This window comes from Gigantopelta aegis, chromosome 10 (genome assembly GCF_016097555.1).
Source record: "Gigantopelta aegis isolate Gae_Host chromosome 10, Gae_host_genome, whole genome shotgun sequence".
NCBI classification, from domain to species: domain Eukaryota; kingdom Metazoa; phylum Mollusca; class Gastropoda; order Neomphalida; family Peltospiridae; genus Gigantopelta; species Gigantopelta aegis.
Genome location: NC_054708.1, coordinates 82,294,301 through 82,438,479, shown reverse-complemented (window position 1 = coordinate 82,438,479; position 144,179 = coordinate 82,294,301). Strand labels below are relative to the sequence as shown.

Here is a 144,179-nt window from a genome sequence, read left to right as displayed (position 1 = left end):
AATTCTTTCTGGCAGAAACACTGTATATATATATATATAACATAAAACTAAACCAGATTGCAGTTCGCACAATTTGTTTAATATTTATGAGAATACTTCCTAACATTTTCTTTTTTCTCAAAGAGAGGGTCTTTACGTATTAATCCCCATGCAATCTGGTACAGGTAAATATATCTATTCAAAAATGTATCTTTCTGTGGCATCCATCTCCAAATCATTATCCTCGAAACTTGTACAGTCAACTGAGCAATTAAGGATTACCATTTGATGGGTGGTATCAAACTGAATCCCAAGTCTTGGAAGTCTGAATTAGTCTGAATTAGCAGCAATATGTCAAACACAATTTGTTTTGTTTAAATATTGTATTAAAAGAAATTGTCGAGTGTTTCATTTTTAGCAGCAATTTCACCCCCTGCCCCAGTTTTTCTTTCACATATCAGTTGAAACTGTTCTATTATTTCTATCATTCTGTTCTCAATATCAAGATGCAATGTAATTTGTTTAATAGTTTGTCTTCAGAATCTCATTTTCGACATCTAAGCAATGACTCCACATCCCTTGGTCCAGTTGCTGAAATATATAAAAACAAACATGTTAAGTATTTCACATCCATTTGAAGAAGTACATTAGTCTGTAACTTAATTACATATCATTGTATTAATTTAAAGTTTAATTTAATTTTAGGAAAATAATTTTTTAACAGGAAACAAAATCAATGTGACTAAACAAAGTATAAAATTAAAAAGTATAGCAGTAAATTAAGAAAAGTAGTGAACAATGTATTTAACTTTGATGATGTTATTTGATTTCTATTACAAAGTTGCACAAAGCTACATATAAGATGACATGTGGAAGAAGGAAAATGCCTATGCTTTGCTAAAATTTGGGGTATAAAATAATGATGAAAAACAAAACTACTGTCTCCAAAAGAAAATCATATTTAGGGTAGGTAATAAAAACAAAACAGATGTAAGTGCCTCATCTAGGTGGTTATGGGTTTGAAATGTTTTGAAATTAGGGTTAGGACATTATATTTCAAGCACATGACCATTTTTAAACAGCTGTTCTTTTACTATCATTTATCTGAACATTAAAAAATATATCTATTAATTTCCAAGATTTTTATTATTATTATTTTCTTTTTTTGGCTTCAAAACATTTCAGGGTCCCTACATAAAATTTGCCTAATTTATAACTTTCCAGACAATACTTCCTTATCCCCCTGAAGCTCACAACCATACAGGTTACTCCCTCACTCCCCCCCCCCCCCACACACACACAAAAGTACATACACAGACTCACGCCTACACACATGCAAACAAAAAGAAAAAGAAAAAATGCTAAGACTTTCAAACGTTCCAGCATGCTTGTTAATACTAACCCTAAACCTAACTTCGCCTAAGTTAACTGAATGCTGGAACGATCGGAAGTCTTGCCAAAACTTTTATTTTGGCCATTCGTCTGACTGTGTATTGTTTAACGACGGATTCTCAACGACAATATATACATCGAAGACTGATTAAATGAGTCAGTAAATTCCATTACATTGGAGGGAAAGTGATTCTTAAACTCTTACCTTCGTAGAATTTATATATTAGTTGAATTTTGATGGATTTCGGCAAAACTTCACTTTCAATACCATGTGACGGTTTCGCAGGAAAACACTGATTTTGCGTCAGTCGTAGGCTCCGCATAGTTGTCATCGCTATTAACACTTGTCAGCAGAAGTATATGTTTACTATGATTATAATTCAGTTAGAGGAGACAATTATTTTAACTAATTTTAATGCTAACTATACAAAAACGTTACACATCGAAAAAAATTATGTTGTCTAACCTAATGGCGTCCAAGCAAATTTGGGCCCGCGGTTTTTGAACCGCGAAACATGATTGGTCCAGAGCGGTTGTCAATCACGCCGTACGGAGGGGTCAATTAGAAAGATTTCCGAAATTCTATACAAGAAGATGAAAAAAATTAGTTCATAGGATTTAGATGGAAGATTTGTCAATGCGGAATGTGTGGCGAAAATGATTCGCGAAGTTCTGACGGATTATCAAAAGAAATGAAATATGCACTGATCTTCTTGAATGTTGCATGTGATAGTTGTCTCATTCCCAAGCGAAAACCTACGATGAAAGAATCCACTTTGATGACGCAGACGACACAAATGAATTTCTCAATTTTGTAACAGTCTTGTTTATTTAATTTTTATGCTACACCTCGTATGACTAGTAACCGATGTTACAAGCTTTTTAAAAAAACTATAATGGATATAATTTTATTTATTTAGTTAATTAGTTACTTTATTTATTTATTTAAATGTTTATTTAGTCTTCACTATCAATTGTATCACAGTGATGTCGAATACAATTTTCAAAATACAAGGTTTTTTTAATGTCTTTTAGTTTTGCTTTACACATTCAAACTAGATACACATTACTGCGAATAGCAAACCCGTGTTATTTGCTGTAATATAAATATAGGTGTTTTTGTTGATTTTGTTTGTTTGTTTGTTGATTGTTTGTTTGTTTTTGTTGTTGTTGGGGTTTTTCTTGGGGGTGGGGGTGGGGGCGGTTGTTTGTTAACGACACGACTATAGCACATTGATCTATTAATCATTGTCTACTAGAAGTGAAAAATTTGAGAATTTTGACACATAGTTTCAGAGTTGCAAGAGCTCTTTTATATGCACTTTCCTTCACAAAACAGTCCATACCACAGACTTTGATATACAAGTCGTGGTGTACTGATTCACATTCGTAATATGCTTATAAATAGCCAAACCAACACACTAGAAATATTGTAAAATATTTATTTATTTAAAAAAGACCCAAAAGACATACACATATTTTAATAATAGTGTTTGACAGTGTTATGAAATGTGATATAAAACAAACAATAGTGAAGCGTTGTGCGTATTTGTGTTGCATTTTTTTTACAGAACGGTGCACTTATAGAGGTTACAAAACACACATATGTTATTATGTTCTCGTTAAGACATCACAATTGGCGCCAGTAACAAAAGAAACCACTGAATATAGACTGATGGGGCTGCATTTACTTTGAACGGAACCAAAAAGTCGATGACGCGTTCAAGACTACCATTGGTCGGTCCTGGGGGAATTCCCATGAGTTCGCACATCAGAGGATATATGTCGACGTTCCTGATTGGTCCAAATTGGGCATTCTTCTTGAAGTTTGGACCACTGGCTAAGAAGATTGGCTTCATCGACATGAGGCTGTTGTCCCAGCCGTGTGTCCCTTTGTACTTTGTACGTTCAGCGAGCTTGGTTCTGTTCTGTAATAAATAAGAAAATAAATACTAAATGCCATATATTAAAGATCTTTGGAAGATTTGACGTCAAAATTATCAGATGTTTTCGTTTTCCACATGCAAATAACCGATACGTATGTTTAGAAAGTCATTCAATTATTAAAATAATGTGTACTGTTTTAATGTTGAACAATTCAGTGCAGCAATATAAAATGCAATTACTAGTAACCGATGTATCGAATAAACCAATATGCGATTACGTGGATTCAACTGTATACAAGTTTATTTTGTTTAACTGGAGCACATTGATTAATTAATCATCGGCTATTAGATATAAAACATTTGGAAATTCTGATACGTAGTCATCAGGGGAAACCCGCTACATTTTTCCTAATTCAGCATGTGGTCTTTTATATGCACCATCCCACAAACAGGATAACACATACCACGGCCTTGATATACCAGTTGTGGTGCACTGGCTGGAAAGAAAAATAGCCCAATGGGCCCACCGACAGGGATCGATCTCAAACCGACCGCACATCAAGCGAGCGCTTTACCACTAGGTAATGTCCCGCCCTTCAACTGTATATAAATAAAACCTATGGCTATTTGTCTTTACAATAACACAACAACATACTTATAATTGGAATCCCGACTGAGATAAATCGCGCCTATTTAAACATGCTTTATCACACTGAAAATTCCCTAATCTGCAACATTTTCATTTCTGTTGCCAGAATATTGCTGACATAGACCTTTGCACCCCCAACCCCGTTCCTTGGTTGGGACCAATGTCACTAAACATCGTAAGTTTAAATCTGCGACTAGCAGTTATACCGGGCTTACGATGTTTTGTGAAATTGGGCCCATATGTATCAAAAGGCACGGCAATAGGAACACGTGTAAAAGATGTCTTGCTGTCCAGTGGACTATGTCCGAACGACATAGCTGCTTATTGTCACACATTACATTAAAAAACTGCACACAGAAAAGGCTAATATTTGTTTAACGACACATCTGCACGATTTAAACTACGAGAAATAACACACTTAATATGACTCTCATCTAGAAACACCACACAATATTGCAAGTGAAGTGAGGCCAAACAAAGTCAGTCTCTGGTCACACCAAAGTTCCAGAATTGATGCGGCGATGCAGCTTTTTAAAAAAAAAAACATGATTGCACAGAAAATGTGGGCATACTAGTATTCAGGTTGTCTTTCTCCTCACCTGCCATGGTGCCCCCTCCTTTGCCTTCGTACTCTAAATATTTTCCTTTACATTTTCCATATAGCCAAGGCAACTTTTAAGACTTTGACTTTGGCCGCAAATATTTTTTTTAAAACAAGTCATACTACTCTTTCTCAACAAAAAACAAACATAAAAAAAAACCCACATGCTGACGCGCGACGGTCAAAATTGATGCGCGCGCTGGCCTAAGCACCTTTATCACAACTTAGCGATTATATGTATCTTTAAACATTGTATTGTGAAAGTACCAAGTCGATAATGCTACTTTAACCCACGGTATTATACTTACATCGGTTACGAGCCATCCTTCGTCAGCCATGACCAACACTGGCATAATTCTCCTGTTGTGTTTGTAGTGGAGTCGGTCTGGGATGTCTCGCTTGTGGTATACCGTAATGTGAGACACGTTACTCAGTTGGTCAACCACCGCGTCCACCTGTCCGTCCACGGGCTGGATTTGAGCCACAGTGAGTGTAGATGGAACTCTTAGGATTTGGGATCGGTTTACATAATCGTAGATATCCACAACCTGAAATAATGGAGACGGTCACGAAAAACATAATGATATTATCCACAGTCAATTGTTGTTGGTTTTTGATTTTGTGTTTTGATTTTTTAAAAATCTTTTGTAGTTTTCGGGAGTTTCATTTTCACTTTTATTTTAAAATTATCTTCGTACTTATATTCAATTAAGCTTCATGCACGTTGCCATAGACAACCGCGCTAAGCCAGCGGTTGTCTGTCCAGGGCCCCGTTCCACGAAGCGATCTTAGCCCTAAGATCTCCTCAAGTGCATAAGTCCCTTGTACTTAAGATGATCGTAGCACTAAGATCGCTTCGTGGAACGGGGCCCAGGACAGTGGTTTAAGGTCGTTGTAGTGACCCTGGCCTTACACCTTCTCACTGAGCCATTGACATTCCTCTGGGCTAGAGTCGATATTGAGGTACGAACCCAGTACCTACAAGTCTTATGACTAATATGGCATTTATGTTTCATCATTATATGTCCCATGCAAGATAAGTAATTACAGCGCCAGTAGTAGACGAGCAGAGTTGGTGGTTACCAGTGATTACAGCGCCTGTAGTAGACGAGCAGAGTTGGTGGTTACCAGTGATTACAGAGCCAGTAGTAGACGAGCAGAGTTGGTGGTTACCAGTAATTACAGCGCCAGTAGTAGACGAGCAGAGTTGGTGGTTACCAGTGATTACAGCGCCTGTAGTAGACGAGCAGAGTTGGTGGTTACCAGTGATTACAGAGCCAGTAGTAGACGAGCAGAGTTGGTGGTTACCAATAATTACAGCGCCAGTAGTAGACGAGCAGAGTTGGTGGTTACCAGTAATTACAGCGCCAGTAGTAGACGAGCAGAGTTGGTGGTTACCAGTAATTACAGCGCCAGTAGTAGACGAGCAGAGTTGGTGGTTACCAGTAATTACAGCGCCAGTAGTAGACGAGCAGAGTTGGTGGTTACCAGTAATTACAGCGCCAGTAGTAGACGAGCAGAGTTGGTGGTTACCAGTGATTACAGCGCCTGTAGTAGACGAGCAGAGTTGGTGGTTACCAGTGATTACAGAGCCAGTAGTAGACGAGCAGAGTTGGTGGTTACCAGTAATTACAGCGCCTGTAGTAGACGAGCAGAGTTGGTGGTTACCAGTAATTACAGCGCCAGTAGTAGACGAGCAGAGTTGGTGGTTACCAGTAATTACAGCGCCAGTAGTAGACGAGCAGAGTTGGTGGTTACCAGTGATTACAGCGCCTGTAGTAGACGAGCAGAGTTGGTGGTTACCAGTGATTACAGAGCCAGTAGTAGACGAGCAGAGTTGGTGGTTACCAATAATTACAGCGCCAGTAGTAGACGAGCAGAGTTGGTGGTTACCAGTAATTACAGCGCCAGTAGTAGACGAGCAGAGTTGGTGGTTACCAGTAATTACAGCGCCAGTAGTAGACGAGCAGAGTTGGTGGTTACCAGTAATTACAGCGCCAGTAGTAGACGAGCAGAGTTGGTGGTTACCAGTAATTACAGCGCCAGTAGTAGACGAGCAGAGTTGGTGGTTACCAGTAATTACAGCGCCTGTAGTAGACGAGCAGAGTTGGTGGTTACCAGTAATTACAGCGCCAGTAGTAGACGAGCAGAGTTGGTGGTTACCAGTAATTACAGCGCCAGTAGTAGACGAGCAGAGTTGGTGGTTACCAGTAATTACAGCGCCAGTAGTAGACGAGCAGAGTTGGTGGTTACCAGTAATTACAGCGCCAGTAGTAGACGAGCAGAGTTGGTGGTTACCAGTAATTACAGCGCCAGTAGTAGACGAGCAGAGTTGGTGGTTACCAGTAATTACAGCGCCTGTAGTAGACGAGCAGAGTTGGTGGTTACCAGTAATTACAGCGCCAGTAGTAGACGAGCAGAGTTGGTGGTTACCAGTAATTACAGCGCCAGTAGTAGACGAGCAGAGTTGGTGGTTACCAGTAATTACAGCGCCTGTAGTAGACGAGCAGAGTTGGTGGTTACCAGTAATTACAGCGCCAGTAGTAGACGAGCAGAGTTGGTGGTTACCAGTAATTACAGCGCCAGTAGTAGACGAGCAGAGTTGGTGGTTACCAGTAATTACAGCGCCAGTAGTAGACGAGCAGAGTTGGTGGTTACCAGTGATTACAGCGCCTGTAGTAGACGAGCAGAGTTGGTGGTTACCAGTAATTACAGCGCCTGTAGTAGACGAGCAGAGTTGGTGGTTACCAGTAATTACAGCGCCAGTAGTAGACGAGCAGAGTTGGTGGTTACCAGTGATTACAGCGCCTGTAGTAGACGAGCAGAGTTGGTGGTTACCAGTAATTACAGCGCCAGTAGTAGACGAGCAGAGTTGGTGGTTACCAGTGATTACAGCGCCAGTAGCAGACGAGCAGAGTTGGTGGTTACCAGTGATTACAGCGCCTGTAGTAGACGAGCAGAGTTGGTGGTTACCAATAATTACAGCGCCAGTAGCAGACGAGCAGAGTTGGTGGTTACCAGTGATTACAGCGCCAGTAGTAGACGAGCAGAGTTGGTGGATACAGATGTCGAGCCAGAAGTAATCACTGAACATTCTGAGAATAAGTTCACTAATGAGAACGATGAGAAGTGACATTACAGGTGTGTGGCACAGATGGCCAGAAGAGACAAACGCATCTGACGGTTGGAGAGCTAAAGACTGGGACTACAACAACAACAACAACAACAACAACAAGAACTACTACTACTACAACCACTACCACTATTACTTCTACTACTACTATTACAACAACAACTACTACTATTACTCCTACTATTACTACTATTACAATAATAACAACTACTACAATAACAACAACAACTACCACTACAACTACTACTATTACAATTGCTTAATAAATGAATGGATAAATAAATAAATAAATAAATAAATAACCAAATTAATTAATAGAATATAAATACAATATAGTAACATAAGCAGCAGTAATTATACTATGTTTGTAAGACATCATGATGTGAGTATCAAGTATGAACCCCGGACGTTAGGCACACGGGATTAACACGACCTACTCCAGTGAGACTGGACGTGTTCCACAACGTGAACCCGATCATTAGGCACACGGGGTTAACGCGACCTACTCCAGTGTGAGACTGGACGTGTTCCGCAACGTGAACACGATCATTAGGCACACGGGATTAATACGACCTACTCCAGTGTGAGACTGGACGTGTTTCACAACGTGAACCCGATCATTAGGCACACGGGATTAACACGACCTACTCCAGTGAGACTGGACGTGTTCCACAACGTGAACCCGATCATTAGGTACACGGGATTAATGCGACCTACTCCAGTGTGAGACTGGACGTGTTCCACAACGTGAACTCGATCATTAGGCACACGGGGTTAACGCGACCTACTCCAGTGTGAGACTGGACGTGTTCCGCAACGTGAACTCGATCATTAGGCACACGGGGTTAACGCGACCTACTCCAGTGTGAGACTGGACGTGTTCCGCAACGTGAACCCGATCATTAGGCACACGGGGTTAACGCGACCTACTCCAGTGTGAGACTGGACGTGTTCCGCAACGTGAACCCGATCATTAGGCACACGGGGTTAACGCGACCTACTCCAGTGTGAGACTGGACGTGTTCCGCAACGTGAACCCGATCATTAGGCACACGGGGTTAACGCGACCTACTCCAGTGTGAGACTGGACGTGTTCAACAACGTGAACACGATCATTAGGCACACCGGATTAAAACGACCTACTCCAGTGAGACTGGACGTGTTCCACAACGTGAACCCGATCATTAGGCACACGGGATTAACACGACCTACTCCAGTGTGAGACTGGACGTGTTCCACAGCGTGAACACGATCATTAGGCACACGGGATTAATACGACCTATTCCAGTGTGAGACTGGACGTGTTTCACAAGTGAACCCGATCATTAGGCACACGGGGTTAACACTACCTACTCGAGTGTGAGACTGGACGTGTTCCACAACGGGAACCCGATCATTAGGCACACGGGATTAACACGACCTAGTCCAGTGTGAGACTGAACGTGTTCCACAACGTCAACCTGTATATATATATATATACTTATACCTACATATACTTAAATATTGTCGTGTTACGGAGAACCTTTAGATGTATAATACATTATTTCTTAGTTGAAATGTTTTAAAACAGTACAGAGCTAAATTTCTTAATACCTGAGCATTATTATTGTTACACAAATCAATGGATTTGAACATACTATGGTATTTTCTAAAATATTGTAGAAGTTACGTTTTTCGAAGAAGTACAAAATAATATTCATCATGTATGTCATTATATATATATGACACGTTCTGTCTTCTAATACAATAGGGTTAGGGTTGTTCCATCTTCCTGTTTCAACAGGTAATCTATGTGATGCTACACGAAGTCTGGTCAATGCATATCTAAAATTTTTAACATAAATATAATCCAAATATTGCTTATAACAAAATAATTCAGAAAAATGTTTATATAAGGAAGCTCTAGAGGATTCATTTGATCGTGACCTCCAGCCTTGTACATATGTGTCGTGTAAACGTTGCTGTAAAGCTGCCAAAAAGAAACTTCATTTGTAAGACGCTGGTTGTTCCATACTTCTGAAAATCCAATGTCATTCAACAAGTTTCTAACATACATAGCCCAATTAATCTTATTAGGAGATATAATAATGTCGTCTAACATCATATTATAGCATATTTAATACACAAGGCTCAGGCAGTACAGGGTAGCTCTATACAACAGGGTGATAAGAAGAAATTTCAGCCAGGTTTTTCCCGGGAAAGTAACTATCGGGTAGAGTCATCTAGTTGGTCAGCTAGTCAGGCAAGGAATGCACCTGGTGGGCAAAGTAAGGATAGGCCTGCATTATCAGCCAATGCACGAACTTTTCGTCCACATTGCAGTTACTGTAAAAAGGATAACCATCTTGTCGGGGACTGTTTTAAAAGGAAACGCGATAATGCGCAAGTGGTCGGTTTAGTGAGGTCAGCTCCGTTAGCGAGAGAGTTAATGGTTAGTTCCATGGCAGAGAAAGTAAACCCGTATGTGTCCACTGGTATGGTTTGTGATGTGAAACAAGAATTGAGTCCTAAGGCAATATCAATCTATCGAGATACCGGGTGTAATCTGTCGCTTATAACGTCAAAGTGTTTAGCTGGTATTGAAAATTCAGATACAGGACGTAGTTTGGCTTTAACCTCAGTTACTGGAGAAAAAATGGTTGTCCGGTTACATAACGTTTTCTTGTGTTCGAAGTTTGTGACGCGACCAGTCGTTATGGGTGTTGTTGGGTAATGATTTGACTAGTCAGTGTTGTCAGCCGAAATGTGACCAATTGTTAATTAAAGACAGCCCTTTACCCATAGAAGAGTGTGAGGTTGATGAGACTAGATATCCTGCGTGTGTAATGACTAGGGCTATGGCCAGAAGGGTAAAACGAGACCCAGAGGATATTTGTGATTTGTCTGATACGTGTGTGAGCCATGAAATTGGAGTGGATGAGGTTATCAGTAAAATGGTTGATAAGTCAACTGACGAACTAAATGTGGTGGAACCTGTTGATCTCCCGCAGAGTGTAAATGAACCAGTTGTGTTTGATAGAGGGGCCTTACCTTGTAATAGACAAGAGTTAGTTCTAGAGCAGGGGGCTGATCCAAATTTGTTGGCAGCTCGCACTACCTTGTTAACTGTGGACAAGGGAGTATTAAAATAAGAGAGTTAGAGATAGAAAGGATAGGAAGCAACTGAGCCATGCTCAGAGCAAAATAAAATCAGTGTTTGATAGGAAGGCTAGGAGTCGGGAATTTAAACCAGGGGATAAGGTGCTGCTGTACCTTCCCATTAAACGTGGTTCATTGCAGAACAGGTATTTCGAGCCCTATGTTGTGCACAAACGGGTTAATGAGACAGGGTATGTGATAAACACTCCTGATAGGGTTAGGAAAAGTAGGTATTGTCACATCAATTTGCTAAAAGGCTATTTTGACAGACTGCCGATAGTTCCAGTGCTACCTGTCCAAATTGGGAGTCACTCAATTTCCTGTGATGACGTCAAGACTGCAGAGAGAAAATTAACCAACAGCCAGATTCTAGCAGACTTGAACCCCCAGCGAGAAAAGTTGACTACGCTGATACAAGACAATGCTTCCATTTGTCAGGACCTTCCAACGGTTACCAATACCTTAAGCCAGGATGTGCGCTTGGAACCCAACGCTACACCGATTCGACAGCATGCCTACCGGAGAAAACCTGGAAAACATGCGCCACTGAAAAAGAAGGAAACGAAGTTCCAGTGGTCAGGTGAATGCGAGAAGTCATTCAACCGTCTCAAGCAGATGGGCTACTCGTCTCCCGTGATGGCAGCGCCAGACTACCGAATGCCTTTCAAGCTAGCTGTGAATGCCAGTGACGTGGGAGCTGGAGCTGTGCTGTTCCAGGAAGACGAATATGGACTGGACCATCCTGTAAGTTTCTTCTCCAAAAAGTTTGACAAACACCAGGTGAACTATTCCACTATAGAGAAGGAAGCTTTGACCATGGTACAAGCTCTGAAGCATTTTCAGATCTACGTGAGATCGGCAGTGCATCAAGTGGGGTCTTTACTGATCATAATCCGCTTACTTTCATTCACAGAATGAAAGCCACCAACCAGAGAGTTTTGAGATGGAGTCTTCTTCTGCAAGAATACCCAATTACCATTGAACATATCAAGGGCACATCCAATGTAATCGCTGATGCCCTGTCCCGAAGTTGAACGTTATGATAATGTGTTGACATTCTTGATTTCTGTTTTGTTTATATATATTTTATTTGTATACCAGGGACTCAGAGACTCAGTGTGATTACTGGTAGTCACCTTATTATTACATGTGTTATAAATGCCCGTATGCGTCGGTTAACGCACCTTTGTTTTAATGTAGTATATTTCCCTATTCCTAGAGTAGTGGAAATATCCTATCTGAGGTGGGGGTGTGTGACGGAACATGCTCTTAATTTTGTTTTCGCCTGTTAATTGTTTAGAGGGCCGTGTGCAGTTCCAAATTGCACTTAAGCCCAGATGGGCAACTTGTTACGTGATACCTTTGCGAGACGGTCGTCTAATACACACCCAGCCCAGGTGCGGAGCCCAGGTGGCCAGTAGTTACGTAATAACTCCGCTAGTGCTGTTTATGACCAGGGGATTGCTCGCGGAATGGCGACAGCCAGTCTGATGATCAGAGAAAAATATGCCGGCATGGTGGCTGTGGAAAATCAGATGATACGTGAGGTACCGCCTTGTGCCCCCAGGCGATATTCGCTGTCTCTGAGAGTTTTGAATAAATAGCTAGGGTTTTAGAGATATCGAGGAGAAACATTGGAAGTATCCAGGGGTACGGACGTCGTCCACTGAACGATCTATATAAGTTCAGACGGGACTTTGGTAAATATATATTTTCTGCTCTGTGTATAACCTTGATGTGATTGATGTGACTTTAAATATTTTAATACTGTATTATACCAATATTATTTAGACTGTGCTGCCGGTCATCTGACGCAGTAATCTGTAGGCTCACTGTCCTAAATAATTATAAAAAGCTTAGCCAGTCATCATAGAGGACCTAGGTAAACTGTAGGTTATTGTCTTTATTGTGATAGGTACCAGTATTAATTCTGTGTTACAAGGTTACTGAATGAGTAGTTAAGGGTTAATTAAAAATTAACCAGTTAGGAATAGAGCTGTAATTCCTTTATTAATTAAGTTCCCCTGGAAGCGTTTCTCAGTTATCACACGTGTGGGTGTTGTGTCACGGTGAAGTGATTAGCATATTGTGTAAACTAGACACCTAGAGATTAACTAATTAAGTGATCAGTTCTGGGTTGTTATTATTGTTGTTATTAATTAACTACTGCGGCAGTACATTTGGTCAGCGTAGGTTAATACAGATTCCAAAGTGTATTGTGTTTTGTTGTGTTTTCTAGTGAACTAAACGTGCTATAATAATATACACCTTATATAAGATCGTATCTCTGATCATACCTAGAGACGAGCCACAGCGGGTATAACTGCCTGTTACAGAGAGATCTAATAGATATACAGTTAGGAGAGATGTTTGGACAATCGTATTTCATTCAGTTACGGGTATTATAGGATCCCCGTGACAATAGTTTCTATCAAATTCTTTAATAATGTTTAACCAAAGCTTAATAATTCGATAGTGTTTATTTAATATCAACGGATATCTTCCCAATTCACCATAAACAAAATCATTCTGACAGTTCCTTTTCACCCCTAATGTTTGTTTACAAAACTTCAAATGCATTCTTTCTAAATACAATCCTGAGGTAAAACCCCATACTTCACAGCCATAGCATAAAACAGGATATATAAGCTTATCGAAAATACTGCATACATGACTAGGTTTTAGTGACACAAATGATTTTAAGTACTTTCTCATTTGATAAATGCCTTTTTGTGCCTGACCCGCTAGTGTGGTTTGCATTTCAATATACGAACCCTTTGGTGTGAACACTACACCTAAATATGAAAATCTACTTACAATTTCTACATCACTATCACCATATTTAAACTTCATATTATTAGCCAACCTTCCACCTTTTCGAAATACCATCATCTTTGTCTTTTCAATATTAACAACTAATTTCCAACGAATACAATAATCATGAAGAGTATCTAAGCATAATTGTAAGTCATCCTTATTATCTGCCAATAACACTTTGTCATCTGCATACAATAATAAAACTAATTTAACCATCTCAATATTAATTCCCTTACTACCTTTAACGATCAAAGTTTCTTCTAAGTCGTTAATATACATTGCAAACAAAAAAGGAGAAATACATTCTCCTTCTCTTACTCCATTTTCACATATAAAAGGTTCATATAACGTGCCATGAATTTTAACAAAAGCGTTTGTGCAACGTTCTAGCATTTCAAAAAGATAGATACTCAAATTCCCTATTTGCATATGACAGCCCGCATGCTATACAAATTAGGTCAGACAGTCTTCACTGAGGATTCAAGTAAATTCCAGACATTCTCTTTAGCTAAGCGATTATTAAAACATTGCCCAAAAGCTGTGTTAAAGTTGCATTATCAAAGTTTGCTATATTTCATTTTTGTTATACGTTATTTGCTTACTTGAGAGAGAGAGAGAGAGAGAGAGAGAGAGAGAGAGAGAGAGAGAGAGAGAGAGAGAGAGAGAGAGAGAGAGAGAGAGAGAGAATTTAATTTCTTCGGTGTTGAAACTATGGACAACCAATTATTAATTACATTAATATGGAAATATTGTGGATATTCTTTATTTAACACTACCTTGTTTTTTACATCAACTGGAAACATGCCGTGGTCGCTTGTTACTATAACGTTCACTTTGTCAGTCAGGTTATTTTCTTGTAACTTTTTCATCAGATATCCCAGAATTCCATCCATCTCCATAACCTTCTCCCGGATCTCCGGTGACTCCGGCCCGAACTCATGTCCTGTTTTATCCGGTTCGGGGAAGTAGAGCGTCACGAAGTTCAAGGTCTCATTAACGAACCAGTTCATGACTTCATTGACGCGTTTCCGGAAAGGCGTGTCATCAGAATATGGCAGATATATATCCGGACGTAAGCCATTGATTTCCGTTTCGCTACCGGGCCAGAAGTAAGTTCCCGATTTTAGGTGGAACTGCTTCACCCGGCACCAGATGGGCTCTGCCCCATCAAACCATTTCGTGTCTTTCTTGCCCAAGTTGAACGTTTCGTCAAACACAGGGTCGTACATGTGGTGTTCTAAAATTCCATGAGTTTCTTCATACACCCCTAAACAGGAAGGAAACGAATGTTTGGTTACAGACACGTCAAAACATTTTAACTACAACTATTTGGTAACTGACATTACGATTATTTAAACACTTGGTCTAGAGAATAAGAAAGAAAATACGCTGCCGCCACACAGGGTATTCCTAGCAGCAAGGGGACGTTTATTTGCGCTTTTCCACAGACAGGAAATCATATGCCAAGGTCTTTGGTAAAATGGTAATTAGTAACAGTAATACTAGCTGGGACAGGAACACCTCTTTGGGAATGTCGTCTAGGATCACAAGATCTTGCGTCTTTAAGACTAATGACCCTTCTGATTGGTTGACTGAAATATCACGTGTTGACGTCTGCTTGGGTGAGATCCATTAAAAAGACAAAAGCAATGGACAGTGAAATAGGCAAGCAATAGGCTTTTTAACCAATACCTAGACTATAAGGGTAAAACCCTTCAAATTAGATAGCTAGGCTAGTATAACTCCCCTTCTGTCATTGTATTCAATGCTATAAAAAAAACAGAGGGGTAGGGGTGGTCCTGATTGGCCGTTGAGATTCACTAGAATAGGGACTTAGGACAATAGGTACAACCTTAACACGAAACTAGGATTCACAAACAGACAGCACGCACACCGCATCAGTACACAGGGTGCACTGACTAATGATAACAATGCACCCGCCCCCATTTAATGGCCCAGCACGTACTCTAATAAGGAAACGGACAAAAGAATACCGGTTCGGAGTACACAAGTGCACTGCACCCAAGGGAAGCTGAACAAAAGAATACCAGCGTCCCCTACCCAAACCCCAAATACTTGCTGCTGGTAGTCTAACTTAGTACTTGGTGACACTGACGAGGACGCCGTGGATCACCCCAACAACAACACCTGGACAAACCGCCGGAACAACAAGCCTTGCCTACCGGTGTCAACTGGGTTGTCATGTCACGACCAGAAGAGGTCAGGCCCTTTCTAAGGGTCCTATTTTTGACCGACCGTTCAAAATTGCGCCAAATTTCCTCAATCAAAATTGCGCACCTTTTCTCTTTGGCATATAATTGCTCCATTCAAAAATTCCATAGCACAAATCCCCCCCGCCCCCCCCCCCCCCCCCCCCCGCCTGCTCCCTTGCACCTGTCAGTACAGGCGGTCCCTCCTCTCCCCCCTCCCCAGAGAGAGAGAGAGAGAGAGAGAGAGAGAGAGAGAGAGAGAGAGAGAGAGAGAGAGAGAGAGAGACATGTGGCCAGATGAAATAATGTTTCATGACAACAAACGCTAACACGCATCTGGAAGTGTTAACTGTGGAATGAAAGGTAGTGTGTACTTTGAACTATGACCCGGTGGAAGAATATTTGGTGTATCTTCCATACAGCGGATTATGTAAGTGTTACACACTGCACGGTCGAATATCGGGTTAAGAAATTACGTAACTAGACGGGCTCGAACTTTAAGAACTATATTGTGATAAGAGGAGGAGGTAAGAGGGTGAAGTCTGGAAAATTAATGTGGCTTGTGGTATCTCCCCCGCCCCTAGCTAACACTGACACTGCTACGCGCACCAATTCAATCGACATATACACCATATTTATAAATACTACCACCCCATACCATGAAAGTAGATCAGACAAAATGGGGGTTAAGCTGCTCATTTGAGACATAACGGGGAGCATATTTGACTACCCTAGTTAGACACAAACATTGTCATCCTGTGTACCCCAATACCCACCCATTGGAACCGCGCCTGTACAACCTACCTGTAACTATGGTGTAGTGATTCGGAAACGTCTTGGTTATAAACGAATTGTTCATATAGTCGACCCTCACGCCATTTCGAGCAAATTTGTCAAAGTTTGGCGTGTCGAATCTATTTAGATAATCCCACCGGAAACCGTCCATAGAAACCAAGAGAAGTTTGTCCGCGTACTTAGATTCCGTCTGTTCCGAGATTCCGAACAGACAGATGGACAGACATATTAACAGTGTTAATTTTGGAGAAGTCATGTTTTCGAACTAGCTTTACTTCGGACCCGAAGCCGCGAGAACCGAGCGCCGAATGTCATATACTTGGTTAAGAGTGGCCAGTTCGTGAGTAAATAAACAGTACAAACAGTTAAATATTGACCCACAGATCCATTTCGTGGTACGATTCCAATTCAGGGTATACAGTGTTTACACTACTCGTGGTGTTGCCGTTTAGCCGATACGTGGAGACATTCCAGGCGTTGGTACTGCACTTTACGTAGAGTGGTGCTGTTACGTTGTCGTTCATCTTTCTGTATGGCGGAATGCATCACACACGAAATGCATAGTCAGCCACAAGCAGTGCGGTGTCTTCTAGAGTTCACGTGGCCCGGGTTAATCAACAGAGTTATAAACAGTGACACAGCGAAAAGCTGTCCTATCCACTGCGTGGTTACAATTTAATGAAGGAACGAATCTTTAACGACACCCCAGCATAAAACCAATACACATCTGCTGCTGGGTGTCACACACAGGTGAGTACAGCGGAATCAGATCTAGCGACACCCCAGCATAAAACCAATACACATCTGCTGCTGGGTGCCACACACAGGTGAGTACAGCGGAATCTCATTTAGCGGCCACCTGTATAATGCAGCGACATGTGTTAAAAGGCCACATTTAAAAAAAGTTCCTTTGTTAGTCTTAGAAAGGAAACTCACTACATTTTTCCATTGGTAACAAGGGGTATTTTATATGCACCATCCCACAAAAAGGATAATACATATCACGGCCTTTGACATGCCAGCTGTGGTGCACTGGCTATAATGAAAAATGACCCAATGGGTCTACTGTCGGGGATCGATCTTGAACCGGCCGCGCATCAGGCGAGCGCTTTATCACTGGGCTAGTTCAACCCTGTCACATTTGTAATCTCCCAAATCATGTAATATAGTACAAAGTTACCTGTATGAAATAACAGCCGGTCTTCAAAGGCCACATTTTGACACGCCCTTTGGTGGCTACTTAACACAAGTATCGTCGGCTTCAGATGATTACACTTCACTTAATGTAGCACACAATCAAACAATTCACACGAGGAGGGCCCGTTTAATGACCAATGTACAAATGTGGTAAAATCAAATAATTTTGAAAAGCCAACTGACCTCACATAATTGTCTTTCGAACGGTCCTAAAACATATGTTTTACGGCCTTAATAAACTTGAAAAATGGCTTTTGTTTGCAAACTAGAACACCATTTGTAACATGACTCTCCTTGAGCGTAAGAAACATTTAACATTATGGAGAAAGCAGCAAACAAAGCGATATTTGAAAACAAAATAAAAACATTCATGAGGCCTGTTCCCAGAATGAAGCAAATGCACAAAACTGATCGCATTAGAAAATGTTAGAGAGACAGAAGGTTAGCTGGGCCAAAGCGTATCGCTCAACCAGAGTCACTAGGAACTACACACAACCTATTTACCTGAGACACCTGTCAAGTTGTTTTTGGAAGCAGAGATGATGTTGGAAGCTTTGATGACGATATTCAAAGAGTTCAGTACAATTCCAGGTATCATGCTGTTCCTTGAAATCAACTACCGAAAGGATAGTTGCTTTTGCACACCAAGTGGATGCTATGGGCCAATCACGAGTAAAGATCAAGTTCAAGCTTGTTCGGCCATGGATACAGTGACTTCCTCAGATTCCATATTCAAGGCTGATACTGTTGGAAATGCAACTACATCGCAAACTGCACACAGCAAACTACAACCGTAGTAGGCACATGGTGTGTCGTATTGTGTGTTGATAAACATGGTGTGTCGTATTGTGTGTTGATAAACATGGTGTGTCGTATTGTGTGTTGATAAACATGGTGTGTCGTATTGTGTGTTGATAAACATGGTGTGTCGTATTGTGTGTTGATAAACATGGTGTGTCGTATTGTGTGTTGATAAACTATAGCCACATGTAACTGAGGATGTAGCTGTAGTAGATGTTAATCAAACAAGGTCGGCATTAACCGGTTCTTCTCGCTTAGAATGGTAAACACCATATGACATGAGCACACTAAGTCTGTTACATTGATTTATGAACCGAAGCCCGTTACTAATCAACATTACGAAAGTACGAATGAATGAAACAATGTTTAATGACAAACTAGCACAAAAACAATCAAGGAAAAAAAACCCAAAACAACCCCCTCCACAAAAAAAACAAACAAACAAAAAAACAACAAAAAAAAACAACAACAACAACCCTCCCAAAACACATCAAGAACCGATCGGCTACTGGGTGTCAAAGGTAAGTATATGAATATGATTTACCATGTTTAGCCAAATATCTGGGCAGCAATAACGTCAGTGGTAGACATGGACGGTTACTGACAACACTACTTACCGAAAAGTATGGTATTGACAATAGTCAATACCGATCTATGTGCCAGTCCCATACCAAGGACTATCAGTACCATAACATCTATTTAAAAAAATGTTATAGAATTCAATTCGTGAATGCTTTCAAAATTACTTTTTTTCACCAATAGTCTTGCAACAGAGACTGAAAAAGAGCCTTATTTTTAGTAACTGGGGCCGTATAACATTTATCACTATGGCTGAAATTAATATCTGGGGTCTGGAGAAAATATAAGATGACATTTTTTTTGGCAAGTTGGTAAGAATAAGATGGCGGCCGTTTTTTTAAATCAAGCATTTGGAAAAAAATTTATATCAAGTATTAGCTCTTGTAATTAAAACAGAGAAGTTTTTAGATGTCACATCATTCGCAGGTAATGGACTACAAGACAAATCTGAATGACTATGTCTTTTAGTTTTCACGTTTGACACAATACACAACAAGGGTATTCCGAACTGTGTTTACCGTGATACCAAATGTGAACAAACATATGGAGACACGTTTGAAATCCAAATGTTATCTTGATAAGCAAAGTCTTCTCTTTTTTTGCCATGCACCAAGTAACACCATTCAACGGTCATGTCTCTGAAGTCATCACTAGTATGTCTGTCCGTTTGTCTGTTCGGAATCTCGGAACAAACAGAATCTAAGTACGCGGACAAACTTATCTTGGTTTCTATGGACGGTTTCCGGTGGGATTATGTTTACAAAACTTACACGCCGAATAGCTCTTGTTATTAAAACAGAGAAGTTTTTAGATGTCACCACATCCGCAGGTAATGGCATATAAGACAAAGCTTAATCACCATGCCTTTTCGTTTGCCCGTTTGACACAATACATAAAAATAATATTTCCAACTGTGTTTACCGTGTTACCAAATGTGAACAGACATATGGAGACACGTTTGAAATCCAATTGTTATCTTGATAAGCAAAGCTTTTCTTTTTGCCATGCACCAAGTAACACCATTTAACGGTTATGTCTCTGAAGTCAGCACTAGTATGTCTATCCGTCTGTCTGTTCGGAATCTCGGAACAGACAGAATCTAAGTACGCAGACAAACTTCTCTTGGTTTCTATGGACGGTTTCCGATGGGATTATCTTTACAAAACTTACACGCCGAATTTCGACCTGTTCGTGAAACACGGCATCAAAGTGGACTACGTGAACAATTCGTTTGTGACCAAGACGTTTCCAAACCACTACACTATAGTAACAGGTGTGTATCATATCTCTCCGACACCATATAACCGTAAATAAAATGTGTTGAATACGTCGTTAAATAAAACATTTCCTTCCGTCCTTCCTTGTATCATATCTCGGTTATGTTATACAACAGCTCGTACTGTTGGGCTAGTTGCTTAAAGGGGCTATCCTCCGTTTGGTGCCATTGTTAACATTGGTGTTGACGGAGATATTACTGAACATTACGGTTTTGCACATACAATATGGCTCACACTGTTGGAAAATTACAGATAATGCATAGAAACTGCAGGTCTGGAACTGCTTTATCTCATTTTCTTTTCTTTTATCGTCTGGATTTCCCCCTGAAAATAGCTATTAAAGATCACTAAATAACTTAATTACATGCGTTTTTAATTCTTAAACACTCAGATTAAATAGAGAAATAAAGGTTAAAGTTATTTAAATCATTTTATAAAATATATCTAGACAATCCATTTTAGAGACGATTTTGTGTCTTTTATAGGAGTGTATGAAGAAACCCACGGAATCGTGGACAATTCCATGTATGATCCACTTTTCGACGAAAAATTCCACATGGGAATGACAGATACAAAATGGTGGAATGAGGCCGAACCCATTTGGTGTCACGTGAAGCGATATAACCTAACATCCGGGACTTACTACTGGCCCGGAAGTGAAACTGAGATTAATGGCTTACGACCAGACAAATGGTTGAAATACTCCGACCACACCCCATTCCGGAAGCGCGTCGATGACGTCATGGACTGGTTCACCAATGACAAGCTGAACTTTGTCACTCTCTATTTCCCTGAGCCTGATCACACTGGGCATGCGCATGGCCCAGATTCTCCGGAAATCGTCGAGAAGGTGAAAGAAATGGATGGGATATTAGGATACTTGATGTTAAAGTTAGAGGAAAATCAGTTAACAGATGAAGTAAACGTCATAGTGACGAGTGACCACGGAATGCATTCAATTGATGTGAAAAACAAGGCAAGTAGTAACAGGTGAAGATGAGGTCTCGAGTATATTTTAAAATTTATCTTTAAAACAAGCTTGTTTTCATTAACGACACCACTAGAGCACACTGATTTATTAATCATCGGCTATTGTATGTCACGCATTTGATAATTTTAACAGTCTTAGAAACCCACTACGTTAGCAGCAAAACAATATTTTAAATACGCATCTAGGACAGCACATACCCCGGAATTTGTTACACCAATCGGGGAACACTGGTTAAGACGAGGAAAAACCTAATAAGATAATGTGTTCACAGGGGGTGGTGGGGTGGTGGGGGGGGGGGGGGGTGGGAGAGGTGAGATGGATTCAATCCTACATCGCAAGCACAGACATGTTGGTCCGAATTCACCAACAAGGCCAACTTTTAAACAAGAGCTTATTAAAACTGTAGTTGTGTTTGTAATTTTATATGGTGAGGTAAGATTGTGACTTTATTAAAACTGTAAATATGTTTGTATATTGCATTAGTAATCAATGTTTACTTGGAGAAAAATACCACGACACCACACACCCGAGAACAAAAGAAAGAAAGTTAAAGAAGGAAAAAATCCCCAACCCTACCAAAATAAGTCCAAATATTAAATTGTAGAAAGTCTCATGAGGTTTCCATTTTATCTTTTTCAGGTAGTTGATATTTACGATCACGTAAACAGATCACAGGTCCAGAGGATTCCCTCGCAAGGTCCAGTGGCTCAAATCCAGCCCGTGGACGGACAGACGGACGCGGTGGTTAACCAACTAAGGAACGTTCCTCACATTACGGTCTACCACAAGCGAGACATCCCAGACCGACTCCACTACAAACACAACAGGAGAATTATGCCAGTGTTGGTCATGGCCGACGAAGGATGGCTGATAACCGATGTAAGTGTAATACTGTGAGTTAAAGTAGCATTATCGACTTGTCATACTTTGACAACACAGGTTTAGATTTGCCAGTCTAACAAACTTACCGCATTCAATAATAGAATCTCAGCACAAAGCAGTCATAAGAACGTTTTGAGAAGGACGTGACTCGTACCATGAACTAATCGTAAGCCGGTCTATAACTGGACGGCCACTCATCAAAATGGTCCTTTCTCTCAGCCTGCCACTCCCCAAACTGGTTCAACAAATTGTTACCCTCGGTGAATATATACAGACGAGCGTGCATTTATGAATCACTATCACAACAGTAATATCACGTATTTGCGAAAGACACAAGACTGTTTCTAAAAGACTTTGATGGAGCCATGGAGGTATGCAGTTATGATTCACTGTCAAATGTTTTGCCTACAGAGGGGAGCTGATCTTGACAAATATATCTGGTTTCAAAACCGGCTATAAGAGGACTGCCATTTTATAACGTCAATTTAAATGGACATCTGAATTTGCTTACGAATCTGCATGCGCCTTGTGTCCTGAATTGAGCCCCGTCGTTGGGCCCATTGGGCTATTTCTCGTTACAGCCAGTGCACCACGACTGGTATATCAAAGGCCGCGGTATGGGTTATCCTGTGCGTGGGATGGTGCATATTAAAGAGCTCTTGTTACTAATGGAAAAATGAAGCGGGTTTCCTCTCTAAGACTATATGTCAAAATAACCAAATGTTTGACATCCAATAGTCGCTGATTAATAAATCAGTGCGCTCTAGTGGTGTCGTAAAACAAAACAAACGAATGTGCATAATTATATTTTAAGCAAAGAATTTTAAATATTATTTTTTTACAAATACCACTCAAGGGCCAATGGCTTTTAACACAAAATACAACGGTAATGGGTTTTGTCCTTCTGAAACCTTATGGCATCCTCATTCATGACAAATTCTAACCAGCTATTTGTTATTCATTACAGCACAGTGCGTCCCTGTCACGAGCTAAACACTACCACGGTACACACGGCTGGGACAACAGCCTCATGTCGATGAAACCAATCTTCGTAGCCAGTGGTCCAAACTTCAAGAAGAACACCCGTTTTGGACCAATCAGAAACGTCGACATTTATCCTCTGATGTGCGAACTCATGGGAATTCCCCCAGGACCGACCAATGGAAGTCTTGATTCCGTCATCGACTTTCTCGTTCCCTCTCATCAACTTACCGACCCGACAGTCCATGTTCCTTGGATTGTAGGGTGATAACTCATGTAACCCCCCCCCCCCCCGAAACCCCCCAGTTTGTTTAAAAATCTCAATCTTAATATTCAGTTCGGCCTTTAAAAATGTGTTTCCAGGAACGTGCCCGAAAAAAAGAGCCCCTCGAAAACAAATAGGGTAGGCCCCCCCTTTTTTTAGGTAAGGTCAGTTTCCCGGGGGAAAACCCCCATTTATTTTCAGACTTACTTCATGTAGCATATTATTGTTTCAACGTTACGGGCTGCAATAAAATGATGTGCAACTGTTCATTAAAAGAGAGAAAGAAACGTTTTGTACATTTGTTTTTGTATTTGTTCTAGCAGTAACAATATGCAAGTGAATTATTGAAATAATCACTGGAGTCTGTTTTGCATGGACATACATTACCACAAATAACGACAAATACATTACATGTTATATTTAAGTTATTATCCATTAAAATGTTCTTTTTAAAACTTTAATCTCGCCTTTCGGTCCTATATCAGCGTCTATGAAACGTATTGATGAATAAATCGTCACGCTTGATGATGCTGCTAGATGAGGAAGGCGTTCAAGGCTTGGAAACTAACACATACCAGCAAACTGAGCAAAGGCTCCGTTCATTTTCATTTTCATTTTCATTTCAGCTTATTTCCATGCTTATATCCAATTACGGTTCAAACACGCTGTCGTGGGCACACACCTCAGCTGTCTGGGATGTCTGTCCATTACAGTTGGTTAGTGGTTAGTGAGAGCAAAGAAGGTGTAGTGGTCTTTCACCTGCCCACTGAGTCGTTAAAACTCACTCTAGGTGGGAGCCGGTGTCGAGCTTCGAACACAGTGCCTACCAGCCTTATGTCCCATGGCTTAACCACGACACCACCGAGGCTCCGTTAAAAAGCTAGAGATGGATGTGAAAATACATAAACCTTTAAAGAAAACAACATTGAACACAGCAACACGAACTAAATCCTGGTTCCCATACACTCGGTAAAAGACGAAGATCGACGCAGGCGTTCTGCAAGAGATCTGTTAAGTTAAACATGTTTTAACGTCCCCCTAGCAGTCGTTGATCTTGATATAGGCGGCCTGCGATAGTATCTCCATACAGTCAGTCGCTGATCTTGATATAGGCGGCCTGCGATAGTGTCTCCATACAATCAGTCGCTGACCTTGACATAGACCACCTGCGATAGTGTCCCCATACAATCAGTCGCTGACCTTGACATAGACCACCTGCGATAGTGTCCCCATACAATCAGTCGCTGACCTTGACATAGACCACCTGCGATAGTATCTCCATACAGTCAGTCGCTGACCTTGACATAGACCGCCTGCGATAGTGTCCCCATACAATCAGTCGCTGACCTTGACATAGACCACCTGCGATAGTGTCCCCATACAGTCAGTCGCTGACCTTGACATAGACCACCTGCGATAGTGTCTCCATACAGTCAGTCGCTGACCTTGACATAGACCACCTGCGATAGTGTCCCCATACAATCAGTCGCTGACCTTGACAGAGGCTGCCTGCGATAGTGTCCCCATACAATCAGTCGTTGACCTTGACATAGACCACCTGCGATAGTGTCCCCATACAATCAGTCGCTGACCTTGACATAGACCGCCTGCGATAGTGTCCCCATACAATCAGTCGCTGACCTTGACATAGACCGCCTGCGATAGTGTCCCCATACAATCAGTCGCTGATCTTGACATAGACCACCTGCGATAGTGTCCCCATACAATCAGTCGCTGATCTTGACAGAGGCTGCCTGCGATAGTGTCCCCATACAGTCAGTCGCTGACCTTGACATAGACCGCCTGCGATAGTGTCCCCATACAATCAGTCGCTGACCTTGACAGAGGCTGCCTGCGATAGTGTCCCCATACAGTCAGTCGCTGACCTTGACATAGACCGCCTGCGATAGTGTCCCCATACAATCAGTCGCTGACCTTGACAGAGGCTGCCTGCGATAGTGTTCCCATACAGTCAGTCGCTGACCTTGACATAGACCACCTGCGATAGTGTCCCCATACAATCAGTCGCTGTTCTTGACAGAGGCTGCCTGCGATAGTGTCCCCATACAATCAGTCGCTGACCTTGACAGAGGCTGCCTGCGATAGTGTCCCCATACAGTCAGTCGCTGACCTTGACATAGACCACCTGCGATAGTGTCCCCATACAATCAGTCGCTGTTCTTGACAGAGGCTGCCTGCGATAGTGTCCCCATACAATCAGTCGCTGTTCTTGACAGAGGCTGCCTGCGATAGTGTCCCCATACAATCAGTCGCTGTTCTTGACAGAGGCTGCCTGCGATAGTGTCCCCATACAATCAGTCGCTGTTCTTGACAGAGGCTGCCTGCGATAGTGTCCCCATACAATCAGTTGCTGACCTTGACAGAGGCTGCCTGCGATAGTGTCCCCATACAATCAGTCGCTGATCTTGACATAGACCGCCTGCGATAATGTCCCCATACAATCAGTTGCTGACCTTGACAGAGGCTGCCTGCGATAGTGTCCCCATACAGTCAGTCGCTGATCTTGACAGAGACCGCCTGCGATAGTGTCCCCATACAAATTGTCTTTGGTTTGCGTCAATCGGCGAAATTTTACATATTGTAGGTAAACCAGACTAAAGACTAGGGCCCGTATTTATCAAAGAACTGCAATTTTTTTTATGATTTTGACTTAAGTTTCATTAAAAAAAAGTCTGAAGTCATAATTATCAAGGTATTTAGACTTAAAGTTTAAAACACCTACTGAGCAGACTTGTTGCCGACTTAAATCCATTTAAAAATAAAAATGGCCGCCGAGCGTTTGCCAAGATGTTTTAGTGATAGAAAGCACGTTTTGAATATGTACAGTGATTTTGTACTTGTGGAAAGGTACTGACTTCTCAGGTAAGGATCTTTGTCCACTAACTCGAAGTAGTCAGTCAGCTGATATCATTGCGAAAATTATTTTAATGCTACGCTACTTGGCTACAGGAAATGTCCAACTCTGCCGTTAAATAGTGATGTTCTAGGACTGAGTCGACCCACCGTTTCTCCGATTGTACAGCAAACACCCACCAATCGAACGGCAAACGAACCACATAAAAAGTGTTTCAAGTTCTGTATTGACTCCACAGAAACTCACCGGTTCAGCGGCCATGCGTCAATCCACCGTCAAGTAGACGATATCCCCTCTCGAAGAACAACATGGAAACAGGTGATCTCCTAAATTTACTACGATGTGATTTGCAAACATTCCTTACAATATATTAATTTATTATTACAGTTCGATTGTACAGTTGAGATTAATTTGGGGCACATCATCAAGATCCGGATTATGGCTATATTTATAATTTATGACATATCAAAAACTATCAGACACGAGGCTGAATTATTTACGTATATATCATGGATAAAATCTGAGTCTAAAGAATGTATTACCAACGTCGTGACGGTATGTTTCCATGGATGGTCGTCATTATCTGCGTTATCCTCAACCACATGTCCAGTGTACATAAACAAAGAAATATCAGTTAGTACCTCATGTGTTGATGAAAACGTATGTAAAAGTGCTGTCTAAGTATACTGGAATGGCAGATGTATAGGAAATTAAGTAATTCGTGTTAGAATGTCAGCCATTCAAGTGCAAGTTATTTCCCTTTAATAAGTATAGGTTTTGTGGTTCAGTGAAATATAACTCATGCAAACGTCTATAAAGGACGAGTCCACATAATCTGAACGACCAAAACGGTTTTCACGATCACAGAGCTCTGGTATTTCTGCGCAATGCAGTCGAAAGGATGTTTCTATAAGGTAGCGACTGCTAGCATGAATCATTGCCAGGACCTTGACTGTAGGAGGACTGCCAGTGCCAAATAGATTTGATAAATTTAACTGTTTAATCTTTAGATTTCTGTATATAAAACTGCAATCGTCTACTTTTCGGAAAAAAAGAGTTTGTTTTGTTTAACGACACCACTAGAGCACATTTATTTATTAATAATCGGCTATTGGATGTTAAATATTTGGTAATTTTGACATATAGTCTTAGAGTGGAAACCCGCTACATTTGTCCATTAGTAGCAAGTTTTTTTTTACGCACCATCCCACAGACAGAACAGCACATACCACGACCTTTGATATACCAGTCGTGTTGCACTGGCTGGAACAAGAAATAGCCCAATGGGCCTACAGACGGGGATCGATTCCAAACCGACCGCGCATCAGGCGAGCGCTTTATCACTGGGCTACATCCCGCCACACGTAATATTTCAAATACATTTACACTGTGTTTTAATTTAACTTTGAGTTTTGGTGTTTAAACTGATCCTTAAGATGCAGATATTTACCTTTGTTTAACACTTGGTGATCGAATTCATATGCCAGTCCGTTGTCTTGTAGTTACAACATTGGACTACCACGTCAAAGATAACTGTTGAAAAAAAAGAAAAAAAAGAAAAAAAAGATTCCCTACACTCACCAATATAACATCGAGAGTAATACATTGTAACTCTCTCTCTCTCTCTCTCTCTCTCTCTCTCTCTCTCTCTCTCTCTCTCTCTCTCTCTCTCTCTCTCTCTCTCTCTCTCTCTCTCTCTGTATGTGTTTAGTAGTGGTAGTGGTGGTGGTGGCGGTGGTGATACGAGATATTTTTCTCATTATTTATTTATTTATTTATTTATTAACTAACAAATAGTGGTTATTAAAACCTCATTTATAATCCTGCATTACACAAAAACAAACTTTTATATTTTTATTTCAATTTTCCTCTCCAATCAAGTAATACAAAGTCAATTATTAAATATAAAAGTACATCAAGTCCACACTTTACAAGAAATGTTGAAATATGTGTTTTTAGACAATGACATTTATATGATGACCTGAGTCTTACTTTGTGATACGAAATTATTCTTTTAACCAATTATAATATACCATTTTTATGAAGTTTGTTTTACTTTTTTTTTTTGCAATTTAAATATTTATATATATATATATATTGTTGATCATTCCTAAAGTGTTTTATACAATAATATGAACGTGTATGTTTTACTGTATGTAGTTTCTCATAATTAAAAACCAGAGTAGCCTGTGTAATATGTTTTAATGGTACATGTTTTTGTGTGTATATTTTACTGTATGTAGTCTCATAATTAAAAAAACAGAGTAGCCTGTGTAATATGTTTTAATGGTACATGTTTTTGTGTGTATATTTTACTGTATGTAGTCTCATAATTAAAAAACAGAGTAGCCTATGTAATATGTTTTAATGGTACATGTTTTTGTGTGTATGTTTTACTGTATGTAGTCTCATAATTAAAACCAGAGTAGCCTGTATAATATGTTTTAATGGTACATGTTTTTGTGTGTATATTTTACTGTATGTAGTCTCATAATTAAAAAACAGAGTAGCCTATGTAATATGTTTTAATGGTACATGTTTTTGTGTGTATGTTTTACTGTATGTAGTCTCATAATTAAAACCAGAGTAGCCTGTGTAATATGTTTTAATGGTACATGTTTTTGTGTGTATGTTTTATACTGGGTGAGATCTAAATAAAATATATATCTGTCTGTCAAAAATCAGTTGTATTTGGTCGAGCTATTTTGGGGGTAACCCGGCTCGAAATATATTTACAATGTAAAACCAAAGAGCCTCTAATTTTCAGTCAGATGACCACCCCCTCGTTCATAGTTCATAGTTCATAGTTCGTGCATCTGGTCCTGGTAACTTATGGACGGCATATTTAATCCCGAGAGTCATACAATGGGACAAATATGTCACCACTCGCTGAGGCTACGCCGGAATTTAAATAATATAAAGTCTAAATCTGCTATGCTTATTTATAATAACTAACTTGTGTTCTATTTGATTCTTGTTCTATTATGGTATAGTTGTTCATTCAGTTATTATCAATTTACCATTTTACTTATTATCATAATCATTATTATATAATTTAATTCATGGTGGCAATAACATGAATATATAGTTCATTACTATATACAGTACATTTAAAAAAGAGAAATGTTTAATAAATATTAAAGGGCCTATGTCAAAGTTAAAAATGTAATATTTCGTTATGTTTTTATTTACTTGTACAATGTAATAACCAACTACATGCACAAATGAATCGATCCAACACATACTCTTTCCATAATTAACTCCAGAAAGTCTGGCACTGACGACAAGAGAATAATTTGTGGTTAAATATAGCATTGCCACCTTCTTTGTTTCTTTTATTAGTTGACCACAAAGAATGCTGAGTAAATTTGGTGTTTTTGAATGTGTACACATCAAACAGTGACGTCACTAGTTAATGCTTGTGCCACTCTCAAGATACCCCCCTCCAAATTAATTTTGTTTCTACTAGTAGATGGAATTATTTGGTTGTAATTTTTTTGGAAGCATATACCTAAAAGTGTAATATTTGCAACTTTGACATAACACCTTTAGCATATTACATAACATGTAGTTTTAAATGAAATAATATATTATAATATGCAACGCAATATTTTCTCTTAATCGTGTGAAAAGAGCAGTAGGTTGAACGATGTGGGTAGATAAATATATACATGTGCACACATTTTACAGTTTTATATGCACATTTTGTTTTTACACTGTGAAAATATATATTGTGTTAAATACGTTGATATATGGAATAAGTTGAAACAGCACGAATGGGCTAATCGTGTACTGCAGTGTGGTGTAATAAGATAAAGTGTAAGTCAAAAGGGTGAATAATTTGATTGAGGTCCGAACCCTCCCCCCAAACCCCCGCCCTTAGAAAATACAATTTGACTACATCAATGGACAAACAATATATAATATAATGTTGGGTTTGGTTTTTTACATACCTCACCCCAAGTCACTCCTGCGATTAAACCCTTTCTTTTATGCTACTATTCCACACAGACCACGAATCCCACGAATCGCTACGAATTGTTAAATTTAGGATTCGTGAGGATTCGTGAAATTTTGCAAATTAGAATGGTCCAATTCGTGACGCTCTACGATTCAGTTACGATACAGGTACGATAGTTACTAATATTCGTAGGATTCGGCTCGATTCGGCTCGAATCGCACGAATATTGTCAAGAATTCACTACGATTTACAAGAATCGATTACGTATACTGCACGAACGTTAGGAATCAGCTACGAATCAGTTAAGAATATGCCGAATGCATCTAAGAATCAGGTACGATTAAAATTGAATTCGTCACTATTCTTGACAGTTCGTGGGATTTTCCCTCAAGATAGGTATAAAAAGGCCCTTACCCCTGCTTGGGCATCAGTTCCAAAAGGGATATTCAACGTAGAGCAGCTGTAGTACTGGCCCTGGAACTGGAGTATCAACACCAGCTGCTGATAGCTAGAAGAAGACTGCTTCGAAGAAGAAGGAGAAGAGCCCCCAGGTGGTGGGTTATACCGTGGCTGACACCAGCTAGAAGGCTAGAATATGGTTGTGACGGTACATGCTCTTAATTTCTTTTCGCCTGTGGCGATATTAATTGTTTTAGGGGCCGTGTGCAGTTCCAAATTGCACTTAAACCCAGATGGGCAACTTGTTACGTGATACCTTTGCGCGACGGTCATCGAGCTGTACTTCTAATACACACCCACCCAGCCCAGGTGTGGAGGCCATGTGGCTAGTAGTTACGTAATATCTCCGGTAGTGCTGTTTATGGCCAGGGGATTGCTCGCGGAAGGGCGACAGCCAGTCTGACGATCAGAGAAAAATATGCCGGCGTGGTGGTTGTGGAAAATCCACATGATACGTGAGGTACCGCCTTGTACCCCCAGGCGATATTCGCTGTCTCTGAGAGTTTTGAATAAATAGCTAGGATTTTAGATATATCGAGGAGAAACGATTGGAAGTATCCAGGGGAAACGGACGTCGTCCACTGAACGATCTATATAAGTTCAGTCCGGACGTGGTAAATATATTTTTCTGCTCTGTTGTATAACCTTGATGTGATTGATGTGACTTTAAATATTTTAATACTGTATTATACCAATATTATTTAGACGGTGCTGCCGGTCATCTGACGCAGTAATCTGTAGGCTCACTGTCCTAAATAATTATAAAAAGCTTAACCAGTCATCCAAGAGAACCTAGGTAAACTGTAGGTTATTGTCTTTATTGTGATAGGTACCAGTATTAATTCTGTGTTACAAGGTTACTGAATGAGTAGTTAAGGGTTAATTAAAAATTAACCAGTTAGGAATAGAGTGGTAATTCCTTTATTAATTAAGTTCCCCTGGAAGCGTTTCTCCATTATCACACTTGTGTGTGTTAGCGTTTCTCAATTATCACACGTGTGGGTGTTGTGTCACGGTGAAGTGATTAGCATATTGTGTAAACTAGACACCTAGAGATTAACTAATTAAGTGATCAGTTCTGGGTTGTTATTATTTGTTGTTGTTAATTAACTACTGCGGCAGTACATTGGTCTGCGTAGGTTAATACAGATTCCAAAGTGTATTGTGTTTTGTTGTGTTTTCTAGTGAACTAAACGTGCTATAATAATATATACTTTATATAAGATCTTATCTCTGATCATACCTAGACGAGCCATACTAGGGTTTAACCGCCCGTTACAGAGAGATCTAATAGATATACAGTTAGGAGAGATATTTTGATAACCGTGTTTCATTCAGTTACGGGTATTATAGGATCCCCGTGACAATGGTCACTACAACAGACTGATGCAGGAGCTGAGGGTGGAAGATGAGAATGCCCTTGCCAACTATGTGAGAATGCCACCCCACATGTTTGATAAGCTACTCAACAGGATTAGGCCAGTTATCCAGAGGAGGGACACCCACATGAGACCAGCCCTAGATGCCGGAATGAAGCTGACCATGACCCTTAGACACCTGGCTACAGGAGACCGGTATCACACCCTCCAGTATGACTTCCGATGTGGCTACAGCACAGTGGTATGGACTGTGCAGGAAGTCTGTCAGGCCATCATACAGGAGCTGAAGGATGAAGTCATGCCACTGCTAAGGACCCAGGAGGACTGGGAGGTCATTGCCCAGCAGTTCCAAGACCGGTGGAATGTTCCTCATGCCCTGGGGGCCTTGGATGGAGATAGGAGTCATCCTCCACAACTTACTCAGGATCAGTTTCCCTACCATTGGAAATGCAGAGGTGGACCGCGAGGATGAGGACCTCAGGATCAGGTTCCCTACCATTGGAAATGCAGAGGTGGACCGGGAGGATGAGGACCACAACATCATCCCTGGTTCATGGAGGGCAGACCAACAGGTGGAGGAGATATCCCAAGCCCAGGCCCAGGCACCTAACAGAGACAACCGTGTTGGCAAAGTGATGAGGGACTATCTTAAGGCCTATGTTAACAGTGAAGCAGGTTCAGATCCGTGGCAAGAGAGACTAGAGGGAGTGAGTGTTAATTGAATGATGACTGTTGATATTTTGATGTTTAAATGTTTTACTATATATGTTATTAGTGTTTATAAATGCTCGTTTTTACCACAGCCTCCAATTCACGAATCCCCGAATGAGTTAAGAATACCTACGAATGCCTATGAATGGATTACGATTCAGTTACGATGCCTAAGAATGCACTACAAATTTGTTACGAATTAACTACGATTTTTTGGAATCGGGAGTTCGTGGCCAAAATTTTGAACAGCTCAAAACTTTTGCCACGAATTCCCGATCGCTCAAGAATTGCAAGAACTGACTACGAATAAATACGAATCAGTTAAGAACTTCACGAACTGATTACGATTCAACTACGAATCCTAACATTTATCAATTCGTAGCGATTCGTGAGATTCGTGGTCTGTGTGGAATAGTAGCATTAGTCTAACAGACGAATATTATTAACAGTCCGTATTAGAACACATACACATACACACATACAGATACATCTATAAAACGCAATCACATATACATATATACACACGTACACAGATGCGCACGTATATACATAGACACATACACACTAAAAATGGGTCAATTACTGGACAAAAGTAACTGTTTACTTTACGATTACTTACGAATGTCATGATTACTATTACGATTACAAGAAAATTGAAGGTAATCGATTACGATTGAAAATACATTGTCCAGTGATCATGATTACATTTTTACAATTAGGCACAGATAGTGCAATGATATTACCAACATGAAATTATTCACTTTATTTCACAGCCATACTGATTTCATTTATTGAAGGACATGATGGATAATTTTGGAATATTTAACAAATTATTTCAAAAATGTAAAAAAGAAAGAAATGTTTTATTTAACGACGCACTCAACACATTTTATTTACGGTTATATGGCGTCAGACATATGGTTAAGGACCACACAGATTTAGAGAGGAAACCCGCTGTCGCCACTACATGGGCTACTCTTTCCGATTAGCAGCAAGGGATCTTTTATTTGCGCTTCCCACAGGCAGGATAGCACAAACCATGGCCTTTGTTGAACAAGTTATAGATAACTGGTCGGTGCAAGTGGTTTACACCTACCCAATGAGCCTTGCGGAGCAATCACTCATGGTTTGGAGTCGGTATCTGGATTAAAAATCCCATGCCTCGACTGGCATGCCACGACGCCACCGAGGCCGGTGTAGCAGGCTCAAACCACTCCCCTCAGATTTCACTCTAGAGTGATTTGGGCCTAGGCTCAGATCACTCCCCTGCCCAGGCTCATTTCACTCCCCTCAGGCTCAAATCACTCCCATCCAGGCTCAAATCACTCCCCTCTCTAAATTACGAGTATAGCTATTATCTAGAATGACATCGGCATTGCAATTAATGAATAAAGGAAAGGAATACACTTGCATTATGACACTTTATTTGTATTATTTGATAACTATTTTACTGACTGCATGCCTGCTGTGGATGAAAGGGATAGTATTTTTTTAAGGACTAATTATCTTTTAATACTTTTATGATCTTACAACATATAAATAGGGTGCTAAGTATCGTAAAAACTGGATATGTACATTTTCTAATACATTAATGTTATCAAATCCCCAGATTTCACAACCATAAAGTAATATAGGAACAACAATTGCATCAAATAATTTTAAACGATATTCAATGGACAAACAGTATTCATTTGATTTCTTTAAAATATAAAACATGGCTTTGCGAGCCTGCTGTGCTAAATAATTTTTGCATATGTTAAATTTATTATTTTTTTCGAACCATATTCCTAAATATTTATATTCGCTTCCATTTTCAATCTCAAGAGTACCTAAGTGGAACACTTTCTTATAGTCCTTTTTTGTACCTCCGAATATAACAATCTTTGTTTTTGTTACGTTTACTGTTAGTTTCCATGTTTTACAATATGTGTCATAAGAATTTAACATGTGCTGAAGGTCACTTTCGTTTCTTGTCAATAGGGCTGTATCATCAGCATATAACATAATAAAAAGTGTTAGACCAATGTCAAGATATATATCAAAATGAAAAACACTAATTGTAATTCCTTTGCACTGTTGAGACTTCAAATAGTCCTCCAAATCATTTAAAAACAAGGAGAATAAAAGAGGAGATAAGTTTTCTCCTTGCCTCACGCCAATGTCACAAGTAAAATATTTAGAAAGTTCACCGTTCTTTCTAACACATGATTTAATTCCACTATACATACTATGAACTATTCTGAATTTTTTTCCATCAATGTTATATTTCAATAGTTTGGACCAAAGTCCTACTCTCCATATAGTATCAAAAGCTTTTTTTAGGTCAACAAAAGCACAATATAATTTTTCTTTTTTTCTTTTTAACAATTCAGTTATTGCATAAAGTATGAAGACGTTATCATTAGTGGAATAACCTTTTCTGAAACCAGCTTGGGATTCCGATAAAATATTATTCTTTGGGTTGTGAGTAGTGTGCAATAAAGTATTCAGTATAGTGTCACTCTCTGTCTGGCCAACAGCGTCTTTGAAGTTATTTTGTAGAGTCGCATTCCATCTGCGTGACTTTGTTTTATATTGATGACACGTAAACGATGTTGGGGTGTCTTGAATATTGCAGTTCACTTTCAGTTCAATTGCACAGTGAATATCCGAATATAGTGGGTTGAAATCGCACACCTTAAAAGTATATACAAAACTAAAAACGTCATGCGTAGCAATGGCGTAGTCTACAGTACTTACACCTTTACATGTTACTTTCCCGACATACTTATCATCGCCAATCCTCCCATTTAAAATATAAAGATTGTTCATTTTACACATTTCAATAAGTTTGTAGCCATTATTATTTGGTTTCTCGTTATCTTGGTTATGTCTTTCAGTTGGTACATGTAAGGATTGTAAAATATTACTATCATCCATGCAGTTGAACATAATATTATTGTTATTAAAACACACTATATCATTGTCAATATTTACATAATCTGATAACAAGTTAGTTCTGGCATTAAAGTCACCAAGAAGAAGTAACGGGATATTCAATAGTAAGTGTTCACTTATTTCTGAGTTTATTGTTTGAAACGTATCTTCATTATTGTATGGTGATCCTTCAGGTGGGATATAAACAATTCCAACTATCATACTTACATTGTTGCTTAGCAACTCTGAATTGATTCTAAACCATAATATATACTTAGATTTACCATCTACAGTAAAATCAACATTATTTACATATTTTGTTTTAACCGCTAAACCAATACCACCAGACAATTTCACCGAGTGACATTTTCTATTTTTCATAATAAATGTATAACCAGGTATTTTATGAAGTCTAAATCGCTAGTTTTCGTTTCACAGAAACACATTATATCATAGTCACATACAAACGACTGGAATTCAGGTATGTTTAACTTAGATTTTAAACCACACACATTCAAACACAACAATTTTAGGCAAGCAGGTAGGCACACTTTGTCAGCTAACAGATCACAATCTGATCCTCCTAGCCACCCCTATACGTGAGTCATCTCCGAACATGCAGCTTGGGCTTGGACTGGGGCTTGGATTTGGCGATTGTGACAACTACGTTTACTTGCATGCATTTCGGGGCTTGTCTCACTTCACACAGGCTACAATAGTTAAGCAACGATGTGCTCGTCGGCAGGTAACAATGGAACACTTTGTTAAGCTCGACTGTTAAAAGAAAAACTCAGAACATTTCTTGACGTTTCAATGTGTTACATGTTCCAAATGTATTTGTGTTATTTGTTCACAAAAGCTCAACAATCTATATAAAGAGTTTCCACTTTAATTTGGTTATTGTTGTTTTATAAATGTAATTTCACACACGTTTGTACCTTGGTAATATTAATAGTAAAAATTAAACGATGGTTATCAAGGCTGTTTCTTAAAACCTCAGTAAACCGAACACCCCTCTAAACCGAAAATTTTATTCGGTCGCAAGGGTGTTCGGTTTAGAGAAGTTTCACTGTATATATATATATACATCACACACACACACTTATGTTAAAATATAAATATACAGCGGCTAACACATACCTTGTTTGGAGTCATTCCTCGTTGTCTTATGCAGGTAGAATAGCTCCGAATTTACAATCTTGTAGTTTCCAGCCTTCTGTCGGAAGTTCGCCTTTTTACCCCGATCTCCAGTGCACCAATCTGGGTACTGTTTGGTGTGTAAGAACGTCCGTATTTCGTCGAAATCCGTGGTTTGAAGCAGTGGGAAGGGAAGGGAAATTCGATTAACGTGCCCCTATCCACAGAGGTTCAGGCACGCCCACTACGGATTTAGCCTCTGACTACGCCAGTGACCAACTCCGGAGCAGGAGGGGGGGGGGGGGGGGGGGGGGATAGGTTTGAGGTGGGCGGAATTTGGAATTAAGCCAGTTAGTAGAGTCCAGCGAGATCGCGGACCAAATAGCAGACACCAAGTGAGGCCTAGCTGTGATTGGCTGAATTTCGATTCCTTGGGAAACTTGTCAAAAGTCTAAGTCTGCATATTGAAGTCCAGTGAAAGCGCGGACCAAATCGTAGCACCAAGTGGGGCCAAGCTGTGATTGGCTGAATTTCGATTCCTTGGTGTAACTTGACAGACTACGTCTACCGAGAATAACTGCATCCAAAAGCATGTCTGGACACTAAAATTAAACCCAAAAGTAGTTGAGACTGCTCGGTCGAAAGGTTTTTAAGGTGATTGTGAGCAATTGAACGGGCGCCAAAGTAAAATGCGTCGGACTATTTATAAAAAAATAAACATAAGAATTTTGAACAACCATCGCAAAATTTTTTAAGTCCAACTAGCCCAAAAAAGGAGGTTGTTACCTGTCCTAGCAAAGGTTGGCGCCGCAGGATTATGGCGAGTTGATGGTCTCTCCAGGCTTGAAGTTGGGGTAGAGTTGCAGAAAGCAGCTCGATGTTTCTTTTGATGGCTCCCTTGTAAATACCCCGGAGTACGATCTTTATGATGCGTTAAATTGTGGCGTTGGGCATCTCTCGGGTCAGGTAGCCTTGCCTGTAGAGACCGTCCTGGTAAGCAGTCACAAATAGGTAGTCGCTGAGTTCATCGTCGCCGTATTGGATTTGATATTTCCCTTGTCCGGTGGGGAGTGTACGCCAGTGCTGGTCTGACCAAGGTCCCGTCAGGTGAGTGGTGTCCGAAAAGTCACCGATGACCGCCCCCCGGTACTTGGCTGGTAATTGGTTGCAGACGAGCGACCAGTTAGAGGAGTCTGATGGTTCCGGTTCCGGTTCGGACGCCGACGAAACCTTTCTCCTCTTAAGTTCTGGTCGCCCAGTCGCTGAAGCAACAACAACAGTCGGAGGTGCTGGTGGGCTGGCAGGGGGTTCAGTGATGATCACGTGTCCCGTGTCCATGTCCAACGGTGGGTCGACAGGAGGGATCGCCACTGTCAGTTGAGCTGACAGCTTTAGTCCCCCCCTGGTCCGCTCCTGTCGAGTGTTTCGGTCGAGTCGCTGCGGGCTGTCGTGCAGAATGATCCGCCCCTGGGGGGGGGGGGGGGAAAGAAAAATCACCACCTTCTCACAGAACAACCTCATCGTTCCGAAGTCAGCTCAAGAAAAAAAAGTGAAGCAGTGGAAAGGGACATTTCGCTTATACGGTATATATAACATATTGGCAAGTTTACTCACCTCGATCTACCTACTCCAAATCAGAGAACTTCCGTTTGCCCCTTACATAGATTAAAACAGTATGCAGTTTAATAGCACGACCATTGATTTAGAGAACGGGATTATCCTCTAATAGGACCAAATCGTCCCGCCCTCGAACATCGCATGAATGTAAGTTCTGGTGAGAAGATTAGGATGTGTTGATTGCAATGAGCTCACACACAAGCAAGTATATGGTAGTGTTTGAGGGTGTCCTACCAGGCTACCTGATCAACTATTAAGTATAATGCTAGAAGATGATTAGTTTATTCAAGTGTCAAGCGTATATGAAATAAAGCGCATGTTTACACAATAAATGAAAACACACAGGCATTATTATTGACTTATGAGCCACTGTTAAAACTGTACATACAAATGGTTATAATAAAACATATACATATATGAACATTCACCATACGTAAGCAATACGTATTCAATTAGGCCATATATATATAGTTATTTGATTCCCTCGTTTACGGAATTTTCTGTGATATAAATAAACATAATTGTAGCTCATGCCACACTATAGCATAAACCAAAGCGCTTGTATCCACATTTGCATTCATAAACAAACATTTCTAAAAAAAAATATTTTTGATATTTAAATTTTGTTTTAGTTATTATTGTTATTTTTGGTTTATTTTAGTCTTTAAATTAGAGAATATTGGACTTGTCTGTAAATCGTCAATCTGCTATTATATATACTAGTATATAGTACCACTCAAAAGAATTTAAGGGTCAGACGATATTTTCGACATTATTTCTGAATGTCAATTATATTAGCTAGACCATAATGTCACGCATGGTATTGTTCCATTTTGACGAAAGTGGGTCTAAGCAACCCATAAATGAATTAAAATCCACTGTCATTGACACTGTCGACTAGTTCTAATGGCGAAAACATGCTTACATTTGCACGTAAATTAGGGCGAAAGCGAAAGGTCTGCTAAGTGCCCATAACTTGCTTTTTCACAAAGCGCTTCATTTGCACGCTTTGCACGTGTATTCCATGTTCCCAGTGCTGAATTTCCGTATAATTGGAGCTTGCGTTCGTGTACGGTGCACACTCCAAATTCGACAATGGTACGACTTCAACTGACTTTCGAAGATCGAGGAAGGGCTATTGCTTGGCTTCAGGATGGCAATACGCAAAGAAATGTTGCTCTGAGACTTGGTGTCAGTCAGTGTCGTTGGCCGACTGTGGCAACGGTACCAAGCAACGAATTCTGTTCGAAATCGTCCACGTTCGGGAAGACCCCGAAGCACTACAAATAGAGAGGACCGCTACATCACCAATATGGCTCTACGTCAACGCACAACCACTGCACGCCGATTACGTGACAATCTGCGGACTGCGACTGGAACTCGAGAGTCTGATCAAACCATACGCAATCGTCTGAGAGCCAATAATCTACGCTGCCGTCGCCAGGCTGTTCGACCACCACTCCTACCACGTCACAGAACGGCCAGACGTCACTGGTGCACGCTTCATCTGCGGTGGCAACGTGTTCAGTGGGGTCGAGTGATGTTCACTGATGAGTCCAGGTTTAGTCTCCAGTTCAACGACGGTCGGGTTCGTGTCTACAGACGTCCTGGGGAGCGCTTCGCTGGCGTTAACGTTAGACAACGTCACCGGTTCGGTGGTGGCAGCGTCATGGAGTGGGGCGGCATCTCTATCCACCACAGGACCCCCCCTCTATGTGGTGGATGGCAATCTGAATGGAATCCGCTATATGAATGAGATTATCCGGCCGTTGGTTCTCCCAGGCCTTCAGCAGATTGGCGGCGGGGCAGTTCTGCAGGATGACAATGCCAGACCCCACCGCGCCAGGGTGGTAACGGACTTTCTCAGACAACAAGGTATCGCCAGGATGGATTGGCCAGCATATTCGCCTGACTTGGCCCCAATAGAGAACGCCTGGGACGAATTAGGCAGGAGAGTTCGGGATAACCATGCCCCTCCGGCCAACCTTCATGATCTGGGTCAACTTCTTATGGCAGAGTGGCAGGCCATTCCCCAAGAGTTCTTCAGACGTCTGATCAACAGCATGAGGCAACGATGTGTCGAGTGTATTCGCGCCAGGGGTGGATTCACACACTATTAAACGAATGTTCTAATGTGTAAAATCCATGTTTGACGACCTTCAACTTTGACAGCATGTCATGTGACTTTCTTGTATACAGTGACGTTTATTTGTGATTTTTTGTAAATATGGAACAATAAATAAAAATGTTGGTGTAGTTTACATCATCAATCTAATACACTCTGAAACCTATTTGGTTATAAATTTTTGACCCTTAAATTCTTTTGAGTAGTATATATATATATATATATATATATATATATATATATATATATATATATATATATATATATATATATTTCAACGACACTGATTAATAATCTGCATGAAATTTTAATTTATTCACTTGCCATTAATGTTACTGTAGTATAGAATTATATCAATAACAAATAATATTCATAATATATCACATGCTCTATATTACATCTTACACATGGAGATAAATCGTTACCGATTTGATCGGGCTGCTGGTGCTCCCTTGCACCTGCCAGTGCAGGCGGTCCCCTCCTCTCCCCTCCCCCCACCTTTCCTGTCATGGACGGAGGAGCCGGCTCTTGTGCCCACGACAGGCGTGCGCTACAACAGCTTGTTCTGAATGTGCACGTAAAACCCTATGACATGACATGACATGATAAATCGTTCTGCATTAATATAATAGGGGGAGTGATTTGAGCCTGGGGAGTGTTTTGAGCCTGCAAGGGGTGAGTGATTTGAGCCTGAGGGGAGTGATTTGAGCCTGGGGAGTGATTTGAGCCTCCTACACCGGTTTCAAAAATGTATAAACGTATGTATACTGCAGGGAGTGAATCAGTTTCCAAAACCAGATTTATTATTATTAAATTTGGATTATTGACGAATAGGTATATCCATAATCATAGGTATAATTATTGTATCAATGCATAAAAAATATATATTGAACTAAACCATAATTAGTAATTACAAACTGTCTGATCACTATTAATTGTTGTTTTGTATTGTTTGTAGAACGCATACAATTTAATACCATCCACAAATTAAAATAAATAAAATATTATTTTAAAATCTATAAATGAAGACATAATGAAAGAACGAAGGAAAAAAAGAAACAAGTAAATAAATAATTAAACTGATATCATATACATGTAAATGTGCACAAGTTGCTCATTGGATTTAATTTCTGACACTTTAAAAATTACTATTATTAATCAATCAATTTTATTAACAAGTTTTTGCAGTCATGCTTTTATTAAATTACATATTTATACCTACATACATTTTATAAACAGCGTTGCTAGTTTGCTTTGTGGCATATTATGAGGATCCATTTGTATCAGTGAAAATTACAAGTATCTTGGTCCGGGTGTGTTTATATTTTAAGCTATTTAAAAAAATAAAATAAACAAAGGTTTATCTTGATAAATAGTTAGGTTATTTGTAGTTGGGTCTGTGACAGTGTGAGGATGACTGCCCCTGGAATGAAGCTTGATACGACAAGCTTGACACACATTCAGGGATAAGGAAGTAGGTGATGTGTGACAATATTACAAGTATGGATTCCAGTGGATATCGATTTAACAGTGAGCAGGTTAGTGGGCTACGGAAGTCTCTCATGTGTGCTTATGAAATGTTTTAAGAGTACAACTAAAAGGTCTGGCAACAACCAATAGACTTAAACTTTTAATCAGAACTGTATGAAATCTTAGCTGAAAAAAAATCGTTTTGTTCAACGACACCACAATAGCACACTGATTAATTAATCGTCGGCTATTGGATGTGAAACATTTGGTAATACTGACATGTAGTCATCAAAGGAAACCCGCTATATTGTTCCTACTGCAGCAAGGGATCTTTTATATGCAATTTCACACAGACAGGAATAAATCATGGCTGACGACCTATGTATTGCACCAGTGATGATATTATCACCCACGTGAAAAAGATCTGTAGATGAAGAAGATGGAAATGAAAGTTGTAGTTTAACAGGTTCTGGTACCCTTTAGCGTTTAAAGCAGCACAGCAGATCAAGTGTGAACGAAATGTTAATATCTTCACAGGTTACATGGAGAATCAAGACATTAGACGGAGATAATAGAAACAATGGAACAAATACATACAGTGAGGTTATCAGGTTTGGAAAGTCTTGTCAAAGCCATACTTGACTGTACGGGGATTCTGAGTTAGGGCAGACACACCAAAGTAGGGAGTTTTACAGCTTGTAGATAACGGTGTTAATTGAACAGCAGGGAACAGTGGTAAGTGAACAGTCTTATAGTTGGTGAGTGAATACTTTAATGATAGGTTGTTTAAGCTCTTTCCATACCAGACAAACATCACAGTCCAATGATATGTAATATACATGTATATTACATTTCACACATGTACCATCTCATAGATTTTGAAATGCATGTATTATGTTATGTAGTAAATTGACTTTTTTCAATCTGTTTTTGTTATAAGGAATTAAACATGATTAAATTCCACATGTCTCCACCAGACTTACTAATTGCATTTAAAACATTGTTTGACATAAAGCACAAAAGCAGTATTTCGTGCATGCCACTTTTAATTTTTTAAAGTTCCAAACTTTAGCAGATATAGTGTTTTAAGAGTGGACATTTGTATTAATACATGATACCACTAGTGGACGGCTTCAGAAATGACATTACAAATAGTATGTTTCAGTTACTGTTCTTATTTATTTATGAATCTAGCCAAAAGTACTTAGGTTTGGTGATCGGCGTAAACAGTAATGATTTTACCCGTTTAGATGTTACACTAAGGGCTGTTATATTTTGAATACTTTATATTTTAATAAAAAGACTAAAACAGGCCATAATATATCATGCTGTTGTTGATTTCATTTTTATTTGTTTTTAACAATTAATATGGACTCATTTTGGAGCAATGGTGATACTATAAGGTTTTGGACAACATATGCGTATTAGCGAAGACTCGATTTTATTAAAAGATTTTGTATTTTATATCAGTAAACGACGTTATATGACGTTATATGATATGATATATGATAGTGACAACAGATCGCGGCTTTAAAACTGGACTGAGTGACATCGGTTGACAACAGATCGCGGCTTTAAAACTGGACTGAGTGACATCGGTTGACAACAGATCGCGGCTTTAAAACTGGACTGAGTGACATCGGTTGACAAGAGTTTCGTCAAAACGGGCTCGAAGCTGTTATATTATGGCCTTTTATGATTCAGAAAACATAACCAAATAAAAACAATATTTTTAAAGTTTCAATTTTAATATTAGTAAAAATAGTTGTGAGTACCAGTGGAATCACACGCAGGCACACACACTATGCAGCTAGTATTTTAAAACATGTAGTAAAGTGTCTTCTCTGAAGACATAAGACAATTTGAATTATGGATAGCATAATAGTCGTCCCCAACGGTAATACCATCGCTTGCTGGCTATGTATCATGTGATAAAATGTTGGATTTCGATTGGGTATTCCGTAATCATTATGCTGCAACCAAACGCGCTTTTTGCACGATCGCTTCATGTTGAAGTTAAAGAAGACTACAAGATATACGTTTTTGACATCTGGAAAATAAATGTTGGATATCGTTACTTTAAAAATATATTGGGAAACAAATTATTGTCTGAAAAATCGTTGAGGGAGGTACCACAATCCTTGCTGTCCCCACTTCCCCGCTAGCCACCTTCTTGTTTTTAAAACTGAAAAATCGTTGAGGGAGGTACCACAATCCTTGCTGTTCCCACTTCCCCGCTAGCCACCGTCTTGTTTTTAAAACTGAAAAATCGTTGAGGGAGGTACCACAATCCTTGCTATCCCCACTTCCCCGCTAGCCACCGTCTTGTTTTTAAAACCGAAAAATCTTTGAGGGAGGTACCACAACCTTTGCTGTTCCCACTTCCCCGCTAGCCACCGTCTTGTTTTAAAACTGAAAAATCGTTGAGGGAGGTACTACAATCCTTGCTGTCCCCACTTCCCCGCTAGCTACCGTCTGGTTTTTAAAACTGAAAAATCTTTGAGGGAGGTACCACAACCTTTGCTGTTCCCACTTCCCCGCTAGCCACCGTCTTGTTTTAAAACTGAAAAATCGTTGAGGGAGGTACTACAATCCTTGCTGTCCCCACTTCCCCGCTAGCTACCGTCTGGTTTTTAAAACTGAAAAATCGTTGAGGGAGGTACCACAACCCTTGCTGTCCCCACTTCCCCGCTAGCCACCGTCTTGTTTTTAAAACTGAAACATCGTTGAAGGAGGTACCACAATCCTTGCTATCCCCACTTCCCCGCTAGCCACCGTCTTGTTTTTAAAACTAAAAAATTGTTGAGGGAGGTACCACAACCCTTGCCGTCCCCACTTCCCCGCTAGCTACCGTCTGGTTTTTAAAACTTAGAAATCGTTGAGGGAGGTAACACAACCCTTGCTGTCCCCACTTCCCCGCTAGCTACCGTCTAGTTTTTAAAACTGAAAAATCGTTGAGGGAGGTACCACAACCCTTGCTGTCCCCACTTCCCAGCTAACCACCGTCTTGTTTTTAAAACTGAAACGTATTTCAAAACTGTTAAGTATTTTAAAACTAGCAGAAGTGAGAAACTATTAACCCAATTGATCGACTGCGTATAAGAATGCGATACTTAAAGAAACCCAACACGTCTCAACCACATGTTTAGTTCCCAGTTTGTAACTCAATGAAAGCCTTTCAAATTGCTTACAAATCTCTAACATTTCCCATGTAATAGTGGAGTATAAAACTCTAAATTATGCATGCGTTATAAACGGTGGCCGCATTTTTTTAAAGAGGATTTTTCTAGATCAGCCATAAACTCGTCGCTTCGGTTCCCTCTTTATTGACAAGCTATCGCCCTTCGACCCGAGCGTACAAAACATTTTGACTAACTTTTAGCTGGAATTACCATTGACTTGTTGTACGACCAGCCGCCACTACCGGGAGCTTTATTAATCTAAATATCTGCGCGCATGTGTGCCTCGGACACAAAACACGAGATTAAGAATTAGAAAATAGCATGAATGCTCAGTTGAATTGGCCGTCTCGTAAAAAGGGCTCTATCTCTCCAGAGATAAACGCATGATCACTTATATTGTGGCCAATAAAAGAAGCTTTTCCTATATCTTTTTGTAGGTTATTCATGATCCGGCCGATTCCATTCAGAGTGATTCGGGCTTAAAAGACGCATTTTATGGGTGGCGATGTCTTAAAAAAGCGCCGAGCTATTGAAAGGGTTTTCATAAAGTAGCGAGGCAATAAAAAGCTATGAAAAATTATGTTAGGAATATTAAACTGACTCTGAAAGGCCTTTGATAAAAATGTAAAAAGTCAGATATGTTTGGGCTATTATGTGCGAGGGTATTAAAGAGCGACAAAACGCCACGTGGTGACGCCACGAAACGCTTTTAGAGGAATATTTTTACGACGTTCTGTGAGGAGATTCTCTCCCGTCGTCTCTCTCTCTCTCTCTCTCTCTCTCTCTCTCTCTCTCTCTCTCTCTCTCTCTCTCTCTCTCTCTCTCTCTCTCTCTCTCTCTCTCTCTCTCTCCACTAAGCTCTGTCTTGCGCAGATTTTTGATTTTGTAAAACCAAATTTGGAAGAGACACGCTCTTACAGGACTAACTAGGACGGACTCGTGGTTCTGGAGAATGACAGTCTTCGTAATAGCCAAACACCTGACGGTGGTCCACAACAACCATTATCATTATGCTAATTATTAAGATTTTCAGCAATCGTGATTATCTGGACATTTTGAAATACACGTGGACCATATGATACACATCGTTACTATAAGTCACATCGTTTAAACACGCCTTTATACCGATAATACACTAAAACCCATAAACCCCGTTTAAAAAGCCTAAGTTGCACGAGAATCGCCCTTCACCCGCTGTGTGTGTAGTATTAGTTTATGAACCAGTCTATGTGTCACGTGACAAGGAGCAGTTGACCCCCTGCAGGGACCTCGGCACTCGGGTTAACCGCGGTTGTCTGAACGGCGTATTGGGGGTACTCAAGCAGACAAGTAATTTGTCCTTCCACGGTGAAGGTATGCTCACCTGCAGTCACACCTGTGGCATGTTGGGTGGTGGGGCAGTTGAACGACCGACAAAAAGGAAAGGAATGTTTAGTACACCCCAGTAGATGTTAAAGCTATTCTGTGTTCAACGTGAAGTTATTTTGGTTCTTGGGTAGATGGAGAAGAAGAAGAAGAAGAAGAAGAGAAGAAGAGAGAGAGAGAGAGAGAGAGAGAGAGAGAGAGAGAGAGAGAGAGAGAGAGAGAGAGAGAGAGAGAGAGAGAGATTGAGAGAGATTGAGGGTGGGGCAGACAAATAGAGTGGAAAAGTATATTTATTTATGCTGAGGAGCTGGATACAAGTACATGACCAAAGTAAGGAGAATATGCAATCATGCTCCCTATCATTTCCTCCAGGCTACACTGTTACCTAGCAGCCCAAAACGTGAAACACTTCGTGTGGGTAAATGCATTTGTAAGTAAAATAAACATCTAACCGAATCCATAAATGAGTCTTTGTTGAATGTCCCCGACTTCCTTCTTTTCTAGAGAGTGTAGAAGCCGTGGTATAACCCCATCCCTGTTTAAATGATCATCTCAGTCTAAACGATTGGCCATTTAAAGTCCACCACAGGCATCATATAGTATCTGAAATAAAAACCTTACAGAGATTGCTGTGGGTTACCTGCAACCAGTGCTCCACGACTGGTGTATCAAGGCCGTGGTGCGTGATGCCATGTCTTTCAAAACAAAATGCATATTAAAAATCCCTCGTTGCTAATAAAAAATGTAGCGGATTTCCTCTAAAGGATTACGAAATGTTTGACATCCAACGGCCGATGATTAATAAGTCAATGTGTTCAACAGTCTCGTTAAATACAAACTTTTAACACAGTTTGCTGCTACTATCAGATAGATTTTCCTCGCACGGAAGATTTTTAAGAACTAAAATTACATATTCGGTACATGTCCTTGTTTAAAACATCAATGTTCAATTAAATGTGTGTCTGATCGTCTTGATGTTTGTAAAGTTTGTTTTGTTTAACGACACCACTAGAGTATTGATGCTTATAAGTAGACCAAACTGGTTTTTACAGCCCAATAATTTCGTTCGTACAAAACAAAAATATGTCTTAGGAAATATAATGGAGTTTGAGCAAATTGGGATAAAAAAGAAACCTGTTGAATGTGCAAGTTATGATACTACAGAGAAGAAAATGTATTTAATATGTAATTTAAGTCATTAACAAGCTCCATTAAAAACAATATTAACATAACAGGAAATTCACGACTCTCTTTAACGTTGCTCGTATGTAGAATATTTCAATATAGTACATGTATGTATTTTATAAACAGTAAGCCGTAATTCAGAGCGAATGCATTTCTAAATAGACTTGAAACATTATCTTTCTCAATAATAGCATACACATAGCTATTAAATATCATTACTTTCCAATATCAACCAGGATTTGTATGATAAGTTTATTTACTGTGATTCTACTGTCAATTTAAAATAATGGAGATGACTGTGAAGATAATTTTCATTATTTTTATGTCTGCCCTCTGTTCATCAGACAAAGATATGATTTATTTGCATCATTACGGAATTACCTTGATATCTTAAACATTGATCTACTACTATCCGGATCAATAAACCAATTGAAGAAAACAATTTAATTTTTAAAGCAGTACATAAATATATAGCTGAAAGTAAGAGATTCGAGTTGAACTAACTTATTATTCTGATCTTACTGCCCCATATAAGGTTAGCTCCAACAATAGGATCATTACTATCATATTTTTTCTCGACTATCCCATTTCTATTCTATCTACTCTCTACCTTTTATTACTATATATTAAAAAATATTAATTATGTTAAATATTTTATGCCATTAGACATTGTTATTATGCTTTAGATATATATGATTATGAATATTGTCTGATGTCCATCTTGTTTAGGAGAGCACTTATATAGGCTCTGCCTGTTGTGCAATCCTTTTCAAAAGGATTTTGATTCTTTTTTTATCAATAAATTATCTCAAAAGAAATTTAAAATAATTTTGCCTGTGCGTGAACTCAACATTCGACACATCCACACTTTCGACACATCCACACTTTCGAGTAGGACGAAATATTCGACGTCACCGAGTTGTGACCACGCCCTCTGTGCCGCTTCTCCGAGCAGGCTGAATGAGTGAAGAGAAGTCATTGATTTCTAATCGATTGTCTGACATCTGGGTGTGTAATTAACACGGGGATGTTTATCGCTGTCATTCACGAGAAATTGACGACAAACCAATTGCGCGGATGTAAACGGTTAACACGGCCAGCCCCCGGCGTTCCACACAATTGACTACAATAGATCGTCTTTCCGAAAAGAAAAAGCAGAACGGCGTTTGAAGTGTTCAGAGGAAGTCTTGCCCGCTATCCCATGGATAAACAAATACAGCTTTAGAAAACCTCAAATACATCTTAAGAAAACCTCAAATACATCTTAAGAAAAACTCAAATGCATCTTTAGAAAAACCTCGAAATTCCGTAAGTCGGTTAACCGAGCCAAAAGGATGGAGAGAAGTTGTGACAAACTGGTCTTTGATGGGGAGGACAAACATCTCCGATTGTCTTGTGCTGGCAATTCTTTCAGAATAAACAGTCAAAAGTTGAGATTTTCGTAAACCGGCCAATTGAAACTGATCACTGGCGATGTTTTTAATATTTAATTTCAAAGGTTTAAACATAACGCATTTCTCAATGCATTTAAAAAAAGCAACAACCACTACAATATTTTTAAAATCTTAATATCTCACTCTCCCCGACCTTCCCCGCAATATATATATAAATATTTCCAAAATCGGAAACCCCCCTCATTTTTGTTTGTTGTGAAACGGCATACCTCCTTGAATCGCCGCAAAATGGCTTGTGTGTAGGACTGTCTCTCCATGGGTCAATTAAGAACAACAGCGTGGTTTTACGTGTATAGTTAGCAATCCTACGTTTACATGTTTGGTGTATGTTTAATGCAAAACATTTCTAACACTAAAACACAAATTATATTTGAGGTTTATTTTAATTGTAATACATGACCGTACATAGTCCAAAATAACTGTCTGTGCGCCTCTGTGTAACAGTAAAAAAGCAAAGCAAAAAAAAAAAAAAAAAAAAAAAAAGAAGAAAAAGCAGTAAAAATATTCAGAGTGCTCAAAGTAATAGTTAAAATTAGTTTGGTTTGTTTAACGACACCATCAGATCACAATGATTTATTAAATCATCACTTACATTTTTCCATTAGCAGTAAGGGTTCTTTTATCCAAGTTTTCCCTCAGGACAGCACATATCACAGCTTTAGATATAGTCATAGGAAACTGATTGGGACGGGAAAAAGCCAATAGGTAAATAGTAATAAATTATCTCCAGCTAGACAAAAAGGTCACGTTTAAATGGGTACTGTTGTCATATTTATATTTTTAAGATGTGTGGGGGAGGGGGGAGGGAGGGGGGGTCTGTTTTCTTTGCCATCTCCCGCAAAGTATGGACAAACTATATACCAAAAGAAGTTATTCTTAAAGACATAAAACTCATTTTCTACGGTTTGTACAGTTTGATGACCACGTCGACTATTATTTTGGCAGAAAGGTGGCTGGTAGGAAAGGGGCGGGTCCACCACCTGCGACCACTCGCTAACTGCACCATTAGCAGCCCCATCAAACTGACGGGCTCCGGCTTGATCGATGTCACGGCTTTGTTTCATGGCCGTTTCATTGATGCCACCCGAACGCTCATTTACAGCTTTTAGACTCGCAGCATTGCCGCGTTTCTCCTCACACAATGCTATATTAACCATTCGATTGGCCTGAACTTTTGACTTATTTCCCTTTCTTTGTAGATGTTCATATCTGCAACACTTTCAAGTTGCCGTAAAAACAAACTCAGAACCGAAACGACTCAAAATTGGCAAAACAAACTAAAATGACCATTCGTTTAATTTTAGAAAGTCCAGACTGTATTAGAGAAATGCCATATTTCAATAACATTGGTAAATATACAATAAATAATCATGTTATACGTATCTATGTCCATCCACAACTTGGTTTGAAACTTCTCCGACGGAATTTATTCTAAATTTTAATTTTATTCTTAATTTTATTCTAATTTTTATTTTTACTTTTAAATTTTACTTTTACTTGTAATATTTTTATTTTTACACAGCACTTTACATTGTATTTTAATTTAACTTTAGGATTTTTATTTTAATGTTGATGATCCATTCATTCATACATATAGCACCATTCTTTAACACCCAATAGCCGATGTATTTGTCATGCTGGGGTGTCGTTAAACATTCATTCATTCATTCATTCATTCATTCATCCCATTTATTCATTCATTACTTATTTAAAATAAAATTTGAACTAAAAAGCTGATGTGGAGCGAAATCGTTTGACACTCATGCTAGAACGGAGACACTTTATTTATTATTGCTGTTATCAATACGGTATAGGGATCCAGTTTTCAATATGCTTCCTAATTAAAGTTTAATTTCTTTCTCACATTTGTAAAATATCCCAATGTAACAACGGTCATTTCAGCACAAACCACCTTTTTGTACATTACAGTTTAACCCCCATCGTTTCTTTTCTAACAACCATACGTTGACTAAAGTAAAAAAATTAATAATGTTTTGACACACACACACATATATATAACAATACATACATATACACATATGACACACATACACAGGCACACACACATACATACACACATACATTTACATATATATATACACACACATATACACATACATACATACATACATACATACAAACACATAGCACACGCATGCACATACATACACACATACATATACACACGTATATACACACACGACACACACACATACATACATACATACATACATACATACATACATACATACACACACGACACACACATACATATATATATATATATATATATATATATATATATATATATATATATATATATATATACATACACACATACATACACACATACGACACACACATGACACACACACACACACATACACACACACACACACACACACACGAAACCCACAAAGCCGGATATTATTTACTGTCCCTTTTTGAATACCATTACAGAAGTTATCTGAAAAGAAGACCCCTTAAAACCTACGTACTTTTATGTTGTTTTATTTTGTTATATGTGATGTTAATAAATTCCTTATCCTGACTGAACTATCCCGAGGTTTCGGCCATTATTAAGATGATGCGACCAACAGATACGTTTTAACGACTGTAATTACATACTAAATATATCAGTAGTTGCATATTAAACGTGTTTCTGCTCGTCCTAGTGTTTTCACTAGGTCAAACCTCATTTTATTTTGTAATATATATATTTTTTCGTACATACGAAATTACTGATTACCAAATCGAGTGGGGCTACTTAGAAATATTACGGCCATCAAAAACACCTGGACTATAAAGACACTGATATGTAGTTTTAGTCTAAAACATGTTATTAGTCACAAACATCTTACAATGCAACACACTCAGGATAGTCGACTAACCCACTGTCCTAGACAGAGTCCAGATAGCTGAGGTGTGAGCCGAGGGCTTGAATTTTAATTGGATATAAGAACAAAACTAAGTATATATAAATAACATGAAATGATAGAATGAATGAATGAATGTTTAACGACACCCCAGCACGAAAAATACATCGGCTATTGGGTGTCAAACTATGGTAATGCAAGCAAATGATGATCAACATCAATATAAAAAGATTTAAATAAAAACACAGTGTAAAGAACTGTGAAAAAGACAAATATCACAGACAGATACTGACTTTTACTCAAAATTTCAATTTGTGCTGTATTGGCCATTCTCAAAGAGAATGTTATACCCCTGCACCACGGTGAGGTTACGGCACGCGCAGAGGGTCTCAAAGAGAATGTTATACCCCTGCACCACGGTGAGGTTACAGCACGGTGAGGTTACAACACGTGCAAGGTGACATGATAGAAGACGTGAAGAAGTTTGTTTCCTTTAACACCTCTCGAGCACATTCCTTTATTAATCATTGGCTACTGGATGACAAACATTTGTTAATTCTGACATAATATAATCTTAGAGACGAAACCTGCTACATTGTTTCCCCCAAGGGATCTTTAATACGCACTTCCCTACATCACGTACCGCACCCTCCTATATACCAGTCGTGGTGCACTGGTCGAGGAGGAAAAAAGCCCCCAAACAATCAGAGAATGGGTATACTGGAGTGATTCGATCATATGAATTATACACCAGAATATTCTTACAACTGCCAATTACTGTATATATGTTCATAACTGACAGAAACTGGACATCACTAAAACATGCTTACAGCTGATATAATCATAATAATTAGAGGACAATTAGATATGCCTACAGCTATCAAGAAAATACGATAGAGCAACATGTGCCAATATAGAGCACTCTGAGAATAGCCTAGTGTTGACAAATTGGTAATAGGAAACGTCGATAAAATATACATATTGCTAGCGCCTTTATTATTAGACGTCAATGATATATGCCTACAGCACCATAATAATTTGAGTACAGATAATTCACAGAAATTGGACACCAATAAAATATGCTTATACCTGACATGATAAAAAAAAGTGCCAATATAGGGCACCTACAGTGTCTCTGAGCTCAGTGGCATAACTCTGACACCTTCGTTATATTAGACGTCAATAAAATATGCATACTGCTGACACGTTCGCAATATCTGACACCAATACCCACTATCTGATTCTAGTTTTTCTGTAATGTTCCGGGATGTTCTCGTTATTCATCTTGAACCCCAGAGCGCCCACTGTCCTAGTTTCCAGATAGATGGCGTACTTCTGGCTCTGATAAGGATGAAAGCAATGAAATGCTATTCAAAGTTAATATCAAGTGAATCAAAATTCATCTATTTTTTCTCCAGCGGCATTAAGTAGGATTACCCGGAGAGGGACGATCCCGCCCAATATTTCCTACGGATCAAGACGGGACTTCGCTTCTTAATGCCCAACAAATTGCTTGCAAATGAAAGTGGACATCATCCTGAGAGGCGTATTAAGAGGGGGATCAGGAGCAGAAGATCGCTTCTGGAAGGGAGAGAAATGGACGCTTTATATGACCGTCCTGATAACCACATGTCTTCTTGTTTCTACCGCGGCAGGTCTGCTCCGCAAAGGCTGGTCGGGCCTGTCAAGTGATTTTCTGCTTCGGTTGGTATCTGAATACAAAAAGCTTCTCTCTGCAAGGTGTGGGCCATCAATGGCGGGCCGTGTAGAGCTCTCTGTGATCGGCCTCGCGAACAACGAGCAGACGACAAAGCCGCGCTCTACAAGAGGACGTTTAAATACTCTTAATGGCGTTTCATTTGACACGCATTACCATTTGATAGCAGTGTTTCTCTGACTCTATTATCAGAGGGGGTTTTAAATGCGGTTTCCGTGCGAGCACTCGCAGAATGATATGTCAGTCGCAGAATCCAACCGAATAAAAGTCTATCCCGTGTGATTGACGTCCGTCAGTGTTATGAAAATATTTTCCGCACTATTGACAGCGATTAAAGACAATTATCGAGACATTTAGAGCAGTCGAGACCTCGCTGATCCCGAACATCACTCAAACTCGACGAGGTGAAGACGAGAGCAGCCATTGGTGAGAAAATGTGATGTCTTCTTTCACTGCGGGACAGCCGAGGGACATGCGCAGACTCACCTTTGGTGTAATTAACAGTGTTTCGACGCCGATACTTAGGAACTGATGCCGCTAATGAAAGCAGCTCGCCTTGGTTAAAAAAAATTGCAAAATATCAGACGTTTTAATTAGAATCTGATTGTGCAAATAAACCAAAACCGGCAATTAGGAGAAATCTGATAGGTTGTGACACCCAGTCGGCTGTTTAGAGAAATATGGTTTTAAACAGCAGGTTTGACTGAGATAATACATCATATTCCTGTTAGTGTCTCAAACACGATCGACTTGATTAACAGTTGGACGACTGACTGGCGTTATTTAGGGCTCATCCACGACTGATCTCATGGCGGGGGAGAGGGGGTAGGTGGGAGGAAACAGTAATTATTATTTTATGTCTCGTAGGTTTTAATACAATTTCATTTACTGATTTGTGTGTGTGTGTATATACACAGACACGCACACACACAAACACACACACACACACACACACACACATACACTTGGGAGAGAGAGAGAGAGAGAGAGAGAGAGAGAGAGAGAGAGAGAGAGAGAGAGACAGGGAGAGAGAGAGAAGTTAAGGTTTGTTTTGTTTAACGACTCCACAAGAGCATTGATTTATTAATCATCGTCTATTTGGTAATTTGGACATATTATTTTAGAGAGAACACCCGCTACATTTGTCTATTAGTACCAAGGGATCTTTTATATGCACCATTACACAGACAGGACAGCACATACTACGGCTTTTGATATACCGGTCGTGTTGCATTGGCTGGAACGAAAAATAGTCCAATGGGGCTCACCGACGGGGATCTAATCCTAAACCGACTGCGCATCAAGCGAGCTCTTGATAATGATATTATAGAGACAGACAGACAGACAGACAGACAGAGAATATAAGAATATAATATATATATATTTCTGAATTTGAATGAAGTATTGTCATTTGAAATTCATTATACCAGGTATGACTGCACTTATTTACTGTTTAATAAAAAGTTAAAGTTTGTTTCGATTAACGACACCACTAGAGCACATTGATCATCGGCTGTTTGATGTCTAACATTTTGTAATTGAGAAAGGAAATCCGCCACATGTTTCCATTAGTAGCAAGGGATCTTTTATATGCACCATTTCACAGACAGGATAGCACACACCACAGCATTTGATATGCCAGTTGTGGAACAATAGCTGGAAAGAGAAATAGCCCAATGGGCCCACCGACGAGGATCGACCCTAGAGCGACCGCGCATCGGGCGATCTCTTTACCACTGGGCTACGTCCCGCCCCATCTGTTTAATAAGCACAGCTAACGCTAATCGTTTAAAAAGTATTTTGTCCATATTAATCCACTCCTCCGCAATATTTCGCAATTAAATCCACTGTCAGCTGTTACCAAGTATGCTAAATGAGATTTCCAACTGTCATGTTGAACCGCTGTTATGAGTCACGAAATTGGAAGACCAACGGAATTGGGATACTCCATCATATTATATTATTACAATCAATCAAACCATCTCAGACAATCAGGTCCACAGCCAAAATTATCATACTAGAGAATGGGGGAGGGAACAATGTCCATAAAATATTTAAACAATTCGCCATATGTTATAATTTCAAGCGTAGGTGCTATTTCAAAATGGGCCCGTGATTGTGAAACTTTAAATTTTGAACTCGAGGCTGAAACAACAATATTAACAACTCCGTTTTGATGAAGTCGTTTTGTGTAGTTATGAAGGCTGTTGTTACATTAAATTTTTAATTACCCCCCCCCCCCCCCAACAAAAAAACCCAACAAAAACCAACAACAACAAAAAACCGGCTATAATAGTGCAAAATACGTCGTAGTGTTTAAAAAGTAGGATCTGTCACTTTAAAAAGGTAACCCTTTATGAAATGACTTTTTATTGGTTTCGATTTAGTTTTATCTTTGCTTATATGTAGGTTACTGTATTGCACAACTCGTGTATACCCCTCCCCCTGCATGGACTGTGTGTTTGTATTTGAGGGACTGGGTGTGTGTGTGTGTGTGTGTGTATCTAAAGGGACCTTACGAAGCCGTATTTTTCTAGTCTGATATTAGCCATAAAAATCCACAATTATCATTCGTTTTGATTATGGCTTTTAATTTGTACTAATATGCGTTCTCAAAAGTTTAACTAAAATACGTCCAGATACCCAACAATTCACATAATAATGACCCTCTACCTTCATTCAAATGAGAACGGGTCGTCTCAACATGTCCTTTGCGTGACAGTATATTGGTAAATCAGGGGTCTGGGTGGGGTGGTTGCAGATGTATCCTAATACAAATACGGAAAAGTGTCCATCTTTGTGGCTGTCGTTTACCGTGTTCTGTTTCTTGTGCTGCCACCCCGGTTATTTTAGACTAGAGTCGGCCCTGCGTCCCCCACCCCCACCCCCCGCTGAATTACTGCCCTGTATTCCCAAACAGGAAGGAAGAAGCGCACCTGACGTGGATAAATGAGCACGTTGACGCAGTGTAGACGGAACCACTAACTCCCTGATAGGTTTCGCAAACACGTCAACACCGCTCATCCGGAACTACAGCGCATCACTTTCCCGTCACGGTCCAGAAGCTTAAGCTGAGTAGGAAATATCTGAATGTAAATTGACAAAATGTCCGAATCAATCTTCTAGCGATCCTAGCTGCCATCGGCCTTCCATAAAGACAACCCGTGTTTGTTTGCCATTCGCACAAACTGCCACGAAACCGTTTTTAAGATTGCTGTATTTTTCCAACCGAACGCGCTCCAGTATTTCGTCCGACAATTCGCGGCGATCACAATGCGCATGGAATTGATTAGTGCTTTGTATTTAACCGGTAACGGGCTAAATGAGTGCATAGAGGCGGCAAAAGTAAATATGATTAGACGCGCGCGCTATCATCCGCTATATTTACAATTTGGATATCGGCTAGAGGGCGTGCGGAGATTTTAATTTCCTTGATGAAGCGCCCGACGGAGTATCAAAGTTTGTATGTCTTTAATTCATCAAGTTCTAACTATCGTTACGGCCATTTAGCGGCGTGATGAATGATTTGACGTGCTATTTGCCCTAGCGTTTGCTCGTGCCACCGCGGGTCAAACGTCAACGACGTATTGACAGACAACACCAAACACGCCGTCCAAAGCCAAATGGCTGCGCGGGTGATCTCCCTTCCTTGACTGTCCCAACCGGTGGTCTCCCTTTGTTTGATTGTCTGTCGTGCCAGTAACGTGGACAGAAAATGTCGACAGGCATGTGTCGAAGTGTGACAGGAAACAAACGAAAGGTTTTAGCGAGTTGTAAGATTTTTACATCTGATGCGTGTTCAGGAGGTCGAGTGCTCGCGGTCGCTCGGTAAACTGTTCGTTTTTAAGTGTAGCGCTAAATGAACGTGATCAGATTGGTAGCTCGAGTGACCTCTAGCCCTCCACTTTGTGCATATGTTGTAGGGGAGAGCTAGAGATGAATGTGTGTAATACTTCGGCAATCGGTTCACCAATTGGTTTCCATCCTACCATCAAATCACCTTGGGCGTGCGCTCTATCGTCTTACGTAGATTCAGTCCCAAACCACAAAACTGAACTAACCACTGGACTAAAACGTTGTAAATTTGACTATCTCGGAGTCCCCTGTTTTAGAATGATTATAGTTTAATAATTATTATTATGTATTACTATTATATAGTTTTAGTTAATTGAAGCGCACATAAACAATTTTCAAAAAAGTAACTGAAATAGACGAGTAGTTATTATTCGTGGGTTTTTTAGGTTTATATACATAAACCTAAAAAAACCCCACCTTAACCCTCCACAAAACCCCAGCCTAACAAGAGTACATAATCTACGAGGCTCTCTCCTATATACATACAATATACTTGGCAACCAAATTACATAACGATATATTTACATTACAGTTAAACAATCTAATTAAAATTAGCTCCACTATTACATGTGGATCTAAAACCAGCCAGTTGGAGCTCATGTCCACCAATCAAAACCTTACTTGCAGAATTCTGCCAGTGATTTAAAAATAATTTGAAAACATTCCGAATTATCCTGAGGGTATACGACATGTTTCGTGTGAATTACGAATGTCTTAAAACATGTCTTATTTTATAAAATAAATAATTTGCAATGTAAAACTCAAGACTGATTTTTTTTTATTTTTTTTTATAAATGAATAAATAATTTTTAATGTAAAATTGAAGACTGATAACCCACCCCGTACGTATTGGTATGGTTCGCTGTACTGCGGCCACTAAAATAGACTCGCCCGATATTTTTAGAATTTGTATGCTCCCAAATAACGTTATAAAAGGCGAAGTGTGATTGGTCAATATTTAAATTATTATTTACAGACGAAATGTTACCTGGACATTGGGGACTACGCAGTGTTGTTAGTTTTAAATCACTGGCAGGATTCTGCAAGTAAGGTTTTGATTGGTGGACATGAGCTCCAACTGGCTGGTGTTAGATCCACATGTAATAGTGGAGCTAATTTTAATTAGATTGACAGTTAAACAGCCATGGGTAGCTAGAGGAAAGAAACGTTTTATAAGAATGTAAGAAAAGAAATAGCTAGACAAAAAAAAAAAAAAGACGCAAATAATAATCCACCGGCTATCACACACTCGATATCAAATTTACAAACTTACAAATAATCCACATGGTAATTTAAATAATACTTTTAAACCGATGAGTTTATTTGATAAATATTTGGACACAAGTAAATATATATTTTATTAGTAGTAATGGAATCATTTAGTGTGTTTCGACCATATAACACTGATTTTAAATATATTGGTTAAAAATGCTGTAAGGAATTACACAGAACCTGTCTCTGCCACAAGAAACCAAATGGACAACTTGAATGTCCTGTACACTAGTTTCAATGTTCGTCACAGAAGGAGCACAATACTGTGTTTGCCTTATGAAATTAAGGCTACAGTCTTTAAGACTAGATGACGAAACTTTCGGTTTTATCTCTTCACACGCATTTGTGTCTACCCAGGTCATTCTGTTGTACATGTATTTCTCCTTATTTAGTACAAATCAACCTATAGTAAAAACAATCGTTTTAATAACACTTATATTTAGTAATGTTTTGCTAAAGTCGCCAGCAATAAGAAAAAACAAATACCCCCCCCCCCCCCCCCCCCCAACACACACACCCAAGAAAAACCCAAGAAAAAACAACATCAAACAAACAAAACAACATTAATAAACCACAAAAAAAACTAAACAAAAACAACAACAGCAACAACAACAATAACAATCCCAAAAAGGCTATAATTTCCTGCAATTATTTAACAATGTCACGTATATATTGCATTTATTTTTTTCTGATAAATAACTCCAAATTATATAATCTTTGCATAAAGAACTCTGGAATGCCTTCACGCCGTATAAACAGTTTCGTTCAGTACTATTATATTTATGTTTTGAAAACATTTATCTGAGGATAGCATTACCCATTTGTTATTTATCTCTTACCACAAAATGTGGAGTATCAGCACACCAACTACTCACTGAGCAAGAAAGATATGTAACTGAACGATCACAAAGGAAATGTATGTGTAATCGCGATGATACTGAAGATTTTATTATTTTAGTTTAATATGTCCATTGTATTTACATATTTACACATTCGCTCATTATAGGTGAAACATTCTACTGGTTCAGACCATTTGTATTTACATTGATATAATTACTGTTTGTTCAGAATAGAAAACAACTTTGTAACCTTGGAAAATATTTAAAATGTGCATTACCTTTAAGATCGCAACATGTATAACTATCCATCCTCCAAATACACATACACTTGTTTATGTTCATGGTTGTTTATAGTGGTATATATTTATAGCATATTAAACGAGCTTCCATTTCCTATTATGTTTATGTCCAGAGTGAAATAATGTTCAGTTGTCACAAGCTTTAGCGACAATGAACACTATTTCACGAGGGACATAAACATGATATGAAATGGTAGCGAGTTTAATATCCTATTTATTACCCATAATCGATCTTAATTTATATCACTCATCTCGTTTTGTTGACGTTCCTGTAAGGTTGTAGTGCGCTAATTGATGACGTCATCGTGTAACGTCAAAAGTGTTACGTCACACTTGGCATTCTAGTGGGACGTATCACTTTGATATGAACCAAGATATTTGTAACCATATGGGTAATAATTTGCATAATTGTGTATCATTGTATCTTTATGAGTCACAAGAGTTAAAATAAATAAACTACTATTAGTACAATTAGATTCGTATCTGATCAGATCTTATGAAATCAGGGAATCCACAAAAGCTGGAAAGACTGCCAGAAAGAGATGAGTTACACAAAGACAACTAACTTATCGTCAAGTGACCCAACAACATCCGCCTGGCATAACGTTATGTTCACCTTAGCTGGTCCTCCAAATAAAACATATTTTTGTACTAGTAAATTAAACTTTTTGTTTTTAATTTTTATGGGCGTACAGTGTAAGGTATAATATTTCAAAGCAAAATGTAATAAATAATTTTGTCGGAAAGCCGCCATTATGCAACTTTGAGATAACACCTTGAAGTATGGCTGATCATCACTGGTCGGACTGTACCATATTCTTTATCTTAATCACAGGGCTTTTCTCAAATTATTCTTCAATAAGTTAATAATGTATATTCTTCTTTTTTCAACATCCCCGCGTTACGGTTCGGTTTCGCTCGAATCTGAACAAATCCAGAACCATTGAATCATCGTGAGTTCTGACGTTATCGGATATCAAGGAATTTAGCGCGATCGATTTTATAATTTTCTTCTCTATTATACAAATTACTTAATTACCGGAGTCACTTCTAACTGAAACGTTCGCTGATTTATTTGCTTGGCACCGCACCGCGCTCGTTTAGCGCCTCGCTGTCCGAGCAATATTCCGGCGTCACAATAATGGGCCACGATCGAATGCGCGCCGGAATATTAGAAATTATTGGCGCAGCAATTTTTCCGCGATAGACTGGTTCTTCATCAAACTCGTCTCAAATGGCCGGTTTTGGTGATAGACTCCAATACAACCCTCTTTTGCACTCAGAGAAGGGCAAAGTAAATTTAATTAAGCAAGACTTTCGGCTTTCTTCCGATATTTACAATGTCATAAGAAAAGAGAGCATCCCGTATAAAAGTGAGATCAGAAGCTGCAGGATGGGGAAGCCACGTCAATAAAGAGAAGGGTCGATTTTCCCCGTGTTTTATGAATATTCCAGATATTTGTTTCTACAAGTAAGGAAACCATGGCGTGAGATTTTTTATTTCCATGTTCCCCACTTTTGTGTCGGGCAATGAAATCTGGTGAAATGATAAGAAATAAAAAAGACGTATTTGTTTCCTTTAAAGCGGGCTTTTTTGTAGTAATATGTTAAGGCATGTACTATTGCTCTGTCTTATATGGGTCGATTGGTCGGTGTGCGCTTTGCGTTTTATTATGATGTCATTTTTTCGGATTGCTAGCTTTTATAGTTTTTATTTATTTGGGGTTTTAGGACATGGTTCGTTTTGTTGATTTGACAAGAGTGCGATCGATTGCGAGAAAAATAAATTCTGTTACAGGTTTTTACGCATTTTCCTCTGCTAAACATATTTATTCATTTGTTTGTTTGGTTCGTTCGTTCGTTCGTTCGTTCGTTCGTTCGTTCGTTCGTTCGTTCGTTCGTTCGTTCGTTCGTTCATTCATTCATTCATTTGTTTGTTTCTTTGTTTGTTTGCTTGCTTGCTAGGTTGGTTGGTTGGTAGTTCATAATTCATATTAATTATTCTTTTTATATGTGTTTATTTATATATTTTTATTATTTGCTTAATATTGTTCATTGAATTTATATACAATGGTTCCGTCATGAAACTGCAACATATTTGATAAAAAAACATCAAGTGAAATGTAAATTGGCGCAATGTACTAAAACATTAGGAGTGAAAAACGACGTGTACATAGAGCCAGCGGATGGGAAATGTTTTCAGATAATCAGTTTCCAAACTTCTTGTTCAGCGACCAAAAGCGAGTACTATGATTCATACAATAATTAAAATATCTTGGAACACAAGTCAGAAATATGTATAAAATATTTCCATATTAGTAGGACCAATGTATAATTCAGATTTATTGAACAAGGCAAACTCGCGCTCTAAACGTTGAATTCACTCTCAGATAATATAATATATATTTTTAATGACTAGTGAGAATACAATTGCAATATCCCTGACTAAATACTGCTATTTAGCTCTTGAAGTTAGAAAACGCCATTTAAATAATAACTACGTGATAGTGCGACACACATAACCGTTGGTCAATAGCTTTTTTCCCTATATAGTAAGAATTTATTGTGCAATTTCGTCTCTCTGGAAATACAATTCATGTTATGGATGTTATGCTATGGCCCGTGAGATGGAAATTTGAGGGCCGGAGCGCGCCAACCTATTGGGGGAGTGTTTGGGGGAGTGTTCTCGTGCTTTCCCAGAGGCATGCAAAATACAATTTTTATTCCTAATATATAACATTGATGATACCGAAATATACTCTGGTAATAACCTTTATATATACATGTGTGTGTGTGTGTGTGTGTGTGTGTGTGTGTGTGTGTGTGTGTGTGTGTGTGTGTGTGTGTGTGTGTTATTATTATTATTATTATTATTATTATTATTAAAAAATCGGAGAAACATTACTGAGCAGGTTTTTCAGAAATTCTGCCACCCTCCCCCTAATTATAATAGGCTTGTTCCGGCCCTGATCCCACAATCAATAAAGAAAAAAAAAGTATTTCACTTAAAACGAAAAAGGAACGAAAATGCGACAAGCTGTATTTTCCTTTACTGGTCTTTCATCTTTGTCGATTTCACACGTCATGAGGTGGAGGTCAGAGGTCAGACACCAATCTCACTACCAGGATTGGTCTCTGCTCATTGTTTCGCGCCGATCTCCGCAATGTCATCGGTGTCGGGAACCAAATTTATCATTGGAATCAAATGCAGTTTCATTTCACGCTCCGGTGACCGGCCAATGAGGAGGGATATTGAGAAAAGTGAACGAATCGCCGGAGATTTAGAACATTTTAAGAGCTATAAGACTTTATTGCCGTATCAAGAACAATAAAAAGCAAATGAATAAATTAATGCCATTTTTGAAAGCGAGCTGCTCTATTCTGTTCACGGTTGGTTAGGCATCATTTGATTTAGACGATTCTGTCTCTGACTGGCACCTAATTTCGTGAGGCTGTTGGGAAATGCAGAACAACCGGGAACAGAAAAAAGTAACAAGAAAAAGCAGTCGATATTGACTTTTATCACACACGAAAATAATTTTATGGACCTTTTTTTTTTTTTTTTTTTTTTTTTCGTAACAGATTTATTATCTTTCGATTATATTCCTACTGAAATGATAATTTATGTTTGTGTATTCTCATGTTAAATCGTACATTACCCAAGTACAACGAAATAACGAATGAATGACACCACAACACACACATACACACGTACGCACGCTATATATATATATATATATATATATATATATATATATATATATATATATATATATATATATATATATATATATATATATATATATATATATGCATTGGTTAGTGGTTTTTAAACAAGACAAGTATATATAATAAAGTCTGTTAATCCAGACCACCTCCGTAAAGCGGCCTCCATTCTTAAGGCTAAATTTGAGAAATTTGAGCAGATCAGAACCGAACCTTATTTTCACTGGGGTCGCCACAGCCCACAGCGATACACAGAGGCGATTTACAAACAGTTTATGCAGCTGCAGTAAAGCACAGGGACCGCTTGTTCAAATGTTAGTTAATTTAACAACACATTTTCTAAAACAAAGGATCGAATCAGTACAATTAATAATTGAAGGCATAATGTTGAAGCTTGATGTAGGACAACTAAAGCTATCGATACATAATGAAATCTATAGTTAATTACCCAGATATCAATACATAATGAAATCTAAAGTTAATTACCCAGATATCGATACATAATGAAATCTAAAGTTAATTACCCAGATATCGATACATAATGAAATCTAAAGTTAATTACCCAGATATCAATACATAATCAAATCTAAAGTTAATTTTGTATGTGTGCAAAATAATTAAAAGGAAAATATTAGACTAACCCAGGGTTAATTTAATTATGCTTTGAACAACTGGGCCCTGATCTGTAACATTCGATCTGATTGGTCTAGAACGGGGCTGGGTGTGTGTGGCCAATCCGAGTGTGTGCAGAGTTCGGTGTGTAACGGTACGAATGATTCACTCACTCTATATGTCATCCATGGAAGATTCGTCCCCACAAAATTGTTCCTCTGATGAACTTGAAACAATTAATTCGTCTACAATCAAACATGACGTTTAACGATTTGTCTGCTAAATAGTGTTCCTTTAATTTACGTTAGTCACCACTCTTACCACATCACATCTCCCCCAAATCTTTGATTATTTTAAGCTACAAGCTTTATTTAGTACCAAGTAATCCCCCTTACAAACTGCTAGATCCGCCCTTGTTTACCGTACATTTCGTCCACGGAGTGAATAAATTTACGTGTGTTTCATCCACGCACAAAATATTTGATTTTTGTGTGGGTACTTATGTGTTGTATTTTGAGTTTGTGTGTCATTAAACATTCAGTTATTTCGTTTCATTTCTTTCATGCATTCATTCATTAGTTTTACGATAGTGCATATAAAAGATCCTTTGCTACTGCTACTAACTGAAAAATGTAGCGGGTTTTCTTTCTAAGTCTATATGTTAAAATTACCAAATGCAGTATTTGACACCCAATAGCCAATGGTTAATAAATCAATGTACTCTAGTGGTGTTGTTAAACAAAACACACTTTAACTTTCATTAGTTTTACCGGCAATATCAATATTATATGTCCAATGGTCGCTTTATGAAGGCAGATCTTGAACTACTACGACAATGTTTAATCAATTTAATAAATGTAGTTGCCTTTCCTAGGAGAATGTAAAAATGTACACTCTTACTTTAGAAGTGTAATTTTCTTTTATCCGGCGAAAACCGTACATAAGTATGCCCCATTTTAAAAATTCACCACCAATTATTTCAGACTAAACACACATATCGGGTGGCCCCTACTGAATATATAATTATTAAAAAGTATTAGGACTTTGGTATTTCACACTCATTAATATATGGAGAGTTGCCACATTCACTGGAAATGTTAGACCCTCAGGTCAAATATTGTTAAAATAGCAACAGATTTAAAATTGTTAATAAAACCTGTAAGTAAAATTAAGTTAAATTTTATCTACTTTTGCTTACTTGAAAAGGTGGTTATTGTGTCCACCATTAAAGGTAGGGTCAACTCCAACAAGAGCCTTATGTGTTGGAAAGATGCATACCCAGACCACCAACACATACTGACACTTTGGCAAATGAAAAACGCGTAATTTTAGAGTTAATAAAAAACGATGATTATTCCTGCTAACTGGGGGCAGCCATTTTGTTTCGTTTTTGTGACGTCCGGTGGGATAGCTTGGGGCGAAGTGACGTCAGCTCCTGACCATCTCCTGTATGTACAGTGTAAACAAAAGCAGTAATTTTCGACAAGGCGCTTCTCTTTGATCAACCTGACTTGTAAAACAGCATAAATGACGTAATAATGTAATAAATTGTTTAACTAAATATATTTCAAGTTGCATTAACGGAAAAAAAATGGGGTTATAGTATTTTTCTCTGTTTAATAATCCAAAGGAAAAATTTACACTATTACGCCTATTGATATGCTACGTTGGAGCAAAAACGACAACCCACAATACCCAAGTGGTAATTTTCTTTTCTTTGGGACTACGTAATTGGTCAGTTCTGTGTTTTTAGATGGAAAAATCTACTTAATCAATAGTTTTACAGAACTATTTACAGTAATAAACCATGTCCATTACAATTTTAGGGGCGACAGGTAATATTCCACAATACTGGTATGTATTTTTGTGTCTAGACAGCGTCAATTAATTGGCTCGTCTGGTTACCAATCAAATACACACCTGCCAATCAGGAATCAAAGGTAGAAGCAACTATCAGCATAGACCAATTAACTAAGAAAACACTCCGTGTATCATTTCAGTACGTAGGTTAATGCATGGGCAAAACATTGATTGTTTCGACTTGTTGTGTAGCTACTTTGACAATGGTATTTTATTTTGTATTGAAAAATAATATATATAGTGCTGGATATACTTACTGTTGGCTTACTGGGATGTGTATTATTACAGAACATTGCAATGTATGACTATTTATCATCCCGCAAAAACCAGGTAGATTGTGTTTCTCTAGTTCTAAGGCTCATTCCTGACGTGACGCGTTAAGTATTACGTAACCACCAGCTCGCCAGAGGGCGTACTCACTGAGCTAGTACAAAATGGCTGCGCCCGTTATATATAATAGTCGTCACATTTAACCGTTTTATTAATTAACTATACGATTATACGTGTTGATATTAAGCAATAATGTGCATTATATATCGTTGAATATGCATACCAGGCCAAATGCCTTAATTGTCCTCTCCTTTAACGTTTTTTACCACGAGAAAATCGATTCTTTTATTTCTTCCCACGTAATTTCCTCCCATTGCTATCTTATTTCGTCCTTTAGTTTATTCTCCGTGAATACAGCAAGCAAACTTTAGTGTGAATAAAATTTCAGTGAACTTTTGGCGTCGCGTTTTTTTTTCACTTACAATTTTGAATCTGTTGTTATTTTAACAATACTTGACCTATGTTCCTAAATTCTTAACTGAATGTGCCAAATATCTATACATTAATGACTGTGAAATAAAAAAAATAGTCCTGATACCTTTTACCAAATTCCAATAACGGTTATTGAAGGGTTTATTATTATTATTATTTATTTTTTTTATCATTATTATTATAATATTGTTTTTATTAATATGTAGATGAAAAGAAACATTTTATCTGGATTCGTTGGGGTGAATGTAGTTTAAAAAAGAAGAAAAAGCCGACTATCTAAAACAAATTCGGAAACACTTAAAACAAGTTTGTTTTGTTTAACGACACCACTAGAGCACATTGATTTATTGGGCCACCGACGATCCTAGACTGACCATGTATCAATCGGACGCTTTACCACTGGGCTACGGCTTGCCCCCATTTAAAAAAAGAAAGACAGAACCACTTATTTTAATAACTATATTTTGTTTATGCTTTTTGCATAAATATTTTCTGTTCCCATTGTTTTATTTTATCTTCAATTATTGTTCATCACATAATCACGTACATCAGTTACCAATGTCCGCGATTTACCTCATTTGATCGAAACACACGTGAAAACAGAATCACACCGGAATCACACTGGAATAACACTCGAACTGAAACAAGAAGTCCACCCATGTGGGATAGCGAGGATTAATTTGATATCAAACCTTATTTATTTATTTTCTCGACCGCTGTTTTATTGTGAGCGAGTTGTTATCGGTAGAAATCTCGTAACTCCGCCGAGGCTCGCCTAGTTTCTATTATTCCACGGCAATCTTTATCTTGGACATTTCGCCGGCGCGGAAGGATGCGGCGAATTATTTTCTAGTTTTATGAGGAAATTCTCGGTAACTTGGTTCAAAATGGCGTAAACAAACACAACGTTATTATTTCAAGGTGAGGAAAAGAGCAAATGATCGACAGATGTTCGAACCGCAGTCACTGCAATCTGGAGGTGAGGCGGGGCGGTATTAATAAAAATGTAGTTTTGTATACATAGACAATGTATTTCGTGTGATTAATTTCAAGATATAAAGTATACATCAAACGAATTTACACGTCAGTGCATTTGCGAATGGACATTATTTGAAAAATATTTCCATGCACAGTAATTAATGTATATAAAAACTTACATTAGTGAGGAAATAATTGATTTAAAAAAAAATATATTATTTGAAATATTCAATATAATTTGTTGCTAATGATAAATATTTTATATTACAATGGTTTACGAAGAAGATACTTCTTTGAAATGTGCTTATTGGATCCACCAATAAATGAATTCAATGAGATGGAAACTATTAACTTATTGAGATGAAACACGTTAGTGATGGTTAATCATCAGTCTCAAGACTGGAAGATCTAGGTTCGAACCCCAGTGCCAGCTCCTGTGTAGAGTTTTTAACGGTTCACTGAAGAGGTGTAAGACCATGCAATGCACATACCTCTTCTATCTGACTGACCTCTAACAACTGACCATTCACACCCTGTCCTGGACAGACAGCCCAGATTGACCTCTAACAACTGACCATTCACCCCCTGTCCTGGACAGACAGCCCAGATTGACCTCTAACAACTGACCATTAACCCACTGTCCTGGACAGACAGCCCAGATTGACCTCTAACAACTGACCATTCACCCTCTGTCCTGGACAGACAGCCACGATTGACCTCTAACAACTGACCATTCACACCCTGTCCTGGACAGACAACCCAGATTGACCTCTAACAACTGACCATTCACACCCTGTCCTGGACAGACAGCCCAGATTGACCTCTAACAACTGACCATTCACACCCTGTCCTGGACAGACAGCCCAGATTGACCTCTAACAACTGACCATTCACACCCTGTCCTGGTCAGACAGCCCAGATTGACCTCTAACAACTGACCATTCACCCCCTGTTCTGGACAGACAGCCCTGATTGACCTCTAACAACTGACCATTCACACCCTGTCCTGGACAGACAACCCAGCTTGACCTCTCACAACTGACCATTCACCCCCCTGTCCTGGACAGACGGCCCAGATTGACCTCTAACAACTGACCATTCACCCCCTGTCCTGGTCAGACAGCCCAGATTGACCTCTAACAACTGACCATTCACCCCCTGTGCTGGACAGACAACCCAGATTGACCTCTAACAACTATCCATTCACCCCTTGTGCTGGACAGACAGCCCAGATTGACCTCTAACAACTGACCACTCACCCCTTGTCCTGGACACACAGCACAGATTGACCTCTAACAACTTACCATTCACCCCTTGTCCTGGACAGACAGCCCAGATAGCTGCTTTATGTGGCCGTGACAGTGCTTTTGGATCTTAACTGAATATAAGTAAAATAACTGAATTGAATTAAACCAAGAAACTAAATAAGAAAACAAACACAAATTGATTGTGGACTCCAACGCGGAAGGTCCATATACATAATTTGTATATCATCTGGTAACTCCAGCATCATCTAACAGTGCTTCGTCTATACAAGGACATAATAAAGCCTCTCTATAGGACAATGCATTTCTACTTCGTCTCTAGGATCCCATTGTTTTTCCCAGTCGAAACCAGTGCTCCACGACTGGTATATCAAAGGGTCGTGGAATAACAAGACTTTATTTACAGGTCGTTGCACAACATCCTATGCTGCTAATGGGGACATGTAGCGGGTTACCTCTGGAGACTGCGTGTCACAATTACCAAATGTTTGACACTCAGTAGTCGATGATTAATTAATCAATGTGCTCTAGTGGTGTCGTTAAAGAATAAAAGCTGTAACTCGACTATAGGAAGATTTCTACTCTCCAGAACAAGACAACTTTCCTACTTGATGTTTAGGATTGCCAGTCCCGAGAATGGTACACCCTTTGAATCAAGCCGTATGTGAGATCGCTCATGAGCGCTGTACGATATATAATAGTGTGATGTGTGATGTCCACTAGGTGATACGTTAAGGAATGTATCTGTGTGTTTGTCTGTCAGTCTGTGAAGAATTAATATATGAGACTAATTTGTCTTTACTCACACTGAAATTAGAGTATTCAAAGAAAGAAAGAAAGAAAGAAATGTTTTATTTAACGACGCACTCAACACATTTTATTTACGGCTATATGGCGTCAGACAAATGGTTAAGGCCCACACATATACTGAGAGAGGAAACCCGCTGTCGCCACTTCATGGGCTACTCTTTTCGATTAGCAGCAAGGGATCTTTTATACGCAGCATCCCACAGACAGGGTAGTACATACCACGACCTTTGATATACCAGTCGTGGTGCACTGGCTGGAGCGAGAAATAACGCAATGGGCCCACTGACGAGTACCAAAAATTGCATTTTTCATATTTTTAAAAACGTACGTGCGTCTGAGAAGTAGCGGTTTATTGATTCGATTTCTAGTCTAGTTTTTAATGATATTTCCTGTTTTAAAGTCACAGAGTCTTCTTTCACTCTATTGTAACTTTATCTAAATGAGTTACAGGTTTGTTAATCAACTAAACTTGACCGGCCTCGGTGGCGTTGTGGTTAGGCCATCGGTCTACAGGCTGGTAGGTACTGGGTTCGGATCCCAGTTGAGGCATGGAATTTTTAATCCAGATACCGACTCCGAACCCTGAGTGAGTGCTCCGCAAAGCTCAATGGGTAGGTGTAAACCACTTGCACCGACCAGTGATCCATAACTGGTTCAACAAAGGCCATGGTTTATGCTATCCTGACTATGGGAAGCGCAAATAAAAGATCCCTTGCTGCCTGTCGTAAAAAGGTAGCTTATGTGGCGACAGCGGGTTTTCTCTAAAAAACAGTGTCAGAATGACCATATGTTTGACGTCCAATAGCCGATGATAAGATAAAAAAATCAATGTGCTCTAGTGGCGTCGTTAAATAAAACAAACTTTATTTTACTTTTCAACTAAACTTAGTGTCCATTTTGTACCGTTTAAAACTAGGGTCTGCGCCTTTAACGGTATTCCTATTTTCCTACAATGATCAGGATGCGCCAAGGTTAAAAACATGACACAAAAACGTATGTTCTTCATTGATTACAATAGTAAAGCCGCAAGGCGCGTACAACAAATATTCGAATAAGAATCTAGACATCTCAATATTAACGAAGCACGAGCGCGCGAGACACTCATTAAGTGTCGGCAGTGAAGTGTGTCCCGGTCGATATTAATGGATACGAATCAACGTCCAGCTTTGCACATATATATCATCAAATGCTTTTAAAGGTTGCATATTACCAAACAAGACACTTCCGTGTCCATGTTTTAGGTGTAGGGCGATCAACGAAATGGAAATTTCTCCCCGGAAGTTTCTGATGTTTTCAATTCCAAGCAAGCGAAATCATTTTTCCAAAAAAGTATTTAAAATGCGCGAAAACACAATTGTACTAAAAATAATGTAAAGCGCATAAAACTTGCTTTTGCAGAATAACAACCCAAAAGATATATATTAATACCAAAATGTAAAATGTTTGCTCTAAAAAAAAAAAAAATAATAATTGAATTTCCAAAACAATCTGGATATTTAGCATAATACCGTAAATCCGGACAAAAATATCGATGGGTCTTAAGGTCGATCGCCTTCGGTGGACAATTAGGGCCTCACACTTGGAATATTAAAGGCTGTGGTTTTTAATGCCCTGTCTATGGAAAATGCATATTAAAAGACATGCAGTTGAAGTAGGTTTCCCCAACCTCTCTCTCGACCAAGTGTTGACATAGCAATACGCCAGGCACCAAATATTTACATGTCTATATTCATCAAAGGTCCAGGCACGCCAGACACCAAATAACTCTATTTACGTGGTTATATTCATCAACGGTCCACGTACGCCAGGCACCAAATAACTCTATTTACATGCTTATATTCATCAAAGGTTCACGTACGCCAGGCACCAAATAACTCTATTTACGTGCCTATATTCATCAACGGTCCACGTACGCCAGGCACCAAATGACTCTATTTACGTGCCTATATTCATCAAAGGTCTACGTACGCCAGACACCAAATAACTCTATTTACGTGCTTATATTCATCAAAAGTCCACGTACGCCAGACATAAAACAGCCGTAGTTTAAAATGTGCTGGGTGTCAATAAATAAAATAACCTTTTTCTTTCTAGTACCATTTGGAGCTGCAATTGTTTTTTTCTTTATAAATATACTAAACAACAAAAAGAACGCAGATATTTTAATGTATATTGTTTCATGATACAGTTAATTCGGTAAAACGACTGTCAAAATGGGCATGAAGTGGCCACAAGTCATTGATCATTAACAGACATAAAAACTAAATTAATTCAAAATAATTAATTTAAAATAAAGAAAACGAAATTAGTATTTGCGTTTCTTTTGTGATTCAGTATATTTGATCAAACACGGGTATACATGTACTAAAAACACAGTTGGGGCACTATTATCCTACCACAAAGAATTAGGCCTTTTTACAAACAGACTCATAGAGCCAACGCACATGCAAACAATCCCATGGTTCTTGTATAGGTCCGCAGATAAAGACTTAGAAGGTTTTTAGTGTTGGGCGTATATGAGTTTAGTGTGAAAACACGTTATTGAATCACTGTGTGTGGATAGCGGTCATAAATGATTGACACCATCATTGTCAGGTATTCTTATTGGCCAGAAAGCTGAAGGGAAGTTAAGTGATCACAAGTTTCTATATATTCTTCACAAACAGATAGGAATACATAAAGCAGAATGGTCGTTTTCAAGCCAAACAACACTGAATTTAGACCACGCCATTCAAGGGTTATAAAAAGAAAAGAGGCAATTGACTGTGGCATTTGAATAAATTACATATATATTGGTATGAATGAACAAATGTGTTCGTTTAATGTTTTTGGAATGGAAATTTCTGTTCATCAATTTGCGACGGTGAATACAGTGACTATGAGTATACCAGATACGTGTGACTTAAAGTCGTGAAGTCATGGACACCAGGCGTAAGTTCAGTCAACTGCTTGTCGCTAACGTTTGCGACACTGATTTTTACGCTACACAGTAAACCGAATTATCACTTCGAGAACTAATCAAATAGGTAGCGAACGTTAGTGAAACGTTTGCTGGTTGAACTTGGGGCTGGGCAAGACAAGACAGAACTGTCCAGCCAAACAGAGCGGACAGACGTCTGCTGGATTCTCACGTGAACAATACTCGTTCTCCTAAAGGAAATACTGCTGACATCACCTGTTTTACAAAGATCTGAATGCAACAAACTTCAATCTAAATGACAAAAACCATTAGCATTTTCAAAATCGTATCTCTGTACAAGGCAGTGTCAAAAGGACGTATCACTGTCGGGTGCTTCGTCATTAGCAGTCTAGGGCTGCCATTGTCTCGGGACGACACTTCCTTCCTATATCACCTGTAGGAGGACTGCCAGTGCCCAGATTGGCTAGACAAACCTAAACCTACACAAGGCCTACTCCACTGGATATTTTAAACAGCCGTGTTGACATGAATTCACGAATCACTGTCCAGACAGTGATTATATCAGGTGTTCGAGGAAGGTGAGCATATTTTGCTCCACCGATAGCATCCGCAAAAACCCGGTGAGAGGATTTGAACTAGCAGCCCTGGTGTGAGAATAAAAACTTTATCGTATCGACTATCCTCAACATTAAATCCTCTAAAAAAGGAGGGTTTTTTTCTCTTCGCTCCTTTTATCCAATTTATGTTTCATGTACGCTGTTCTAGTTCAGCTGAGACAAAAGAGGTGGGCGGGGTGGGGGTGGGTGGGGGTGAGGCGGGTGTGTGGGTGTGTGTGTGGGGGGGGGGGGGGGGCGGTAGTCAGAGACAGAGTTATCTCCCATTTGACACATAGCGGTGTGAGCTGACCTGTAATCTAATTCTCATAAGCTGCGAATCAACAGCGCGATAAGCCAGCGTCAAACTCTCTCGTTTTAGTTAACAAGTTTACACCAAAGTCTTCCAAACGTACCGATAGTCTGACATGGGCAAGAGCACACAGCCAACTACCACGGTATGTGTGGTGTACAGACATGTGACCAGTCATAATCACGCAGGGGCAATCTCAAAGACTTTATGTCACTATTTAATGCGTCAGAGCACTCATTTTCCCACCGCCAAAACACACCACCACCACCACCACCACCAAACCTTTACAGTAATAACTGAGAACATTACTTTAACATTGGTTGTTAGGAATCTAGCATAATATTATAAATCTTCACCGGTGGTATGGCGGTGAGCCCATAAATTGAAATGTTGGTAGGTTTTGGGTTCAAATCCCGGTATCAGCTCACACCCAGAGTTAATTTTCAACGGAGACTGGCTGATATCATATTACGGTCAATTCTAAAAGAATATGTATTGCTTGTGTTGATAAAACTGAAGACGAATTCCATCTTGCAGTGGCCGTAAAGACATATATTATATAACAAGCCTTATTATTGGGATAAAAACAAATTAAATTGTATAACGTCCATAGTATTAAACAATAACTTATGTAATTTGTGAAATTATTACGCTATTCCTCGTTTTTATTCTCCTATCATATATGTATATTGTTTTTGTCGTGGAACACTGATATGGAAAACTCAATGTGTCTAGCCACCGAGAAGAATCAAGCCCACAGCTGTACCTAGCTTTACAATAACTGGGTGTGGGGCAGTAACAAGAATCAGGACATAGAGCGGGTATTTTTATGTAGTAAAAAGGGACACTTTTTAAAGGGACAGACCCTAGTTTCAAACCGTGAAAATTAAGACTAAGTTTAGTTAATCTACAAACATGTAACACATTTGGATAAAGTTACAATTGTAATGGTGAAATGGTGAAATGGACATACCCTAGTTTTTAAACACTGAGGCATATCTTTTACTATTAGAACCGTTTTTAATAACTGAAGTCATACTTTACTTAGATTTTATGGTTTAGATTATCAGTTTCCATACATTAGAAGTATTTTTGGTCATCCTGGCCCCGTGCTTATAAACCTTAAAGTCTAGACTTTAATAAAAGTCCAGACGTTAACGTAATGTTATTTGAATGACGTTGCCATGACGTTAAAATCTGGACTTTATTAAAGTCTAGACTTTAAGGTTTATAAGCACGGGGTCAGGATGACCAAAAACACTTCTAATGTATGGAAACTGCTAATCTAAACCATAAAATCTAAGTAAAGTATGATGTCAGTTATTAAAAACATTTCTAATAGTAAAACATATGCCTTAGTGTTTAAAAACTAGGGTATGTCCCTTTAACATGAAGATTACGGAATTCCTATCTAATTATTTCGGTTGTATTTAACTATTACTGTATTCGACACCATATAATCGTAGTTAAAATGTGTTGACTGCGTCGTTAAATAAAAGATTTCTGTCTTTTTAAACTGAAGTGTCTTTTTCCACATTTATGAGGTTCACCTGAGGGGTCAGTTACCATTCTGCGACTCTTTTGTTTAGACCGTGCCTTCTTTGGTTTGCAAGACGACCCCTGTGACACCAGCCTGCACCGCTACCAGACGTCACCGTGAAACGACAGAGTTTGTACATCAGCGGGATAAACAGATCTCTGTTCATTAAGTCCCGGAATCTCCTCCTCATAATTGTGAGACAAACTTAGGACTTAGCTCGTAACTGACGTGACTCTGTGTACGGGAAAACGCCCCTCGCTAGTGTCGTCGCCGTCAGAACCGGGGCGGAGGAATCCGCAACAAGCACTTTGCGCTAAAGGACGCTGTTTGTTCTTCACAGACGCGCAGTCGACGTCGCCAGAATGGTGTCATGGCGAGGACAATGTTTACCACGTCCACCCGTCCAGCCTCACGTCAAGGCGATCAGTTCAGCGAGGTGGAATCGTTAAAGACACATTATAGATGTATTTTATTCTGTGACTAGCATTTCCTTCATAGTATCCACACATGAACATGCCACATCCTGCCCTGCCAGGTCCTACCAGCCCTGCGACTGATCACCCTACCCTGCCTTTCCATTTCTGTCCTGTCTTGCCTTGCCCTGCCTTTCCAGTTATATCCTGTCTTGCCCTGTCTTGCCTTTCCAGTTCTATCCTGTCTTACCCTGTCTTACCCTGTCTTATCCAGCCCCCCTGCCCTGCTCAGTTCTTTTCTGCCCTGCCCTGCTCAATTCTTTTCTGCCCTGCCCTGCCCTGCCCTGCCCTGCCCTGCCCTGCCCTGCCCTGCCCTGCTCAGTTCTGCCCTGCCATGCCCAGTGCTGTCCTGTCTTGCCCTGCCCTGTCCTGTCCTGTCTTGCCCTACTCTGCCCAGTTATGTGCTGTCCTGTCTTGCCCTGCCCTGCCCAGTTCTGTTCTGTTCTGTCTTGCCCTGTCTTTCCCTGCCCTGTCCTGTCTTGCCCTGCTCTGCTCAGTTCTGTGCTGTCCTGTCTTGCCCTGCCCTGCCCTGCCCAGTTCTGTTCTGTTCTGTCTTGCCCTGCTCTGCCCAGTTCTGTCCTGTCCTGTCTTGACCTGCTCTGCCCAGTTCTGTGCTGTCCTGCCTTGCCCTGCCCTGCCCAGTTCTGTGCTGTCCTGTCTTGCCCTGCTCTGCCCAGTTCTGTTCTGTGTTGCCCTGCCCTGCCCTGCCCAGTTCTGTTCTGTTCTGTCTGGCCATAATTTGCCCAGTTCTGTCCCGTCCTGTCCTGTCCTGCCCTGTCCTGCCCTGCCCTGTCTAGTTCTGCCCTGCCCTGCCCTGCCCTGCTCTGCCCTGCCCTGCCCTGCCCTGCCCTGTCTAGTTCTGCCCTGCCCTTCCCTGCCCTGCCCTGCCCTGCCATGTCTAGTTCTGCCCTGCCCTGCCCTGCCCTGCCCTGCCCTGCCATGCCCTGCCCTGTCTAGTTCTGTTCTGTTCTGTCTTGCCCTGCTTTGCCCAGTTCTATCCCGTCCTGCCCTGGTTTTCAGTTATGTCCTGTCTTGCCCTTTCCTGCCCTGCCATGTCCTTCCAGCCCTGCGGCTGAGTGCCCTGGCCTCTCCTGCTCCTTCCAATATGCCACGTCCGTTTGTCCGTCCAATCATGGTTTCAAATACGAATCTAGAAGCCACATTTAACTATTTATTAAACACAGTATTTACAGTACGCACTATAATAATTGTATCAGTGTTTTCTTGTTATATCTGCTCTTATGTCTTGTTATGTCAGCTTCAGACATACATTGTAAGTGTAGTATTGTTGTAATCGAACCCCCCACCCCCATTGCTTGTAATAAACATGGTTTTCAATGTAATAATATATAAAATTCATACAACCTGTTTTCGTCTTTGAAAGTTCATAGAAATGGAAAAGTAGCTTTTTAAAATCCATTTGATGAGTTGTATTGTGAGATACGGGCCCCTAGCAATCAACAAATGAGCAATTCATTGAGTGTTTATCACAGCAGACACGATTGTTTAATCAAACAATGAATTAGTGTCATACAGAACGTCCACATATTTCGAAACTTTGAGAATAACAAATGCGAGACATTTTGGCTAAAACAACACAAACGTTTTTTAAAAGTATATATAGTGTTCAGTTACATGTAATGTTTATACAGCTTCCCGTATACGTGGATGAAGTTTGTAATAGAACGATATATTAATTTAAAGGATTTAAAGTGTCGACTAACAGGGTAACCTGAAGGCTTTAGAGACTGGTCCACACGCTGCGTGTCCATACTGACTACACGTGGTGGCATCGTAATCATGCAAAACCATTTATAATTTGAATGTAGACGTACACATATATTTTGATTTAGCATCTATAGTTTCCAGCATACAAGCTTCATTTGATACATTTTCTGTAGCCAGCACAATCATCGCCACCACCACCACCACCACCACCACCACCATCCTCCTCCTCATCCTCATCCTCCTCACCACCACCATAATCATCATCATCAACTTACATTGATCCTTGCAATGAAGATAAAAGGAGCGGTAAAAATTCGCTCTGGCTGAACGCCGGTACCGACATTCGACTGGAGCACCTACCAGCCTTAAAGTTAAAGTTTGTTTTGTTTAACGAAATGTAGATGTATAGTCTTAGAGGAAGCCCGCTACAGTCGTCCTTTAGCTAGGGATCTGTTATATGCACTTTCCCTCTGACAGGACACTACATACCAATGCCAATCATCTGCCCACAAGCCTTTAAGCCGGCGGCTTTACTATTACACCACAAACACGGTAGATAGACCAAGCACATCTGTTGTTTTAAACTCATAATACCAAAGTAAAAAAAAAAATCACAGAAAACCATAAACAAATCTCAGACAGACAAAGATTTTTTTCTCTCTCTTTCTCCCTTCCCAATTCAAGTGAAGACAACTCGAGGCTCTTTTTTTGAGTCGCTTGACGTAAAGACAAATTTGCCAAATCCCCAAGACGCCAACCATCTTGAGAGGTGTCCTGCGTTTTACAGATGTAATAAGTGGCTGAATGGAACGTTTGCAGTCAGCTGTCAGCTAACCACCCCTCATTTCTCCACCTTAATAGCCCGGAATTCATCTCTTGGTGCGCAATATTGACCCAAACCTATTAGCCGGCATGGAAATGAGGGGAAGTTTTAAATGGCTTCAGAACACTCCATCGTCTCGGCTCTATAGCGCACAATGGCGAGTCGATCGTATCACAGAGTCGTAAGGAGTCCTTCGTTGTAAATGCAAAAGCACTTAGAAGAATAATCGTCAATTAATTTTAAATGCGATTCGGCTTAGATTGATGGCTAAAGGGTTTTAGAAGTCTACCGTTCTTGTGTTTACTGACACAACAGAAAGAATAACTCGACTTTTTTCTCTCTCTCTCAAGGAAACAGTTTGATTTATGACTGCATGCAAATATTCACTCATTTGCGTTTAGTCCATACAAATGATAATCGTTCAGACACTTAGAAAACTTTCCAACAGAAACATTCCGTTTGTTACACTTTCGAAGACGTCTAAACGAAATAATTATCTTTTACAATAAAGATTATAATACTGCCTCTTTTTTAAACATCTCATTCCTCTACTAATTTGTATTATTTTATTCATCCTATTAGTTAACAAAAATCAAGATTCGGAAATTACTTGTTTTTTTTTTGTATTATTTTTTATACCAGCGTATTTAGAATTAAAAAAGGGGATTTATCGAAATATTTTATGTATGTTTAGCTTTTTCAATTTTCAAAAATGTTGGATTTTTTTGTTCTTTGAGGGAGTGGGATGGGGGAGAGTTATATATAATATTAAATGTGTTGGAGGACATAAATGTACGCAATACATTTATATTGCAACAAAGAGCAAATATTATTTTGGGTGCACATTAAGGATTCAAATCATTTCGCATTTTTTTCTTTCATTTATTTATTTTCGTTACTTCGTCCGTCCGTCCGTTCATCCGTTCATCATTCATGCATGCGCGCGTGCGTGCGCATGTGTGTGTATTGGTTGGTCAGTCAGCAATCAAAGCAGAATCAAAACTTTGACCATGTAATTATCTATCTGCAATTGCATTAAACAAAACAAGAGAAAAGGGTGATGATGTTGTTGCTGATGATGATGACGATGATGTTGTTGTTGATGATGACGACGATCATGATGTTGATGATAATGGCTTGTACGTTGAATTGAATTAAATTGTTTTTACAAGACGTTTTGTGTCGTTGTCGCAAGGCCAAATGATAGTACTGCGACGTTAACACACGAAGTCTTGGACAATGTTTTTTCCTCGTACTGTTGACTGTAACGGTTTTGTCGATTTGCTATCCAGTCCGGTCAATAGTGATCCACCACTGAGCAATCTGGACTCTCTTGTATCGCGTCATTAAGCGCTATTGTTCGAGAGGTGGATGCGCGCTTCATTTATCCGAGCCATTAGGCAGATCACTTTGCCAAATGGCGAAACAGATAAAACTTAATTGACGCGATTTATGATGAGGCAAATGCTGTCTAACAGATCGGATTAAGAGCTGATTGTTTGCATCTATATTCCGCGGGATGAAAAGCGTTTTATTGTGCAGATAGGACAAGCCGATATCGAGACGGGGCAGGGATCGGAACAGAATTGTCATTTTATGCATGGAGATCAGCGGCGCGCCAGCACGACTTCGGGCAAATTTTCTTTCTTATCTTAAATAATATTTGACTTAATTCTTCCAGGTCTCATTTCAGTTTGCTCTGCTCGCTTAGTCACGTGATTTATGTGTAAATGAAATGAGACGATCAGGGCGCATCTCTCGGTCAATCGAGCCGATCGCGGAGAAAATCGACCAATTCCGTGAGCAATTCCGACATGCTGTCTTAGAAATAACACTTCGGCTATCACTGGCAGACACGAAGAATACGTGAGTCGTGTGAACTGATGGCTACGTTCAGCGACACAGAAACGCCAAACGTTTGCGAATGATTTGGTTGCTTCCCGATGTGGTCATTCGGTTTAATGTGCAAAGAAAAAGCATTTGTTTGTTTTTAGGCTTTGTTTGCTTTAACACTGCCCTAATGTCATATTTCGCTTTACTCAGTCATAAAGAAACCGCCTGAGGTGCGGGGAGTCTTAAGATCAACCCCTAACTGTCGTAGTAGACCCGCCCCCCTCTCTCCCCCCCCCCCCCTCTCTCTCTCTCTCTCTCTCTCTCTCTCTGTGTGTGTGTGTGTTCGTATGTGTTTCTCATTCATTTTGTCTCGCTATATCTCAGCTTCTCTGACTCCTTCTTTCTTTCTGTTAATCTGCCTGTCTGTCTCTATTGGCCTCGGTGGCGCCGTGGTTAGGCCATCGGTCTACAGGCTGGTAGGTACTGGGTTCGGATCCCAGTCGAGGCATGGGATTTTTAATCCAGATACCGACTCCAAACCCCGAGTGAGTGCTCCGCAAGGTTCAATGGGTAGGTGTGAACCACTTGCACCGACCAGTGATCCATAACTGGTTCAACAAAGGCCATGGTTTGTGCTATCCTGCCTGTGGGAAGCGCAAATAAAAGATCCCTTGCTGCCTGTTGTAAAAGAGTAGCATATGTGGCGACAGCGGGTTTCCTCTCAAAAACAGTGTCAGAATGACCATATGTTTGACGTCCAATAGCCGATGATAAGATAAAAAATCAATGTGCTCTACTGGCGTCGTTAAATAAAACAAACTTTACTTCTTTTTTCTCTGTCTGTCTCTCTTCCCTCTCCGAGGACGGTGGAATATGGTGTTCTCTTTAAAAAAACAAAAAACCCCACAAGACTTCAGTTCTAAAAGATGGACAGCTGATCTTCGTTTCGTAGCCTAAAGCAAGTGTCACACTAAGCATATGTTAAACATCCAATAACCACGATGAAATAGGATGGAGAAAACCTCGCCTGTTTCCATCACATTTCAGTAGACTTGATGGGTGGAGCTCACTATTAATATCAGTGTGCAGTAAAACAATTGGTCACCACCTGCCAACTACAGATGAGCTGACACAGTCTTGTCAAGGTATCGAGTAACTGTCAGTTTGTACCTGTCTGTTGTTAACACAAGGACGAATAACAAATAAGACACTAAAATACATTAAAGACAATTTGTTTGGGACACGTGCATTTTATTGAAAGATTACCCCGTTTATTACAAATATTATTAAAGGGAATATTGTCTGATGTTTCATGTGTATATTACCCAGTCTAAACGGCTGTTTCTTTTTAACGACAGACATTAATCGCGACAATAAGAAACTATACATGTAATTCAACTGCAGTTTATAAATAAGCTTATTCTTGTGGGCGATTAATAACTTGAGATTATTTTGGGAACATGCATTTTTGAAATAAAGAATTGGAATCTCGTCTGGGTAAGAAGTACCATGGTACGAGATTCTTACAGAAGAGAATAACACTTTATTTGATTCTTCCCGCACTATTTCTCTCAGCCCATCCCAAATTTATATCGTGCTTGACTCCCAAACTTCCCAACTTATAATATTGTAGACGGGTCGGCTTGCAAGAAGGCAGATAGGCAGATAAACAGACAAGCAGACAGGCAGGCAGATGTGTTTCCATCCATCCATCTATCTATCCACCCATCCATCCATCTATCCATCCATCCACAGAGAGATAGAATTCATTCATGTCTGAAATCTAGCTATCTATATTGGTTCTGTTAGTGAGTGGGATTTAACTCAGTCGGTTGAGCGCTCGTCTTAGGTGCTCGCGTCGCAGGATCGAACAACCTCGATGGACCCATTCAAATGATTTTTTTTTCTCGTTGCAACCAGTGCACTACAACTGGTCAAAGGTCGTGGTATGTGCTTTTCTGTCTGTGGAAGAGTACATATAACAGATCCCTTGCTGTAGCGGGTTTCCTCTGACGACTACGTGTCAGAATTACCATGTTTATGATATCCAATAGCAGATGATTAATCAATGTGCTCTAGTGGTATTTACACAAACAAACTGGTTCTGATACGATCATCTGGCGATCAAAGAACCTTCTCGTCGAGTAAGGTAATCGCACAAAAAGTTATGGTTTGATCAATTCTTCACAATGAATTCAAAATGAATAAATTCATTAAAAAGGACAAAAACAGCTGCAAAAAATAGTATCGAAATAACATTTACAATGGAGTAACAATCACATTTTCAAGAGAAAAGGAAGTGTATAAACAAACGTTAATACGTTATGGCACTTGAATGCTGCTGTATTTCAAGACAACGTTCTGGGTTCAGTATTGTTTTAAGTACGTGTAAGGATGTCATTTCTTTATGACCAAAATATCAAATGTCCATCAGAGAAATATTACATTCCTTGTTGACAACTTCATCAAATAATGTTTTGCTTTAATCCTATTTCCAATTTATAGGAAAGAACAAAGCAAAGCAAACGATTCTTTTCTTTTAGCCTACCTATTTCATCAAAAAGACTTACTTACTTACTTATACATATATTCAATTAAGTTTCAAGCACGGTGTCCTGCGGCCTGAACTGCCCTTCCAAGAAAGAAAGGGGGTTGTACAAAATGTGGTATGGCATTTTGGGTGTAAATCTTCAGTGACCTATAATCGATAAAATTAGTGGGGGTATTTTCTAATGAAAATAAGTTTATTGTCGTCGTTTTTAATTTTTAACTAATTTGGACGAAGATTTTGACGGTCCCCTAAAATAAAAAAAGACATGTAAACCCATTTTAATTTGATGCCACGAGCTAAAAGAGAAATAATGACATGCCCACCCATGGACCTACGGGTTACGGTTTTGTAAAGTGTGAGGGCGTGATTGTTTTGAAGAATAAATGAATTAGAGAATGGATCGAAAAGAAACATTCACTGTAATTTATAGGTCAGAGTGTAGTTAGCGAGTGTTTTCCTCCTACCTATTCAGTTGAGAGAAACAAAACGTGTCACGGAGTACAAGGACTATTAGTTACTAATGTATTGGGGATGAGTCTCGTTAAGCTTGGCCTCGATACCGAGAACAACGACGTAGGAGGTGAGGGCGCCATTTGTAGCGCCTATTCCTGTCAATCATTAATCCATCAATAACCCAATCTTAGTACAGCCATTCGTTCCGCTCAAAGATCCCCACTGAGTCAGCGATTGACCCGAACCAGTCGAATCATCATATCACGTGGCCGACCGGGAACTTTGACGTAACAGCTTTAGAAAGACGGTCTCCGTAAGTCATTGTGCATACAGGTGCTTACAGCGGATTTTAATTAACGTTTCGGTAACAGTCTATCGTGACGTAATGACACGTGCTGTGGCTAGCTGATGACGGCTGGGGGTGTTTCCGATTACCTCACAGCGACAATGATACTTCTTAATCTGTCCTCTTTCCGATTTAACTCCAAGATTGTTTATAGAATTCCTGATTAGACTGTTACTACAAGCGCATCTTCTTTGAAATGTGTAACATATCAATATCTTGTTGATCATTTATTTCAACAGTATTATCTACAATTGTCAGATGCTTCAAAATAATAATATATTATTTATAAATACGATTACGGGGTCGGAAGCAGTATTTTTGTTTTATAGAGGGGGTGCAACGTTTTTTGTTGTTTTGTTTTTTTTCGTTTTTTTTTAAACTGCTCTATACCAACATGCATTATATCGGGTAATAATATATGCGGTAAACGTATTCAATGCAAAACGCTAACATTTTAACAAAGCCAATCTGTTACTAGTATATTATGCGTTGATAATCAGTTTTGATTTAATAATCAGTTAAATTCAACACATAATTTCCAATGCCACCTCTTTGTGTAGCGGTTGAGAGGAAAACGTCTCCGACCATTCTCAAAGTGATTACACGCAGTTCAAATTACAGTCGTATGTTACAGAACATGCTAAACGTTGTTCAAACATATCACATATAACACATGTCACATATAAAACATATCACATATAACACATATCACATATAAAACATATCACATATAACACATATCGTTGTTGAGACAGCATATTCCTTCCCGTGTTTGTTTAGTTTTAGCTTCGCTCTGACGGGTGTTTTTCAGCGGAGTCTTTCTGAGACTAATTTGTCGTGCGTAATTCTGCACGTCAACCTCTTATTGACGGGAAAAGAAAGGAATAGATGTTTAACGACACCTCAGAACGTGTTCAACTACAGCTGTATGGTGTCTAAGATTTGTGGTTATTTCCACATCTTGAGAAATAAAGAAAAAGCGAGGAAACTCGTTGCCGTCACATGGGCTACGCCTAACGATAAAGAAGTAAAGGATATTTATATACATTTTCTCATTCATTCATTATCATGGTTTAACATCTAATGTAGTTTTCGTGATGGGGTGTCGTTAAACACTCATTCATTCATTCATTCATTCATTCATTCATTCATTCATTCATTCATTCATGTTTTTCTCAAAGATTCGATAGCATTATGTAATAGAACAAAACAACCTGCACACAAGTGATTCGAACCACGGACATTCAGTATGAGAATCCAAACTATCAACCGAGCTACCAGCCAGCTTCTGCCAGTACAAGTTCAAGTTCTTTATTACTTTAAGTTATACAACTTATAGGCTTTATAATAAAAACAGCAAACTATAATAAATACATATTTACAACATCTGATAATGGAGGGGAGCGCTATAGCACTATCTAAAACACATTGAGGCATGAAAAATCAATACATATCTAAAATAAACGAAATAAACCCTACATATATGCATTGTAATTAATTACATGAGTAGTAATATGGAAGATATTAGATATAAACACATCACGTGCGTAAGGAAGCTAAAGACACACATACAACAAAAATGTTTTTAAAAAAGTAAGAGCAATTGATATCAAAATTACTTATACTACACACTTCCCCACCATACGAAGTTTGTCACAAAGCTGTGGGGTACGGGCAGTTGAACTGTTACAGGTATTGACTTATGTCCATGTTGGGCAAATATCAACTATAACGGAACAAAACTCAACCTCCACGGCGAGGATTTCAACCACGGCGAGGATTTCAACCATATAGAGAATTTCAACCACGGAGAGGATTTCAACCACATAGAGGATTTCAACCACGGAGAGGATTTCAACCACATAGAGGATTTCAACCATGGAGAGGATTTCAACCACATAGAGGATTTCAACCACGGAGAGGATTTCAACCACATAGAGGATTTCAACGACAGAAATTCAGTATGAGACGCCAGCGCTCTACCAAATGTGCTAATAGGGAAACTCCCACTAGCTACTTTCATAGACCGTTCTTGTAACTTCTTTTGATGGTGGCTACTTTTGTTCTTTCTTCCTTCTTTCCTTCTTTTCTTCCTACCTTTCTATCTGTCTGTCTGTCTGTCTGTCTGTCCATCCATCCATCCATCCATCCATCCATCCATCCATCCATCTATCTGTATTATATTGGTAATATGATATTGGTATATTTCTCTCTCTCTCTCTCTCTCTCTCTCTCTCTCTCTCTCTCTCTCTCTCTCTCTCTCTCTCTCTCTCTCCATCTTGCTCTCTCTTTCTCTCGCTATCTATATATCTGTCTGTCTGTCCGTCCGTCCGTCCGTCCGTCCGTCACCCACCCACCCATCCATCCATCCATCCATCCATCCATCCATCCATCCATCTATCTATTTATCTATTTTTGTTTCCTTCTCTCTTTTATTCATTCATTATTTCTACATTTCTGTCAATACGCATGTCTGTCCGTCCGTCCGTCCAAGTATAATTTAAATGAAAAATGGATACATATAAATTGCCCTTTGTAGAGAGCTAATTCTTGAACTAGGTGCTGTATACACAAGGTGCGGGTGTGCACGCATTTGTTTATTGTAACTGCATATATCTGCTGAACAAACAAAGACAAAAACGTTTACACTTGTCTACAGATTGACAATGCATACAGCAGGGCCAATATAGCGCAGTGAATTTTCACATATTGAATATCAATAATACCTGTTTGTTGCCATCGGCCAAACATACGCGAACGCGTGAAAATTATTTATGTTGCGAAGCAGGCAACAAGCGGGTTTATGGAGCGGCAATAGATCATTTTTCCTCTGTATGTTTTTGTATTCTGCGAGACCACCCAACTAGCAGATGCAAGCCGAGGTACGCTCGTTCGTTTTCCATACCAACATATTCAAATGATTATTGTTCCCTTCATAAATGGGGCCTTCAGTGGGTGAAGAAAGTTGAAATTGGCCTTCGCGGTGTTATTCGGAATTCGGAACACCTCGGCTGATTACGACCTCACTTCGAATGATTGAAATGTAATTCGTATTGAAGTGAACACTTTCAATTGTGCGTCAGAAGCCAGACGGTCCAAATAATTAATTTGAAGATATATATATATATATATATATATATATATATATATATATAATAATAATGGCAAGTTAAAATTTCATATAAATTATATTCATATTTTATGTTAGTATTTATATAAAATATTTGGTTTTAAAAAGATGAAAAAAATATCAACAAGTACATACGTTAACATAATTATTTGAAGACAAATATTAAATTGCTAACTTAGTAACTAGATACGGTTTTTGGTAGTATCACCGTATCCAGAAATGTCAAATGAATCGTCTGGATTTACCAAGATGGATTTAAATTGCCAACTGCCGTATGTCCGGGGTATGATTCGTCGAATCGGCCGATACGTTCCTTGTGTCACGCCGTGTGTCTTCGGTATTGTTTAGTATAAGTCAAAAGACGAAACAATTTTATACTGTGAAGAAATGAATGTAGGTCTACCCACTTGGAAGATTTGAAATATTTACTACAGTCACAAACGCACTAAAATCGTACAGAACATATTAAATCATATGTACGTTAATTGCATGTGCCACATTTTGCTATTTGTGTTCTACATTTATTGGCTTCCTTAAGAATTCTGCATGGAAAGAGAAATTAAACAAAAATCTAGTTGCATATATTTTCAAACAGCATGTAGTTGTTTCCCCTCGACGAATGATGGGTTTCCACAAACGTAACCGGTCAGTCACCCTCTAAACATTTATCTGTACATGAAATTATTTTGTTGTGATTGTTTATGGGTATTTTGTTGCAGGTATAATATTTATATTAAAAAACAAACAAACAAACAAACAAACAAACAACAACAACAGAAATAAACAACAAATAAACAACAACTTGGCCCTTTGATGCGACCCCTTTAACAGTCTATATACACCATGCATAATATTACAATTATATGTAATTCCCCCTCGACACCTATTACTCGGTCTACATGCCCAGTGTATTGACATGTCGCTCTCTGATGTGGTGTACAACAAAATAAACTGCATCCCTGGCGAGGCCTCTCGCGCGTTTTAGAAAGAGATGTTTTATATCGGAAGAACTGTGCATTATGAGCGATAAACAACAGGACAATAATGGGTTTATGGACACGGTGTAATATCTTGCTTGGTTTGTGACATAAAGCCCGCATATAGACTACCGTGAAGTACCGAAATAGTATCAACACGCCAGTAAAGCGCTACATTATCGCAGGTGCAGTGCAGCGCAAATTCGAATGCAAAGCTCAAATGAATGAGAAACGTTTGCAGTTATGAATCGCCGTCTATAAACACCAACATCGATATGGTGTTGTTCAACGGCGTGTCAACAACATCCGCAACAGCATCTGTCGTCAACGTGCACGTTTATTGGTGTTTGTTTTTCATTTTTCGCCATGAAATATGTTTAGTTCAGATTTAATATTATTTACAAAGCATGAGACAAAACATAATACCAATCTATAACTGAAAGAAAAACGATTTCATATATATGAGTGTTTGAAATAGCTGGTAATAATAATAATAATAATAATAATAATAATAATAATAATAATAATAATTATTATTATTATTATTATTATTAATTGCGATGTCAAAATAATCATGACGTTATATTTTAACATCACAATCAATGTATATTCATTGTGACGTCGCAAACAATGGGGACCATTGACTGTCATGAATGTTTTCACGAATGTACAAACATTACTCTTTTTGTTTCAAAGTTTGTTTTGCTTAAAGACACCACTAGAGCACATTGATTAGTAATCATCGGCTATTGGATGTCAAACATTTGGTAATTTTGACATATTGTCATAGAGAGGAAACCCGCTACATTTTTTCCATTAGTAGCAAGGGATCTTTTATATGCACCATCCCACAGACAGGATAGCACATACCACGGCTTTTGATATACCATTCGTGGGGCACTGGCTGTGCCGAGAAATAGCCCATTGGGCCCACCGACTGGGATCGATCCCAAACCGACCGCGCATCAAGCGAGCGCTTTACCACTGGGTTACGTCCCGGCCCCGTTGTTTTTAAATGCGTACGCTGGCATTACATGGACCTTCGTGAGTTTGCAGTCGTTGTAAGATATTTCCATCTAACAAATACACTTTCTTCTTTAAAGAGTTAGTATCTCTATATTTGCGGTCGAGTGCAACTGTTTGAAGCACTTACTTTCTCATTTTCCTATATATATTTTTTTTTTCGTACATTTATTGAAAGGTAAAATGTGGTTTGGGCGACAGCAAACATTAGTTCGACAACAAGCAGCTTGTGTATACAGATACTGGTATTCTAAAGTGGAAACTATCTTTAATATGTAACTTTAATCAAAAATGATCTGTTAGTAATAAAAATGTGATAATGGCAAAAAACCCCAGGTTTATCTGTTTAACACCTTCTTTCTAAAGTACCAGTTTTACACGCTCATGAATAGATGTAGAATAGTATACATGTAATATCTTGTGTTTCATTTTAAACTCTTGTTTTAAACTCTAGTACCATTTACTTTTTATATACTCTAAAGTGAATTCAATTATTATATAAAGTAGCGTATTCCTTCATAAATGAAAAAAACTCTTTCGAAACATGTCAGTTAAAATCATATTAGCGAATATCCTTCTCTTGGCCCTTGGCATTACGAGATTTAGTAGGTATGAAATAATACTCGTCTGCTATGAGCTTCCGAGCTAAATGTATTAAATCTACATGACATAGCGAATTATAATTCATAGTTATTTTATTTTATTATTTATTATCACTAATTGCTCATTCATCCATTAATTCGTTCGTTCGTTCGTTCATTCATTAGCCCAACCAACCAGTCGTTCACTCACTCACTCACTCACTCACTCACCAACTGTTGAAATAACCATTTGTTACAGACCAAATAAGCGTATAATGGAATTTATATAATTTAACTATTCGTATACTATATTATTTACTGTTTAATGTTCTCCTGTAAACCCTATCCTGTCTTGTCACATATTATATTATGTAATTATTCTGTTTCCCCATATGCCGTTGCCTAACGGCCTGGGTGTAATAAAGTTCTGTTCTGTTCTGTTCTGTAGTTTATAATGTGCTCTGATATTCTATTCCTTTGTTTTTAGTTGAAGTGAAAAATAAATTTCATATTGCTCCAAAATATACATTTTATAGGCATACATAGATATTTATAAATAAATTGCGGGAATGGTAAGTAACAGCGGAATACAATCGATAAAAGTCAACAATAAATGGGTAATACATACATAACAATAATATAATAACAATATAATAACATATGTCATGTATCAGTGTTGTCTGTTCTGTGCGTGGTAACAGTGGTCAAATACTTACACAATTTAGTTAGCTGTTTTGAATTGTCGCTGGACAGTAGTTGCGTTAAGTTAAATGTTGATCGTTTATCATAATAATAAGGTTTAATATATTTATCCCTTAGAGTCTTATAATACTGTGGAAAGGACAACCTAGAACAAAGTGATATTCGTCTTCTACTACCTTCATATTGCAGAGATACAAATTCTATTATTCCTGTCAATATTGTGGTATTTGCCAGCTTCTGTAGAGATATTATAGGAAAATAGTCTATCTTTACCCAAAAATATATTTATATTTCAGAGCAATAGGATTTTGAATGTAAAGTTGTAGGCAATAATTATTAACATTGAATTTGTATACGGTACATTTTGGAGAAATTTTGAATAAAGCAAACATAGGCTGAATAAATTGATCTGTCATTCTCTGTTTGAATAGTGATATAAATGTACTGCAATTTTTTACATTTTGATTGTACCATATGTGACCAATACAATTAGTCAGAGAAATAGGTCTCGTGTTTGACTAACCCGGTTAACAGTATGTGATTGTCTTATGCCCTCGTAATATAGGGTGGCATAATACTCTTTCAAAATACAGTTATCTGTGTTCAACAAATTTATCCAATATTTAACAATTAATGGTCCACAATTAACTATATTGTCTTCTGGCGAAAATGATTCTATTCATACAATCTTAAAGGTAAAGTAATATAGTCTTGAAGGAGGCAGGAGAAGCTGCATTACTACTATGCATAACAAATTCCTTAATTAACCCATTTTGACTTCGTCAAGTTTAAATAGTTTTGGTGTCAGACATTGATAGAAATCAAAGATGCCAACTTAACAGAATCGATGCAACATTCTATCAAAAATATATGAGGGGACTTTGAATAACTAATATTTTTTCATAACAAAGAAACATGTTTAAAATCTAGATTAACAAACTTACTTCTCTGATTAACCCTTTGTCTTCTATAGGCACTTTAGGTTTGGTGTCGGATGGAAATTATATTTTGGTGTCGGATGGAAATACAATTTAATACTTTTCATAAGTATAATTTTAATGAAAACATTACACCACACCAAGATATATATTTTAAAATGCTTTCTTCGTCATTATTCTTCATTAAGAAATGATACTCATGGCACTTAAAGGGCACTTTACAGACATTTAAACATGCCCCCTGCTAACAAGGCTCTTAATGAATAAAACTAAATTTTAATGACAGTTTCTTGCTCAGAATATTGATATTTGTACAACATGTGTTTCTGGAATTCCTAATGCTTATAACAGCTTAAACAGGATTTATGTTTACATGTACAAAATGACTGACGGCAAAATGCTAATTTCAATTTTTGGGCTAGATGTTGGCCACTTTTGTAATATGTCCTACAGCACATTGATTTATTACGCATCGGCTATTGGATGTCAAACATTTGGTACTTCTGACATGTAGTTTTAGAAGGAAACCCGCTTTATTTTCTCATTAGTAGCAAGAGATTGTATATGCACCATCCCACAGACATGATTGCACATATTTCGGCCTTTGATATACCAGTCGTAGTGCACTGGCTGGAACGAGAAATAGCCCAATGGGCCCGTCGACAGGGTTCGATCCTAGCTCGACCGCGCATCAGGCGAGTGCTTTATCACTGGACTACGTCCCACCCCGACCTGAATAAGTAAGAACATCACATTAGAATACCAACCCTAAAACTACTGTCTTAATATAAATATTTTAAACATTGTCAGAGAGAGAGAGAGAGAGAGAGAGAGAGAGAGAGAGAGAGAGAGAGAGAGAGAGAGAGAGAGAGAGAGAGAGAGAGAGAGAGAGAGAGAGAGAATGAGTAAGAGGGAGGGGCAGAGAGACAGAGACAGAGAGAAGAAGAAATCAAAACTGATATACCAAAAGAACCGAATATAATCGATTTTTTTTTTAATTAATTTATTTTATCTTTAAAATAGATTCTATACATAATGTTAAATTTAGAACACCGAAAGCAAAATTCAAAAGTTCATAATAATAAAATCAATTAAAAATTATATAATAAAATTGTTTCGGCCTTTAAAAACAATTCGTTTCCGGTACCTGATCATACCTCAAAAAAGGTTTGACCGGAATTGTTGTCGATGTATTTTTTTCCGATTTAATTAAAAAATCTATATGTAGGTGAACAGAATGCATACATCACATTTAACTGGACCCACAGGCATGAATGAAAAGTTTATTTTGTTTAACGAAACTACTAGTACAGTTATTGGATGTTAGATATTTAATAATGTTTTACTCGTAGTGTTTGAGAAAACCTGCTACATTTCCTGCATGCAGCAAGGGATATTTTATATGCACTTTCCAACAGACAGAACATCACCTAGCAAAAAAGCCGATATATCCTTTTTTCTCTCGAAAATATACAATTGTTTTCAGGACTTTAAAAAATTAAAATTAAAACAGAAGCAAGAGAAATAAAATGTGAGACGTCGCTAGATATTAAACTATTTATTGGAAATCTAATTTTTCTAAGTTTCTATATAATTATAATGAGATACATTTTTTATAAAGCAAAAAGTTTCGTGAATTCATTTATTTATTTGTTATTATTATTATTATTATTATTATTATTATTATTATTTTTTTTTATTATTATTATTAATTTAAAAAAAAAATCGGGGGGGGCATGATTTTTCTTATGTTATTTTTAAATTATTGTCCTCAAATCATTGGGACGACATACAGTACCTGCACATTTAAACTGTTTAAACTGTTTAAACTGAATGAATTTCCCTCTACTACAGCTCCCTGCTAAAAATGGACAGTGAAGATAACAAATACTCGTGCAACCAAGAAACGAACATTTGAAGGGCGGGCCTTATTTGCGCGCTAGGGCAGACAAAGATCCAACAAAATGGGATCGGAATAATCAAAATTAATACCGATTTATGTGAGGCGGCATGAAGCCGATATAAAACCGTGTTTGAAAGAGCTGTCGACTTGATAAGGCCCTATTCAGCGAACACAGTAACGGTCTTCCTGAATTGAGCGCCCGGTGTATGCTGGTCACATCATCGAATACATTATAACTCAATCACTATAGAAACCAGCGGGCTACCCATTGAAATGCAACTTTAGTGTTAATTGTCTAATGGGAAATGTGTATGGGAAATATTGCTCGTTTATCAACCATACTCGTACGCTGGTGATTAAGAAACGTACGTTACATATGCGCACTGTATGTGTAAACTCAACCCAGTGTTTGTAGTCTGTATGTAATTGTTGAAATGATCTTTTTGTAAGGTTGTGTTTTATGTTTATCGTTTATTCACATTTATACAGTATGCAACATCATCTTGTGGAGAGGCGTTTATATAGGCCTACCGCCTGTTTGCTGATCCACTTCATTTATTTGAATAAATATTGTTTTTAAAAATCCCAAAACGTACGTTACCTACTCAAGGCAGTACGTTACTAAGGCATACTCTACGTCCAAAAGAAACTGTAGCAATACTCTCCGACTACTGAAGAAAAAAACAAAACATGTTGTAGGTTTAAAATATATATATTCATGATAACGGTATTTGGGCATATTGGTAACAGAATTTCATTTATAAAGGAAATTAAATCTATTTTTGTTGCTATAGTTTCTTTTGGACGTATATATCTAATGAGCGTACGTTAATCACTTAGTGTCGAATACTGCTCACTATGCTTCATACGTTACTAAAGAGCTAGTCTCCAATGTTGTAGACCAAAGAGGTTACTTTGTTTACCAAGGAGCGTTTGTACCGAGGTGCATAAGGACATACATTAGGCATTAACAACGCAAGCCAAGCACGCTGGTGATCTACACTGCTTTCACAAAACATAAAAAACATAAATAAATACACACACACACACACACACACACACAATAAAAAAGAAAAAAGAAAGAAAGAAAGAAAAAAAAAAAAAAAAAAAACCCAACAACAAATAAACAAACAAAATAAAACAACAAGCAAAATCACAACAAAACAAAATAATTTAAAAAAAATTATAATGAAAATAATAATAGAATAAAATAAAATAAAGTAGTCATGTTAAAGCGGGGAGTACAATATTACGAAATAATAATAGTAAACGATATATCATATACATGTACAATTTGTACAACGGACGTACGAGACAACATAAAAAATATATCAGCAAGAAAAACGTGTATAATTGGCAATGCAAACGCTATACCTAAGTACTCTAATAATGGGCAATATAAAATAAACTTTCAACGAAGAAATAAAATATAGTTCATGAAGTAAATTGTTAAATTAAATGGTTTTAATAATTACATGTGTACAAAATCCCTGACACCACCAGCTTGAACATGTTAAATTAAATGGTTTAATAATTACATATGTACACAATCCCTGACACCACCAGCTTGAACATGTTAAATTAAATGGTTTTAATAATTACATATGTACAAAATCCCTGACTCCACCAGCTTGAACATGTGTATACAAAGAACTAACCAACTCAATATGTGCAAGTACTATTTTATTTTTAAAAAATACACACAAAAACACACACAAAAAACAAACACACAGAGGAAAAAAGCACTAAAGAAAACAACTAAAGACAAATTCCAGCACACCAAAAAACGCAGACACACACAAAAACAACAACAAAAACAACAAAAAGAAAACCACCAAAAAAAAAGAAAAGAAAAAAAAGATCACAGAAACATTGGTTCATACTGTACTTTAAAAAAATTTTTTTTTTTATTATTTTGTTAAAACAACAAAAATTAAAATTATGAAAACTGAACCAACAACAAACACTGATAAGTAAAATTTAAAATATATAAACAACAAATAAAATAAAACGAAACAAACAAAACAAAACAAAACATCACACCACTTTTCTAAATATCAATGAAATACATTCATTGGACATGAAACATCTTCTTGCTCTACTAAAATTTAACGTGTGAAATATTTTAAGCAAGTCAAATTGACACGACATTGATCAGTTGAACCGATCTTAGAGAAATATGTTTTTGATACTTTTTAATACACACACGTGTTTATTCCTAAACGTGAAGACTACATCAAATGTTGCACAAACTACGGTGGGAAATACACAAAAGTAGTTTAATATGATTCCACCTAATCATTCTGTTATCCCGATCTTTCCAGCCAATTGAATGCCATTCGAAGCATATTTATGTCAAGCGAAGCGCCTCCCATGAACCAATCAAACGACGCGCTCACTTCAACGGGCCCGCCCACCGCGCAATATAAATATTTTGATGACATTTCGCGAATGATTGACGAGTCGCAGGTCTGTGGTACTGATACTAACGTGATACAAAGTTGTGCAAAGAGTTTCGCTTCTACTCCACGAACGTTTTACACACTGGGACGGCGATTTGTCTTACGATCTTTTTTAACAAACTGCGTGGTTAGTAGATAGAGCGGAGGAGAGTTAGGTAGATAACCTAGTTAAATTAGCTAGACCTCGAGTTTGGTGAAAGACGGAGTTTGTTAAAGACAGTGTGTGTCGAGTTAGTGATTCACAACCACAATGTTGGACTACTGTTCCGGGGACACGGGTGGGGCAGGATACCCCCCTTGCAGCACGTCGATGAATTCTATCCTGAGTATGAACAATTCGGTAGATGCCAGCAGACAGAACTCTCTGATGCTAAGCAGTCCGCCGTTGGCGGCGCTGCACAATTTGACAGAAATGAAATTCCCGTCGTCGACGTCCATCCTGAACCAGACGGAGTACCAACAGAACGCGTTAAAGTTCATGTCCCAGGCGAACAGCCTGTCGACCCCACACGGGATTCAGGACATTCTGGGTCGCCCCCACCTCAACGGGCTGGGCATCCCCATGGGCAGGCTCAACCACGGAATGTACATCAGTCCGCAGGTTAGATTTCCGAAAATTGCCGAGTTGCCCGGAAGACAGCCGATATACTGGCCGGGTGTGCTACCCCAGCCCTGGAGACAACCAGGTAATCCGTCAGAGTGTGGCATGAGGGGGGTGGGGGTGGTGTGTGTGTGTGGGGGGGGGGGGTATTAGTAGACAAGATTATTAGCTAGGTTAAAAATACGTTTCCTTTGCCGTTACAATTCTTATAATGTTTTTCTCTCTTTCCATATAAAGTAAAACTGGTAAAGTAATAAATAATAAAAAAACCTCTTTAAATGAATTATATTAAACGCCAAAAGCATAATTTTATCAAAATGTGCTTTAATAATTTAATGTCGCATTTCGATATCCAAAAATATATTTATTGAAATATTTATATCGACTGCTGATGAATGATACCAATAAATAATGTTGTAAATAATATTTTAATTTGCTTTCACCAATATTTAGGTTATAAACAACAACAAAAACCCATATGTTTTATTTTATATTTAAGAACGAATGATTGTATTAATTTAATATGGTATGTATTTTATCAAATAAATAATAATATATAAACCTGTTATTTTTGCATTACAGAAGGGTATTTGTTTATTTATTGAATATTATTTGTGTCAAAAGTGTTAACTATTATTATAAGAATTTAAGAAAGTAATCAAAATAAAAAATTTATTTAGCTCTAGTTTATAACATATATTTCAAACATATTCAGTCTTAGATTTTTTTTTATTAAATACAAAAACTGAAATAAGTAACGCCGTATATATTAAGATCGGTATTACTAGTATAGTTACTAAACTATGTAAACCTATTTAAATACTTTGGCACAAATGGCCGTACCACATCACAAGAAAACGTGTTATGAACAATTTATACTTGTCACTAATACTTTTTTCTTGTTATTAACAATTTATACTTGTCACTAATACGTTTTTCTTGTTATTAACAATTTACACTTAGCGGTTTCATTAACAAATACTTGTCATTAGCATTAACCATTAATTTATCTGTCCATTTGCACCATCGCTCATAAACGTTGAGGAAAGATTTTGGCACACGATGAAGAAATTAGTTGTTGGTCTTCTAAACGCCAAGTTAACCCCCTACAATGATTACCCCTAACACGTGCAATTATTAGCTAATATTCTCCAGACTAATTAATCTCTTAATGGGCCGCCCCTGGAGTGTCCCATAGAAGGGATATTGTGAAAACGTTATCTTTGCCGGCCCCCATCGGCGCCCCTAGCCTGGTGGCAAGGTGGGAAGTCCCAAGTCCACGACGTATTAAGTTTATGACAACCATCCCCAAGTTGTGTTCTGCAAGTGGAAACAATTTCAGCTTCTGTAAGAGTGTGAGTCTGTGGGAGTTATCCACGTAAGTGGCGCCCTCGCAACTCGGGTTACACTAAACACTTCCATCTGCTTTCCAGTTCTCTGGGTTCTTTTTTTTTAACCTCCAAACATGTATCCTTGCATGTATCTTTCGTAGGGTGTATATCTTGCATACTTAATTTATATCTTGTAATCTCTATATTATCAATATGTCGAATTTAAATCTACAACGAAAAATGATTCGTAGCATCTATGTCCTACAAAATTATATGTTATAATATCTATATTACCGATATGTCGAATTTAAATCTACAGCGAGAAGTGATTCGTAAGCATCTATATCCTACAAAATTATATATTATAATATCTGTATTACCGATATGTCCAATTTAAATCTACAACGGGAAGTGATTATTATGTTAAGCTAAATATCTACTAGATTTAAAAGAAAAAATGACTACAATACTATGTAATGATAAATAACTGCTGCACATAAAACAGTTATTATGTTGTAAATACCTGTTGATAGAAAATAAAGTGATTACATATATTGTGCTATGCTAAATATCTGTTTCATATAAACGATATAACTGGATATTAAAGAAACGTGAGTATTATGTGATGGTAAATATCTGCTGGATATAAATGAAAAGTGGGATATTATATTAACAGAAAATATGTTATGTTATGCTAAATATAAATGTAAAAACGTGAGTATTATTTATGTTAAATATCAACTGCATATACAGGAAACGTGATTATTATTTTATGTTAAATATGATATACAAGAAACGTAATTATTATTTTATGTTAAATATGATATACAAGAAACGTGATTATTATTTTATGTTAAATATGATATACAGGAAACGTAATTATTATTTTATGTTAAACATGATATACAAGAAACGTGATTACTATTTTATGTTAAATATAATATACAGGAAACGTGATTATTATGTTAAAAGAAAAGTTATTATTTTGTGCTAAACAGTGATTATTAAGTTATGCTAAATATCAAAACGATATATAAAAATGTGATTATTATGTTATGCTGAATATTTGGCTGTATATATAAGAAAAGTGATTATTAGATAATTAGCTGTTGCATATATATATATAAAGTGATTATTGTGTTATGATAAATATCAAACGGAGATGATTGTATAGACATAGGATGGGAGAATTATTAATGAAAGTTGGTACCTGGACCTTGAAAGGATATAGGCACGTCAATAAGTTTACTACTACTAATTTTATTGTTTTGTGTGAATGAAAGTCAGTGTTACATCTAATACAGGTATACGATGTAACCACTGAATATTTAATTTAATTTAATTTCGTGCTTATATCCGATTAAGGTTCAAGCACTGAATAAAACGTTTCTTTTGGAAAAGGGCAAGGTTGATGTAGTTTTAAACATACAACGAAACATAACCGGAATTATTATATGGGTGTAGGATAGGATTGAATATCGTGTTTTCGCATTGCAAAATTAAATCTTAATTTTGCAATGCTAAAAGTTCGTATGTTACAAAACCAGCCAACCCAAACACATTCATATTACATTTCCTTGTGCAGATTTATTTGGATTTAGTTTCTCCTATTTTCCAACCACTGAACATAGGACAATGTTAATGCTAGAGTACAGTTTATTACATCGTGGGCAAATCCAATGTCATAAAATGAAAATAAATACATAAACTAAATATGTTACAAAGGTTTTATTTATAAAGGGATACATTTATATTTAAATATCTCCTCTCTCTCTCTCTCTCTCTCTCTCTCTCTCTCTCTCTCTCTCTCTCTCTCTCTCTCTCTCTCTCTCTCTCTCTCTCTCTCTCTCTCTGCAAGGGTAATGTAGGTAAACAAAATATAACAAATAGGCATGAAAAATTGCATTAACATAATTATATTTTGGAATGTGTATTAGTTTCTTTAAACGAGTGTACGCTTAATATATATATAATATATAATATTTTACCTATAAACATAAGTTATAATTTAAACGTCAGGGTGGTTTCCGAACCTGACTAATAACATGGTAAGAATGTTGCTAGTTTGATCAGTGTATTTAGGCTATCAGAAGCTGTTGGTTAATGGATAATATTGTTTACACGGAGCCCGCGCCTCGTGTTGTCACTGCCGGCCTGGTTGTGTTGACATAACACTAGAGTAGCAACAACACGGATTTGACACACAAGCTGATTAGATCCGACCATTATGACATAAACAAACAGACACAGAAGCGGCTACGGTCATGACGTCTTCGATACGTAATACGTAACGCGATCTCTCAAAATTTTAAAATGGTGTAAATGTGTGCCTTCCAAATAAGAACAATTAAAATCGAGACATTTTCTCATAATGATATCTTAATTTATTTATACAAAACGTTGCTTCTAGGAAATTATTTCTCTCTTCACCTATATGTATAAAAGTATGCAACTTATTGTGAGAAACTGTTGTTGTTTTTTGTTAGAATTTTTTGTTTATATTATATAAATATTTTATTTTAGGAAAAACGTTTTGTGTATGAATGTTTTATTTAGAATTATTTCTCTATATAAATATTAGTATTTATTTTGAGACAATGTTTTTCTACATGTTTTAAATAATTATTTTAAAACATATTTTTCAGTACAATGTTTTTTTGTAGACAATGTTTTTTTAAATATATAAATATCTATGTTTATAAAAGAAATGCGTTTGCAATGGTTATAGTTTACACAATTCTAACTATACATGAACACACAAAAGTCATAAGTAATAAGTAATATACATGTACAGTTTAAATATATAAAATTAATAAAGTGATTTTGAAGTTATACTCTTAATAAAACATTTTATTGGAAAATATTTTCATTGGGTTAACTGCAAAAATGATTTACGTAATTCATGTACAACTGCAATATTTCCGATCCCCATAGGTATTTAAATAAACGTTCCATTTCCTAGTATATAAAAACAATAGTTTTGTTTACATTGCTTGCAATTTCTCGGAACTCACTAAGACTTCCGACCCCACCTCCACTAAACTTTGATGAATTTATATAATGATCGTAATATTATTAGAGTGCTATTATAACACGTGACATTTCTAAATTGCCTTCTCGATCGTGGTTAACTTCCCGTGTTAAACAAATAAATAAGTAAAGAATTGACCAACACATAACATTTTTCTGTAATTAGAATTGAAACCCATTTCAAATTATTAATATACGGAGAGAAGTGAAGTGTGTGTGTATTTGTGTGTGTGTGTGTGTGTGTGTGTGTGTGTATATGTGTGTGTGTCTGTCTGTCTGTCTGTCTGTCTGTATCTCCCTGTGAGTATGTCTGCCTACCTGGCATTGTGTGTACAGAAACAATAATTATATTTTATTACCATTTTAATGAAGAAAAAAGTAGTTTCAATATATCGTTGCAGTTCCCTCAGTATTTACTATTTCTAAAATACTGTTTTGTTTCCTACTTTTTTTTCTTTTTTTTTACACCCTTGCGTCGGGTGGTTCTCACAGATACAATTTGACCCTTTCAAAGCGCTACTCCATTATTGTTCAAAGAGAAACTAACATTATAATATTTAGTAAATTCAACAATATGCATACTAAAGGCTAACGTGCGCGAAGCAGGAACATTATAATATTTAGTAAATTCAACAATATGCATACTAAAGCCTAACGTGCGCGAAGCAGGAACATTATAATATTTAGTAAATTCAACAATATGCATACTAAAGACTAACGTGCGCGAAGCAGTTATAATATTTAGCAACAATATGCGAAACGTGCGCGAAGCAGGAACATTATAATATTTAGTAAATTCAACAATATGCATACTAAAGACTAACGTGCGCGAAGCAGGAACATTATAATATTTAGTAAATTCAACAATATGCAACTAATATGCATACTAAAGACTAACGTGCGCGAAGCAGGAACATTATAATATTTAGTAAATTCAACAATATGCATACTAAAGACTAAGCAGTGCGCGAAGCAGGAACATTATAATATTTAGTAAATTCAACAATATGCATACTAAAGACTAACGTGCGCGAAGCAGGAACATTATAATATTTAGTAAATTCAACAATATGCATACTAAAGACTAACGTGCGCGAAGCAGGAACATTATAATATTTAGTAAATTCAACAATATGCATACTAAAGACTAACGTGCGCGAAGCAGGAACATTATAATATTTAGTAAATTCAACAATATGCATACTAAAGACTAACGTGCGCGAAGCAGGAACATTATATATTTAGTAAATTCAACAATATGCATACTAAAGACTAACGTGCGCGAAGCAGGAACATTATAATATTTAGTAAATTCAACAATATGCATACTAAAGACTAACGTGCGCGAAGCAGGAACATTATATATTTAGTAAATTCAACAATATGCATACTAAAGACTAACATGCGCGAAGCAGGAACATTATATATTTAGTAAATTCAACAATATGCATACTAAAGACTAACATGCGCGAAGCAGGAACATTATAATATTTAGTAAATTCAACAATATGCATACTAAAGACTAACGTGCGCGAAGCAGGAACATTATAATATTTAGTAAATTCAACAATATGCATACTAAAGGTTAACGTGCGCTAAGCAGGAATATTTATAAGCTCCTAGGTATAATTACATACAGGAAATGTTTATTACTACTTTCGCAATACTTGTGATAATTATTCTTTTACAAAATATAATATATATTTAATATGTCAATGAGTATATTAAGTACATGTAATATCAATTTGAAACGTAAAATAATAATTTTAGTGGTTTATGTTCTGTTCATACTTTATTGATTAAAGTCGAGCAAAGCATTTGTAATGCTATAATGACACTTTAACCACTAGATTAAGCAACGCACCATACAGACTTTCAAAGACAGAACGTACAGGTAATAAAGGTACGTGTTAATAATATACCTGAACAGAAAGCTGAAATTTATATCCCATTGTATAATCATGGAATACAATAAATGTGAATTAAGTGGATACATATCTCATAGACTAATAGATTAAAAAAAACTTCATTTACGATCAGCTGCAAAATGTTTCTAACAGTATTGCATAGTAATCTTGTCGCATTTACATTTCTTCATAATGTACATATATGATAATCAGATTATTTGAAATCAATAACTAGATACGGCAGTGATACACTATGAAAAAAATAAGTTGCAAAATGATTTGCGGGAAAACACATAACGCTTAATTTAAAACAGTTATGAAACAGACTGTTAAAATATATCAGGGAACTTTCAAAAGTGATCACATGGTAAGGGGATTATATTTACAGAACAGAACAGATCTTTATAACGCTTAGGGTCATACAAGATAACAGCATCAAGATGACAGGGTTTGAAGAACAAGTCAGAAGCTGTAAATAATGGGAGGAACAGAAATGCTTGTTCATAATAGTTATAAATCTACACAACTTTCTAAGTGTACCAATGCTTTTACAATTAAAAAACCCCTCTTCTTACATGTATTTACATTTGGTGTTGTAATATAATATTTTAGAACATATTTATATTTGTTTTCGTCTGTAAATTTTGTGCATATAAATAAGTAGTAAAATTCGTCATCACATCATCAGGTACATGTAGTACAATAAATACTCTTTCTGGTGTTTGTTTGTTGTTGTTGTTTTTTTGTTGTTGTTTTTTGTTGTGTTTTTTGTTGTTTTTAAAATAAAATACTGATTCATCTTCCTCGCTCGATATGTAAAAAAACTGGTTAGCTGTAGGAAATCTAAGATATGTATTACACATATTATTTTAAAGTATATTGTCTATGTTTCAAACACTAAGTTTAGTTTATTTTGTATATATGTGACGCACATCAGGAGAAATGATAATCATTTATCTGTCTCTCTGTGTGTTTGAGAACTAAAACAGAAAATACATTTTGATATGAGGAAATATAATAATATTTATAAGGGAGTGAATATACAGACTTTAATTGATAAAAACACGTATGTACAGTAAATGGTAGGAAAGATAATTTAAGTAAAGTATTAAATTATACTTAATGAAATTAACTAACAGTCAGTAGATATTTTCGGCATTTTTCTTTAAATATGGTGAAAACCAAAACCGTTTTAAGGTGTCGACGTAGTCTTCATAAACGGAAAACCAACTGAACTGAACTTTATTTACACTCCTGCCGTAATTCAACGGAATATGAGGTACATTGTAAAAATATAATTAAATAAATAAATGACGAGATTGGCACATTCGTCATAATAATGTACATCAGATAAAACAAGTCTATATCTATGGATTCATACTTGCATTTGAAGACATACATTGCATATACAAATAAAATAAAATTGTAAAAACAGATTTCAGCCATGGGACTTAAGAATATGCATAATTTGTTTACAGAAAACTGCTAGCTTTCTGAGAACACCAGTTTGTTTTACTGTCAAATGGCATTCTAAATTTATAAACATTTGGTCTAGACTGGCAAAACTTTGGCAGAAGTCTTGTTTTTTTCATCTTTAAAAAAATGACAACACATTATTCATCACCAATTTCGTTATTTGTACACAGAAAGCATGTTCTATTTGTTAAAGTGTGTGCTAGATAGTTACGTGAATTACGGGTCAAACGTTACTGAACTAATAGTTAGAAACCAAATGCGATCAAAATGTGGTAAAAGAATTGTGTAAAAACGAACCTAAATATTTGTACTATATAATTAGAAAAACAACTCAAGTCAGTAAAGTAAAATGTGCATAAATAAAGATTTATACAGAAAAAACGTTATGTTAAAAACATATGCACGGTAACATGTGAGTACCCCCCCCCCCCCCCCCCCCAACACCAAAACCATCTGGAGTAAAATGTGTCACAAATAAAACTTCTACTTTGTGTAAAACTTGTAAACATTTGCACAATATATTTCTTTAAAAAAACTCTACAAGATAAAGTGAAACGTGTATAAATAAACATCTGTACAGAAAACAGATGTGTTAAGAAACATCTGTATAGTAAAATATGAGTAAAGAAAAATCTGAACAGGACAATTTATGTTAAAAAACAACAACATCTGTACAGTAAACATATGAGCAAAGAAACATCTGAAGAACAACGTGTAACAAATGAAACTTCTGCATTGCGTAATACATGTAAACAAAATTCATGCACACACACACACACACACACACGCACACACACGCACACACACTCTCTGTGTGTGTAAGTGTGTGTGCGTATGTGTGTGTGTGTGTGTGTATATATATGTGTGTGTGTGTGTGTATGTGTGTGTGTGTGTGTATATATGTGTGTGTGTGTGTGTGTATGTGTGTGTGTGTATATATGTGTGTGTGTGTGTGTGTGTGTGTGTGTGTGTGTGAATGAAACACATCGTCAGTTGAAAATAACTGGTCTGTGCCTCATGTAGAATACCGTGTACGGCGATGTATCAGGCCACCCCAACCCTGACATCGTCCAATGTTATGGGACGATAACAAATGAAAAAATATACTTTTTATTAAACCTTGATGTATAAACCCCGGACAAAAACACAGTTCATCATATTGCATTTTCCATATAGCAGCCAATAATATTCATGTAGAATTTGTTATGTTTTGTGTTTGGTGATTTTGTTTGGTTTTGTGCGGTTTTTTTAAACTCAACAGTTAGAAAAAATATATATTTCTCTATATCAATTTGTTTTTAGGCATTATTGTTGTTATTATTATTAATACTAGGCACGGTGGAGCAGGGGGGCAGGGGGGCTCTAGCCACCACCACCAATAATTCTGAATAAAACATATTATTGGTAGTAAATATTATTATTGGTAGTAAACCTTCCTAAAATCTCTGGTGCTTTGCGCCTTCGATCCCAGTCAGTCCCCCAGTGCCTACTTGCTTCCGCTGTCCCTGATTATTATTATTCAATTATTCTTATTACTATTACTAATACCATTACTACTACTACTACTACTACTACTACTACTACTACTACTACTACTACTACTACTACTACTACTACTACTACTACTACTAGTTATTGTTATTGTTATTGTTATTGCTATTATTATTATTGTTACTATTATGGTTGCTGTTATTGTTGTTGTTATTATTATTATTATTCAGTTATTCTTACTACTACTACTACTACTACTACTACTACTACTACTACTACTACTATTATTATTATTATTATTATTATTATTATTATTATTATTGTTGTTGTTGTTGTTGTCACTATTATTGTTGCTGTTATTGTTGTTGTTGTTATTATTATTATTATTATTATTATTATTATTGTTGTTGTTTCTCACAAGGATCATGTGCCCGGTTCTCGTCAACCCCGCCCTGTGTGATGGACAAAGATGGAAAGAAGAAACACACGCGACCCACGTTTTCCGGTCAGCAGATATTTGCTTTGGAAAAGACATTTGAACAGACAAAATACCTCGCAGGGCCGGAGCGGGCGAGGTTGGCGTACGCACTGGGGATGTCCGAGAGTCAAGTTAAGGTGAGACCGACATTTTTTACATACACACACACACACACACACACACACACACACACACTCACAATTTTTCATGCCTATTTGTTATATTTTGTTTACTTACATTACCCTTGCAGAGAGAGAGAGAGAGAGAGAGAGAGAGAGAGAGAGAGAGAGAGAGAGAGAGAGAGAGAGAGAGAGAGAGAGAGAGAGAGAGAGAGAGAGAGAGCACGATGTGCGATTGTGGTATCGCTCGACAATATCCAACATGTGTGTATGTGTTATTGTTGGCATACTTCATTCAGACTGTTCTGTCCAAGACAGGATCCAACATCTCATTGGCTGTGTCATGGTGATGACCTAGATATCAAAGCAAAAATCCACTGAAATTAACACTATGGAAAGGGATTAGCCCTTCGACATATAAGATAAAACTGCCAGCTTAAACAAAAGTTTTTGTAGGAATATTAACTTTTCTTTTAAGCCTGACGGTTTCTGGTCGATGATTAAAAATCATTTCACACACACTATACTCTACTACTAATGTTGATGCACTATGCTAATTGTGGATTCTGTTGAGTATCCTTGCAGTACAGATGCCTAATTATATAAGATTTTAGTTTTCATTAAATATTCTTTACCACAGGAATAGACAAATTGAAATTTTAAAAAATCATGATAATATTTGCTATACTACTACTACTACTACTACTACTACTACTACTACTACTACTACTACTACTACTACTACAGCATACAGTCACAAAATGAAAATGACGAATCAGGAAATCAACTAATCAACCCTGCAGTCAGTATAAACAAACAAACAAACAAATAAATAAATAAATAAATAAATAAATAAATAAATAAATACGATATGCTAAAGGTTAAATATATACACAATATAAAAAATTAAAATAAATGTGAAAAAGATTTTGAAACAAAAAAGGCGAAGAAACCATTTAAGGTCTGCATCAGATCAGCAGTCACTGTGAGATATTTGTCCACCGACATCCGCTAGCTGATTGCTGTGTACACGCCATACAGCCTGTCGATTCCAATTTATCGATTTGTTTACCCTGCCACTCCTACTGAACGGTCTAACAAGGGCGATGCATCACCGGCCTGCTTGCTGTACGTGTATCATATCTCTCCGAGCGGTTAATGCGCCAATAACATTTTACACCACAGTCGCCGATACCATTTTAACGCTTTATACTGTAATCGCCTATCACATTTGATATTGTGATCACGTATACTATTTTACACTGTGATCACCTATAACATTTTACACTGCGATCGCCTATAACGTTTTACACTGCGATCTCCTATAACATTTTACACTGCGATCGCCTATAACATTTTATACTACGATCGCCTATAATATCTTACACTACTACGATCATCCGTAACTGTATATATTGTGATCGACTGAAAGCATTAAAATAAACTGAAATATTGTATTGTGAAGTATATTCGTAAAATAATGCCTTGCTGTATTAATTTCAAATCCATTAGAACATTCTATGTCAAAACAAAACTCTATACCATTTTAGGCACGCTCTTGTGTAAGCCAATCATTAAAATGAAATTAAAATGTGTGTGAAGTATAATAGTAAAGGAGGGCAGGCTCCTACCTATCTCTTGTTATTTCCTATCTATTGGGACCGTTTGTTTGTACCATGACGTGTATGTAAAAGTCCGTCGTATATACTATCCTGTTTGTGGGATAGAGCATATAAAAGATCCCTTGCTAGTGAAAGAAAAATGTTGCGGGTTTCCTCTCTAAGAATATATATAAAATTTACCAAATGTTTGACATCCAATAGCTGATAATTAATAAATCAATGTGCTCTAGTGGTGTCGTTAAACAAAAACAATTTTTAATATTTTGTATGAAGCGATTTAAAAATAATAAAATAAGCACGCTCAGTACAACTCAGGTGTACGGCAGTTGCCGTCACCTCAAGTCGTTCGGTGTTAACGCACCTTCACCCTCTGTGGTACACCCCGCCGAGAAGCAATTTCCTATTATATGATCCTGTCAGCGTCGCCATTGTGCCGTGATTCTTGCGTCCACGAGCCATTCAGCGGTGGCCATCATCCCCACCGACATTAAAATTACGAAAGACTTAATATCGTTTTGAAATACAAGCCTAAGTCAATTTTCTACTAAATCGTCGCTTTAAACTTGAATATCTTTTAAACAGCGCCATTTATAACCAAACGCCATGAAATATAAGTGCGTATATGAGTCAATTTATTTCGTTTTCAATAAAAGTGGGATTGCTACAAACTGCTCCGCGCGCTGCCACGCCTGGTCGGGTTTTCTCTGTGCCTCGATTGTGCAACTCCGTTTGACGAACCACTTAAAAGATGTCGGACTCGCGTACGGTTGTCGTAATTTGACGTCCACTGGTCCCTGCCGCTCGTCAACGCAGCGTCGCATTGTTAACTAGACCGATCTTCATTTTTATCGGGTAATTGATAAGTTTTCTCCCCTGTTGAGCAAGTTACCCGACTGTAACGGAAACCCGTGTTTAATCATGACCTAATGTGCAAATCTTCTTGAATTAAACGCGTCCTTGCTGTTTTGTCATCTCAAACAGCGTAATTTCCAACCCCTTCCTGCTGTCCACCAGCGCTATCTTGCGGTGGGCTCGTCACTTCTTTGATGTGACGTAGGGGCGGGTAATTCTCTTTACGTCGAAGAAAGCCACATTTCGAGAGTTTTGTCCTAACATCTCTTAATTCCTTTCTAAACAGATCAGGGCTTGTTGAAACGTCCGTCACTTCTCAAAACAACACAAAAGAGTTAAATGTGTTAATTTAAGGTCTAAACAATTTTGTTTTCCTGCGCCGAACAACGCTTCGACGTATTGTGTTTATGTTTTGTGGACCGGGATAATGATTCGGACAGGAGATAATCAGTTTAACTGAACATCTCGTTAGATTACGATGGTTTCTGTTGTTGAGACCTACCTGATCCCTCTTCACACTCATCGTATCGCTCGGCAGGTAATCCGTTATGCAATATTAGACGTAAAGTCATTTCAAACACTCTTTGAAGTAAAACGAAGAACCTGTTGTAGACGGTGGCTTTCATAAGCAACTAATAACCCCAGTCCTGAACACACTACTCAGATAGCTGAATTGTGTGCCCGGAACAGCGTGCTTGGACCTTAAATGGATAAAAACACGACAATTAAGTTAAACTTTAAATTACACTGAAGACATAACATTAAAATGGATTGTTATGCAAGGAGACTTATGTGTGTATTATTATTTACCAAATACATAGAAACAGTCATAGACACATATAGACAGATTATAATAATGTTCACAGATATGTGATGGTGATGGTATATAATGTAAGCAATACATTGTACATCAGTAGGAAATGTGTAGTGTCGGTGTACATACTTATGCTGATATAAAGTGTTCATACTTGCAATCAGGACAAGACAGTACATACCACAGCCTTAAATATACCAGATGCGGATCACTGGTCGGATCGGACGTGCAAGTAACTCATTGAATGCGATCCTACTACTAGTATTGTACGAACCATATTAAGTATATTTGGGAATAGGGTCCACAGGCAGTCATCCTACAGGCGGTGCACTAGGGGAGTGGCGGTCCTCCTAAGGACGAGCACCTGATAGTGGACCATGGAAGCAATCACGACTTCGCCTAAAACTTCCTTTAGACTCTATCTTGAGCAGAGATCAGATTTTAATCACGGATTACGGTTTTGTCATTCAGATTGTATGAACAGTGGACGAATAACATATTTTTTTCTGCCACGGTATTACAAGCGCCAGCCCGTTTTCCCACCAGCTAAACGTTCCCTTTCCCTCCCTCCCTCATTATTATTTCCGCACTCAGCACCTGTATACCTTATTTACATATCATTAACATGAAAACACAATTCTCTTTTAAAGACGAAAAGAGCATTGGAAATTTTATTTGGTTACATTAGGGAATGTTAATAGCAGTTTATCGACGGGAGATCCTCTGTGTCCTCTCCTACCCAGGCGCTGACAATGGAGGAAGAGCTAGGTCTGATACATTTGGTCGGATTCACTCGACTAAACCGCCATTGAAATGATTATCCACTAGTCATAGACTGATACCCAGCAGGTTGCCTACTCATTGGAACTCCTCACAATACACCGAGCGGCACGCTGTGAAAGGGTAATGGTGTACCTATCTAGTAATTGGCAGCTCATACATTACGATAGACTGACTCCCCACCTGTTGTGGGCGCGCGGGATGGGTGACTTTGCATGGAGATGAAAGAGATAGGCCCTTTAGCGTAACTCGTTATAAATGACCGGTTTACGATCGCATCAGTGTGCGCGATTAGCTTTAATATGACTTAATTAAGGCTTGGTGTTAAATGGTGTTGAGCGGCTATTCTTTTCCTTCCTGCATACCTTTTCGTTCTTCGTGTGTTCGTTCGTTCGTTCGTTCGTTCGTCTCTGATCACGTATTATTTCTCGTTCCCGTTCTTGGAAACCCCTGCAAGATCTTGCCTAGAAAGGATGGTTTGAACCTAGCTTTAATGTCCCTTTAAGAAAGACAATTTATGAGACCAAACCAATCGGAAAAAAAATAAGAAAATACATTTTCTTATAATATGTACTTTTTTTTATATATAATCTGTTAGATGTGTTAGATCTGTATTTTGATTTTACCATGATATATGTTGCCATGAATTATAAACAAACACGAAACATTATCGGGTTACTCTTTCCTTCGACTAAACCGACCGTTTGACACGAGCTTCCATCCACAAATTCAAGCACGCCTGCCTTGGGCTCACTCCTATATTATCTACCCAGAAGTCCTATCTACCAGAGGTAGATGGGTTAATGCAACTTAATGGTAGCTTCAGTGTTCAGTGCGAATCTATCATTTTCAGATCATAATAAAATAAAATAAAAACTGTCGTGTGTCCTGGCGAATCCTAATAAAAAATAAAGCCCCGACATGTTGGCCTCCCAATCAAGGTGTATTCAAATCACCAGCAATACCGAAACAATCGACTTTTCTTACACTGGTTTTCCTTTTGACGGGAGCCTCCTGTATAAACAGCGTAAAGCGCCTCAAAGGAGTTGCTCTTTTATCGAGAGAGTCGCCCTCCAACTAACTAAGACGACATGGAAACTCTGGCGTGAGATCCACGTTCCCAGCGGACAGCGCGAAGCTCTTCCGGCAACTGGCAGTCATCAGACGAAAGATATTGGAGACGAAAGAACATGGTCTATTTGATTCTGTTTGATTTCCCTCTGCCAAATCTCGTATCACAAATAAATATAAGTGTATGACTTCCGCGTGTTGGCGGTCTAAAGACGGGAACCTACGTGTTCGGGTTTTTACTTTAAAGCTGGTGTTCATCTTTGATTGAAAGACAAACATGGTAATATCTCGTGTGTGTGTTTTTGAGTATCGGCGAAGAGAATTGGCATTTGATAGAAGCATAAATAAAGTAATTCTTCATTTAAACATGTTTAAAAAAAAAAAAAGAAAAAAGAACATACAAACAAATAAACAAAAAACAACAACAACAATCCACCAAACAAAGATCGCTCCCTTCCCCCCCCCCCCCCCCCCCCCCCCCAAAAAAAAAGAAGAAATAAAAACAACTAAAAACTATAACACCCCCCCCCCCCCCTCCCCAATACCATCATCCCAGGACCATTAAAGTTTTCGAACCCACTGGTATCTTCCTTTATATAATTATTATATTATAACAAGTAATTCTAATTTAATGAAAAAGATAGATATTTTGGGCATATAATTTATCATAATAAAATGAAAAGAAAAATAAATATACCCCGGGTGAGAATCGAAATCATGACCTTCAGATTGCTCTAATTAATTTTGTGATTATGAGACTGACGCGCTACCTACTGCGCTACCGAGGCTACGTATAACATTCGCTGTACTGACTATGCAGTCAAAGCGTGGACAGCTGGCGCTAGGTCAGAAAGGGTGAGAACAAAAAGAAGAGAAACGGTTTGTTTTGTTTAACGACACCACTGGAGCACATTGATTAATTAATCATCGGCTATTGGATGTCAAACATATGGTTATTCTGACACGTAGTCATCAGGGGGAAAACCGCTACATTTTATTCTAATACAGCAAGGGATCTTTTATATTCACTTTCCCACAGACAGGAAAACACATACCACGACCTTTGTCCAGTTGTGGTGCACTGGTTGGAACAAGAAAAAACCCAATCAGCTGAATGGATCCATCGAGATAAACATATTTACGGCCACATAAAAACTTAATTTCAAGTGCACATGCATAAATAACTTAATGGAATATATATTACTAGTATTATATTTTCTTGAAACAGTACTCTCCACACCCTCTCCCTGTAGACAAAAAACAACATAAACAACAGCAGGGTCCACAACTGATCAAAAGCCTGACCCAACCTAGGGCAGGAAATGTGAATGTTTTGGACACAAAATAGGTGTGTACAACACTTGCTAATCCTATAAGTATTCACCTTGAAGTCAACGATAATAGGACATAGTCGATAACAGGTTCATAATGCTTGTCTATGATAACCAATGAGAGAAGACGTTACAAAGAAGAGAATTAGGGTTCTTTTCTCACGAGCTGAGGCGTGGCGCGTGCACAAAGACCCTGATATCTGATATTTAATCCTACACGTGTGCTGAGATTCGGGAGTGACTGATAACCCATTATGAGGACAGATCAAAGGACCGCGACCCAAAAGGGATCCTCCGTGCGATTAGGTACTGACAATACGTGTAGTGACTGACAGCTTGTTTCTAGGAAATGTAAGACTCGCTATTAGATCTATTATAGTTTTACTATTCCTTGTCCGACATATCGCGAACTATGGATTAAGACCCATTTTCGGCCACACCTCAAGTTAGATGAATAACATATGTGACTGAAATAAATAATGGTTATAGTCATAAGTATATAATATTCTCTTATTCTCCTGTTTATTAGCATGTTTCTTACAATTCTATCACTTTCACATAGACATTTGGTGACTATACTGGCACATTCATTATTTTATGCGCTTACGTCGTGCATATCACACAAGGAGAGATGCAAGGTTTTTCTATGGAAAGGGTGCAAGTTGCAAAACAGACAACCATTGTATATAAATACAATAGCATGTATCCTGTGTAGGTATTGCCGAGAAACGCCCAGCCGACGTCTAAATATTAAGATGTCTTACCTGTGACATTTGTATTTGTAATCATCAGTTCATATGATTACCTTCATTTGAAACCCTATTGACGATGTGTTGTTCACGGCACTTCCAAGTCTGAGGAATCCACTCTCTTCATCAGATCCTGTTGGATCCGCATCTGATATTTAAGTCAGAATGGTGACGTCATTGCTTTGCCAAATATATTTTGGACTCCATTATGTGGAGTGATTTTGATTCATAACGCGACAATAAAGTTTAACATTTATTTTGATGACAATAGTTATCTTATTTTGGTTTTACTTTTCCCGTACATGAGTTTTATCTGCGTTTTTACCTGACCATACGCAAACGATACAGGGAATGTGGGGATGGGGGACGGCAAGCCTCCCAATTACTAAGGAGCTGAGAATTTCTCAGAACAAAACCTTGATACATTCTGATAAACAGAATTGTTTGGCTTGTTTTATTGCTTAAGGTGTGTTAAGTTCTCACTGCTTCTATTATGTTTTGTGTTATGTTATGATACACATAATCGTACGTGGAATTAAGGCCACCTTAAAACAAACCCAGGACAAATTCCTCCTGAACACTCAGTGAAGTGCCGTCTTAAACGTCTATGAATCTGACCCATTAATTTTAATGCTATCATGGATTTATCTAGATACATTTCCTATATAACCATTCTGGAACCAAATTAATCTAACAAAATCTTATTGCGGAAACAGAGTGAAAGATCCCAGCTTTTTAAAAATACAAGAATCCTACAGCTGTGTTGTGCTGGTAAATGTCATTGTGTGTCATATCTGCCATATTAACCGGCTTGGCGTACTCGACTGCTTCTCGGAAATAATGCGCTTTGCGGATTTCTTAATGTGCACGGTGTCATCCTAAAATGTGATACTAAGTTATCGTTACGGACAGACACAGTTTAGGCCAAAACAAATCAGTAAAACAATGTTTGTAATTTCCGAGTCCTGATCACATTGCTTTTAATTATTTGTTGGTACACTCAGATTAGTTTGCTACACGGATTCTTACTTGAACAAGAAATCATGTTAACCAGTATTTAAGAAACATCCATCCAGGACATCTTTTATACACATAGCTAGTTCGTTGGGCAGGTTTTTTTTGTATGACATGTGAACACATTCAATGAATATTTGGGAAAAAAACAACCCATCATGCCTAAACAGTAACTTTAGCAAGAATAAACCCTACAATAAAGGCTTTATTTCACTTCCAATGTATTCCTCAATTACCCAGCCACTAACTATCTAGTATCAAACGTTAATGACTGCTATAGAATCATCTTATTTCAAAATTTAATTAAATGTTGATAAAACTAATATTTATGCTATATAATATAACAAGCAATATTTAGAATTTAACTTTTTTTGTTGCTGAAAACAAAAACCCAGGCAGAAGCCAACTTTGATATGAAACAAAATATGATACGTTTTAATTTTGACCTTTAGTTATTATGTAACAGTATAAACACAATTTGGGGATAGTTTTTAATATGTTAAAAAAATAATAACGGGGCAAACATTTCAAATATTTATATTATTTTGCTAAAAACAAATAGAAATTATATTTACATTATTTACCTCAGTGTTTAAACAAAATCTAAGAAATGACGTTTAAGATTTGACCGTTTTACTACAGAAAAGTCAATGGACAATTGGTCGTAATTATTTAGAAAATAACAGACAACATTTCTTGAAGTAGGTCTTTTTTATTACAGAACAATATAGACAGAACGGCATCTAAGAACAGTTGACGTTGTTGTTGTAGAGAATAATGGAGAGAAGCCGTATTTATTTACTTGAAAACCCCTCTCCGTAGACTTGATGAATTGTTATGCCATCTCGGTGTGGGCCCGTGTCGAGCGTAAAATAATTAGTAAAATTTATGGCGCTTTCTTAAAAAGGGAATTATTTGATTTGGTCGCACTGATTAAATTCTGCAGACCATGTCAAATCGAATCTAGCATTGATAAGGGATGCGAAAGAAATGTGTTTGCACTTCACACCAAGAGCGTATCCCACTCAATAGTGCACGGTTGTGTAACAGTCCAGAGCCCTGATCTCTGTTCCTTTGAACTCAGCATGCTTTGTCAGTCTTAAAGCTGTATGCTTTGTTTTCGGTCTGAGAACACAGTTTACTAAAAGCTGGCGTCGATTGACGACACCATTAGGACGCATTGATTCATTCATCGGCTGCTATTGGATTGCAAACATTTGATTATTCCAAGACGTAGTTTTCAGTTATATATATAAAAACAAGTTTTAGTTTAATTATACCATTAGAGCACATTGATTGATTGACTGATACATTAATTAATCAATTATTTGTTTTGCTTAATGATACCAAAATAGCATGACACCACTAGAGCATAGTGATTGATTAATCAGTTATTAGATGTCAAATACATGGTAATTACGACAGTTTGAAGAGGAAACCCACTACATTTTTCTATTAGTAGCAAGGGCACTCTTATATGCATGTAACAAAAGAAAGAGCATAATATACCACGAACTTTGATATATATTTTCCCATTGGTAGCAAGGGATATTTAACATGCTCTTTCCCGCGGACAGGACAGCACATACTACATCATGAGACGAGCAGGACGGACGTACTGTCCAGTAAACGAGCTCCTAGCGAGTGGCTGTCCTCCTAGCGAGTGGCTGTCCTCCTAGCGAGTGGCTGTCCTCCTAGCGAGTGGCTGTCCTCCTATAAGCGACATTCGTGCAGAGCTAGTTCAGGGTGAGCAGAACATTTCGCCAAATTTCTGTTAAATTAAAAACAAATTGCAGAAACTTCGTTTTTTTTTTTTACAAAACGTCAATAATTACATAAAATTATTTCGCCAAATGAAAATAAAATTTGCCATTTTCTTTTAAAATGCACAATTGTCGAATTTGGCGAGTGCCAGAGCTAGCTCTGTCATGGGATCAACCACTATTTTGTCAAATACCCACGCGGCTGTCATGGAATCAACCACTATTTTGTCAAATGCCCACGCGGCTGTCATGGAATCAACCACTATTTTGTCAAATGCCCACGCGGCTGTCATGGAATCAACCACTATTTTGTCAAATGCCCACGCGGCTCTGCATAATGCAGAGATACGGTTTTGATTTTTTCCACAAAACACCTAAACATGGTATTGTTTGTAATCGCTGTAGACTGTACAGATATCAATAAACACCTAAACATGGTATTGTTTGTAATCGCTGTAGACTGTACAGATATCAATAAACACCTAAACATGGTATTGTTTGTAATCGCTGTAGACTGTACAGATATCAATAAACACCTAAACATGGTATTGTTTGTAATCGCTGTAGACTGTACAAATATCAATAAACAAAGGTATTTTCCAAAATCGTTTGGAAATAAGATATAGAAAGTAAATGCAGAACTATGTTTCATCTTTTACCTCGCGTTAAATCGTTCACGTTCACATTTTAACGTGACCTGGATTGTACATAACATCAAAATGAAATCGAAAAATAGCACATTAAGAATAAAGAAAGTTTATAACATATTCTAAATAATTAAATATAAAAAATATTCTAGAGACTACAGCTTTAAGAGAAAAAAATCTTATGTTGATAATAAAAAAGGTCTTTACTTTTGTCACAACGCATCATTGAACATAGCAAGTCACGAATCCTAAACCACGCCATGCGTTACTCCGCCCATTGTCTTAAGTGTTATTTTAATATTTCTATACGTGGAATAAGAAACTGAAATGAAATTATGGCACAAATCGGAAACATGAGACGAGCATTACGTTATATTCAGCCGTGTGCAGTCAAAGAGAAAATCTATTTCTCTAACCAAATCTGGCCCAATTGTTCCACGCCTGGCCGGGCGATGCTCAATGCACGCCAAAAGAAAGTCATCAAACATTCAATTCTTGTTAATGAAATTTTATTTCGCTTTTATATTAATTTCATTTTCTCCAAGATAAAGTTTAATTCCGTCTAAGTGCCGCAGCCTTTGCACGCTTAGTTGACTACAATTTGACAAGCTGGTGTGCTCTACCAAAGATAAATTTCAAATTGAGTTGTCAGCCCTCGTGTCGACTCCCGCGAGATGGCGCGAGCGGCATTTTGCATCGCTAGACACGTGCCGCCGTTTGGCAGAAATCGACACATTATTTTCGCCGTTTCAAGATTCTCTTGTGTCGAACTTTATACGTTTAGAATAGCTGTGCCACGGAATGGTTCGAACATGACTGACTTTAAATTATGAAATAAAAATAACAATGATGATGATGATTACGGAGATAATGATGTTGTTACTATGATGATAATAATTTAATTCAGCATAATGATGTTCATATTATTAATTACTACTACTACTACTACTACTACTACTACTACTACTACTACTACTACTACTACTACTACTACTACTACTACTACTACTACTACTACTACTACTACTACTACTATTACCAGTACCACTACCACCACCACTACTACTGCTGCTACTACTACTACTACCACTAGTAGTAGCAGCAGCAGCAGCAATAGCAGTGGTAGTAATGGTGATGGTAGCAATAGTAGAAGTAGGGTAGTAGCAGTAAATGTAGCAGCATTGGTAGTGGTATTAATAGCAAAAGTACATGTAGTTTTAATAGCAGTCAGGGTCGTACCCTCCGGAGGGCAGGTGGGGGGGGGGGGGGGTCAGCTGTCCCACTGAGAATCTCACCTTTTTTTACTCCAGAAAATAGCATACACATCTCCGTGTTTAATTTGTTTATACAAAGTAGTGCCCCCCAGGATTTTGATCAGGGTACGGCCCTGGAAGTAGTAGTTGTAGTATAAGCAGTAGTAGTAGTTGTAGCATAAGCAGCAGTAGTAGTTGTAGCATAAGCAGCAATAGTAGTTGTAGCATAAGCAGCAGTAGTAGTTGTAGCATAAGCAGCAATAGTAGTTGTAGCATAAGCAGCAGTAGTAGTTGTAGCATAAGCAGCAATAGTAGTTGTAGCATAAGCAGCAATAGTAGTTGTAGCATAAGCAGCAATAGCAGCAGCAGTAGTAGTTGTAGCATAAGCAGCAATAGCAGCAGCAGTAGTAGTTGTAGTGACAGCAGCTGCAACAGTAGTAATAACGACAACAACACTAACAACAGCAGCAGCAGCATCAGTAGCAGTAGCAATAACGTCGCTATCACTATCATAAAACTGCGTATTAATAATTGTCCCACATCGATGTCACTCCATTCAGTCTACCAATACAATTCACCTTGACATAATTATATGGCTACAAGTCCGCTTCTGATTGAGCCAATAATACCATCTGTTACTCGGCAACAGACCCACTAGTGGAGTCGTGTCTAATTATAGGTTTCGTTTTCACAGTTTAGACAAGCCAGTCATAAATTTGACATGCTTGCATGTTCTATTGTTAGCATTCGTGCGCTCGTTCAGATCTTGATATGTTATATATTAATAAATAAAATATTAAATACAGTTGAACAATGTGTTGACAGTTGTAATGGTGTTCAAATATGGAGTAGATAATCGTTACTGTACATAGGGTTAACTTTATGCGGCATTAATAATGGCCATTTCCTAGTTTAATAGAGAAATCGATGGTTGCTAAATAATACAAGTCAGTTATTTTGTTCGATTTTTATTTCACGAATTTTACGGAATGTTTTTCTGCTGATAGTGACTAGAGCAGTTTTGTTTATAACGAATATCATTAATCATTTCGGTAGTAATATATCAGTGGCGGATCTCTGGGGGATTAACCCTTTAGCATCCAAGTAAAAAAACCTGTTATTCAATGGGTTTTGCGTGAAGATTTTGCTGGTGTTATAGCACCTGCTACAGTTTCACAGTCTAACTTATTAAACTTACCCCCTCCTTCTTAACATCCTGGATTCGCCCCTATATATTTTAAGGCAAAACAGACACATCTTTATTTAATTAATGGCTTTTTTGTCTGTCTGTTTGTCTGTCTGTCTCGGCCAGTCAATCCAAACGGATTGTCTGTTTATTACATGTCTGTCGGTCCATTGTAGCACGATATGGTTTAGAAAAGTAATAATTATTTTCTACTCGACCGTTGTCTTCTGAATATAACGTTCTCGCTTGTTCCGGCCAACATACGGTACCACTGGTTTCAACATACTGCAGTTCTTTAACACGTTTATTATCACCAACAATTCTAAATCATGCAATTCTGATGTTTTTCGCGTCACCTATTTATTTACCTTACACCGAAAGCAAAATTTGTGAATGCCGATAACTGTGTGTATATAATACATTTATCAGTAGCGAACAGCACGAGCTATTGACAAGTGAAATTCTAAACAATCGACAAAGAAAAACACATCCATTTCCTCTGACACTTCATTCGAGCGAATCGCTCCGACCCTTGTTTGTCCCGCCGGTGTGGTCCGCCCCCCATAGTTCGGGGTTCACTGCCCCTACCCCGGGGTCCAGACCGTCTATGAAAGATTTAAAACAAATACTCGCTTTCAACTGCTAGCTGGAGGTATTTCTGTGTTAGTCCTCTGCCCCTATCGTGTGTCATTGGTATGTTTGATTTATGCATGCAATGTGTGTTACAACAACATGTCCCGCGCTCTGCTATAATCGTTTTCGCAAAACGCATGTGGTCGTTTTATGGGCTTGCAGGCAGAGCGATTTGTCAGATGCGCTTGTTAAGCCCATATTGTTTTTTGAACACTTTAATCGCCGTGCGCAGCGTCCCGGGCTGTGGGCGATATCAGAATAGGACCACCCCGGAGGAAAATTACTAGCGAAATGTAGACAACCGAAGGAAAAATAATCGCGGGGCGGTTTTCTCCAATACGAAAACGACAAAATGATTCTGAATAATTTCTACTTAGAGACATGAAAACATATTAACTGCTAATAACAACAAATGGGCCAGGTTATTGGTGCATATATCCCTGTTTTCGAGACTGACGGAGAACGCGTTAACACGTCTATGGAGGATATCTCTGAGCACATTTCGAGACACCCATTGAGAAAGTGTAAGAGTATTTCCCTGCAGCGCTCATTATCTGATCCGCTAGACATATTTTCAGGTTGTGAAACAGTCCTTAACACTCGATTAAAACCTATCAAAAGATATTTCTACTTTCTCCCTTTGTCCGCGGTGTCGATTTCACCTATAATTGATTCTGAATGCCACGAGATTCTTATTTGTCTATTACAAGGCGTTCAGTTTCACCCATTCTTTGAAAGCTCAACACATTAAGGTGTTGTCAATAACTGTGAAATATACACGCCGCTCTCTTTTCTCTCTGTCTCGTGTTCATTTCAAGCAGATTTTATGGTAGATTATCTGTTATAAAAACAGAAGAAAATATAAAAATGTTGTTTTCAGAGAAGTAAGAAAACAATCCCGGTAAAGACGTAGACAGGGTTTTCTTGTGACGTCCAAAGTAAATATTAACATTTTCCGTTCGTAGAGAAATGATAAAAACAGCACTGTTAAGCAAGTCAGAAGCGGTTTTATGATGTCATTTCAAAACGTGTAGATATGTTTAACATTTCCATTTAAATGCACCATGGACTTGTCGATTAATCGAACTTTTTAAAAATCAATTTATATACTTTAACGTTACTGGATTTATTTCAAAATATTGCCCCTTCTATAACACGGATTACTAATGGTAAACACAAACATAACTACAGGGTTAATAAACTCATATGTTTTCGCTATCGTCAGCAGCAATATACAAAGTTCGTGCTATTTATGTACAGTGTACAAATAAACATTTCAGAAAGTGTTCCACTTTATATGCGTTGATTTAGGTAACGATGCATTTTTATGTGACCCAAATTAAAAATTGCAATTAAATAAAACGAAGATCTATTTCAACACATATCTATACAAAAATAGACTTAATATCTATTTTTGTACATATGTAAAATTAATCTTGATAAACTATTTCAAATTCCGATTTTTTTTAGTCACAACCGTACACTTGTATTCTCCTTACAGTAATACTATACACATTAATTCACAGACTACGAGAATATAGAAAATCTCTTTAACAAACACAACACGTGTCTTTAAGTCGGAAAACACATTTCTATTCTCTACCCACATTTCGTGTCTTTAACATACCAGCCATCGACGCACGTGCAGAGGATATGTTTCCAAGTGAAATCGCTAATTACTGTATTAATGTTACATTAGGTAAAAGATGTTAGTTTCGCACCGGCGGCCACGCGATGGCTGGAAGGAATCTGATTTTCAGTTCGACATATCACCTGTAGTTTACTAATGACGCAAACAGCCACGCACCGCTGACTGGAAATAGGAAGACTTGCACTACACATGCAACGTGTTCAATACGGATCTCTATACAACAATCAAGATGTAATATTTTAAGGTGTTAATAACATAAATAATTAACGTCATGTTTTTATGTCCTTAGAACGCATATTTAAAAAAAAAAAACATTAAAAGGGGGATAACTTGGCAAATCTCTATTTTATTGCAGCTTGAGTGATTAATTTATTATTAAAACTCACTGCATTTGTTATTTATACATTTTTACTTTTTTTACTTTATGTTATGATAATTTCATAAACTGAGAGCCTTTTGTTTTTTTAAGGAATATTGGACAGTTATTTGTGTATTTCGTAAAAATCGTATAAATAAATCATAAAAAGTATCCATTAAGTTACAATATCGTAGCTTCTGCGGCAAATGAAATGTAACAATCGATTTCATAGAACATGTTTAGCTTGTACGAAACGTGTTGGCACATTCAGTTGAGGTCACATTTTAAAATCATATTTCATTAAAAACATATTTCGACGAGTTTTTAAAGGGACTATCCTGAGGTTTGCATCCGTTGTTAAATATTTCCAAATAACACATTCTGTTTAGACAAAATATGGATGAAAGAATGGATGGATAAACTGCATTTACGTAACTACACCCAATTAAAGTTTAGGCACGTCTACTCTGGGCACAACATCTGACTTCGCCAGTGACTAGTTTCAGGGCAGAAATACCACATCTTTAACCATTTAGTATTATTAATTAATTATATGACATAATTTGTGTACAAAATAAATCCAAACAATTTAGTTCAAATTGTATATTACAAATATTAACAATAAAAACTGGAAGCTGACTCCGATTAAACGGGTTGATTGAAATGTATATTTAGTTTTATATCTGGTTTATTAATTCAATGATGCAGTAAACCCGTGTAATAAAACAATCATAGCGCTGGGATGAGGTCAGTATAATAGTAATGGGGCGCACATATAATAAACCTCGTTCCGTGGGTCTCGTTCGATATTTCTATTTGCTCCATAAAACACGTATCGACCCCAGTCTAATGTCATAACCGTGCGACAAATACCTTAAAAATAATTATGTAACTACTATTAATGCCACCACCACCACTAATTACTACTACTACTACTACTACTACTACTACTACTACTACTACTACTACTACTACTACTACTTACTAACTTACTATTACTACTACTTACTAACTTACTACTACTACTTCTACTACTACTACTACTACTACTACTACTACTACTACTACTACTACTACTACTACTACTACTTACTAACTTACTACTACTACTACTACTACTACTACTACTTACTAACTTACTATTACTACTACTTACTAACTTACTACTACTACTACTTACTAACTTACTACTACTACTACTATTACTTACTAACTTACTATTACTACTACTACTTACTTACTACTACTACTACTACTTACTATTACTACTACTACTTACTTACTACTACTACTACTATTACTACTACTACTATTACTACTACTACTACTACTACTATTATTACTACTACTACTACTACTATTATTACTACTACTACTACTACTACTACTATTATTACTACTACTACTACTACTACTACTACTAACTTACTACTACTACTACTACTACTACTACTACTACTACTATTATTACTACTACTACTACTACTACTACTACTATTATTACTACTACTACTACTACTACTACTACTACTACTAACTTACTACTACTAACTACTACTGGTATTACTATTATTACTGACTTACTATTAATATTGCTACTACTATCAATAACAATTACTACTACTATCAACAACAATTACTACTATTACTACTACTACTACTACTACTACTACTACTACTACTACTACTACTACTATCATGACTACTACTACTTCTAACCTACTACTACTACTACTACTACTTTTTCTACTACTACCACTACTACTGCTGCTACTATTACCTACCATTGCCGCCATCACCACTACAGTTTTTAGTAGTACACGTATTATTGTGGCCGTGGTTGTTACTATTATTACTCTATATATTTGGTTCATTAGTATATGATTATCGTGTAACAGTCGGTAATTTAATTTGTTTTAAAATAATTTAATACCTAAATTTGGACAAATGAAAAACAACTTTATTGCATCGACTAACACATTTTGGCGTCATCAAATAAAATGCTACCTTGCTTGCTAGTCGTTTGATTAACGTAGTGATTAAACATAGTTCAGATAAATTTTATTTTACAGATTTAAATAATAACAGGATAATAAAAATGTCTTTAATAGTCCTGGTCATAGTTAATGGCACTGGTAAATATAACTGATATTATTGCAAAATATATATGTAATAGTGTAAATGTAACTGATAATACTGAACTATGTGTATTTTATAATCTTGGTAAGTGTTAGATATATCACTGGAAAATGTGTATTTAATAATCCTGGTAAATATAACTAATATTACTAGTAAATATAATTTATGGTACCACCAAATCCAAATGATATCTCTATTGAATATGAACGAAAGTAAACATAATTGATATGACTGGTAAATATAATTTATGATACAGGTACTTATAATTGATATTACTAGTAAACATAACTTTTGCTAATGGTAAATATAACTGAATGGTGATATATGTAATTTATGGTACTGATCGATGTTATTGTTATTACTGGTTAGTATAATTTATCATACTGGTATATATGCTTTATAGTACCGGTAAATACCCAGGAAAGGCAACGAATGAATTCTATGTGGTCAAACTCGAACAGCGGGACTGTGAAATTGACAAAGTATATCTTATCCTCTTGTCGAATAAGTATAAACATTTTTCTATAATATTCCGATCACGAATCTATATGATAATAATTACTTTTCATTTCACTCAATAAACAGAAATCGACAAAACACTTTCTCCTATACTATTCACGTGCAAGGATCAATGACCTGTCTTCTTATAAAGTCGATCACTAATGTCATTTTCTTTCGTGTATATTACAAAGATCTTTTAACTCTGTCCATTCTTCTGGGTGGGCAATCCACGGTGAACGAACGATTTGCCAAACACAAGTAAGATAGGTTTTTCATGCGGGGCCTATATGTGAGAGACAGAGAAAAAAAAGCCCTGCAATAAAGATTTCACATTTCAGTCTATTGATCCGATAGCCGTGAAGGCTGGATCAATGGTCTCTTTGTAATCGAACAACGGGGCTAGGAGAGTCGAACAAATTAGCATTAATTTTATCAGGTAACACCTGGCACGGGAGAAAGTTTTACATTTCTCTATTGAAAGTGATCGGGGTTATTGGCACAAAACTAAATGATAATGGTTGAAGTTTTAAATCATTTTGTTATAATGACATCGTAAAGAGGGATTTCAAATTGAATGTCGCCCCAGACAGGTACGGGCAGATCCAGTAGACATACACACTCTGGAGTATGGTCGTATAGTAGATTTAGTTACAGTATAAGAGGGAATTAGACAGTTGTACCTCCACCTCACCCGCAGAAGAAAAAATAAAAAATAAATAAGCAAAGAAACACACACACACACACACACACACACACACACACACACACACACACACACACACACACACAGAGAGAGAGAGAGAGAGAGAGAGAGAGAGAGAGAGAGAGAGAGAGAGAGAGAGAGAGAGAGAGAGACGCGCGCGCGCGCGCGCACACACACACACACACACACACAACACCCCCCCCCAAAAAAAAAAAACCAACCCAAAAGCCCCCAAACAAAACATAAAGACCCCACAAAAACCACCACAAAAAACCCAACAACGCGAAATCCACCTCCGAAATAAATAAAATAAATAAAAACAAAAACAAAAACAAAAAAATCAAAATCAAAATCAACAATCAAACAAATAAAAATAAATAAATAAACGAATAAATACACAAAAAATATTCAAAATTAAAACAAAAAAATCATAACAGCATTTTCTTTAGCTTTCGATTAAACAAAAACCAGCAAAAAAACCGCTGACTAGCCCAAAGAGTTTGTTTCTGAAAAATGTAAAATCGAATTTGCAATCTCGAGTAAAGATTTATTATTTAATCATTTAAAACCGATCACCCACTCCCCACCATTACAATGTACATGTATATAGACATGTATTTATTATTAAAACTTAAACTGGAAACAATAATTTCTTACCACCCGACGACATTCTTCGATATCATTCACCCAAAATCGCTAATATACGTCATAAAAATTTATTATTTTCAATTTTTAAAATCAGAAGCGTGGTATTGCTATCATTTTAGTAGTTTGTACTACAAGACATTATAAACACGTGGCGACATATTACTACAGTAATTGGATTTGTAATTTGCATAAGGAAAACTGTTTATGAGGATATATTATCTGAGTGAAGATAGCAACTTTCAGAAAGATTCGGTAACGATTACGACACCATTACGCCCGTTACGTACACCATTACGTCCGTTACGTGTTGGAAAAAAAATCCATAATATTTTGTGCACTTAACTCGAGCGTCACATGTTGTCAGACCACCAGGTCGTCAAAGACTCATTCCGGCATGAAACAGCACGAAGATATTACCATATTCAACAAGTCGTAAAGGTAATGCCTTTTTTCTCTACCCACCCCCCACCCCCACTCAGCTATGGGGGGGGGGGGGGGGGGTCGCCTACAACTGTGCGATGCACCGTGTGACAAAAACGTAAAATTCGTGCGCCGTAAAAATTTGTTTTATTTGCCAGTGCTGCAGATCGTACGTCCCCTTGCAATCAACCGGGGACCCGACGACGGTATTAACGACGTCGAATTACTGCAGCATAAACTTTACGACGTCCTCCCCGGACAGAACTTATAAGTCCTATTTACTGACGCGGAGGTGTTAAAGTGTACACCAAGGTTCCTGTCGCGATGTAATTCATATTCCGTTGCGACTGTTTGCAGTATAGACTTTTTGTTACACTATATAACGACAGTTTGAAGCCCGAGCGCGGACGTAAACCGTGCGTGATGCACCGTATAAGCAACTCATATGAAAATATAATGCAACTCTCTCTCTGTTTTAGTGCTCCATGACACTTTTTAACGACCGTTTGAACGGCCAGCTTGCTGTTTCTTCACCGCTGACCCCGGCACGCTGAGGACGCCGGGATACCTTCGCCCAGGATTTCTCCAACGTCGACATGGCGTTGTTAGGCAATAAATATTTAGCAGGGTTTATTTTGGATTTGACGCGAATTGTATTTTCACGGTCCTCCCAAGCACTTTATCAGAGTCCTAAACCTGATCTAATTAAGAGGCAATCCGCCTAACGCATCTAAAGAGTCTCATAAAACACGATGATGATAAATGGAGTTAAATACTTGATGCATAAAGACTTATCTTCGTGAGTGTCCCGAATCCCGACACAGCACTCGCTGACACGCACTGTCGCCCGGTAGACTTCACTTGTAGAAAATCGTCTTTAGGGACCACCAGCTACTAATGCCAAACGTCTGCTAGTGAAAAGACATATGCTATTGGCAGAACACAAAATATTATTAGAAATTTCGAGAATTTGATACCTAGTAAATTATAGTGGTAATGCGGGTGGCACGAAATCTTTATAAAACGGCAAAACTTGCGTAATGGCAACTAGACATTGTTTAGTAAAAATAATTAAATAATTGTTTACGGGTATAACATGCATTTGAGGAGAAAAAAGTATAAACATTCAATGCAAATCCTGCTGTTGAAATTAAGTTAGTTTTAACAAAATGAAAGCGTATTAAGATAAATTCTAATTAATAGTATTAGTACACGATATACTTACCATAGAGTAATCACTACATCGGCACTATTTTGAAGTTCGCTATAACCGATAAGAAAGAGGAAAAAAAAGAAGAAAACAACACCTGCCCAAAAGCACATTCGCACACACACGCACATACTCATACGCACACACACACGCACACGCGCACGCGCACGCGCACACGCACGCACACACGCACGCACACACGCACGATGGTGCATATAAAAAATCATTTGCTACTAATGGGGAAAAGGTAGCGGGTTTCCTCCATTAGACTAGACCTAAAATTACCATTTGTTTGACATCCAATAGCCGATAATTAATAAATCAATATTCTTAAGTAGTGTCGTTAAACAAAACAAACTAACTTTTAGTTGTATTAGTACAGAATATACTTACCAAATATTAAGCACTACAGCGAACAGTACCATCGATAATACTTATAAGCAACTATGTCTTCAGTCACTATTTTGAAGTTTGTTATAACCGATATTTATATTTTGATAAACCCATTAAACCCCCAACTACCCTCCCCGAAAACAAACAAACAAACAAACAAAAACACACAAATGAAAAGTTAGTTTGTTTTGATTAATGACACCACTGGATCATATTGATTTATTTATCATCCGCTATTGGATGTCAAACATACGGTGATTTTGACATATAGTCTTAGAGAGGAAACCCGCTACATTTTTCCATTAGTAGCAAGGGATCTTTTATATGCACCATCCCATAGACAGCATAGCACATACCACGGCCTTTGATATACCAGCCGTGGTGCATTGGTTGGAACGAAAAATAGCCCGACGGGGATCGATCCCAGACCGACCGCGCATCAAGCGAACGCTTTACCACTGGGCTACATCCCGCTCCCGAATGGAAAAGAAATGCATTATATTATGTGAGTTTGTTTTATGTTACAGGTGTGGTTTCAAAATCGTCGCACGAAGTGGCGTAAGAAGCACGCGGCGGAGATGGCGACGGCCAAGAAGAAGCAGGAGCAGGCGGAGGACATGGAGTCGGACCTTGAGGACCTGGACGGACAGGACAGCTACGACGACGGCCAGCTCGACCACAACGGCGTTAACATGTGCTGAGGGTCAGGCCAGCTCCATACTAAACAGTGCTAAACTCAAAACAAAACAAACACGCGTTATTGCGTTTCAATTTGTCTACGCTTCCATTCACGCCAGTTTGTTGTTGATCACGAGTTCTATGACGTAATAATAACAATTCGTTTTGGTACAGTGATCACGTTATGACGTAATAACGAGTAGCCTGTTTGTTTCCTGAGGTTACGTTTATGACGTAATAACGACTAGCGGGAAGCGTAGTGATAATTTTCGGCTCCGGCGGAAACAGTCGTCAGTTGTATTTAGTCCACGATGACTGATTGGCTCCCCAGTGACCTTGACATCAGATTCTGGAGTCAGTCTGAGAGAAGAACAGCCTGAGGCTCGTTAACAATGGTGCCAATGTTTGAACACTGAACAAAAAGTGAAAAGGTGCAAAAAGACGATAAACATGTTAAAGATGCTTTTTTCTTCTTTTTTTTTTTCTTTAATAATGTAAAGTATTTCGTTAATTAACCCTTTAAGGATTAATCAAAGTTATAAATGTTGTACAGGAGTGTAGTTCGTGTGATCTACGATAGGAGGTGAACCACGTGACCCCGTCGTCCATCTACAATATAAATCCCGAGAGCTGAGACTATTATTAATATGATGTCAGCCTTGTCGGGCCATTTGTTATTTATTATCTCTAATCCGCGTTTAAAGATAGCCTTCTCATTTGGCCATAATTAATGAGGAAGACGGATATTCATCCTTTCTTATTTACACCATTACTGTGAGAGCATTCGCTTCCGGTCTAGTAGGTCTTCTGGATTTCAAGGACAATCCTGTGTTTGTTGAGAATTTAACCCAAAATATTTCTCGACCCAAATAATATTTTTGTGGGTTTTGTTTTTAATAGTCTGATTATTAAAACAGTTTTTACATGTCTGAAAAAAACCCCACCCTAGTTGAGTAGATATTGAAAAACTGGTATGTGTGTTTCTCGGATGTTAAGACTGTACCAGGAAGTCTTTGTGATTAGTTCTTGTACTTTACTTGGGTGCTTCTCTCACTGTAAACATAGACTCTTAACTTGAACGTGTGTGTGTGTGTGTGTTGCCTTTCCAAAATCCAATCAGAAAATAAAAATCACCCAATCTAGACTAACTAATTGACGCTTCATACCAGGCTGTTGCGACGTGGTGTGGAGCGTCTGAGTCGTGTGGCACACCCTGCTGTAGATTACATTGTGTCCGCTCACCCAGCAACCACCCACACGACCGCCCTGTGTTTACCCAGTCTACCCGTGCTCCCCGTTTCCAGGCTCTATTATCAGGTGGCCATTTGTCAAAGCACGACCGTGATTTACTAGACTGGTAGCGCGCTACTTGCTCCTCGACTGTTAGAGTTAGACTGGTCTGCATAGGCATCTATGAAAGGGCTACCTCATTTTAGTTTCATGATTTATTTTCAAATAGAGATGTATTGTTCATACGCTCAAGGTATTGCTTGATATTTATTTCTTGCCCAGTGACAATTATAACGTTGGTGATGAAAGCAGTGTAATTTTGTTAAGGGCAGGTACAGAACTGATCACGTGGGTGGGGTGCTGGGGGTAATTATTATTTTACGGTTGGTGGTTCTGTCGCATCGTTTTTCCACTATACATACATATGGATTTAATCTAATTTTGTTTTGTTTGTGGTAGGTATATTTTAGCAGTGCCTCCAGCCATGTGGTCGCTTCTGGAACTGCCCATGATGTATACTCAATACATTAATTAAAGCCAGTAAATACTTTCGGCATTTAAATTTTTTTTTTTTTTAAATACGATAAGAAATATATAGCTTTTTCCGTTAGAAGGTGTCGACGTTTTGGTATGTTCTTAAACTTATTAATTTAAACACCGATTTCTGAAGAGCAAATACAATAACCAGTATTGTTTCCAACCAATGTGTGAAGAATTCTAGATGAATGCGCATGTCTGTGTTTTTCATAAATGCACGAGACCAGTCTTTACTGAAACAATGTTTAGACGTGACATGCGATCAAAACCTACTAACATATCATGACACTGGCAAAGAATTACAAAATGGTCTACTAGCCGTTAATTACTGTTGAGTATATTTTAAAAAAACATATATGTCTCTTTTGTTCCCCTCTTTTTTAATGTTATGATTTTAAATGTTTTCATTTTTAAATTATTACTATTAGATCATAATATTTTAACAAATACACATCGCAGGTGAGAATCCATAATTTAAGAACAGGATATAATCTTATTTCTAGAAAATATTGTACAGACATTTCCAAACATTTTAACTCAAACATTAAATAAAACAGAACGTGTTGTCACTTCTTTTGAGTAGTTATTAAATTTAAAAACTAGGAAATATGTTGATTCTAGTGTGATTTTAGCGCCCCTATAGACCCGCCCCTGTGATATTCGTCACTGACTGCTGTCACATGCCGTTGTCGCGATGTGAGACATGTAATGCACGCAGGACGTGACAGCACCTTTGTCGACAATAATATGCGGTCGGTAACAGGCCAGGACACGCTATAAACGCGTTAAGCATGGCGTCTATATTTAAATAATTTGTCCGATTAAAGGAAATCGATACACGAACATCAATCACGTCTCGAGACGCAAAAAGAAAGTGTAATCTTTTGCAGACCCTGCTACTAATTTCCATTGTTTGGTAGACGGTTTAGCCAGATTTGTATCAAATTGTCCCTAAATCGAATCGCAATCCCGCCTTGTAAAAAGGATAAAATGGCGGCGACGTCTGCTTGATTGGAATGGCGCGAAGATGATCCATTCTTCACTTAAAGTGCTGATTAGTTGTTTAAGTTTCGTCTGCTAACAATGTCGCTTGATTAATACGGTAGTGGGGATAATGGTCATTAATTGTATTCAAGAGGACAAACCCGACAGATGTATTTCTTTGCTTTAATATTTTGAAACTTTGAAACTTTATTTCTGTACACTCATGCCGTCAAACGACAGCATACGAGGAATTATTGTACTATAGTTATTTACTGGAAACAGGTGTACCAGAGATAGGTTTTCTTCTTCTTCTTCTGAATCGGTGCTTCTTGCAATTGACTGTGGTGATTACCTATTTCAAAAACAAATTGTAATTCAGGATATGGTACATAAGAAACAAGCAGTGTATAAAATAATATGATTTTGAGTTGACTATTGGCATTAGGCACAACAAATACTAGATATAAAATTATTATAATATTAGCTTTTCCTTTCACAAATAAAAGCATCGCAAAGGTGCGGAACGATAAACTACCACAGTTCGTTTTTTCTAAATATGTTTGGTTTAAAAAAACGGTTTAACTCTATATTTACATTTACAATCTTCACATTGAATTCTTCTTTCAACAAGAATGATTTGGTATGAACCATTTGCCATGTCTTGTAATATAGTCCAAAGTGTTTTGTAATATCTGCATTGAAAATATTAAGCTTGATTATTTTTAATTCGTTGATATCGATTTTAAAATATATACATTTTGATAAAAATCACTCTTCAATTTTAATAATACCAATAAAGCAAAAGTGGGCAATATGAAAGAAACCAAAAGACGACTGCCCACTAGCGGCTAATTTGCATGTCACGTACCAACGACTGCCCCCTAGTGGCTGGAGTGTGCGACTTCCTGTTTCCAACCATCGCCTAATCTCGGGTGTCTTTAACAGTAATAAATGTAGTGGAACTATATTGGCTTTAGACGCGTGGACCAAGACCTGTAGTTTTGTCTGATCCCCACTTAAAGAGTGCTTTATAACAAAACTAAAATGTATTCACCCGCCTATTGTAGTTCCATAAACCTAGCTGGCTTTAATATGACAAAACCCCGGTGTTGTAGATGACCGCTACGGGTCATTTCTATTTGTTTTACTTAATCATGTTGTTACATGTCGGCCATTTAATCTGCGCTTAAATAGGAACCGTTTGGAGTTTGATTTACAATAAATATGTCTTTATTAGCGGGAAAACAATTAAGGAGTATTTCAGCAATTTATACTTTCAGTGTATATTAATAAATAAACATTACAATATAGACCTAATTATAAAGATTCATTTCATACACACACACAAACCCCCCCCAAAAAAAACAAACAAAAAACACCCTCATTTAAAATCAAATAAATAATAATAATAATTATAATAATAATAATTATAATACTTATTATTTTTATTTTTATTATTATTATTATTATTATTTTTTTTTTTAAAACATTATTACTATTATTATATTTAACTATTATTTCGTTATTTTTGTGTTATCTTTTTAAATTAATTTAAATAAAGACGCTGCCACAAACCGACACTCAACGTCTAGTTGCTCTTCGCAGATTAAATGGTCCGTGTTTTAGGTAGTGCCGGGTAGCGCTTAGTACTAAAAAACTAACGAGTGACTGTTCAAAGGGAATAGTTATTGTTTACCTATTGTGTTAATTCCATGGTGCTTTCGGGTAATTTATTTTACCTTTTGTACCTTAACTCAGTACGAAATACAAAATATAAAAATATATAATTGAAAATAAATGTTAGTTTACATACTTTGCCCCTCAGAATAATCTAAGGGTTGCAATTTTGTAACGTTTTGATGGAATTATACATCTAAATTAATAAATATATTTAAAAATATAATGAAAAACCCCCAAAAACTGAGAAGCATTGTAAAATTTAAATTTTAATATTTAACTATTTTAAGGTCCAAGTTAAATATTTGTTTAACAGTTATTTGTACAGTACCTATTTCATTTTTGACAAATAATTAAATACCAAATTGAACGCATTTGTCATTTGTAATGACATATAGCATATGTAAGGTCATTGTTAAAATATATTTTGTAAATGTAATGTATAAAACGTGGTATTTACAAAAATATGCAGTTTAACCTTTTGTGTTTCTAAATTTCTTGCGTATTTATTTGTGTATGTTCTTTCCTCTCCTCTGTCGCTATTTGAACATTACTGTTTTAGGTCATCTAGTTTCTTCATGTTATGATTAGGGTACATAAATAATTTATATACTGGTTTATAATATGTACACGTAGTTTTGAAGAAATTACGCTTCAGAGGTCTGTTTATTGTCTTGTTTCTAAAGTAGGTGAAACACACTGTATAAATTAATTTATTTTTAAGTTGTTTAACTTTTAGCGAAAGGACTTCTTTTCATATCAAGAATTATAATAATTTATTACAAATAATAACATAGTTATGTTGATGCAATATACCAAAGTACAATATTATACAAGAAAGCAAAACTAATATTATAATTTAAACATGAGATGTTTATATATGAACAAAACAAGGATTATAGTCCTGGCTGCAAACTATTGTGTGTAGACTTCATTTCACGTGGCTGCCAGAGGCAGCTCTACTGAACGTTTGGGGGTGTGCTCTTACCCCCACCTAGTACTATAATACAGGTGGATCTAGAGACTGTGATTCTGATATCAGTGGAACTTTCCTGTCATGTATAATGTTTATGTTTTTTTTTGTGTTGGAAATTAAATTCACAACAATGAGTCATTTGTTTTGTTTTAGTTTAGTTAATACACTGCTAGGGGCTGGGTTTAGCTTAGTTGGTTGAGTACTCGCTAGAGGTGCTTACGTCGCAGGATCGAACCACCTCGGTGGATCCGTTTAACTGATTGAGAGTTTTCTCATTCAAACCAGTGCACCACACCTAGTCAAAGGCCGTGGTATGTGCTTTCCTGCCTGTGGGAAAATGCATATAAAAGATTACATGTTGCATTATGAAATATGTAGCGGGTTTTCTCTGACGACTATATGTCAGAATTACTAAATGTTTGACATCAAATAGTTAATGATTAATTAATCAATGTGCTTTAGTGGAGCCGCAAAACAAACATTAAGGCACTGTTACGCAATAAGGAGAATAAATAATACCAATTCTCGTTTACGTAACCCGTTTTAGCCATGTATGTGAGGTGGGTGTGGGACGGGATTTAGATCAGTAAGTTTAGGGCATGCCTCATGTGCTTGGATCGTAGGGTCGAATCTTTTCAGAGGATCCATTGGCTTTTTGCCCAGTGTGAACCAGTGTCACACGACTGGTATATCAAATAACGTGATATGTGTTGGCCTGTCTGCAAGAAAGCGCATATAAAAGATATCTTGATGTTAATGTGAAAATGTAACGGGTTTCCTATGATAACTACATCCAATAGGTGATGATTAATTAAATACTCTAGTTGTATAGTAAAACAAGACCCATTTCAACTATGTAAGTGACATCCTAAATTGAATGCGCTAACGACAAATGGGTTACACACAAAACTATATGTCTGATAATCTTCAAACTTCTGTGTAGTGCGTATTAGTTTTGTGCTAAACACAGAAGTGATATGATTCCCAAACACGATATAAAACGACACAAGTTCCTATAGTTACTTCATATTTGAATGAAATTCCTATCCATTATGAAAAAGAGGCTGTGTGCGGAATCATTGCTATCAAATATTCATATACATCATATTGGATATGATGTCGGAAAGTCATACAATTTTATATTTTGGAAAGAAAAACAGTAGGGATATTTCTAACATATTGGTAGACGGGTTTATGCGATCTATATGATCTATACAAACGGAGGTTAGTACACGTACATCAGTATAACTGTTTCCATTAAAAATAGCATTTGTATAATTATGTAACAACAATGTAAAGAGCTGTGGAAAACGTACAGCGGAATACAGATATCAAGGAAAGCATTTTGCAACATTGTGTGCAATACAAACACCAAGGCAGCTCTATTTAAAAACGTATAGAAACCAAAATGTTGACATCCACAGAAGGCAAAACACACACAATCTCTCATGCCGACAAAAGTAGCAGAATCATTCCATATATAGAGTAACCAGAGCAATGTACAGTGCAGAAACACATGCAGTACAGAACTGTTTGAACAGGCCACTTGATACACCGGCACAAGTGGCCACTTTACACAGACTAAAGAGGTCGGATTGTGAACTATTGGTTCAAACACGTGTAACAAATAAATTAAAACAAAGCTCTACGTTTTGGATGCATTCCACTTAATCAAAGTTATTTTTTGTTAACGTGTATAACGACAGAGCACATTGGTTACTACACTGATTCTCTGACTGGGCTCTGTCCCGTCTCAACTAAGGCTGTGGTATGTGCTCTCCTAGCTGTGGTAAAGTGCATATACAAACACCTTTCTGTTAAATGTAGCCGGCTTTCTCTGAAGGCTACGTGTCAGAATTATCAACAGTTTGACATCCAACAGTCAATGATTAATTGATCAATGTGCTTTAAAATTAAATAAAAAGGTGACATTTCGTAGCTCATTTTCGTTGTCATTGACCACCCTACACCTACAAATGTCATGTTATTTTTTAACGGCACCCAAACCAAGCACAAAACTACCCGATAAAGCAGTTTAAATGAGAATTACATGAGTTTACTAGCCAGATAAAACGACCCTTTATTACTAGTCCTGTCGCATATCTCACCAATGTAGTGAACAGTAGTATTAGACGCTCTATTTTATGTTTGGAGCACTTTCAACTTTGACCCGCTTAGATGATACTCGGTAGACAGCTAGCTACGTATGCTGACAATTGACAGTTTTAAAATGTGTCTAACGAGGTGATTGTGTGACTGTCACAAACTGGTGCAATCTGACAGAGACAGGCAACTTACTGAACATGTTCGTTGTACAGTGCAGGTTCATATACTAATGTACACCTCAAAGTAGATAAAACAATTTGAAATACATATTAAATATATAATATTATTATACTATTAATATTATTTACTGTTAGTTGAGCCGTGTATTATCAGTTGTATACTAGAATGCACGGTAAAGAATATAAAGTATGAGTGTCTCATTACCATCCTCCGATATTCGTTCATTGTATGGTTTTGAAGAGCATAGCTCACAAACATTATCTACAAATCGAAACCCGTTCCAGGCAGCGCCCAGTGGACATTTGACAGTTGTGCAGGCCTACATTCGTGAATCACCGTACAAGACGGATGACATCTGGAGATCGCTAATAATAAGCATAGTGTGACATACTACAAATTGTTCTTCTGTCTATCATACTGTATTAAATAGAGTTTTACAAAGAGATGTATTGTAAAGTAAGTGCCTTTGAATGTCCCATGTGAAACAAAAAACATGAAACGTTCTACCTAACCTAGGGAAAGGGAAAAAATGGTTTATTTAACGACGCTCTCAGCACATTTTAGTTACGGTTATATGGCGTCAGACATATCGTTAAGGACCATACAGATATTGAGAGAGGAAACCCGCTGTCGCCACTTCATGCGTTACTCTTTTTGATTAACAGCAAATAATCTTTTACATGCACCATCCCACAGACATGATAATACATACCACGGCCTTTGTTACACCAGTTGTGAGCACTGGCTGGAACGAGAAATAGCCCAATGGGGTCACCGACGGGAATCGATCTTAGATCGATCGCACATCAGGCGATGTACCACTGAGCTACATCCCTCCCCTCCTAACCTAGGGTGTAATAATACATTGTTAAAGGGACATTCTTGAGTTTACTGCATTGTAAAACATTTCCGACTAATAAAATATTTCTACGATTAAAGTTACATATTAAATATATTTTCTTGTTTAGAATAACAGTGTCTGTAAAAAAATTATTTTAGGAAATAAAATGAAATTTAACCTAGTACAAATATTAAAACGATTAAAAACACGTTTAATATACAGCCACTAATATTTTAAGCAGAAAAATATATTTGATATTGTAATTACAATCGTTAAAAAGTCTCTGTTTGTCGATAACATCTTTAAAATTGCAGCAAACTCAGGAATGTCCCTTTAAAGTTCTAATTATGCATTTCTGACTCGGTATCTTATGAATTTATTTTAATCAAACTGACTCAAGTATTTAAAATCAAAAGCTGCATGCGGGCATCTATGTTGGAACAGAAAAAAGTATTGTTAGGAAATAAAATGGCAGATAGAATATCGACAAGTGAGAAATATATTAGTATGTATTAACTAAGAAAAGTATTTACCTCACGAATAATCTGCTCATACGTTTCTCGCCTACCAAAATGATTAGTTTATCCTTTTAAGAATAGCTGTTTGTATAAAAATGTAATTTGTAAAACTGTTTAGCCAGTCGTAATGTCACATAGCAAATTAATTATAAAATACTTCGACTTCATTAAGAAAAATGGTTCGTAAAAAAAAATCATCTAGTGAATGTGGTACAATGAAATTAGATTTAAACAAAGGAGGCATGCAAGTCGGCAATGCTAGTGTGCGCTCAATGAGAACCGACCTTCCTGTGTTTGTGAACCCCCCTGGGACCTGTCCTAAACTCATTTACTTTGTTCCCGTTCTGTTGAGGGGCACCGCCTCCGCCTAATCAGCAATAGTCCAGGCGAACTGGCTTGCAAATGATCTTCAATTAACTCGTATCGGGTACCCGTGGCAATTAATATGGCTAACTTAGGCCAATAAATCATCGTCGTTAAAGAGAGCTCATCCCAGACTTCAGACGCGGGTTCATAGTGGCAGTCTTCTGCCTCTCTGTGCTCTTCCAAAAGTACACGCTATTTAATTCAGCTTCCATTCACCGTCTACATTTGACAAATATGCTTTTCTAACTAGTCAACGTTTTCCATGGCTGTGGACAAAAGCTGCAGTTTGATTGATAAATTCTACTCCACCGGATTGGCGGAGTAAGCGCCGAGTTGGCTGGTTAGCACGGCGCGAGTGCGTCCCGATGATGGCCGCAATGACGCGACTTGGACCATTTATTTGCAGCAAAGTTGCGCCGGCGGTGTTTTAACGTAATTTGCGGGTCTTTTCGGTTAACCTCTCAGCGCGGCCTTTGTCTAGGCAGGGATGGTACTGTTTCGAAATCGCATTTCGAGAAATATGTTAGGATCGCAGCTGACAGAGACGAATCAGCTAGCTGTAAAGGGAGATCACTTTCTCACAATATACTTGTCATAATGACGCTGGGTGCAGAGCTCTTTATCGGATAAGGAAGAATCTTTTTGATGGATAGCAGCGCAAATCTCTCATTGTAAGGGGATGGATTTTTTTTCTCTTTCTCTCTTTCATACTCTAAATGTCATCCAGTTCATTCAGAAAAGTGAGAAAGAAAAAAATTCATTTTAGGTTTGGCAACAATGCATGCGACTCTTTCATCGTAAAGGAAAATGATGTATGTGATGATGTCACGGCGGGTATAAAGTTATTAACACTAAATTATATTTGTTCATTATATAAATCAAATGTACTTTTTTGTAGTGCAATATTATGGCAGATCTGGCATTTTAAATCGTTTTCATCATCTCTACATAAAATAGTTTTACATTTTACACACCTTTTGCAATTTGTTTTAATTTAATTTTATAATTTTTTTATTTATTTACATAGCACCAACATTAATTAAATTAAGTACTAAAGATGTGATAATGATAACACCGACGATGGTGATGATGACGATGATTAAAATGATGATGAGGATAATAACAAATATGAAGATGATAATGATTTTTTAAATTTATTTTATTTTTTTGTATCCCACTGCCCCCTTTCCTTTTACTCCTTTTGATTATATTTTATTTCTTGCCGATCTGGCAAATCCCTCTATCTTTCAACTTCTTTCACTGCCCACCTTCACATCCCAGTCCCAGTCCTTCCAACCGCGACTGGTGCTTGTCTCTTGTGACTATCCATGCCACACACCTGTCATTCCCCATCAGCTTTTAGCTGTGGGCTTAGTCTGACCACTTCGGAGTGTTCAGTGATTACTTCTGGCATTGTTAAGAAGCACTTGTAACCACGTACTATGCTCCCCGACTACCGGCGGTCGTTAGCTGTTTTGTTTAGGTTTTTTTGTTGTTTTATTCGAGATAGATAGATAGTGCCGTGGGTCAGATCTGTTTTATTAGTGGCAGAGGATGCCAGGTGGGTGCAAGAAAGTATACAGAGACTGCACCCGTGTATGAAGTTGAGACAGGTAGAAGACAGCTCAGAAGACAGAGTTGGATGAAACGGACAGAAAGGGTCGAAACAGATTGAAATCGTGGGAGAAATTGGAAATTTGTTTTTATATTAAATGGACAGACCCTAATGTTTTAAACACTAAGGCATATTTTTCATCTAGACCATAAAAATAGACGCTGAATTTGGTTAATTTACAAACCTGTAACAAATTTGGATACAACAGAGTGAAACAAGAGTTTGTGACGCTGAAATAACCTTAAAATAGACTAAAACGCGACTCCATAACCGTCACTTCTCAGACGCTCGTGCGTTTTAAAAAACAAACATGAAAAATGCATTTTGTGGTATTAGAACACAAGGATGACCAGAAACACGTTGATTGTACTGAAATGGATAATCTAAACAATAAAATATAAGTAATGTTTGATTTCAGTTATCATAAATGGCTCTAACAGTGAGAAATATGCCTTTGTGTTCAAAAACTATCCCTTTAAAGGGGCGGACCCTAGTTTTTAAACACTAAGAAGGCATATTTTTCACCTAGACCTAGTTTCAACCCGTGAAAATAGACACTAAGTTTGGTTAATTTACAAAAATGTAACAAATTTGAAAATAATAGAATGAAACAAGAGTCTGTGACGTTGAAATACCATTACAAATAGACTAAAACGCGACTTCATAACTATTACTTATTAGAATTTATAAATATGAAAAATATATTTTGTGGATGTCAAGAAACACTCCGGTTGTACGGAAATGGATAATCTAAGCAATACAATATAAGTAATGTTTGATTTCAGCGATTGTAAACGGCTCTAATAGTGAAACATATACATTAGTGTTTAAAAACTAGGGTATGTCCCTTTAAGATAATGAGAATGGTAGGCAGAGGGTGATAGATAGGGAAGATGAATGAAAGTGCGAGTAGACTCTGACTGGATTTGAACCACTGTCGTCAGCTTGATTATCCAGCAGTTTATCCTCTAAACCACGGATCTCACTTAAGAAGATGATAATGATGATGGCGATGTTGATAACGATGACAACAGTGGTGCAACTTATTTAAGTATATATATTCAGTAAATGCTGAACCACAATTACTAATGCTGCTGGATGCTAATGTGTTATGTAAGAGAACTCGTCTGTTATCTGCAATCTATAGTTCACATACACTTGCCCAGACAGGACACAATATACCAACACCTTTCATATATCAATTCTAGTCCACTACTTTGAACTGACATCGATCTTAGGAATTGGTGCGGACCTTTTCTAGAGGGTGTAAATTTAAAGAGCAGATACTAACATGGCAGTGTTGTCACTGGCTGAAAATTAGAGGAGGGGCCCTTCATCTATGACGTGTTATAATTACACGAGAAACATATCTCCCACTTGGTGATGCCTCGACCAGAAGCGGTCAGGCCCTTTATAAGGGCCCTATGGGCAACCATGGGAGACACCACAGCATCGTAAAGGTCTAAAATTAACGAGCTACTCTCGATTCACTAATATCAAAACCTATATTAGCTCGGCCATTTACCTTTCGACCGACCGTTCAAAATTGCGCCAAATTCCCTCAATCAAAATTGCGCACCCTTTTCTCTTTGGCATTTAACTGCTCCATTCAAATTCCATAGCACCACCACCACCCCCACCCGCCTGCTACCGATTTGATCGGGCTGCTGGTGCTCCCTTGCACCTGCCAGTGCAGGCGGTCACTCCTCTCCCCTCCCCCCACCTTTCCTGTCATGGACGGTAGGCGTGCGCTACAACAGCTTGTTCTGAATGTGCACGTAAAACCCTATGACATGACATGACATGACATATCTCCCACTAAAATCAAATATTAAAATTTAGTATATCAATCCGTTTAACAAAAGTCGTGGTATGTGCTGTCCTTTGTCATAAAGTACTTATAAATGATACCTTGCTTCTGATGATTTTTATTTTTTTTAGAGGGTTTTTGCTGAAGACAACGCATCAAAATTACCAAATATATGGCATCCAATTGCCGTTGATAAATTAATCAATGTGCTCTACTGGTATCGTTAAAAAGAACAAACGTTAACCGTTTAACACTGTAGTTTTGGGGCACTTCAAAGTGCGCTCTCCTATCAACCACTTACTGGAACCGCGCCTGGATATTATAACCTATAGCACCTCAAGCGTACACAGACATCCTTCCCGTACACCCGACACACAACACACCGGAAACACGCTGCGGTTATTTCTTCTGTGGTTGTGTTTTTTTCCCTCCCTCCTAAACGGAGCGCTAACCTGATTTGTTGGTGACACTGGTGACGTGGGACATCACGGGACCGCGTTCGGTTGACCAGACGTCGAGACCAGCATGTCCCAAGACGTGCCGGGCATGTAAAGAGAGCACAAATGTGTTCCACGGTGACGGTCTTTATTAAATTTACCCCAGGGAGGTACTAAAATTTGTTGCAATCGAATTAAGAATTAATTTCCCCCGCGATGAGCCCGATGAAATGAGACCGTGGATTAATGACATTGATGTAGCAGATTAATCATGATTACTCGCTAGTTTTCTTGATTTCCCGCAATCAATCCTCGTTACTCCTGTCTCGAGCCGCACACGAGACGCGACCAGCCAGCGCGAGCCGTTTCCCGCCAGGAGGCGGAGTTTTTAAACTGTAGAGTGGGAGAAGGTTTAATGCTAGTATGTAATATAAGGAATCGTCGAACATTATTTGGAATCAATCAGTGCAAAATCACCTAACCGTCTGTCTCGTTTTCTTTTGTCGCGTGCATATCTAATAGCGGTCTGGGTTCGTACGTCCTGGCCATAATATATTATTAGACTAGCCTGTTCTGTACTTGATTTTTGAGGGGGTGGGGTGGGGCGGGGATCTGGCTGTCTGCGTGACCGTTTGTCTGCCAACTTGGATGCATGCGAGAACGGACAAAGGTATGTAGATGCTCATCATACAAAGACATGAAATCATTTGCAACTACTCACAAAATATATTTGAATGTAACACCCATAACGCGCATTAAAAGATATGTTTGAAGAACACATGTGTCCTACTCCTAAGTTAAAATGAATAACAACCTGTCGGTATCATTAAAACTGGATTTACTGAAACATATCTTTAAAAAAAAAGAAGACTGGGGACAATGCCACTGTAATGGTTTCAACTTTTAAGCCCTCTCCATAATACACACATCATCGGCGACAATATACATTTATATATTTGCAATCTTGTGCAAGTTCAAATGAATATAAATCTTCTTTTAAGATACTCCACTCCAACTTCCATAGCAAATCTGATCGTAGGAAACATTAACAAATCGACAACAAATATGTAGGATTCTCCTAGCTCAAGATAAACGTATGTATAAAACCTTTCAAAAAGCAACCTACGTACCACCAATCAGTTAACAATTCCTGGGGTAACCACCAGGACGACATCATCATGAACGTCATCAGAATGTTAACTGTAGCATTAGCACCAATAACATCAGCACCAATAACACCAAAACCAAGTTTGTACACATCAAGCAACATTCCTTGTCCGGGAGTTTTCCCATCCCAACCAGTGTCCGAAAACTGATATATTAAAGTCTATGGTATGTGTTGCCCTGTCTGTGGAAAAGTGAATATAAACGATCCCTGTTAACAGAAAAATAAAAATGTGTTCCTCCAGTTATCAAGTGTTTGGCAATAGCAAAGAATGAATAAATCAATGTGTTATAGTGATATCGTTAAAGAAAACAAACTTTAACTAAGTCAGGAATTTATTCAAAAATTCCACTTCAAAGATTAGTAAATACTTCTCTACCCAATGACCAACCACTGGCCACGTGAGAGATTGGGCTAGAGATGGACGTTCCTGAATAGACTGGGTGCGGTACATGCGTGCGGCTCGGTTGAAACAAAGAGTAAAAGTACATTAGTTTCAATCAGAGCTTCTAGACTCTATGCGTGCGATGCGTACGTCTGCAAAACGGATGCGGCAAGCCGCAATGAAATAATCATATATGGTTTATATGCCACAAACGCACGCGCGCAATGCATGCAGTTTATATGAGCCTTTAGTTGGATATAGGCACGTAAATAGAGCTGAATTGTGTGGGTTTAATGCGTATTAACATACCTGTACTCAGTAACATACAAATCCTTTCAACATTTATACACCAAGACCTTTAAATCTCTTTTAGTTGAAAATCGTCTGACATGTTGAACAAATAACTTATGCAAAGAGAACTATACGACATTTCGATACACTAGCCTATAGTTCGCTTCACAACCTTTCTTCCAGTAAATTTCGTGTCGGAATATTTTATTACAACTCCATCGCTTTTAAGAAAATTTGAAATACTTGTTCTTTGTATCGGAACGGCTACAGATATATAAGAAGCTCGTCTGAAATCAATTAATATGGCCGCCAGTCGTCAAGGGGAGAGAATTATCTGCATATTCTAGTAATTGTCAGCGAACCGGCTGCCGTGGAACTGTCCGAATGATAAACTGTCGCAGTCAGTCCTGACCCCCTTAAAATAAATTTTCTTCTAAATTGTGCGAATGTCTTATTTACCGTTTTCTCGTGCAATTTGCTTCAAGCAGAATGGGCGGAAAGGGAGATTAATCTCACAGTAACGCTAGACTTATTGCTCATTTGCAGACTGCGATGTGCGGAGAGTTTCTCAAATTAATGTTTTATGGAGGACGGAGAAACAGACTTGAGACACGTACATTTTGTCGATAGCTGAATTTTTTAA

The 144,179-nt window shown here is 37.9% G+C and overlaps 3 protein-coding genes and 1 non-coding gene across 4 annotated transcripts; 2 read left to right on the top strand and 2 right to left on the bottom strand.

The window, feature by feature from the left end:
* Positions 1-2,805: 2,805 nt before the first annotated feature.
* LOC121382997 (bis(5'-adenosyl)-triphosphatase enpp4-like) lies at positions 2,806-17,113 on the bottom strand. The gene is made up of 4 exons (XM_041512720.1): positions 16,610-17,113; positions 14,372-14,862; positions 4,816-5,055; positions 2,806-3,299 (listed from the first exon to the last, which is right to left on the bottom strand). Exons 1-4 carry the CDS (start codon positions 16,854-16,856, stop codon positions 2,994-2,996), a joined length of 1,284 nt encoding a protein of 427 aa, XP_041368654.1. The 5' UTR covers positions 16,857-17,113; the 3' UTR covers positions 2,806-2,993.
* A 3,096-nt stretch (positions 17,114-20,209) lies between these two features.
* LOC121383857 (bis(5'-adenosyl)-triphosphatase enpp4-like) lies at positions 20,210-23,860 on the top strand. The gene is made up of 4 exons (XM_041513955.1): positions 20,210-20,450; positions 20,940-21,430; positions 22,085-22,324; positions 23,295-23,860. The coding sequence occupies exons 1-4, from the start codon at positions 20,210-20,212 to the stop codon at positions 23,574-23,576; spliced, it is 1,254 nt and encodes a 417-aa protein (XP_041369889.1). The 3' UTR covers positions 23,577-23,860.
* Positions 23,861-95,381: 71,521 nt separating this feature from the next.
* LOC121384117 (homeobox protein Nkx-6.2-like) lies at positions 95,382-133,956 on the top strand. Its single transcript, XM_041514357.1, has 3 exons — positions 95,382-96,255; positions 105,827-106,020; positions 128,268-133,956. The coding sequence occupies exons 1-3, from the start codon at positions 95,820-95,822 to the stop codon at positions 128,439-128,441; spliced, it is 804 nt and encodes a 267-aa protein (XP_041370291.1). The 5' UTR covers positions 95,382-95,819; the 3' UTR covers positions 128,442-133,956.
* Trnam-cau lies at positions 111,836-111,929 on the bottom strand. The gene is made up of 2 exons: positions 111,893-111,929; positions 111,836-111,871 (listed from the first exon to the last, which is right to left on the bottom strand). It is a non-coding gene; the product is annotated as a tRNA-Met (tRNA).
* Positions 133,957-144,179: the final 10,223 nt, after the last annotated feature.

Bases quoted from the DNA above. Each gene is read 5' to 3' on its own strand.
- LOC121382997 (XM_041512720.1), bottom strand. From the start codon at position 16,856: ATGACTTCTCCAAAATTAACACTGTTAATATGTCTGTCCATCTGTCTG. The intron at 14,863-16,609 runs GTAGGTTGTACA...CTTCCTGTTTAG, and splicing joins TCACTACACCATAGTTACAG to GGGTGTATGAAGAAACTCAT. The intron at 3,300-4,815 runs GTAAGTATAATA...TATTTATTACAG, and splicing joins AAGGATGGCTCGTAACCGAT to AACAGAACCAAGCTCGCTGA.
- LOC121383857 (XM_041513955.1), top strand. From the start codon at position 20,210: ATGTCTCTGAAGTCAGCACTAGTATGTCTATCCGTCTGTCTGTTCGGA. The intron at 21,431-22,084 runs GCAAGTAGTAAC...TATCTTTTTCAG, and splicing joins CAATTGATGTGAAAAACAAG to GTAGTTGATATTTACGATCA. The intron at 22,325-23,294 runs GTAAGTGTAATA...TATTCATTACAG, and splicing joins AAGGATGGCTGATAACCGAT to CACAGTGCGTCCCTGTCACG.
- LOC121384117 (XM_041514357.1), top strand. From the start codon at position 95,820: ATGTTGGACTACTGTTCCGGGGACACGGGTGGGGCAGGATACCCCCCT. The intron at 96,256-105,826 runs GTAATCCGTCAG...GTTTCTCACAAG, and splicing joins CCAGCCCTGGAGACAACCAG to GATCATGTGCCCGGTTCTCG. The intron at 106,021-128,267 runs GTGAGACCGACA...TTTATGTTACAG, and splicing joins TGTCCGAGAGTCAAGTTAAG to GTGTGGTTTCAAAATCGTCG.